This window comes from Dermochelys coriacea, chromosome 12, assembly GCF_009764565.3.
Source record: "Dermochelys coriacea isolate rDerCor1 chromosome 12, rDerCor1.pri.v4, whole genome shotgun sequence".
In the NCBI taxonomy this organism is placed as follows: domain Eukaryota; kingdom Metazoa; phylum Chordata; order Testudines; family Dermochelyidae; genus Dermochelys; species Dermochelys coriacea.
Genome location: NC_050079.1, coordinates 11363694 through 11504244, shown reverse-complemented (window position 1 = coordinate 11504244; position 140551 = coordinate 11363694). Strand labels below are relative to the sequence as shown.

Below are 140551 nucleotides of genomic sequence, written 5' to 3'. Positions count from 1 at the left end.
TATATATAATAAAACAGATTGAAAATCCTAATGTGATTACTTAAACAGAATAGGAGAGTTGGGAATGAGATAATTCCAGAATATCATCTGATACACCCTCTGTTTGGGGACTGCAACCTGCTTTGTCAGCGGAAAAAACTCAGTGATCTAATATGGGCTTTTTTTTCCAGCTCTATCTTGTATACACAGAACAAGTTCAAAATCATTTTGTTTCTTTCTTTCATGAGTCGTGTTGTGGTTACAACCAAACCTGAGTTAACACATGAAAGTCTGAGTTTTGTTGAACAAAAGATACAGGGGGAAAAAACCCCCACCTCTCAGCTCCCCCCAAATCAACAAAGTGAGCTCCTTGTCTTATTTCACTGCCCCCTAACCCTATATCCCTATTTTAGTATTATTTAGGAAACTTTGATTCCAGAATTGAGAATGCCAAGGTGGATTTGGGAGTGAGCAGGACAGAATACTCACCTTCATTGCAGAAATAATATGTTCTAAAAAGAGTTAGGCATCAGCTCAGAGAAGTTTATATCCTGCTCACCTTATACAAGTAGTAATATATCTGACTAATAGAGCTGGTCAAAACATTTTTGATTAAACATGAAAAAAAATTTTCCATGAAAAAAATCAGTTTTTATCAAAATTTAAACATTTCACAGGAACATGTCAATTTCAATAACATTTTCAATTCAGATTGACTCACTCATTTTGTTGAAGTTAAAACATTTCGATACAGCCACATTTCATTTCCGCTTTATCACTTCAATTCATTGTCTTTAGACTTTAAGATTATATTAAAATAAAGTTGAAATGACATGTTTTTATCCTGCCAAAATGAAAAATATTTAATCGTTATCTGAACAAAACTATTTGGTGACCCTGAACTGAATTTTTTTGGAATTTGTGGTTCTTAGTAAATTTCAAAATGTCAGCTTTTTGTTATGATTTGGAAGATTTTTTTTCAAAATGTCAGAATTTCCTGCAGAATGGAATTCTGGTTTCCAAACTGCTCTCTCAGCTCAGTTAGGCTAGGAGGATTTGGCTCCTAGGGAGTTAATCATTACATATTATGCTGTCTCACTCCGAATAATTTAATTTTTTATTGATTTTTTTAATTAAGTGACTAAGTTAAGATGAATTTCACTTTCATTGCAGCAGTTAAATTAACATCTTCGATCACTACAGTCTTCTCATTTTAGTGCACAGAGCAGGTACAGCGCAAGCAGAGGTAGTGAAAGCTGCTACCCTACCAATGATCCTGAAGTGGGAGATAACTACCTCTAAGTGGAATCATAGATTCATAGATTTTAAGGTCAGAAGGGATCATTATGATCATCTTGTCTGACCTCTTACACAATGAAGGCACAGAATCTCACCCACCAACTCCTGTAACAAACCCCTAACTTTATGTCTGAGCTATTGAAGTCCTCAAATCATGGTTTAAAGACTTCAAGGTGCAGAGAATCCTCCAGCAAGTGACCCATGCCCCACGCTGCAGAGCAAAGCGAAAACCCCCCGTGGCCTCTGCTAATCTGCCCTGGATGAAAATTCCTTCCCAACCCCAAATATGGTGATCAGCTAAACCCTGAGCATGTGGGCAAGACTCACCAGCCAGACACCCGGGAAAGAATTCTTTGTAGTAACTCAGATTCCACCTCATCTAACATCCCCTCACAGGCCATTGGGCATATCAACCGCTAATAGTTGAAGATCAATTAATTGCCAAAATTAGGCAATCCCACCATATCATCTCCTCCATAAACTTATCAAGCTTAGTCTTGAAGCCAGATATGTCTTTAGCCCCCACTGCTTCCCTTGGAAGGCTGTTCCAGAACTTCACTCCTCTGATCGTTAGAAACCTTTGCCTAATTTCAAGTCTAAGCTTCTTGATGGAAGAGGGTATTTCAATCTTTATGCCTATTGAAATCCTTGGCTTCTCTTTGGAGATCTGCCATCTAACCTAGAGAGAGGCTGCTATGGTAGGTTTTACACACTATTTTCAAGATTTAGTTAAAGAAATCTTGTTTAGATTTGTTTTCTCTACATATTTGCTGATAATATGATAGTCCAATGCACTTTCAATAAATGACATTTTCTCAGCTAGATTGTTTCAAGTTCTCAATCAGTGTTGCAAAATGTTTGCATCCCCTTAAGATCTGAATATGCATGCCACTCTCATATCAAAATCTGACTCACATTCAGGGAAAACCTTGTCCCCTCACTCTTTAAAACACTTCCAGTTTTGAAACTGCCCATTTTTACAGCATGGACCAGGACCATTCTACATGGTCACAATAGGTTGCAAAAACACAGGTCCAACTTGTTTCCAAGTCAACTGGGTCTGGTCAGAATCTAGTTTCTAGCTCTTGGACTCTAGGGCACAATTCCAGAACCAGACGCTTTCTCTAAAACCATTCTTTGGGATGCGGGACTCCATAGTCCAGCTGTCCAAGGCTTATGAGTTGCTTAATCATACTCCCCCAGAGCTCCACCTAGGCTTTCTAGGCTTTAGTTTAACTCTTTCGGGGACAGTAGCAGGACAGCAAGGAAAACAGGCTTAGCAAAGGAATTCCTTCGCTGATGTGCCTTTAGCTTAAAGCACTCCAGAGTTACAGATCTCTGCAAATAACAAAAGTCTTGAGATGCATCCTCCCCTAGTCTGATCTCAACCCTTCTGTGAGTCCATAGGTCATCAGTGTTACAAGCTAGGCAGAGTCCCACTACCCTCTCTGTCCTGCTATCTTTACATACGGTAATAGTTGTCACCTCCCCCGACTCACACACATGCATAGCATCACCCTACTCTTAACTGGTGTCTCTGTAATGTGTTCCACTGGGACATTCCCAACTCTTCCCAGCCTCATGCCTGTGGGACCTTGTGTAGAAAAATCATTGTTCCATGGGAGTGGATCAGTACCTGAGAGATGCAGCATCCCTACCCAGGAAAGGTGCTTGACCCCTCATTGATAGCCATCTGGAGTGCAATAGCCATCTGTAGTATGTCTTGGACAAGCTCAAGCATGTCTACAGCAAACAGAAAATGAAGTTCACAATGTGATACTGACATATCCCACTCTGTCACACCCATTTCCAACACTTAGAAAACTTTCCCACCCAGTACTGAAGTCGAGGGGACTACTCCTGTGTCTAAGAGATCGTCAAGTGTTTAAGTGCCTTGCTGAATCAGGTCCCCACAGCACAAGGTTTAAATTCCATTTTTATATCCCTCTCATGCTAGAAAATAAAATTATTTTAAGCACTGACCATGCCTTTGGTAACACAGATGTATAAACATCTTCTAACAATGTAATGACTTAAAAAATGTACTTAATTTTTTTTCTTACTTTTTCTCCCTGAGGATATTGTGGGAAATTGCTTTTATTCCCTAATGAGAATTTTAAGCCTATTTCTTCAATTCCAGAAGTAAATATCTAAGCAGTAAAGCGAAATCCACTGGTCCTTTGCTTCCTGGACTGGCACAAAGAGTAGGCTAAGTAATTATTTATTATAGAGCCACCATGAGGACTGTCAACAAAAACTTGTAATGACTGCCATCAAGGGTTAAAAGCAGGGACTGAACCTAAACCTTCACCACCAAAAGCAGAGATTTCTACTACTTCGCAAATAGAGTGACTCTGTTAGCTGCTAACTTTAGTAGACTCTTATCCTGTATATGGATTAGCCAGTAGAAGGGAGAGAACACATCCAGCCAGTACGCTACACATACCACCTGCCAGCGGGTCCTACCTCTGAGTATCTGAAGTCCACTAGAGTCAAGCATGAAATCCTTGAAATGAAGTCAATGGGAGTTTTGCCATTGATGTAAATGGAGCAAGGCTTTTACCCCAAACCCTTGTACAAGTCACCACTTGAAAATTATCATGCAGATATGAACCAAGGAACTTCCATATTGAAAGCACATGGATAAATCACTTGCCAAGCTCACACAACAAATATCAGAGCATTCATGTCTTGAAGCTTAATCCTATTCTTCAACCACTGTACTTGATGCTCCTTGCATTAAGACCATTTCTGTTTCCAGAGAGAAATCTTCCAGTTGGACTTCTTGTCTGTATAGGTTTTGTTACAGTTGCTCATCACCATGATATCGGAGAGCCTGCTCCACAGCTTGTGTGTGTAGAAATTAAATTGGTGTGGCATGGTTTTGTGAGCAGCTGGTGCCACTGAATACTGCTACTGCCCTACTGATGAAAATTCCTTCATTAGTTATCTTTACTGCTGTGTTAGTTAAACTGGCACTTTGATGTGATGTCCCAAAGCAGGTGGCCAGCTGCAGTCTGCTATAGAGGAGTCACACATTGCAGAACTAAATTTTTCCTTTGATTTTATTGGACTTTGGGTCAGGCCACAGTGCTTTATAGTGCTGTCCAGTGTCATTTTGGGCTCCTGAATCAAACTGCAGTCCAAAAAAGTGACTGTAAAGGGTGGACACACAGAACAAATATATGAAATAAAACAAAAAGTAAAAGGTGTTCAAGCAAACATGAAAAACAGAATTCTAGCTATGATCATCATGTGGAAGAGAATTCAACCAACTCAACTTGTTAGGGGTACCAGTATCTAGATTTTGACTATAACCCAGAGAGCGTATTTAAAACGAATTTACCATTTATTTCATACTATTAAGGGTAAAGTACATCATTGTGCAGAGGATCAACAGAAAAGGCCCATCTTGACAAAGCCCTGGCTGGGATGATTTAGTTGGGGTTGGTCCTGCTTTGAGCAGGGGGATGGACTAGATGACCACCTGAGGTCTCTTCCAACTCTACTCTTTTATGATTCTATGGAAAGGCCAATGTACTATGTAAGTCCTATTGTTGAGGGCTTAAACAATAGTTAAGTGATGCATATGTCTTATGCTATACCTTTGCCCAGATGAAATCTGACATAAATCGGATATATATTGCACAGTTGGTGGGACATAGAACTCGTATGTAAAGCAATTGATCTGGTCCTGTATCATTGTCATTCTAAACAAAATCCTAGTTTCTAGTAATTAATTTTAATATAGGCAGCTATTTCGTTAGAAAAACATAACCCTGAAGTGAAACAAACATCCACAATGAACCATAATAAGAAGTGAATGCCCAAAAGCTATGCTGTACAGCTTTGCTGTAAGAGATAAGGAAAGAATATATGTAATAATACCAATATTATTTTTTGTCCATGAAAAAAAGCAAGCACCATGGGGAAACAGTATTAGCTACAATTACTTTCCCTATTTAAAAACAACATAACCAATATTTAGGTTAAAAATATTTATTGCTTCCAAAAGACACACTATCACAGACTTTCCTGGACTATGTAAGAGGTTAATTTCTATTTGTGATTTTAAAAACGAGGCACAACATAATTAATAATAAAACAATAATACCTTTCTATAGTATCTGCTATCAAAGTATCTGAATGTGCTTTATAAATATTTATCCTCCAAACCTTCATGGCTGGTTACCCTGTATTACAAATACAAAACAGACCCCCCTGAGTTTAAGTAACTTGTCCAAAATCACAAATAAAATTAGTGGCAGTATGTGGAATCAGAACCCTGATTGTTTGCCTTCCTGTCCTGTGTTTTAGCCACTAGAATCCAAAATCAGTTATGTAGATTGGATAGTGCAGTATACTTTACTCCAGCTCCTAGCCTACCTATATTATTTTGAATAAATAGACTGAGGAAAGATAGTTTGGAAAAATTTAAGAGAGGAACTGCAAAAGAAAGGAAAACATGTCCTACACCACAGGAATACATCCTGCCTCTTTGGTCTATTGGGAGCAAGATTCTGCCACACTTACTCCCATGGAATAGTACTTTACTCTGCAAAAATTCACACCAATTTCAGTGGAGTTGCACATGGACTCAAAGCGCTGCTTCTCATCATGAAGGTGGCTGAATTTGGATCTTAGATTTTAAACTTTCACTATTCACAAATTAGACCCATAGGCTAAATCCATTGTACAGTAGGTGCTGGGATTGTGCTGAAGGGCAAACAGCTGATAATATAGGTTCTGTAAACACAAACTATTCCATGTATTCCATTATAAGAGTCTGAATCCCCCTCTGCTCTGACAGGCTGCCAGCTGGAACTATGCCCTTTAATTTGATTGTTGTGTCTAATTCTAGAAATGAATATGAAAAAGGAGCTGTATACAAATCACATTCTATTAAGTGGTTTATTATTGCTGAAAAGCCATGATTGGAAATTGAAATGAACATAAACACTTCACACTGAAAACCCGTCTAGAAGTGTTTCTGGAGACATTAAGTTTAGACTCAGGAATGGCAGTAACAGCCCTGTGGACTATACGTGCCGATATGCACCAGATTTGGGATTCAATTAGCTCTGATTTTTATCTCCAAGCCAAGCGTCCCCAAAGTAATAAACTCAAAATAATAGTTTACAGCTTCATCAGTACAAAGGCAATTTTAAAACTGCCTGGATTAATTATGCTCCAAAACTTGGTTAACTCAAGGTAAAGCTGTTCAAGCCTATTCTCTTGTAACACAATCATTAAAAATTAAGGAAAGCACTAGTTAATGCAACATAAGCATTAAGACCAACTGGAATGCTGCACAAACTGAGGATTCATAAACATAAGTCTGGGGAACACAGGGGAGCATTATCTTACCACCAACACCAAGAATATGATGCACATGGCTTCCCAGTTTTCAAAAGCAATCCAAACAAGAACACAATAGATAATATGCTTTTAAAAACACATTAACTTCATGATCCCCATACAACAAAGGCACAGGGCATTTTCTGGGGAATAATGACTGGTTGCCTCTCAAGTCACTACTTCTTCCTAGCACAAAGTGCAGGAAATGCCTTGTACCATGGTCATTATGCTGTAAATGACAAGTAGAACTGGCCAAAAAAGAATTTAGCAAATAATAAATTTTGAAAATTTGTTTTGAATTTGTAGAATGTTTTGTTTGATCCAAATTAAGTGTTTATGTGTTTTGTTGGTGGTGGTTTGGTGAGGGGAAAAAAAATCAGTTTCAGTTCAACCACATTTTTCCCCCTGGATTTTTCAGTTCAGCAACTGAACTGAAAAATCAATTGTTCACCCTATTCTAATGATGAGTCCTTGTCTCTCCAGCTTAGATGGCCCATAAATAAAAGATTGTTGCAAACTGGACCAGTACCCCACTGTATAGCCATAAGTCTGTTGCCAGTGGACCCAATTGCTGGGTCCCATGTGCTTCTAAATGAACTGGGTCTTGGTAGAGCATAATCATTGCTTCTAGCTCTGAGACTCAAGGGCATACTTTCAGGCTGAGATCTTTTGTCTGATGTCCTTCCTTGAGACATAGGGCACTGCCATGCATCCACCCACCCACCCTAGACCCTGAACCAGTGTCTGAGATCTTTGAGTCCCCAGTCACTTACTTCACCTCAACTGTGGGCACCCTGGACTTCTAGTTCAATCCCTCTGGGGACAATGAGGCAGGAAAGCAAGGGATACAGGTTTAGCAAAGAAATATCTTAACCCCAGCAGCTTGACTCTTAAAGCACTTGAGAACCACCAGTCTTTGAAATAATAAAAGACCTGACATGTGCCTTCCCCTAGTTTGACCTAAGCACTTCTTTTGAGTCTGTGGTTTGGCCATATTTCAGGCTAAGCAGGGTCCCTCCTGCATGTCCTTACATAAGAAAGTAAGAACATAAGAATGGCCATACACAGGCACAGACCAAAGGTCCATCTAGCCCAGTACCCTGTCTTTGACAGTGGCCAATGCCAGGTGCCCCAGGGGAAATGAACAGAACAGGTAATCATCAAGTGATCCATCCCCTGTCACCCATTCCCAACTTCTGGCAAACAGAGACTAGGGACACCCTCCCTGCCCATCTTGGCTAATAGCCATTGATGGACTTATCCTTCATGACTATATCTAGTTCTTTTTTGAATCCTTGTATAGTCTTGGCCTTCACAACATCCTCTGGCAAAGAGTTCCACAGGTTGACTGTGCATTGCGTGAAGAAATACTTCCTTTTGTTTAAAACTTGCTGCTATTAATTTCATTTGGCAACCCCTAGTTTTTGTGTTATGAGAAGGAGTAAACAACACTTCCTTATTGACTTTCTCCACACCAGTCATAATTTTATAGACCTCTATTGTATCCCCCTTAATCATCTCTTTTCCAAGCTGAAAAGTCCCCATGTTATTAATCTCTCCTCATGCAGAAGCTATTCCATTCCCCTAATCATTTTTATTGCCCTTTTCTCAACCTTTTCCAATTCCAATACATCTTTTTTGAGATGGGGGGATCACATACGCAGTATTCAAGATGTGGATGTACCATAGATTTATATAGAGGCTATATTTATATAGAGACTATAAATATATATATTTATATAGAGGCTTATTCTCTAGCCCTTTCTTAATGATTCCCAACATTCTGTTTGCTTTTTTGACTGCTGCTGCACATTGAGTGGATGTTTTCAGAGAACTATCCACAATGACTCCAAGATCTCTTTCTTGAGTGGTAACAGCTAATTTAGACCCCATCATTTTATATGTATAGTTGGGAATATGTTTTCCAATGTGCATTACTTTGCATTTCTCAGCATTGAATTTCATCTGCCATTTTGTTGCCCCATCACGCAGTTTTGAGACATCCTTTTGTAGCTCTTTGCAGTCTGCCTGGGACTTAACTATCTTGAGTAGTTTTGTATCATCTGCAAATTTTGCCACCTCACCATTACTCCTTTTTCCAGATCATTTATGAGTATGTTGAATAGGACTGGGCGCAGTACAGACCCCTGGGGGACACCACCACTTACTGCTCTCCACTCTGAAAACTGACCATTTTTTCCTACCCTTTGTTTCCTATCTTTTAACCAGTTACCAATCCATAAGAGGATCTTCCCCCTTATCCCATGACAGCTTACTTGGCTGAAGAGCCTTTGGTGAGAGACCTTGTCAAAGGTTTTCTGAAAATCTAAGTACACTATATTCACTGGATCTCCCTTGTGCACATGCTTGTTGACCCTCTCAAAGAATTCTATGCGGCAGTGGCTGGCTTCCTAAACAGAATACAACTTTGATCTTAATTAGGGCTTCCATTTTCTATGACACATGATCAAACTGAGACGTTCCGGATCCACAAGTCATGATTGCACCCCCACCACCCATTGCAGGCCCCTCTGTAGAAAAACAATTGGTCCATAGGCCAGTAGCTAAGAGTCAATGACAATATCCACAAACTGCAATCTTGAAGGCTCTCGTGGTAGTCCTTAAATCAGGTGTCAGATACTTCTCATCCAGGGTAGCTGTCCGGAATGCAGTACAATAGGCTTCCCTGGGGCAAGGCCAGACATATCACAGCAGTACAGTGCTTATATTTCCCCACATAGTACAACTGGGAGCTGGTCTACACCAGGAACTTACATCAGCATAGCTATCTCTCTTTGGGTGGGGGAAAAGCCACGCCCCTGAGAGACGTAGCTATGCCAACTTAACTGCTGGTGTAGACAGCACTAGGGCCATGTCTACACTACCTGCCAGATCGGCGGGTAGTGATTGTTCTATCAGGGATCGATTTATTGTGTCTAGAGTAGACGCGATAAATCGATCCCTGATCACTCTGCCATCGACTCCGGAACTCCACCATGGCCAGAAGTGGAAGCAGAGTCAACGGGGGAGCAGCAGCCGTCGATCCCGCACCACGAGGATGCAAAGTAAGTGATTCTAAGTCGATCTAAGATACGTTGACTTCAGCTATGCTATTCTCATAGTTGAATTTGCGTATCTTTGATCGATCCCACCCCCCACAGTGTAGATCAGGCCTAGGTCAACTGAAGAATTCCTCCATCGACCTAGCTAGCACCTCTCAGGGATGTGGATTACCTACACTAACAGGTGAACCTCTCCCATTAGCATAGAAAGAGTGCACTGAAGCACTACATTGTCAGAGCTGCAGCACTGCGTCTGTGCCACTGTAGCGGTTTAAGTGTTGACATACCCATAGAGTTCATAGTTTGATGCAGACATACCCCACTCTGTCACAAAGATGTCTTAATGAAACATCTGGATAAGCCAGGTGACATAGCATGAAAACAAAGAGGCACTCTTCAAAGAGACTTTTTTTAAAAGCTTTTTTGGTGTACAGTGCAAGCCCGTACATCAAACCAAGCTCTCAACAGTGGCAGAATTTCAGTCCCTTTCCTCAGAGTTTTCTTTATTTAAACAGACTAGTTCAATGTCAATCCAACTCAAAAATCTTTCATAGACTCTATAGTTACCTTCCTGAAACCAGGACCTGGTGCCTGGTCTTTCCTAAAGCCTCTCGCCATTAAAGCTTCTATCACTTCAGGTATTCCCACTAGACCTTCTACATGGCTTGTGCAAAAAGCCCCTCCTGGAGCCTTCCTAGGTGCTGCATCTCCCTCTCTGACAGAGCAGGTTGCCTCTTGTCATCTGATTCCCTATGCAGAATAGAACTTCTTTCCTCGTCATGCTATGTTATCTGGTTTACCCAGATGTTTTATTAAGACACCTTTGTGACAGTGTGGGGAATGTCTGTATCAAATGATGTCTACACTTAAACCACTACAGTGGCGCAGATGCAGTGCCGTACGCCAATGGGAAGCCATAGCCTTAAATTGCAACAGGTCACGTGCACACAGGACTGGCAAGTTACAAACTGCACAGTTTTCAAAAGGTAAAATTTTGGAGTCGCTACACACAGCGCATTCCCTCATGGCACAGGATCGATCACCTCTCTGTTGCCAGGAGTTTTAAACTTCTCCTTTAGGATTCGAAAAATGAAGCAGAGATCTCTGCTATTTCAGTGGTTTCTTTCGGTGTATTGACAGCACTGATGCAGTGAAATGGGAATGTTATGCTTGCAATGGTGCAGTAATGATTCTGTCACACATCTTTTTTTCAGGTTTCTGGTCCAATATATATTGTAGGCACAAACAAACCTCATGGAGGGTGCACTTTTGTAAGCTCCTTTAGCTGACTGAGCTGGAGGTGGCTCAGACTGGTTTTTTATGAACAGAGCTGCCCTTAAAGCCACCTGCAGGATAATTACAACTTTTATTTTATAGGAGTTTCTAGCCCTTCTTCTTGAGAAGATTGAAAAACAATGAGAACCAATACCAACTGATCACTTGGCTGGAGGAACACGCAGTTCCTTTACTTCCGGGGGTAGCTAAAGATCCCCATCACACAGAGTTTTCATGTGAAAATGTCAGTTCAGCTTGTGGTGTGATGAAGGGAAAGACTCCCACTGGCTTCAACGGGCTCTAAATCAAATGCCAGATTCAAACAGAACAGATAACATCTGTTTGTGCCATGTCAAAATTGATACACGTAAGAAACAAAAGAAGGAGATGGTAATGAATAAAGAATGTCGGGAAATGGGTCAAACTAAAGATTTAGAGTTAGAACATTCCACAGGAAAACAATATTGTTGCATACTTAAAGAACTTTCAAGTGACATTGTGTTAGCTTTACTTTAGTAGTTAGCTGCCACGCTAATTTTTTGGATTAAAAGATCAACAGGCGGTCTGTTTTTACTCAAGTGACATGATGGTGCTGACCCACAACAAATGATTACAAATAGTTATTGTAGTTAAAATGTTTCATTTATGGTGAAAGCCAAGAAGAAAGACAACCAAAATCCAAAAAGCTGAATGTTCATTAAAGCTCCTAAGTACATCATTCTAAAGATAGAGATGCAACCCCAATTTTGAGATATTTCTTGTAGCATATTTGTATTTCAGGAAGCTACTGTACATATCAGTAACAGAGGTGAATATTTTTCCATTCCATCTTTATTGGGTCAGAGGGCAAGTCACCTAATCTTTGCTTCAGTTCCCTATCTGTAAAATGGGGTTGATACTTCCTTTCTCCTCACCCTGCAACTAGCCAGATGTGAATTCTTTGGGCAGGGACTCCTATTTATTTATATAGTGCCTGGCTAAAATAGGGACTACCCTTATAGACATATATAGCAATAACTAGATTAGAAGTAAATGTGAAACACTAGCAGAGCTAATAGAGTGAGCCAGAGTGCACTCAATTTGTTTGGTCATGTTGTTTCTGCCAATACTTTCCTGACAGAAGTACTAATTTAGGACTGATGTCATTTCTGCACGTTTTTTCATTTGTTTTAAGTCACTCAGTTTTGTTCCAAAAATTGTACTGAGCCCCAGAGCCTGCAATGAGCTCTGTGTAGGGAAACCCGTGCACCAGGATTGGAATCTCAGTTAAGATAATTTCAGATAAACTCTGTACAGGTCTCATAACAAATAATCATACATACCTCTTAAATTGCACTTTTCTTCAGCAGCTTTCAAAGCACTTTAACAAAAGTTCTGTATCACTATCCCCCCATCTTACAGATGTGGAAACGGACACAGAAAGGATGTCTACACTGCAAAAAAAAAATAAAAATCCAAAAAGTGGCAGCAAGTCTCAGAGCCTGGGTCAACTGACTTGGGTTCACAGGGCTCATGCTATGGGCCTAAAAATAGAAGTGTAGATATTCTCACTCAGGCTGGAGCCCAAGCTCTGAGACCCTCTCCTCACGCTGGGTTTCAGAGCTCAGGCTCCAGCCCAAGCCCACACATCTACACTGCTATTTTTAGCCCCATAGCATGAACCCTACAAGCCTGAGTCAGTTGGCTGAGCTCTGAGACTCAGTGACATGATTTTTTTTTCCACTATAGGCATACCCAGAGAGGGGAAGAGACTTGCCCAAAGTCCATCCAGCAGGCTAATGGCAGAGCAAGGAATAGAAACCAGGTCTTTCAAGTTACATTCCACTAGGCCACACTGCCTCCCAAAGAAAGGGTTTTCTGAAACAGCACATTTCCAGAAAGCAAATGTTTGTTTGTCTTCTCCTTGCGGTGCTTTTCCTCCTGCCATGAGCTAAATCAAATGCCACTAGTAGGAAATAAGTGCCCAACTTTATGTGACTGACCTTATTTCAGTGACTGTAATCATCAAATTAAGAGCTCTCTCTAACTCTCTAAGACTGAAGTCCCAGAGGAGGCCACCACTTTAAAAGAAGAAAAAACTGACAATAATTTGCTAGAAGAATTTGTAAGTTGATCACTTAAAGCAAATGAAATGTCAAAACTCTGTGGTAAATGCTGACAATTATTGACTTTTTAAATGTCGACCATTGTATGTCTTATATCGGAACATTATAGCAGAAAGTTCTTTGTAATTTAAAAGACATTGGCCATTACTTTAAAATCTTCTTATGGTGTGGGGTGGGGTGAGAGGAGAGGAGAGCATTCATGAGCTAGCACAAGCAGGTAGCCCATGCAACTCTCATCCCCCAACACATTCCACATGAAGGTTATTTCTCCTGCCTTTCTGTGGCAGCCATATGGAAGCAACATAAAGCCCATTTGGGGACTCCGGTGTCATTACCTACACTTCTCTAAATAAAAGCATTTACCATGCACAAGATAATTGTGTGTGTCATTGTTGAGAGCATAATGGTTTCTGCCTTAAGTCACTGCACTCTTGAGCTTTTCACAGGCACTCTTTCTAAACGACACTCCCATTCTCGTCCCGTTGATGTAAGTGGGAGCACAGGTAAATCATTATTGCTCACTTTTGAAAATCCCACCCTGAGCCTTTAATGCATTGCTTTGTAACACAGAGATTTACAGCTGGGAAGATGCTACAAGCAAACCAACCTCTAACTTCATTTGAGATCCATTCCTGAAAGCTGCTCTCTTGGAGCGGACTGCTGGTCTTGCATGTATCCCACCAAAGACCATGGGTCTCCATGCCAGGAGAAAAGTCCACCCACCTGGAACAATTTGCAGAATTGGAGGCTTTTATATCTCCAAAAAAGAAAAAAAAAGTTAACATCTGAAAATAAAACTTACTGGGAATAAGAATTGGAATATGCAGTGAGATAAAGAGGGGAGATTTGCCTCTAGAGTAAGTAGCCCTGAAGAGAAATATTTGAGAATTTTCCTATCTTACATTAACCTTCTGGATCAGAGAATGTCTTTTCTTAGTTCTCCCCATTTCTACATTGTAATTAACCTCTTGGGATATGGTTCTTCCAGGAATGACTGGTGCTGTTAGACTATGCTGAGCAATTAATGGTTTATGATCACTCTCAGAAGTAATATTCTGGTTTTGAGGTGTCAAGACAAGGAAAAGTGGTAAGTAAGCATTATAGACTGTATTTCCCTCCTATCCACTAAAGCTTAACAGATCTTTCCCCCTGCAAACAGAAACCTAGTGTTCTTATAAGCTTTTCCCAGTAATTAATATATTAAAAATTATCTGAACTTCTGTATGGCTTTTATCCAAGGATCTCAAAGCAGTACTTAAGCATGACAACACGACAATGAAGTACACAGGTAGCTACAAAAATTATGTACAACAATAGCTTCCAAATTTTTTTGCTTTTTCTGGTTCTGTCTCAGACCATTCATCATATCTCCACCGTTATGCCTTTCACTTCCAAGTACCTCACTATTCTACATCATTCATTTGGATCCAAGTATCCCTCATCATCTCCATGTTAACTCACTGCTTATTACAATACAACCCAACCATCAGAAAACCTCATTTTTAAAACGGAGTTCAAAAGAAGCAGTACACATGATAATGAACAGAGTCCACATTCTTCATTTCTGTCCTCCAATTCCTCTGCTATTTTTAGCCCATTTCCTCTTTCAATGTTTTTCTCAAGTGTGCACACAGCTGGACTACAGGACTCTGCACTCATATCACCATGTACCTTGTCCTCCCTTCCCCCCACCACCCCACCCCCTAGCCACGAATTTGTTTCATCCCCCTGCTGTGTATTATCAATGACACAGATTGAGGACAGGGATTGACTCTTACCACATTTTTGTACAACACCTACCACAAGGAATCTTAGGTGTTACTGTAATATAAATAGTTAAGAATGTAAATGCAGCCACTGCCCTGAGCTTACCTCTACAAGCAGTACAGAATTTTCACATCCGACACATCTAATGACAAGGGGTCCCCCAAATAGGACAACACATGAACTCTAGCAGTTACAAAAGAAAACCAGCAATCTTTTTAACCTCTTAGACTAAACAACAGTGGCCAGCCTAGCCTCTCCCACCTCCTTGATAAAATCATTTGGCACTTTGTGTCTGGTCCTAGCTGGAAGCTAGAAATGAATAAACTTTCACCTGAACATTTCAGAACCCCAGAAAATGCTGGAATCCAGGTTCTAGAGCGGAAAGGGTCTGTAGGGCAGCATCTTCCCTCTGAATCAGTTTGTCCAGCTTTTTGTCGGAACAAAAGTTTTGTTCTAACAAAATGTCCAGTTCAAAAGACTGTACAGTGTCTATCCAAGGGACCAATCCCCTCCACTAAGAGGAGGAGTCTGAACTTTGAGGAAAGTTCGGATCCAAACTTTGTAGCTCAAGCCTATTCCTAGTTTTCTTCACCCCTCCCGCATTTTAAGCGGGGTAATGGTCTTCTTTGCTTTCACTCATGAATCATGTGGCATAGCTTAAGAAGTAACAATACGACATGGCACTAATTACACTCATCCGGGCCCTCAGAAAAGGAGCTACATAGTAATTCCTGTCAACCAGCCTTCCTCCATCCTAAGTTGTGCCTGCTGCACTGAGTAATCCTCAAAGTGTGCATTCCATGGTTCTTTCAGCCGCTTAAAGATTGGTATTTTCTAAGAATTCTGTTATTGTGAGAGCAAAGCAGTTCGGACTGGCTTAGTTACTGTTGGGCCAATATTTCCATCATCAGTCCTGTTTTCCAGGGATTTTATCACATGATTATAAAAATGGTCCCATGGCTAAACATGGGCATTTAGGATGAAATCTTGACTGCACTGATATTAATGGCAAAACTCCCATTAGACTTCAATGGGGCCCAGTTTCATCCCTAGTACTGGATGTTTTATCATTAATATTTTGCCTGTTTAAGTTTTTGTGGCACACTCAGCTGCTAGAGTCTGCTGGTTTTGCAGGTTTGAAAAACTCCTAGATTACTTGCTCTTCAGGGTCTTCCCAAAAATAGAAATGCAAACCACGCCCTGATTTGTAAAAGATATAGTGCACAAATCCATGTACATTCACATGTATGATTACGTGACCACATGTAGAAATCATGGATTTGCATCGACCAGTGGCCACATATAAGCAGCTAGCCAATTATACAGTCCCGCATATGCTGTGTACATGCTTTCAAGGTAATCACACAGAGACTTGGACTGTTAATGCAGAATCTTTTATTTAATTTATGTATTTATTTTGGTGCACATGGCACATGGCCTGGTCTTTTGAAAATCAGGCCCATGCTTTTCAAATCACTCTGGAAAGCGCAGATGTGGTATCAGGGCTTGGCTACCATATGTCTCCCTTTGTGTTGCGCAACAGCAAAGGACAGCTAATTTTACCAGCCTCATGTGGATTTCTCTGGCCCTATGACATCCTCCCTTCATAGAGCCAAAACACAGGGATGTATCAGGGTCATGACTACTGCAATGCTGTATTCTGGTGAAATCTGGCTCCTTGAAATCCTTTCAAGGCTGTTATAGCTGAACTCATTAACTGAAACCCTGAGGTAGCTCTAAGCCCTGGTCTACACTAGGAGTAGAGGTCAAATTTAGCAGCATTAAATCAATTTAACCCTGCACCCATCCACACGATGAAGCCCTTTTTTTTCCAACTTAAAGGGCTCTTAAAATCAATTTCCTTATTCCACCCCCGACAAGGAGATTAGCGCTGAAATAGGCCTTGCTGGGTCGAATTTGGGGTACTGTGGACACAATTAGATGGTATTGGCCTCCGTGAGCTATCCCAGAGTGCTTCATTGTGACTGCTCTGGACAGCACTCTCAACTCAGATGCACTGGCTAGGTAGACAGGAAAAGACCTGCCAACTTTTGAATTTCAATTTCCTGTTTGGCCAGCATGGCAAGCTGCAGGTGACCATGCAGAGCTGATCAGCAGAGGTGACCATGACGGAGTTCCAGAATCGCAAAAGAGCTCCGGCATGGACCGAATGGGCGGTACGGGATCTGATCGCTGTATGGGGAAAGGAATCCGTGCCATCAGAACTACATTCCAGTTTTCGAAATGCCAAAACATTTGTCAAAATCTCCCAGGGCATGAAGGAGAGAGGCCATAACAGGGACACGAAGCAGTGCCACATGAAACTTAAGGAGCTGAGGCAAGCCTACCAGAAAACCAGAGAGGCGAATGGCCGCTCCAGGTCAGAGCCCAAAACATGCCGCTTCTATGATGAGCTGCATGCCATTTTAGGGGGTTCAGCCACCACTACCCCAGCCGTGTTGTTTGACTCCTTCAATGGAGGTGGAGGCAATGCGGAAGCAGGTTTTGGGGAGGAGGAAGAGGATGATGATGAGGTTGTAGATAGCTCACAGCAAGCAAGCGGAGAAACCAGTTTTCCTGACAGCCAGGAACAGTTTCTCACTTTGGACCTGGAGCCAGTAACCCCGAACCCACCCAAGGCTGCCTCCCGGACCCGCCAGGCAGAGAAGGGACCTCTGGTGAGTGTACCTTTTAAAATACTATACATGGTTTAAAAGCAAGCATGTTTAATGATTAATTTGCCCTGGCATTCGCGGCTCTCCTGGATGTACTCCCAAAGCCTTTACAAAAGGTTTCTGGGGAGAGCAGCCTTATTCCATCCACCATGGTAGGACACTTTACCACTCCAGCCAGTAGCACGTACTCAGGAATCACTGTAGAACAAAGCATTGCAATGTATGTTTGCTGGCGTTCAAACGACATCCGTTCTTTATCTCTGTGTTATCCTCAAGAGAGTGATATCATTCATGGTCACGTGGTTGAAATAGGGTGCTTTTCTTAAGGGGACATTCATTGGTGCCCGTTCCTGCTGGGCTGTTTGCCTGTGGCTGAACAGAAATGTTCCCTGCTGTTAGCCATGAGGAGAGGGTGGAGAGGTGTTAGCCACGCGTTGGGGGGAGGCAAAATGTGACCTTGGAATGAAAGCACATATGCTATGTATGTAATGTTAACAGCAAGGTTTACCATGAAAGAGTGTACCCATTGTTCTATAAAATGTATCTTTTTAAATGCCACTGTCCCTTTTTTTTTTCTCCACCAGCTGCATGTGTTTCAAGGATCACAGGATCTTCTCCTTCTCAGAGGCTAGCGAAGATTAGAAGGTGAAAAAAACGCACTTGCGATGAAATGTTCTCTGAGCTCATGCTGTCCTCCCTCACTGACAGAGCACAGACGAATGCATGGAGGCAGACAATGTCAGAGTGCAGGAAAGCACAAAATGACCGGGAGGAGAGGTGGCGGGCTGAAGAGATGGCTGAAGCTGAAAGGTGGCGGCAGCATGATGAGAGGAGGCAGGATTCAATGCTGAGGCTGTTAGAGGATCAAACTAATATGCTCCAGCATACGGTTGAGCTGCAGGAAAGGCAGCAGGAGCACAGACTGCCGCTACAGCCTCTGTGTAACCAACCGCCCTCCTCCCCAAGTTCCATAGCCTCCTCACTCAGGCGCCCAAGAACCCACTCCGCTCCAGAGGATTGCCCAAGAAACAGAAGGCTGGCATTCAATATGTTTTAAAGTTTTAAACTTTTAAAGTGCTGTGTGGCCTTGTTCTTCCCTCCTCCACCACCCCTCCTGGTGCTTCTCTCCTCCACCACCCCTCCTGGGCTCTCTTGGTAGTTATCCCCCTATTTGTGTGATGAATTAATAAAGAATGCATGAATGTGAAGCAACAATGACTTTATTGCCTCTGCAAGCAGTGATCGAAGGAAGGAGGGGAGGGTGGTTAGCTTACAGGGAAGTAGAGTGAACCAAGGGGGGGGTGGTTCATCAAGGAGAAACAAACAGAACTTTCACAAGTAGCCAGTCATGAAACTGGTTTTTAAAGCTTCTCTGATGCGCACCGAGCCCTCCTGTGCTCTTCTAACTGCCCTGGCATCTGGCTGTGCATAACCAGCAGCCAGACGATTTGCCTCCACTTCCCACCCCACCATAAACGTCTCCCCCTTACTATCACAGATATTGTGGAGCGCACAGCAAGCAGTAATAACAGTGGGAATATTGGTTTTGCTGAGGTCTAACCGAGTCAGTAAACTGCGCTCTCGCACTTTTAAACGTCCAAATGCACATTCTACCACCATTCTACACTTGCTCAGCCTGTAGTTGAACAGTTCCTGACTACTGTCCAGGCTGCCTGTGTATGGCTTCATGAGCCATGGCATTAAGGGGTAGGCTGGGTCACCAAGGATAACTATAGGCATTTCAACATCCCCAATGGTTATTTTCTGGTCTGGGAATAAAGTCCCTTCCTGCAGCTTTTGAAACAGACCAGAGTTCCTGAAGATGCGAGCGTCATGTACCTTTCCCGGCTATCCCACGTTGATGTTGGTGAAATGTCCCTTGTGATCCACCAGTGCTTGCAGTACTATTGAAAAGTACCCCTTGCGGTTTATGTACTCACCGGCTTCGTGCTCCGGTGCCAAGATAGGGATATGGGTTCCGTCTATGGCCCCACCACAGTTAGGGAATCACATTGCAGCAAGCCATCCACTATGACCTGCACATTTCCCAGGGTCACTACCCTTGATAGCAGCAGATCTTTGATTGCATTGGCTACTTGCATCACAGCAGCCCCCACAGTAGATTTGCCCACTCCAAATTGATTCCCGACTGACCAGTAGCTGTCTGGCGTTGCAAGCTTCCACAGGGCTATTGCCACTCGCTTCTCATCTTGATATTATTGCGCTTCAGGACAGGGGAAAGCAAGTCACAAAGTTCCATGAAAGTGCCCTTACGCATACGAAAGTTTCGCAGCCACTGGGAATCGTCCCAGACCTGCAATACTATGTGGTCCCACCAGTCTGTGCTTGTTTCCTGAGCCCAGAATCGGCGTTCCACCGCATGAACCTGCCCAATTAGCACGATGATGCCCGCATTGCCAGGGCCCATACTTTGAGAGAAGTCTGTGTCCATGTCCTCATCACTCTTGTCACCGCGCTGACGTCGCCTACTCGCCCGGTTTCACTTTGCCAGGTTCCGGTGCTGCATATACTTCTGGATAATGTGTGTGGTGTTTAATGTGCTCCTAATTGCCAAAGTGATCTGAGCGGGCTCCATGCTTGCCATGGTATGGCATCTGCACAGAAAAAAGGCGCAGAACAATTGTCTGCCGTTGCCCTGACGGAGGGAGGGGCGACTGATGACATGGTTTACAGGGTTGGCTTACAGGGAATTAAAATCAACAAAGGGGGTGGGCTTTGCGAGAAACTAAATGGCCCCCTCAACGATAGAACTCAAAACTTTAAGGATAGAACTCAAAACTGGGTTTAGCAGGCTGTTGATTTCACAGAGGGAAGAGAAAATAAATACAATACAAATCTGGTCTATTTCTTGTTTTGAGCCACTTCATCTATCTTTATACATTTTGCTAGCAGCAGACTGTGCAGTACAACCACTAGCCATCGTCATCTACTGGGTGCTTGGCAGAAGACAGTGCAGTATGACTGCTGGCCATCATCTTCTGCTGGCTGCTGATTAAAAGACAATGCACTGCCGGTAGGACTCAATCGCCATGAGATGAAACTTAAAAGGTAAATGACCTGGCTGAGTCACTCCCATGTTTTCCCAGGCGCCCCTGACCTCATCGAGATCGGTTAAAAGAGCACTCAGGACTATGTCGACAACAGCTACCAGTCATACTGCACTGTCTGCTGCCAAAAGGCAATAAACTGCTGCTGTGTAGTAATGCAGTACCCTGTCTGCCAGCACCCAGGAGACATACGGTGATGGTTAGCTGAGTGGGCTCCATGTTTGCCGTGGTATGGCATCTGCACAGGTAACTCAAGAAAAAAGGCGCAAAACGATTGTCTGCCCTTGCTTTCATGGAAGGAGGAAGGGAAGGGGGGCCTCACGATATGTACCCAGAACCACCTGCGACAATGTTTTAGCCCCATCAGGCACTGGGATTTCTACCCAGAATTCAAATGGGTGGTGGAGACTGCGGGAACTGTGGGATAGCTACCCACAGTGCAAATCTTCGGAAGTCGACGGTTGCCTCGGCATTGTGGACACACTCCTCCGACTACATGCACTTAGAGCATTTGTGTGGGGACACACACAATCGACTGTATAAAAACGCTTTCTACAAAACCGACTTCTATAAATTCAATCTAATTTGATAGTGTAGACATACCTTAAGTTGCACTGCTGACCAGACTGGTCCCTAGCAAGCCCAGAACGTAGCATAAAGCCACCTTTGTTGCACAGAGCAGAGCTCAGCCACAGCTGAGCATTAAAACTCAATGTTTCCATCAAAACAAAGGCCTCTCCCAAAAAAGGAGGCAGGTGGTCAAAACAACTTGTCTATTTGCCTTCATTCCAGAAAGCTAAATGAGTTTGAGCAGTCACCTATCCCCTGCTTCAGGGCTGAGGGGGACCTGCAGCTAGAGCAGAGTTAAAAAAAACAAACAAACAAACAAACAATAATTTTGGCTCCCATGTTTTCAGCAAATTCAAACTATCAGGCCTGGTTACACAGCTCCGCATGCTGAGGGTCACATGGAACTTAACAATTCCCACCTGTTGGCAATCAGGAACTCATATAAGGCATTGCCTAAGTAGTAATGGCAGTAGAATTTAGTCATCATCATTTGATGATTAATTGCTAGGAAAGGCCCTAGGACTCAATTGTTCCTGATTAATTAAAAAACAAAAACAAAAATACTACATGTTCCAGCTGGCATCAGATCAGAGCCAACGTTTAAGTTTATGTATAAGATCATACAGCATGTAACTGCAATTCCAGCCTTTTGGCTTAAATCAAGGGTGGAAAAACTTAAATCTCCTATATATCTTCAGATGGGAGGCTGTATCATACATTTGCAGGAGGATTAACTCTGTGATCTAATATGTCTTTGTCATCTCTATCGTCTATGACTGGGCTCTAAGGCTTCAGCTTAGTTAAATCAGCAAAAAGCCTCAAACAGACACTAGATGTGTTTATTATGATCTCCTCTTGAACGAAACAGTAATGTCTTCATGTAAGGGACTGCGGAAGACTTTGTTATGGCCTAGCTAGGGAACTTCCGCTTTCTTGAGCTGAGAGGTTACTGTGGGACGTAGATAACTGCTTCGTTATTGTGAAATAAAGATAGTTTTTGAAGGACACAGCTACTTTGCATGGCTCTTCGCCAGGTAATAAAAAGCCCCCCTTTAAAAAGCATCTAACTTTATATTCATAAGCTGTTTCTATGTAATGCTTATTAATGCTGACTGTCGGCCCCTCCGTCGGACTCCATCCCAGGCAAAGCTCCGGTGTGCTGGGTTCCCCGCCACCGTAACTGCAACGCTTGAGGTCCCCGTTGTGGGTGGGTCACTAACCTTCAATAAAGCCAATAACTCATAGCTGTGTGTAAGCCTCGTTTTTCTCAAAATACTTCTGCTAGGACTGTGGTGCTTCGAGCACCTTGGCCCAGAACACTTCAGCTGTGTTCCCTCTAAGCTGCAGGGTTGGTCGGCCACCCAGGAGAGATTCAAGTGCCGCCCAGTTGATTAGCAGCCATGTTGCTCCATCCTGCAGCTGTTCCTGGGACCCTTCTGCTGACTGTGCAGAGCGGAAGTGGAGGCGGGTGCTGATGTCAGGGTGTCCTCCTCCCTCTGTACCCCATCTCCACAGAGCAAGGAAGAGAGGACAGCCTGGCTCAGGACCCAGAGCACTTAAAGAGACAGGCTTTAAGACTTCCCCAGTAGCCAGCTCACAAAGTCTCTGTCGGTGTCTCTTTCTCTCACCCACACACACTCTCTTTCTCCCTCCCCCCTGCCCAGGAGACAGACTTCGGACAAAGTAGGAGAGCTTTCAGTGAGTGTCTTAAAGAGACAGCACATGGCAGTGCTCAGAAACTTCCCCAAGTGTGTGTCTCTCTCTCACACACACACCCCTCCCAACACATTATTGTTGTTGTTGTTATTTCTTGGTACTTCCTGCAATGCACATATATTCACTGTAATTTTATTCTTTCAAAGTGTGTTATTTTAGTGTTTGGACTGCTCTATGCATTTCATAATTTTTATTTCTCTTACTCTTACATTTAATTCTTTGAGTAGTGAGTTCTAAAATGCCAAACCCTATGTAATTAGCCCTATGGTAACTTTTTAAAAATATACACTATATCTAGGTTTTTTTCTTTCTACTGGTGGCGCACATCCGCACATACCTCGGTGCACATCAAATGTATTCCACACATGAATGGAAAAAATTAGGGAACATTGGTCCTCTGTGATGGAACTGTGCAGGTAAGAAAGGATAATTCTGTAGGGATAGCACTGAACTGGGGACTGGATTCATTTCCAAGCTCTACCACACATTCCCTCTGAGATCTTATTCAGATTATAAAAAGCCAGATTTTCAGAGAAGCCCAGCTCCCATTAAAACACCAAAACTCATGGCCAGAACTTCAAAAGAGCTTAACCCTTTGGGTGCTGAATGTCTTTGAAAACCTGGCCCTACATCTGTGTTTCAGTTCTGCCTCTGTAAAATGGGAATACTACTTCATCTCTCCCATGCCTTCTCTATCTCATCTATTTCTGTTGTAAGCTCTTTGGTACAGCGACTGTCCCTTAGTATGCATTTATAGCTTTGCCTATTGGCTGGAAGAGCTGTGAAAAACTGCAGATCCCTCCCATACTGACCCTTGCCAAAGGAAGAAGACTTGCAAGGGACCATTCAAAATGGAAGCCCACCGTACACACACTCACAGCTACCTCGTAGCTACATAGTGTCTCTTTTTACTTTCAAATGGCTCCTTGACTTCTCTGACTGACAACATGATCCCAAGAGTCTCCAGGAAAAAGCAGACATGCCAGCTCTCTCAAACTGATCGTGAGAGTCGCCATTTCTAAGTAAAATTAAGCCTTACTCCTGATCTCACAAGAGAACTCTCAAATGTCCGGATTTCCCCCCCATCCGTGGCACAAATGCACTTACAGTCAAACAGAGTTAACCTCACCCTAAACAATGGAATATGGTTTCTCCACTGGATAGTTATTTCCAAAGTACTGTGAAAGACAATGAGAATTCATTTGCTATCAGAGAAGCAAAGCTATGAAGCTAACAAGAGAAAGCATGGGTACACCCCAGCAGGGAAGAGAAACTTCATCTGAGAGAGAAAGGGGTGCGGGCCAACCCTCAAATAAGCAATTGAATCAACTGGGGGGGGGAATCACCAGTCAGACTCCCTGAGCAGTAGAAGAGGGGATACCACTGCAGTCCCCTCAGACCTGGGGATGGTGAAGAAACCTAAGGAGCAGAGGTGAGGCTGGGGGCTGCAGAATGGCTGAAGTGAGAAGGGTGCGGCTGATTTGGGTTGCAGGGCTGTAGTGATGGTGGGTTCAGAGCAGATGGAGTGAGTGCGGGGAGGGTAAACTGAGGGTGAGGGCAATGGGGAAGGGGGGCTGAACTGATGGGGTGGTGATAATAAGGGCTGGGAGACCAAACTGAGGGAGGGCAGAGTTGGGGTGGTGGGGGGTTAGGTGGAGAGAGAACTGATGGGAGACTGAGGAACAGGCTGTGCAGGATGTGGGCAAATGTGGGGGTAAGAGCTCCTGTAGCAGGGGCCAAAAATCACCATATCCAGTACACATAGAAGAGTGGGCAACGTTAATTGTCACATGCACACACCCTGGGGATGGTCGGGGAGGTGGGGTGTTTCAAAAAAATCAAGAGATTGACTTAAAATCACAATATAATCTTTTTTAAAATGTCATGATTTTGGGGTCAAGCTCATGACTTTTGGGAGTCCAATTCCTGATTTCTTCTCTCTCGAAGTTGGCAGTACTGAAAAAGTTAACAGAGAAAAGAGTATAAATGCGGGGGGGGAGGGGGGAATATTTGCCAAACTCTTTCAAGTCAGTAACAAGTGTCCCTCTGCTTTCAAAATCCTTGCTGTGTCAAAGGCCATTCATGTTTAATTAATTAAAAGTTAAGCCAAGAAAGAACAAAACAGCGCAGAAAAAGAGGAAGGCTAAGGGGGTAGAAGGAAGGAGAGAAGGAACGAAATGAAGAGGTGAGAGGTATAAGCAAAATGGAGTAAATGAGAAAAAAAATAAAAGACAAACATGACTCAGTGGCACAGCTCCCAGATGGACTGAAGACCCATTTCTGCAGGGAGGAAAGAAATATGAATGAAATCACATTAAACAAATGTTCCCCGTGACATTTTTCACTTGTCCTTTCACACCTTTCCTTGAAATTTTCCATATCAGCTGTAGTTCATTCTGAAGCCAAAATCCACCAGCAACTTGAAAGATGTAAATGTTTGGACCTCTTCTGTTTTTCTAAATAGATAAAATATAGCCCTGCTGGGAGGAAGTAACTGCCTCATTTGTTAGGGAATGTTCTTCATTTGAAGTGAGTAGCAGGTCCAAATGCTGTATTTGAAATCATACAATAAGAAAACGAGCCTATAAAAAAAAGGCTTCTGTTTCATAAAGCTGCATTTTTCAATAAGAGGTTTTAGAAGGAATTTGAATTACTTCTTCAACTGAAGCATCATCGAGATTAGATAATCCATTAAGTTGCCAATAGACCACATTGATATCACCCAAAGAGACAGAGCAGGGAAAGGAGAATGCTAACGCTGGAACACTGATGGACTCCTACAGAAAGGAATAGCACCTCCAAGTGAAATGCGGAAAGAATGGCCAGGACAGTTTATAGCAAAGTAGGAGAATACAGAGTCACTCAAAAGCCTGAGAAGTTTCTAATAGAGAGGTGTTCTTATAACAAAGACATTTCCATCGCAGATCAGGTGAGCATTCCATCTAGTTTAATATACTCCAACAGTCTGACCATGAGAGGAATCAAAGAAAAGCCCATAATGGGTAATTATGGATCATCATCTTTCTCACTAACCATCACAATTTAGCAGCTGGCTTGTGCCTGGAAATAAAAGGCTTCATGTCATGTTTTTTCCCTGTCTAATCTGATTGAGACCTTCTCATTATCCAGATAGATATCCAGCCTTTATTTAAACCTACTAAGCTTTTGGCCTGTAAGATATCTTCTGATAGTGAGTTCCATAGGATGATTATATTCTAAATAAAAGTGTTTTCTTTTGTGTGGAATACGTTAAGCAGAATTCAAGTCATTTCTGGGGTATAAATGTTACTTTCTTTACTGTAATTGAAGTCAGAGTGAGAACAACTTTGCATACTCCCCTAACTGTAATGTAAAAAAATAATCCATCTTTAGGGCAAGCACCTCTTTTTCAATATGTTATGGCGAATTCAGGCCATAGTCACATTCACAAAATGCTTTGCTTCTATAGCGAGCAGGAGCGGGCGTGGTAGCTCAAAACAGTGCCCAGCACTGATCAATGTTACCATGGCAATGGAATGCAATTGTAAACAGCCTCCACTTATGGTCCCTATCACTGAGTCCTAGTGGACATGTGCCACCAATTTACATGTAGCTTATTGCTTTTCTTACAGTACTGTGTAGAGGGCCCACTGACATCAGGACCCCCCCCCATGCTAGGCACTTTGGGGCACATAGAGAAAATGCCTGCCCCGAGGAGCTTACAATTGAAGTAAGCAAGACAAATAAGAGGCCAGGGAAAGGATACACAGAGAGCGGAAGTGATTTGCTCATGATCACAGCTGTTCAGCGGCAAAGCCAGGAATAAAAACCTGTAAGGACTGTGTTATGGCAAGTTATATTTTGCCCAGACTATGGCCACAAAGCTTTTAAATGTTGCATTAATGCTTTCCCATTAATAAAATGTAATTGCATTCCGCTAGTATAAGCTACCGCTTTGCAGTTTCTCTCTCTCCAGTTGTCTGTCATTTTGAGCAGCATGGCTAGAGAGCGAGAGGAGGAGGAGGGGCGTGGGGGTAAAAGTGTAATGGTGCTGCAGCCCCCTACAATTGAAGCAGAAGCTGGGATTATAGGCTAAAACTCACCAAAATATTTCATAATATCCTTCATAATAACAACAAAGATGGCTGAGCACATCTTACCCAGCTAAGAGACTCCATCCTCCCCTCATTCTTCTGTGTGAGCCCTGGTCAACCCGCCTGCACTTCCTAACCTAGCTCGAGGAGAAGATCTTGAGATTCAGGGCCAAGGTCCTCTCCCTCACTGGAGGTGGGGGGACACTGTCTGTCCAGGGGGCTAGGAGGTTGTTTCCTGTTCAAGTTCCAAAACTATAGCCACTTCAGCTCCCCCAGATAAATCCATGCCAAAATGGGATTCCATGCTTGGGGACACAGCTCAGAACATGGTCTGGCTCATTGAAAAATGGGAACTTGTCAAAGCAGCATTAGACCTGGACTTGTTATCCTTGGCTTTCCAGTAGCTCACCTTGAGCATCTTTACCTCCTCCATGCACTGCTGTCCAGTCTCCTGGATCCCACGATCAGCCAGTGGCTGCCAAGGTATGTCATTGTACAGAGAAGGTTCTTTTTAGAGGAGCCAAAGTTGTGGTTTTGGTTTACTTCAGCCCAAGATGCACCAAGATTCTGGTGTCAGTCTCTGACCAGATGGCTACATGCTTATTCTTACCAGGCATTCTGCTGTATCAAACACTGGAAATGACCAAATCTGGAGAAACTGCAAGCATGTGGCACCAAGGACACTGAGCAAAAGCATATGAAGGTAGGTCACTTCTGGTCCGGGCTCAGACCACAGGTAGATGGCAAGACAGTACATAGGACTGGGTGTCCCAGGGGGCTCGTGGAAATGTTACTATTGTCATTTCCTTAGGTTAGCAATAAGCTAACTTGTTGTCTGCCCAATAGCTCAGGGCATGGTGTCTGATTTGCATGAGGTATGACTAGAGGCACGTTGACATGTGAAGGTAGAACATGTTCAGGGGAAAGCTCACAGCTGAACCCGAGTTAAATCTGCAATGAAGACAAAGCTTTGGTCTCATGACTCTGCTTCCAGTGCCAGGTGCACTGCACCACGCTACCTTTTAAGCTTATGTAACAACAACGACAGTATATTTCATGGCATAGACAGGTGCTATGCCCGGGGGAACCATTGTGGCCTGCTGGCACCCTGCCTCGCTTCCTTCTGAATTCCCAAAATAATCCATTTACACTCAGAGTCTTTAAAACAACATTTCCCCCCTCTTGGGGATCAGATTAATCAGCTCCCAAAAAGAGCTTCCCTTTTTAGATCCAGGGTTTCACCAGTCCTCCCTCTTGTGCTTCTAGCTCTGCCCGCCTGTAGACTCTCCCCTTGGGTTCAAGGGTTGCATAGTCCTCCTTTCTGGGGCTGTGAGCTTTCTGAATTCTTCCCCTTAGCAGCCCTCCTGGACTGGGCTTGATGACTCCTTTTGAGTCACCTGCCCCATCAACTAATCAGTCCCTTGATCCTCCCCAGATGGATCTAGTAACCCGTCTGTGCAGGCTGGGTGAGAGAAGATCCTTGTCTCACATGCTCTACAGGGTCTTAAAGGAATAGTGATGTAGGATGGCCCTGTACCTTCTCTCTCCCAGATGCTAATTGTTCCCCAGGACCATCTTCCCCTTTCCCAAGACTGCTTCAATTATTTTTCCAAACTTCATCTTCTTGCCCTGGATCCCCTAAATGTGGTAATTGGCCTCCCACTTATCTCTCCTGGTCCTAAAGCACCCCCTTGCAGATGGCATAAAAACATGACATGATATATTCAAATGAAATGCAAATCATTGCAAAAGGCTTCTGTGAAATTCAAGATGCATTTGGCCACTTTGTCAATAACTGCAGAGTATCAGAGGCTGCCACACAACCCCCAGAACTTGCTGCTTATTGTAGAGAATTGTGATAATTATGCCCTGTATATTTCCTGCAATCTCTAGTTCTTTGGTTTGCACTTTTTAAAGACACACCTTGAAAACTTTTTCACTGCCTTGCTTTTACAGAGCTGGGGAACTACGCACTGGATACTTCTGGAGAGATTGCACAGCTCTAGGGTGCCACCAACAGACAAGAAAGAGATAGGATTTGATTATTACAGGCACAGGGCCTTGTATGCCTCCACATGCTACAGAGTGGGTGTGTATGAGATGCACATTTTTTGTTTTAATAGTGGCAGTGATCTGTTTATCATTGTCCTCACAACAATATCTCCTCGCAGCAGAGCCTGGGACTGCACGTGCTATTGAGATGCCTTGTACTGAGTTCAAAAGGAAACAAGTTCTCTTATTCTTCCTTCGGGATGTAGGGTTGGACTAAGAGACCTTATGCGATACCACATTCAATATGCACCTTTGGGAGGGAAGGATGACTCCCCCATTCCTCACCCAGTTTTCCTGCCTATCTGTGTATATCCCTTGACACCCTAAAAATGACATGTAATCTGGTACTAAATATAAGTGTGTTTGTGTTGGGCAGAACTTCTTTACATTGTGGACAGCAATCTCCAAATGATTTCATTAAAACAGAAATTATTTATTTTAAGGCAACGGCAAGAGTATTTCATTGTCTTATTTTGATATTTACTGATTATTTTTAACCAGTAACACTTACAGTAGAACCTCAGAGCTACAAACACCAGAGTTACAAACTGACCAGTAAGGCACACGTCTCATTTGGAGCCGGACAATCAGGCAGCAGCAAAGCCAAAAAGAAAAAAAGGCAAATACGGTACAGGGCGGTGTTAAATGTGAACTACTAAAAAATAAAGGGAAAGTTAAAAAAAAAAAAGATTTGACAAGGTAAGGAAACTGTTTCTATGCTTGTTTCATTTAAATTAAGATGGTTAAAAGCAGCATTTTTCTTATGCATCGTGGAATTTCAAAGCTATATCAAGTCAATGTTCAGCTGTAAACTTTTGAAAGAACGATCATAAGGTTTTGTTCAGAGTTACAAACAACCTCCATTCCCAAGGCGTTCGAAATTCTGTGGTTCTACTGTAAATGGCAAAGGATTAGGGCTAACAATGAGCAAATACATCCATAGAATGGCAGCTAGCTCTTTTACTTTTCAGGGTTGTGCTATTGAAGGTGAGGCATGAATCAGATCACTGGGCAGAATGTTCTCCTTGCTCCTATTTCCCACACTGCTCGGGATCCATTATGTCTCTCTTTCCTGCAGCACTAGAAGTTTGACCCTCATTCCTCATCTTGCTTGCAGGCCTAATTCAGTGCAGCACCTTACCTGCGCCCAGAAAGACAAGAGAGTTCTTTCTCCAAACTATCAAATCTTTCTGACATTGTGTATCAGTCATCTCCTAGAGCAGTGTTTCTCAAACTGGGGACTGGGGGTCTGTGAGGGTACTCCTGGTGGTCTGCAAGTCAAGTCCAGGGCCACTGGCCCCGCTGATCAAATCCTCCCCCTCCCTCCCAGTGCCTCCTGCACACCGTGGAACAGCTGTTCAGTGGCATATAGGAGGCACTGGGAGGGAGGGGAGGAGCAAAGATGGGACGCGCTCAGGGGAGGGAGCAGGAAGAGGAGGGGCAGGGGTGGAATTTTTTTCTTCAAATGTAAACATACATCAGTAGGCTTGGGGGTCCGTGAAAAATTTTAAATCAAAACGGGGGTCCTCAGGTTGCTAAAGTTTGAGAACTGCTGTACCTACAGCAAAGCAGCTGTCACCCTCTCTTGCTTGAAAAGTCCACATGTATCAGAGAGAGATAGGTGATGAGTTTCATAGTAAATCTTGATGTTTCACTGCTTGGAATCAGAAAGCTAACTCTTCATGGGGCTAAAACACTGCTGTGGGTCCCCTGCTCCAACCTGATGTTCTGATATAAATCAGAGTTTTATTTCACTTAGAAAAACAGCTTGTTTCAAACTGTCTCAAATCCATGTATTTTTACTTTAAAAAATTAACAGAAATAGACAGCAACTAATAGCCTTAAACAGTAACATGCCTCCAAGGAAGTCTCAAATTTTACAGGATTTTCTCTCTCTGAGACACCTCCATCAGTACCATTCAGAGTTCAGGAACATTTCCAAAGACTATCAATCTATTGTTACCTTAGCAAATCAGGTTGTTACTGTGAATTGGAAGAAGAGAATAGGAAAGACTCAAGATATTCAGCCACATTATTATATATATTTTCCTCTAATAGAAACAGATTTAAACGATACATTGGGAGCATAGTAAATAGTGTGTAATGCAGCATAGAATAGGATTTGGCAACTTCAAACATCCACTACTACTGTAAAAAAGCAGAATTTTTGATGGTAAAGTCAGCGACCGCTTTCAATTTGCAATAGGTGAACTTCAAAAGGCCTGGAGGAGCAGTTAGTGTAAGCGTTTAAACTTTGATTGCTTATCTGAGCTGGGACTTCAAATCTCAGGAGAGCAGATGTTTTCATGAGATTTCTAATACTTCCAGGTAACTGGAAACTCTCTTACAGTGTGTTAGTCCTTTGGGCTTCCAGGCAAAAGCAGAACCCAGAAAAGGAGATGAACATTGACATGAAAAATAATGGAAAAGGAAAAGTTGTAAGAAGTGTTTCAAACTTCATTAAAGTTTGGGGGGAATGTGGAGATCAATTATACCAAAGCCAATTGCATCAATGAGGCCTGCCAAATCATTATAAAGTTTCTCATTAAAACACTTTTACTTTTCACCCTCTACACACTACAGGATGGGACCTGTTTTTTCATGTCTGTAACACACTTGGTCCATTATATAAGAAAGAAAGAAAGAAAGAAAGAAAGAAAGAAAGAAAGAAAGAAAGAAAGAATGTGTGTTCGTCTGGGAACTTAACAGCGCCTACGATTTCAGCCACCAACTTTTTGTTCATGACTCTGTACTTTAAAGCTCCCCCTTCATCCAGGTTGGCATCACTGCCTGCCCTCCCAGTATCTCCTCCTAGATGTCCTGCCACTTCCTCACACTACATGTGGCAAAGGCTAAACTTCTCATTTGTCCTCCCAACCTGTCTTACCTCCTCTTTCTCTCTCTTCCATTGACAAGTCTGCTATCCTCACAAGCTCACCACCTAGGAGTCATCTTTGTCTCCATATCAACATACTCCACACGGAGATAATCTTAGTTGAATACTATTATCATTCAAATCTACTTAAAAAAAATTAAAGGCAACTATGTCTCTTTTAGGGCTGTTCAAAAACTTGGTCAAAACTTTGATGGAAAATGGGGCTTTCAATTAAACGAATATTATGGATAATGCAGAGCATCTGGTTAACTCAAAATTTTTAGTTTATAAAAAAAATCATGTTTTAATTAAAGGTCAATTTTTTCCTACTGTTGTAGTTTCCTTGTTAAACATCAATTTGCTTTCCAACATTCTGCCTAATTACAATTCTACTTAGAGTTACAATTGGATGTGGTATTCTTCCCTCTCCCCCATCACCATGTCCAGTTGTAGTGCAGCCTAGGTGTTCCCTGTTCAACTTTTGCCACATTTCACCCCAAAGGCAGTTGCCCTTTGGTGTTGGGCAAAATGATTGTATAGCTGTAGTGGAAGCTGGGACAGAAAATAAAAGTTAGGCATTTATATGGATAAGGAAAATGTCTAATTACATTGGAGGAACGAAAAAATAGAAGGGACAGAAATCCTCATGCTTCACAACTGAAGCCAACTTCCAACAGAGAGGGGTTAAGGTAGAACTCTTCCGATGGTCTAGCTATTCCAAAAATGTCCAAAATGGGGTTCTCTCACTGGACTGGATGACTCACACACCTGATTCATGTAGCAATTCCTGTGCTCTATATTTTCCAAGGAAGTTCTAACAAAACAGAGCAGATTTCAAACCACAACATCTGTTATGTCTTTCTCTTTTAATCACTTACATCTGTTCCTTTTCACAGATTGCATTCTGATGCAGTTTAACTACTGTGGTTGGAAACAATTTGCTTTCAAATTTCCTTGCTAAAGAAAAAAATACTGTTGGCCAATTGACACATATTCCCCGCGTATCCATCAGAATACACCCCTAAATATCTTTAGATAGAGACTATAGAGGATTTGGTTGCTTAGGGGATAGATAATGGAACAGAGCGACAAATCCCAGTCCAGGTCAACAGTAATCAATAGTTGTTACCTTCTGATGGCCTACCTGAAGAGAGTCAGAGGTGTTAATACAGTCCACGGTAGAAGAGTGTCTGTATCATAATGAGTGTCACAATTGGCAATCTTGTTGCCAATCTCAAAAGAAATGCCCTGAACGGTGTAGACACAGATTGAACTATCTTCTCCCTGACTGACGTAGCTGTATCAGTCAGGTGTGAGCCACACTGCCAGCACCACATCGGGGAACTTGCAATCCAACTGCACATGCAATACCAAACAAAAGACCAGTTCACAGGACAGTGAACCAAGCACCTTCTTGCAAAACTACATTAAAAAATTGTAAAAACTATAATGTTGCAAAGCCAAAAATGTATCTAACAAACAACAGGAAGCCAAGTGCTGCTTGTATTCATATCCACAATACTTGGTGGGAGTAGCTATTCCTTAGCAGGCAGGTAGTATGTCAGCTACTCCTATTCAGAGACAGAGGCTGCATTTGAACAGAAAACAATTTTCTGTTGTGTTTGGCACAGCTCTATGGTTCTCTTTTCTTCATTTCAATAAATATTTACATTTTCTGGAAGAAAGAAAAATGTACACTGCTTTGTTCCATCTTGTAATTTCTCCCTCTGAGAAGTTTGTGTAGTTAAGCAACTTCATTGCACCTGGTTTTTTAATAAACCACAAAGCTGGCATGGTCTCAATGTCACAACTGGCTTTTTAAGCATGGATCTCAAAGACCATTCAAACAATCAAGAAAGTGACAGTGTTAAAATTGTCATCACGGACTGGAGTCAGAATCTATATTACAGCTAGTTCTTAGGTCAGGACCTTAAATAGCCATTTGTTTAAATTTATCTTCTTTTATTTAGTGACAGAGAAAAAATGTATATGAACAAATCTAGATATAGAAAAAATAGTTAAATAATCTGAACTGGTCAATGGCCTCTGTTCAGTGGTCAGCGTGAGAAGACCTCTAACTATATCCATCCACTAACAAAAGTCAACATACTATCTTCTTTATAGTAAACATCCCAAAGGAAATATATTCGCATTTGATTTTTCTGCCCCTTTCTAACCATTTCTATTGTTGTTTACCACAGCTTCTATTCCATGTTCTATTCTATTCTAAAATGATTTTGTACATTAGGCCTGGTACAAGTAACCCAAAGACTATGTAGTTTTATTTTTAAATTATAGGGAATGGCCATGCAGGAATGGCCATGCAGAAACAAACAGAAAAGGGCTAAAATCAGGCCTACAATCTGAACTATTGGATCTGTTTCTCCTCCTGCCCCCTACCCTACCTCAGAACCACAATCAAGAACAGCTATTTTCATGAGACTTTAGCAAGATGATGAAAGTCTTACTAGAAGAGTGGAGATACCAATATCTCTGCCTTTCAAGAGAGTGAAAATCTCAGAGATAATAGATTTAGAAAGAGCCACCCTTTTGGGTAGAACTGTTATGAGAACAGTTATTGCCAAATTAATAAAAGGAACCAAAAAAGTTATTCATATGCTAGCAAGACTCTCTGATAAAATCACCACCCCATATACTCCAGCATTGGGAAAGCAAAACCCATTGCCTTAAGTCTTTGCTCCAGCAGCCTCAGCCATTTGATTAGATTTATTGCTCACCGTGATGTCTTACAGAACAATGCACCTTCCTCCTCCTTTGTTCTGGTACCTCAGGAATATCTCTGCATGCTCCATCTCCTCACACAGCTGCTCCTTCAGGAGCTTGGCCATATGCCTCAGGCCACATCACCACAGTCAAAGTAGCAGAACTAGAAAAAAAGTACAGGAAACTAATGAAGAAGTCTTACTTTTAGAAGATTATATCCCATATAGAAGATAAGGATCTAGGTAGCAGATATACCAGGGGTTCTCAAACTGGGGGTCAGGACCCCACAGGGGGGTTGCAAGGTTATTACATGGGGGGGTCATGAGCTATCAGCCTCCACCCCAAACCCCGCTTTGCCTCCAGCATTCATAGTGGTGTTAAATATATTTTTAAAAAGTGTTTTTAATATATTGGGGGGGTGTCACACTCAGAGGCTTGCTGTGTGTAAGGGGTCACCAGTACAAAAGTCTGAGAACCCCTGAGCTATACCTATAACAGAGGAACAAAAACACTTAAGCATATTCATTTATACCATAAATAATACAAGTCTCCAGCCTTCCTAACCAATTTCCTGTCATTGATATACTCCATCAAGATTTGTTCCATAACTCCAGGATTGTTGGCATTCAAGCCTGCAGGAACGGTTCTTCCTAAGAGCCCAAGAGTAGCTGCCCACAAGTTTAACGTTCACAATATGCCATCAAGTTTTACACAAGTGACATTTTGTTATGGTTGATTAAAGGTTTGTAATTCTGACCCCCGCAGATATAAGCAGGGGTGGAGAAGAGAACTGTTAGGGGGCTTTCATTGCAAAGCCTAAAGAGTAGGAAAAAGAACCACCCACTATGGAACAGACAAAATCCCATCTGCCATTGTCAGTAGCTTCATAGTCAGAGAAAACTCTGGAAGCTGGGTTCTGTAGGGGCAGCTATGGCCTAACGAGCTATTACTGTCCAGCCTATGGAAATCCCTTTGTTTGGATTAGTTAGTGCTGCCTGTTTGGGTAGTGGATAGGACTGGATTGTGCATAGAGAAAAGGGCCAACAAGATAAAAGCAAGACAGCCAGAACAAGTCTTTACTCTCACTGCAAGTTAATAAACTCCATTTGCTAGCTACTTACACAGTGCATAGTTTCCACCACCTATGAAAGTGCCCACACTATGCTGCTTAACAACCTTTCCCCACCAGCAGCTGGAACAGTTATACTATTTCACCAGGAAGCATTTGGGTTTTGTAGGAAGGCACCTGAATGGGAAGCATCGCTATGGCAAACGCTAATCAGCCTATACAAACATGGTCATAAGACCAGCATGGACTAAAGCAAGAGATGGGGGCTGGAGAAGTGAGGATTAAGTGGCCCACACTTAGGACATTGAGCTGAGAGATTATAGTTATTAGGCATCTCAGTTTCTCCACAGCCTGGATCAGGACACCATTTGTGTGTTTCCGCTCTGGCTGTGCATGCAGCTATATCGGAGAGATGGAAGGCCTGTTGCCATAGTGACACTCCACAGAGAGCAGGGTTCAGGCCAAGGCTACTATGGAGATATGCTCCTGCAGTCAGAGTAGAGCTGGTCAAGAATGTTATTTTGGCAAGAGTGTCCAATCTCTGTCCACTATGTGGACAGGACAAGTTTGACGTACCCAGTGTTTTCTGATCAGTATAGTCAGGTCACCAGGAGACAGAATGAGGAAGAGTTCCCTTGTCAACTTCAGAACTGAGAGCAAGAAAGCCAGGGGAATGCTGCTCTTTGGCCAGAGTTAGAGGGATTAGCACTCAAACTACCATGAAGTTTTAGACAGTACCGCATTATGCGGTCATGACATGCACTGTATCAGATGTCAATCTTTTTGGACTTCTTAGAGCTTATAAGTAACTCCTAGGAAACTTGATTCCCCATCACCCTTCTAAAAAGGGGGACCATTTTACAGCTTATTGTGCAAGTGCATTTGTTTAATTTCAAGGTGGGTTTTTTTGTTTGGGGAAGAGAAAGCCTGGGGAAGAAAGCCCCAGGAATGAAAGTGGCTCTAAAGTAAACTGGTTCTCCCCCTCCAACCCACCCCCATCACAGTTTCAAGTAGTCAGAAAATGAAACCTGGATTAAATGTGAAAAGGTAAGTTTCCATCTAAAAAACCATCCTGGAAGACTGACCGGCACATCCAGTTAATCTAGTTAAACATTGCACTTTGATTCCCCTTTCCCCATAAAAGAATCCCATTATTCATTAAAACTTCCCTCCTTCCACTCAAAATAGGGCCTAAATTTGGGAAAGTTGATCAAGCCTTATATTTTACTTCAAGCTTCGTTGCCCACCATGAATCAATATGCAGAAGAGTCCTGCTGTTCACGTACACCCACAGAAGCTTTTCATTCTATTAGTGTCAAACCTTTTTTGGAGTATCCCTTGCTACCTAGATGGCCATGCTGAATGGCTTAGTTTAGTCAGTCTTAGCAGCACTACCAGCTGAGAGAAGAGACTTATGCTGGAGGCCCAGCCAATCTAACTGGGCATTCCCTAAAGCACCCCCCCATGCCTCCTACTATTTGAGGAGCATAGCGCATTCTACTCATTTTCCCTACTGCCTAGCAGACACCACACCAAGCCTCTTTGCTTTTGTACTAGGCAACTCCTGCTATGGTGAACAGGACCGGAAATGGTGTCGTAGCAGAGCAGACCCAAAATGTCTTTGCTCATTATGACAGGCTTCAGAGTAGCAGCCGTGTTAGTCTGTATTCGCAAAAAGAAAAGGAGTACTTGTGGCACCTTAGAGACTAACACATTTATTTGAGCATTTCCACCAAATGCAGCCGATGAAGTGAGCTGTAGCTCACGAAAGCTTATGCTCAAATAAATGTGTTAGTCTCTAAGGTGCCACAAGTACTAATTTTCTTTTTGCTCATTATGTTGCCTCTTACAATGGCCATGGCCATATGCTTTAGAGCGTATTTGTCACAACTGGACTTTCGCATGTGGGAAGTGCAGGAGGAAGAGTCAATGACACTGTTTTAGGTCCTGTAACAGCGCATTAGACTTTTCATTGTATATTAAATTTAACAATGAGGAAACCAAGTAATAGCTTGAAGCCAAATTTTATTCACCATACTGAGGTGTTAGGCAGTGGATCTTTTTCTGTCTTCTAGAGGAGAGGTCCAGGGTTCTTACTGAAGGATAAAAGATTTCAGCTGCTCTCCCCCAGTGTGTGCTTGTCAAACAGGTACTTTCCCATGCTGTTCTGGGGTACTCCCAGGTGCTTCAGGTTGGTGAGGTGGTCTTCCCCCAGTTCCTTGATGCCTTTCACCTGCTTCTCCAGGTACACAGAGTCCAGGAAGTCACAGAGCTGCAGGAAAGAAGAGATAGACTCACTTCTGCTTCACATTACCATAGCAGGCAGTTAAATGTGCTAAACCAACAGAAAAGCATGACACCATTCCTCCCCCCCCACCACCACCACCACACATGCTGGTGTCCCTAGACCTCCAGCTACCATAAGCTGGGACTGGACAACAAGGGACAGACAACACAAAGTTGCCCTGTTTTGTTCATTCCTTCTCAATCATCTGGCACTCTCTGCTGTCAGAGACAGAATACTGGTGTAGATGGACCATTGGCCTAATCCACTTAGGGCATTCTTATGGTCAAATCTGATAATAGCGATGTCTTCCAAGTGTTCACAGCACAAAGTTTCGAGCCTTCCTTATTTGCCACACAGACAGTGCAAGCAAGGGGACATATTACTAGGGCCCTACCAAATTCATAGCCATGAAAAAAAAAAAAACCCCACATCCTGGGCCGTGAAATCTAGTCTTGTGTGCTTTAACCAATACTATCCAGATTTCATGGGGGAGACCAGCATTTCTCAGATTGGGGTTCCTGAACCAGAGAGCGAGTTGGGTGAGGGGACACAAAAGGTTATTTTAAGGGGAAAAAAATCACAGTATTGCCACCCTTGCTTCTATGCTGCCTTCAAAACTGGGCGGCTGGAGACCCGCAGCTGTTGGTCAGGTGCCCAGCTCTGAAGACAGTGCTCCACCAGCAGTGGCAGCGAAGTAAGGAGGAGAATACCATGCCACTCTTACTTCGGCGCTGCTGCTGGCAGCAGCTCTGCCTTCAGAGCTGGGCTCCCGACTAGCAGCCACCGCTCTCCAACTGCCCAGCTCTGAAGGCAGAAGTAAGGGTAGCAGTACTGCAACCCCCCCCCCCCCCCCCCCCACACACACACACACACACACACCTACCTTTTTTGTGTTAGGACCCCTACAATTACAACACCATGAAATTTCAGCTTTAAAAATAGCTGAAATCATGAAATTTATGATTTTTAAAATCCTATGACCATGAAATTGACCAAAATGGACTGCAAATTTGGTAGGGCCCTAATCATTTTGTAAGAGTTAGGGTAGTTTTTGTATGGATTTAGGGGAAGTTTGTAGAGGACTAGTATTTTCTCTTTGTTATTGGCAATTAACTAGATGCCAACTGTTTTGTTTTTCAGAAAGCAGCGTTTTCCATTGCTGTGTAAACATAGCCAACATTTTAGGTGAGGTAATGTTGGTTCCCAGGTTTATATAGTGGTCCCAAATGGCCCCTGGTTAGCTTTTTAAGTGGAGTTATACCAGGGATAAAGTTCAGTTCAACTACACCTCTCCAGAAGCTTGTTTATTAGCTTCAGTGATTGGCTTATACACAAAGGTCCCTGAATCAAAAAGGAAGTTACTGCCCATTTACCATATCAAACCAGTGAGGTAACTAAACTATCCTCTGCAATCTATTTAAGACTGAGCAATAGCTTATTGTAGGTGCCAATTAATCCATGACAGGTAGCTTGGGAATCTAGCAAAGCTCATGCTGCCAGTTCAGTTGCTAGCAATCATGAGAGCTATTAAGGACTAGATAAGTTAGAGGCACCATATGCCTAGCTTAGAAGACACTAAGCCACTGCTATGGCTCAACATTGACTAATGTTTTTTTCCCTTGGGTCCACTCAGCCAGAGAGTCAGGCCAATATGGAGCATTAAACTTTGAGTTCACAAATGCCATAACATCTCCACAAGCAGGATTTGAGGGCAGCAGCACGATTACTCACACAGGGATCGCTCTTCTCCATGGACCTGCACAAGCTGGCTAACAGGGCCTGGTTCACAATCTTCTCCAGCTGTAGGTCACATTGCAGGGCCTCCAGGCTGTTCCCCCACTCATCCTGCTCTGGCTTCTGCATGAGGAAAAAAAACCAAACAAATAAAAAATATATATGCACTAGTAGACTTCACCTTCATGAGGATCATGGGGACTCTGCAGGGAACTCATATACTTTGCAGGAGAAATAGATAGGCTCCAAGGAAAGTAACAAGGCATGCTTAGATTAGTCCTCTGTTCTCAGGAGGAGGGAACAGCGCTGAGAGCTCCCTTTAAGCATTCCACTCACCCACTCTCCCTTTCCCGCCACACAAGGAGGACTGCAGAAGTAATACAAAGGAGCAGGCTGCCACCTCCCCCAGGAAAGGGGGAGTAGTGGTATGGCATGAACATAAGTGAAAAGACATAGCAGTGAGGAATGATTTAAGATGTATCAGGCAGACTAAATTTTTATTTTGAGGCTCATCTGAACAGCTATGCCGGCCGAGTCTGCCATAAGGTCCCACAGCCCACCAGTATTTGGTGAAGTTGTCCACTTTACTGCTAACAGCCTTTCTTCAGGCAGCCCTGAGTATACAGGACCCTTTAGAACAGAATAAACTCTGTTTATCGATATTATTGTAGAGGAAGCAGCAATATCACTAACTACAGCTAAGGATATTGCAGGAAAAAGATGTACAGGCTTCCCACACAGTTTTTAAATGCAGATCCACAGCACCCCTTAGTGTTCCAGTTCCAAGTTACAGAATATGTATTAACAGATGAGTCATTACATGATCTTCTAGATAGAGGCTTCTCGCCACTGAGAGAAAAAGGAGAACCACTAAAGTTATTGAAACTGCTCATAAATAAATCAGTAATAACCTCACATTATAGATTCAGTGCTTTCAGATAAGCTCTTAAAATGGTTTCAATAATCCCTTTCCTGGATGCATGAATGGATTTGTTTTGTACCTTGATGTCCTTCCTGCAGGACAATGCACCCTCCTCGCTTGTTCTGGGGGACAGAAACCTCTCTGCATGCTCCTTTGCCTTATAGGACTTCTCCTTCAGGAACCGGGTCACAGGCCTCAAAGCCACAACAGCATGATCAAAGTAGCAGGACTGTGGAAATACAAGAAGTGAGTGTAGTGAGATTATACATCACATCTGGGGGTGGTTAAGGAGCCACCAATAGTTGAAAGCCTCTCTCTCTCTCATATATATATATATATATATATATATATATATATATATATATATATATATCCATCCTACAAAGGAACTAGCTCTTAACTCCTACAGGAGCACCTTCCTTCTTAATGCTTCTGCAGCAGTGCTTCAATATCTTCAGGTTTCTGTCCCCCCATACATGGGCCTTTAGCCAAAGCCATTCTGTAGCCACAGCACCCTGAATAACTCCCCATTATTTTCCATAGTAGCATTTGTACCTCTAACTTAATGCATTATTATAATCTCTGGATAAAACATCAGCCAGTAGTTCTTCTCTGCTCCACAACACAAAACCAAAACCACCACCCCCAAAAAATAAAAATCCAGAAGCATTTCTAAATTAAGCTTTAGACCTCTAAGAAACACAAACACTCACCATGGACTGATATACATAGCTGGCATACAGCTCCATGTTTACCATGCAGTTCACAGCAGCCTCACATTCAGTATGGAAGTTCTGGCACACCGGGAGTCTATTTAGGAGACGTAGCACTACAGTATCTTTAATAGTTCAGACCCTAATGAGGTTCTGAGCAAACTCTACTAAAGCACAAACACAACTCAGAACAAATGTGAAAAATCTTGCCTCACACAGTTACTATTAATACTGCTCAGACAAGGGTGTGGCAGCTGCTTCTATCTAATACAATTCTTCTTCCACCCCAATTAGCCTCCTGGACAGTTTCTGACAGACATTCCACAGGTGACAGCATTATTCAGCAACGAGCCAGTCCGGCAGTTTCCATGGATAATGGACACACTTTCTTGGACAGCCCAGGTTGGTGCCTTTTGGCTCCTTCCCTTTGATTGATTGTGAAGAGTATGATACAGTAAGTGTAAAATGAGGAGAAAATTGAGTAAAGATATATAGATTATATCAATCAACTTCTAATGTGCCTCTATATCACCAGTCACTGTAATATTTTGCTCTTGGTACTTCACAGTCATTTCTAGTAGCTCCAGTAGTGGTGTGCCTAGAATGTACACAGTTTATCAGTGCATATTGAATGGCACCAGGACCATCTCTAGAGTCTATTAAAAGTCCACACCTTGCCTGAGGCATACGCCTATTACAACATAAAGCACTCTTTGCTCTATAGTCTAGTACTCTGAGTGTGACATTAAAACCACCATTCCTGTGTTCTAATCCCACGTTATACTGACTCTCTCTGCAGCTATAGGCAATTCATTTCACCTTTCTGCCTTATTTTTCCCATCTGCAAAAGATGAATAATCATGCTATTTGCCTGGTTCAAAAGGGAGCTGACTGATTTAATTAGCTTTGAAGTTGGAAAATGCCAGGTAAATACTCAATATTATTTCAGCACTCTGAGATGACTCATAGCCAAGACATAGTAAGGGGAGACCTTCCCCCTTCACTATGTGGGAAACTGGAAAAAACAAGCTATGCCACACTTATACTCATTGCAATTTAAATATTTAGGAAACTATATCTTCCTTTATTGGCTTTTGCTCTGCATTTACTAAGCTGTGTGTACATTTAGTGCTAATATGTCATAGGGCTAGTGTGGCCTACCAGAATGAACTTTGCAAGGGGAGTCATGAACTGCTGGCTTCCAACACTGACTCATTCTAAAACAGATAATCTCTTAGACCACGAGCGCCTCGGCATAGGGACTGTGCAAATGTCCTAGCACATCGTGGGCACAGATGCAATTAAATAAAATTAATAATAGGGAGTTCATTATAGGATCAGGGTCTGATTCACTACACCCTCTATCTTGCAAACACTCAGGCTCCTGCTTAATTCGTAGCACTTAAATATTTCTATTGACTTCGGTTGGACAGGTCATGTGCATAAGGTCAAACTCAGGAGTGTCTGTAGAAGTGTGGCCTTGTGCAAGGAACTCCACAGCTTGTCATCTATAAAATGGGGATAAAATGGACCGAACTCCACCAGGGGTACGTCAAGGATAGTTAGTTAAAATGCTTTGAACATGCTATGCTTTGAGCATGTGAAGTTATAAGTATTACATCAATTGTGCTACAACTTTGTCATCTGTTATGAAGTAAAAGCAAATCACAGTCCCAGCTCTGGAGCAGTCCCCTTAGTGGGCTGCCCTAGAGCCATAGACCCCAGAAATCCTGAGGTCCCTGACTTTGAGCCAGCCTGGCAGGCCACTGAGCTGCCAAGAAAGTGGCCTGGGTTATGTTGTATCACTGCCTGGGTTACATCAGAGCTTCACTGAAGCTGAACGATCTCCACAAAACATTTCCACTTAGACAAATCAGCAAATTCAGACAAAAATGTTTTGTCTGAATTTTTCTAATGAGAGCTAATATTTATATTTTCCCCCTTTATGCTGTGGGGGGACCAGGGTGGATTTTGGTATCGGACATTCACCATTTGTTACTGTAACTTACACTTGGGCTAATACCAGAAAATTGTAACCTCACACTGGGGCCCAGATAAAATGTGTCCCAATTCCAAACCTGGACTGAGAAGGTTTTGCAAAAGGTAAAACACTACGGCTTTTCCCAGTGTTTGGGAATAGTGAAAGGCCAAAACTGAAAGCAGAAGGATGGGTAAATGTATTATTTTAGTAGACATTACCTTCAGATTATGTCATTGATATCACGGTCAGGAGTGGCTCACAACTGTGAGTGCCTACCTCCAGGCAGATACCCCAAGCTCGTGGCTTGTTCTATAATTAGATTTCACCAAGCCAGCAACAAATGTGAACTAAACAGTCTTTCCATAGAATCCCAGGCAGTCCCCTTAGATTCTCCAGTCTATCTTGCCCCCTAAACAAACTGGACGTTATGATAAAATGATTAATTACACCAAAAATCACATCAGTTAGGTTGCTTCTAGTCCCAAGAGACCAGCCACTTACCCCAGATAAATTGGCACTCTAGATCTTACACCAAAGACAATGCTGGCAGCCAATTCTATAGTAAACTACCTAAATGTTTATTAGTTAAGAAAAGGAAATGAGAGTTATTGAGAGATGAAAACAGGTAACCTCTATGTACGGGTGAATCACAGCCTAAAATTCTAAATGGTGGCGGTGATGTAATAAATCCAGTTTCCCAAAAGTCTTTTCAGGGTACCCAGATTGTTTCAGGGGATCTGTGCTTTGCATCTAATTCACTTCCCTGTAAGAGTCCAAACAATTCAGAGATGCAGGATCCTTCATTGAATCCATACTTATAGCTCACAGAAAACAAGCTGACAGTGTCACTACACTCATGGGCTTTTCCTTTAATGATGAGAGTGAGGAATGCAGTTTGAGTTTTTAACCTTCGCTCCACATACACACCATGACCACTTGCTTTGGAGTTCACATTTTTCTATTAAAGTTCTTCATTTGCATTCCACAAGGCTTCTTTCTCACTGGATGGCTGATTAATTTACAGGGATACACAAAATGTAAACGTTTGCTACTACATTGCAACAGGATATAGATAAATGAAAACAATACAAGTAACATCCCATTAGTTTTCATGATATTAAAACACCAAATACACTTTTGTACATTTAATAATAGTCACTTTGCTCTATACTAATACACAAATGAATTGGCCTGAGGTTTCAACCTGAGTTGTCAGTCTGCCAGTGAGCAAATCATGCAGTTGTCCTTTAATTGCAATGTATTTGCTGGTCTGCTAAAAAATCATCCCTTTATCCATTTCACCACACACACAAATCATACAAAACAAAATCACCACATTGAGATACTCTGCTCTCTTGGTACATGGTATTGGCTCAGATGACATCACAAAATTGATTTTCAGGAAGTTCGGACACAGTCTGCCTTACATTTTGCTCAGCTCCTACTCTGTTTCTTTGGGTTAATCTAAATCTCTTTTTCCAAGATCCCATGATGTCTTCACAGAAACGTCTTAGCCCACCTGCATTAAGAACAAGAACGTCATAGCTCTTGATTCTCTGTCTACCTCTTTCATACAAATGAAGACTAGGGAGACAGAAGAAAAGGTCTTGCTCCAGTAGTAGTTTAAGAGTGGACATGTGTGGGAAAGGGAAATTCATGCAAGCAGCTGGAACAGTTGGGCAACTACTGTGAAATTCATGAGGTCTTATTCTTACCACTTTTTTTTTAATTGACACACACACACACACACTCCTCTGAAGGAAAACCAGGAAGAATCCCTATATTATCCTACCGTACTTCTCAAAGCCCAGGTCACTGTTCACCTATTAGGTCTGTCATGAATATACAAGTGACCCTCATGTTATAGGGCCACCTCAAGCAGGTATTTGGGAAGAGCAATCAAAGTTTTGTTTACAGTGGTTGTCACCATGCAAAGCTGAAATGATTACATTAACAAATTTTCAGACACTAAGCAGTATTTAGTTCCCATTCATCAACACTCTCCCCACTATGATTCCCAAGCTGCACCTGTGTTCAGGAGCAAACAAATCTAGATACTCCATTTGATGTCAGAGGTGGAAGGAAAAGAGATCCACATTCACTGCCATGGGGGGGGGGGGGTGTTGAGAGAGACATGCTAGCCTCTCTGTTGGAAAAAGTCATTTTGTTGGAGCAACAGCCTAGTCACAGGTCATAACTTAGACGTAGAGAGGAGTTTCTACTCCTAAAATATGCTCTTGGAAATTGTGAAAAAGGGACTTGAAATTAACATGATGATTCTTACCCCATCCACATGGATTCCCCCACCCGTGTTATTCAAGTATTTATTATTCCAGAGTAAGTATAGGACTCCAAACCCCAGAGGTTGAAGCAAGGGTTATAAAGGATGTGTAGATTGAGATATTGGTATTGTCTCAAATCTAGAAGCAGGTTAGGCTAGGAGAGGGAGGATATCCAAGGGCATGTGTAGTATTATTGGACCAGCTCTTCTTGTTGCTTAGAGATACTGGAATTGTGTCTAGGGCTCTATAGGAAGTACGTTTAAAGAGTGCCTAACATGTTTTGAATGCTGTTGCAATTTTAACTAAATGCATATGATGGCTTTTTAGAGGACCTGTTTTTGCCAATATCCATGCCAGTGCAAGTCTAGGGAGGATTAGTTTTCTAAGCCACTTCTTACATCAAGACCAAGCCTTTTCTTCTCTATACCTACTTTACCCACTGTAGAGCATAAACTACTCAAGGCACCACCCAAGTTTAGATCTATACTGCATGACTGTTGGCAAGGGGAACACAATTCCTCATCCTTTTTCATCTGACTTCCTGCACCCTCTAAGGGCCAAGCCCCACCCCCACATACAAATGGAGCAGATACCAGATTGCAACTGAAAGTCAAGTTTTATTCAGATTCATAAACAGCCAGCATGACAAGAAGCCCTAGAAGTAGTTCAGCTGCATTTCCCCAGGGTGTGCTTGTCAAACAGATACTCTCCCATGCCATTCTGGGGCACTCCCAAGCGCCTCAGGTTGGTGAGGTGGTCTCCCAGCTGCTTGATGGCCTTCACTTGCTCCTCCAGGTAGTCAGACTCCAGGAAGTCACAAAGCTGCAAGGTAAAAGGACATTAGTTTCAGTCTGAGCAGAAACTGATCTTAGATGCTTTAGGTGAAAGGTTGCTGGGGAGCAACCTTTCACCTAAAGTATATTTTCCACTGAATGCATCTGATGAAGTGATCTGTAGCTCATGCTCAAAGCTTATCCTCAAATAAGTGTTAGTCTCGAAGGTGCCACAAGTACTCCTTTTCTTTGTGAATACAGACTAACAAGGCTGCTACTCTGGAAGAGATCTTTGATGGTCATACATCATGATGTGTACAGATAGAGGACTGAATACAAATATTTGAAATCCACTACCTTTAACTGGAAGAGTCCTGGGACTGGAAAGAATGGATGTTCTTCTTTCAAGTTTTAGCCAGGAGAGAGATTGTGGTGGAGCAGTCATTCAAGTGTAACATTTACCGACAGTCCAAATTCCCACCCACCCCTTAAATCTATAGCTACCCTATGCATTTTGGGCTTTAGCCTAGAGAATGTTAGCTGGGAAAGAGCTTCATACAGGTGATGGTTTTTTACTTCATCCAGCAACATTCTATACTCTATGGCTAGAAATAGCCAATAGCTGATGCCATTCACCACAGGTTAAGTTCTTGTTAGCAGGCACAAGGAATACAGAGACCTCTAGACATCTCAATTCTCTGACAGCATGTGTTTTGCTGACTCATTTCAATTCAATAGTACCCTTTCTGCTGGTTTTATACTGCACTGAAGTTTACATGTTCACACCTTAATCCAAGTTTTCATTTAGTTAGCAGTATCACTCTTCCAGGAAGGCTCTTTCCCCTTCCCCCTCCCAATCATTCCCTTCCTCAGGTCCAAAGATTCCTATGGCCCCAGTTAATCCACTGGGGGAACAAGTATGGCCCTATCAGAACATTTGGCAATAGCGGGACCTTGACCCATGATAGCTTCTGGTCATTAGGATTTCCCTGCCCAGCTCAGAAGTGCCTCCTTTCAAGGCTCATCTTAGGTGAGCCAAGTACAGAGAGCATGTGCTGCTATATAAAGCAGTGGCATGAACTAGGCCAGGGGTGGCCAACCTGAGCCTGAGAAGGAGCCAGAATTTATCAATGTTCATTGCCAAAGAGCCACAGTAATATGTCAGCAGCCCCCCCATCCTGCTCCCAGCACCTCCCACCCACCAGCAGCCCCACACCTCCCCCTCAGCTGTTTTTTCGCATTCAAGAGGCTCTGGGGAGGAGCAAGGGCATGGCAAGCTCAAGGGAAGGGGCAGGAAGGGGTGGAGTAGTGGCAGGACCTGGGGCAGAGCCAGGGGTTGAGTAGTGAGCACCCCCTGGGACACTGGAAAGTTGGTGCCTGTAGCTCCAGCCCTGGAGTCGGTGCCTATATAAGGAGCTGCATATTAACTTCTGAGGAGCCACAGGTTAGCCACCCCTGAACTAGGCCCTCCCTTAGAAGGGGTTGCTTTAGCTGATCAGTTCATACGTCAGTTAATTGCTCCCCAGCAGCCTTTCACCTCAAGCACACCCCCAAATGCTTCTCTTTTGTCACTCCTTTTTCAGGAGTGAAAGAGCTTTGAAGAGTTAGAGTATAAAAGGGGGACGCTGTCTAGGTTTCCATGCTATTGTTTCTCCCCCCACTCCTCCATCCCCCATTGAAAGCAAGTGGGGAAAGCCAAGACAAATACAGTTTTAAGTTTTCACTTCAGTTGCTAATGTCTTTTTGAAGGTTTGACAACTTAAAAAAAGTGTTAAACGAAAAACCTAACCACCCCGTTTCTCCCATCAGGAAGACTTGTTGGTCAGAGTTCCCAGCCGAGAGAAGCAGCTTCCTTAAGACATGAGTTGACATGGCACAAAAGTGGGAAGTAGTATACAGTAGTGGGTTCCAGACTTCAGATTCATGTACAATCTCAAAATATTGAAGTGAAGTGAATGGATGCAACATCAAGCTCATGTGACCCCAGTGGTCTACCTACCACAGTTTGGGAACATTTGCACTACAGCTCAGTTGCCTCAGAACATTTATTCCTTTTTACAAGAAGATTGGCCTACTGGCCAGTCACCCCAAGAAATTCTTTCCATGCAGTTGCCAACTTATCCCCTTTCTTCCTACTACCTTATACTCACATGGGGGTCATTCTTCTCTGTGGCCAGCTTATGCAGGTCAAGCAGGGCCTGGTTCACGGTCTTCTCCAGCTGCAATGCACATTGCAGGGCCTCCAGGCTGTTCCCCCACTCATCCCGCTCTGGGTTCTGTTCATCATTGACCAAGAAACCAAGCAGCATTCAGTCCAAACCAACTTCACCACTCACTGAAGGTACATTGTGACCCACTGCCTACTCACCCCGACACTTCTCCTTCCCCATGCCCTGGTATGCAAGGAAGTAGTAACTATTTCTTTTGCTAAAAATTAGTTATATTTCTGTAAGAAGCATCTTTTTAGTCTACTCAATGGGAACTAGAACGCTAAGTAAGGTATGTTAATATACAAAAAAGGTAAAGGACCAAGCAGGATACCAAGATTGTATAACTAAATGCATCTGTATTAAGTAGATTTATGAGATTCAACTATGTTATACCTTTGGGGAAAGGATTAGCACATAGATAATTAATGTTGTCTAAGAAAGTGACAATCCCAACCTCTGATGCCTCTAGCTGTTTTCTCCCCCCACTCCAAATCCATAGGGCTCATTAGTATTTATGAATTTTTTGGAAGAAAGCTCATATTATATAGTTTCTCACCTTGATGTCCTGTAGGACAATGCGTCCCCCTCGTTTGTTCTGGTAGGTCAGAAATTTCTCTGCATGCTCCCTCTCCTCATGGGACTGCTCCTTCAGGAACTGAGCCATGTGCCTCAGGGCCACATCATCACGGTCAAAGTAGAAAGACTAGGGAGAAAAAGAAACCATTAGTGACAACAGTATTTTTTAAATATGGCTACACCAGACCCAATAGCAGGCAATTTAGGGATCTTGGATAGAGCCCAGACTGACGCACACTCAGAGCCATGGAATTACACCAGTGCAATACACACACATCCCCTGATTTTAGAGCAACTCTGGAGAAGCCCTGTTCTTACTACCGCCAGCCTGTAGGAAGAGCAACTTCCCACTACTATTTGGTTTGTGTGGAGATCCTTGCCACTGAATCAGTTACCATCATATCTGGCCTTCAGTTTGCAGCTCAATACACTGCAAAGGAGAGACTGCCTGGAAGAGATGCTTGTAGAACCTTCATAAATACAAACCTATTTGTGTTTTTTTCTGAATAGGGGAGAATTTCTGTAGCAGCAGCCACCATCATCCAGAGACTCGAAGTCTCTAGAGGAAAAGGAACACAATCCCTTTTGAAATATAGCTGCAGCTTACATCAGCATTTCATTGCTTTGAAAGAATAGGAGTAGGTCATTCAGCAGAAGCACTCAGTGTTTTCCAGACTAGGAAACCAAGTTCTACAGAAGTTACACCTGAGCAAAAAAACTCTCCAGCAATGCCTGTTTGCAACCATAGGCCACATTCACCTTCAAGCAGAGAACAGCAGGAGAAATAGAAGCACTCACCATGGAGAGGTAAACATAGCTGGCATACAACTCCAAGTTCACCATGCGATTAACAGCAGCCTCACAGTCCAGGTGGAAGTTCTGGCACACCTGAGACTCCATTTTTGCTAGTCCAACAAAAGCTTAGATAAGAATGACACACAGTTCTACACAAACTCTGTGAAAACAGAACCTCCACCCACAAGAAAGAGAGAGACTATTCTCCCCCCCAGCACAGCTGCTCTTAATAATGGTCAGAAAGGCTGTAGGCATGATTGGCAGCTTCTGTTGGCCAATGGAAATTCCCTTCTCCAGCAAGGAGCTAGTTAACATTGTGGGCGTGGCTATAGCAGCATTTCCACCAGGGAGAGGTTAATTTAGCAACATTTCTTCTCTTGCTCTGAGCCCAGCTAAAGGAGTTGGGGTTTGTAGATATTCTCCAAGAGCACTGCAGTGAGGTCATTCCCTGGTTCCTTTGTATCGGATAACTAAGGAATTAGCTCTGATGTGGAGAAAACAGCCAATAAGTCAGATTTCCTCACCAAGAACTGCTCTGAAGAGATGAAAGTGGCATCAGGAGTCTGGGGCAATGATGTCTATTGTGCATGAGTCAATGTTTTTTTTGAATTCTGCCCTTGGGTGTCAGAGGCTTGGCATGATACACGTGACTTTTAAGCATCTGGCAGTCCCTTCTCTGTGTAGTCAGACTTCTCTTTTGGATCCCAAGTGTAGCCCAGCACTGTAGTATGGACATGTGGGAGTCACCGGGAGAGTGGGAAACACAGGACATGGAGAGGTTGCTGGGACAGGAACACCAGGTTGATGGCAGGAGATATTTCACACTATTGCCTTTGCAGACACCAGAATTAGGGAAGCGACTGAGGATCGAGGTTCCACCAGGAATTGTCATGGTGTGCACATTTGCAGGGGGGTGAGATGGGCAGCTCATGTGGCTCAATAGAAGCATCAGGTGAGGTCACATCTGTGATCTAGTATCTGAAAGAAAAAGAAATTTTGGCTTCTGTACCTCTGTGACAAACACCCCTGTTGTCACTAAAAGAAGATGTAGGGGTCCAAGAAAAGGCAGCATGGCATTCTTTTTCTGCCTTTTATTGAGGACTTATTTAAATTGATACCTATTGAAAATATTAACCAAAATCTGTCCCGCAGGCACCTCACTTCTGTCTAAAAGAGCTGGGCTCAACTGGAATGTCCTGGCTTTTGGCCTCTGGCTGCTGCAGAATACAAATAATAGTTGATAAAGAAACTCTTTCAAGCAATTGTCTTGAACTGAGAAAAAAAGATGGGCTAGTTTGCCCCTTATTTCTCCTGGGGCAGTTTGCTTCTTCTCCACCCCCACCCTCCCTTTGGTTTAGTCCCTTTTAGTGTCATTGGATTACAAGATGTGCCCCTCCACCTCCCCCGCTACAGCTAGTGAAACCATTGAAGTGTTGTCCATAAGGTACCAGTGAGAATAGACATTAGCCTTGGTACTAAGGGTACTTCTCTGCAGAAGTCATGACAGAGGAAAAAGTCCTTTTTAGAAGAGCAGAGCTGTGTCCAGCTTGGGTCATATTACATTCCATGCCTCTTAAGTTCTCCCTACTTTGTCCGTTGTCACAATTATACAGCCTCCAGTCTGTCTTCAAAACTGACAGCTAGTGCTGCTGATGGGTTCCTGTTGGCTTTCACCTGCTGGAGAGCAGCATTTTAGTAGATTCATAGATATAAAGGTCAGAAGGGACCATCATGATCATCTAGTCAGACCTCCTGCATAACGCAGGCCACAGAATCTCACCCACCCACTCCTGCGATAAACCTCTCACCTATGTCTGAGCTACTGAAGTCCTCAAATCATGGTTTAAAGACTTCAAGGTGCAGAGAATCCTCCAGCAAGTGACCTGTGTCCCATGCTACAGAGGAAGGCGAAAAACCCCCAGGGCCTCTTCCAATCTGCCCTGGAGGAAAATTCCTTACTGCCCCCAAATATGGTGATCAGTTTGGCACTTCTTCATAGCATAGAGAAGACCTTTGGGTTTTTGCTGGCTGAATAGGGCTATCTAACCATTAATGCTCTTGCGCTACTAAATAGGACAAATCAAACAATTGGCAATGACCAAATAGTCTCTCCTCCCAGAATAAAATTAAAAGCACAAATTTAGCTATCTTGGGACAGAACTTCATTGAATTACATTGGCTGAATACCTTCCCCTTTTTTGTTTGTTTACTGTTTAGGGGTAAGACTTTCCCCTTCCTGTGACCTGTAGTACCACAGTCCCCATGGCATCCTGGAGGTGCTTCTTGTTTCTCCCACTCCTCTTGCTACTAGAGCAGGCAAGAGATAACTAGGTACAAAGTTGTGGGACATTGGGCACATCCAAACACAAGCAAATAAGTGAACCCAATTCCCCATGTTTAACAATATGAAAGTAAGTCACTTTAACTTGACTAAGCCCACAGCAGGCTCCCCCTGTCATTTAGTTAATATGCCATAAAATGAGCTATTGGTTACACTAACTCTACATTTGTTTACCCCTACTCCCCCCACAGGGCAGGTTTCCAACATTGTCTAACACTGGGCTGGGATGAACAATAGGAAAGTTTCCTGCTTTCTTGACTCCTGGGGAGAGTGAAGGTTGTCACAGGGTGGATTTTCCCATTCCCCTGAGAAAGAACAGACAGCCACGCAGTGTCCTTCTCCTGGCCTTTCTGAACAGCCTCTTGGTGCAAGAGGCTAGTACTACAGTTGGAAGCTGCTACTTGAGTTGGCACATATCAGTAGGGAAGGAGAGCTCTTTAGCAAAAAGCTCAGGCTGGAAGGGGAGGGGGGGGACTTACTCCCCCCATGAAGGGTCATCTAGATAGGGCAAAGTCATTGACCAGCTCCCTTCATGTAATGAGGTTATTTAAGAGACTTAGTAAAGGAGAGAGGGGAAGTAGTGGGAGAAGAGTCCAGTGGTGCTACACAACCGGCAGGAGGCCCTCTGACCCTCTGTGGTTTTAGACCAAAGTCAATGTTAGTACCAGCTTCAAGAAGAGAAATTTCTCCTATTTGATAGAAGCCAGCAAGGAGACTAAGCCCAGCATAGTCCAACTGTTACTACATTAACCTGGGGTGGGAGAAGTCACAGTTCAAAGTCCAGCTCTGACTCAGACAAAGCTGAGATTTTAACTGGGTTCCTCCTCCCAACATTTCTAGTAGCAGTAGCTATAGGCTAGTGACATCTGTGGTAGGAGGTTGTCAGACACCATTGTAGGGCAACATGGAATATCGAACCTTCGGTAATCTCAAAATTTTGAGGCAGGAGAGCACATCACACCCTGCTCTTGCTATCAAAAGCAGTGGTGAGTAGGATCCTACTGCCATTGCCCCAAATTATCAGTCATTCCTTCTGCACACAGAGTGTGCTGAAGAGGAATTGTCATCTTGACCACAAAAAAAAAAAAAAAAGACAGGATATTGGATGCATAGAATGTTTTATTGTTAGCACTTGACTCTAGGTTGCTACATCTTGTCTATTTGGCTGTGAAGGGTAGAGATCTGCATGGCACTCAGCTGGCAGCGTGCCATTCAGCTGCTCTCCCCCAGGGTGAGCTTGTCAAACAGGTACTCTCCCATGCCATTCTGGGGCACTCCCAGGCGCTTCAGGTTGGTGACATGGTCTCCCAGCTGCTTGATAGCCTTCACCTGCTCCTCTAGGTAGTCAGACTCCAGGAAGTCGCAGAGCTGCAGCCAAGCAAGGGAAGGAAGAGGACTATTCATTCCGCTTCAACTATGTACCATTACATTTCAGTTCAGAGTTTTAGCTGAAAGTAAGAGTCACAGTGAGCTAGAAATCAACCATCTCTCCCTGGCACACATCAGTAGAAACCTTGTCAGATTTATGTGAACAACTCCAAAATTGTTAATATTGCTTCACACCCTTGAGCAAAGAAGCTCTGTAGTCAAAGGATGGGAAGCATCATTAACAGCATTACCAACAATCTAAGGCATAGATGCAGTAAGACAGACTGACAACTGTCACCATAAATCCCTCTCCCTGCCCAGGTCTTCCAACTACTTCCCCCACCCTGCTCCAAGGAGAGGGAGACAGACACAGAAGCCTGGAGGCAAGAGTAGAGGGCTCTCCTGCAAGAGAAGGCCACTTCTTGGCAGATAAGACTGAGCACAGCATCAGCCCATTTACATTTTCATCTCCCCCACATCCCAGAAAAGGGAGAGGAAGCCTAGAGACTCTTCTTCAGGAGCCAAACTTCCTCAGAGGAACAAGTGCTCCCAAACATCTACTCCAACTGTGTTGTATTTGTCTGCCATTATACTCACATGAGGGTCATTCTTCTCAGTAGCCAGTTTGTGCAGGTCCAGCAGGGCCTGGTTCAGAGTCTTCTCCAGCTGCAGGGCACACTGCAGGGCCTCCAGGCTGTTCCCCCACTCATCCCGCTCTGGCCTCTGTACAAACCCAAACAAAGCAATGCTAAGCTCGCTTGTTGACTCCCACTGCGGCTAGGGAATAGTGTCTACTGCATGGAGAGTTGGCTTCCTTCATTTAAGAGGTGAAGTGGGGGCTGGGAAAAAACCTCACCTACCCTTGTCTAATAGACAGTAGTAGTGAGCATTAGAGATGTGATGCCGGTAAGCCAAGTGCCAACTCTAACCAAAGCCTAGTTGTCAGCAGAGGCCTGAAACTCACTGCTGGAAATCAGGCCAGTTCATTTGGGTATTAGAATAGATCAAAGTCATTGTTAAGAATGTAAACTTCATGAAAACTAGCAGTATATTACCTGCCTTGTTCTCACTTATCTGTATCATGTTAGATGAATAGCAAACATTTACATGGTATATGCCCCTGTAACTAAATAAAGAATTTTTGTGGAATGCAAATGGAGTTATCACAGGCAAGTACCAACTCTTGTGCATTTGAAGGCAAGTGATCATTGTGTGGTATGATCAGATATCAAAGACTCTAAATGCATGCCTCTCCTTCTGCCAGCAAGAGCCCATGTAATGGTAATGACGCTATCAGCTTGTTTTCTGCTAGCAGCTTCAGGTATGGACACAAGGGAAACAACCTTCATTCCTGGTTATTTGGAGTCGAAGAGCAGAATAATTGAATGAGAGGACTGAGATCCCCAGAATTATTTCTAAGTAGCCCTGAGAGACTTTTGGAAAGCTGGAGAATGATAACATCTGTTACCGTTAGGAATTTTAGACTAGGACTCACCTGTACATGTTGAAAGGTTAAAGCAGATCAACCAAGAAAAGAAATTTAAAAAAAAAAAGTGTTACTATAGACTTGGCTACTAGTATTGTTTGGTGTGAGATCTAGTGTACAAGTCAACCCAGGTGAGTGATGGGTTTCTTGGGACGGGATGCGGAGATAGTGGGTATAAGTGACCATTCACCAGTCCAGCTTGCCTAGATAGCAAGAGAGGCTGGAGCATCCAAGTGGACTGTCTGTGACTCCATTATAGACTACTGTAATAGTCTGGGAGGTCACATTAAGTACTGGGCTTGTGAAATCTACTTCTAGACCACACCACCAGTTGGGGGGGAGGGGGTGTCTGTCCTGAGGCAGGCACTCAGTTATTTGCCATTCCAGACAGGGGGAAGATGCAGGGACTATAAAGCAAGACAGAACAACAAGTGCCCTTAGTGGTCACCTTGATATCCTGCAGGACAACGCTCCCACCTCGCTTGTTTTGATAGGTCAGGAACTTCTCTGCATGTTCCTTCTGCTCATGAGACTGTACCTTCAAGAACTGGGCCATGTGCCTCAAGGCCACATCATCCCTTTCAAAGTAGTAAGACTAGAGAGACAGAAGAGAACAGCAAAAGCAATGCATCAGATGTTTACTACAGGTAAATATCAAAAAGGTACTTAACAAGTCCCCATATGTGAGTAGAAGCCCGCTTGTCTCCTTCATCCAGGTACAATGCTATTATCTCTGCCTAACTAACTGCAATACAAGGAAGTCTAAGCTTCTAGATTTACTGTTTGTGCAATATGATGTAGTGCTCACAATCAGTCTCCCCCACAGAACCACATTCCAAGACACTCCCCCTCAAGAACTTCCCCTCAGTACAACACCTGCCCATTACAACTACAACTGTGTTTGCCCCAACACACCACCAAAATACTTCAGCCTGCCCATTTCCTCACTAGCACACAGAGGTCACCTCCAAGATCACACGGTATTTGTTCCATATTTTCACTCTCAGTAGCTAGGAGAAAAGAAAAAAAAAAAAAAAAGAAAGGAAGCACCCAGCACACTTACCATAGACAGATAGACATAGCTAGCATAGAGCTCCAGGTTCACCAGGCGGTTCACAGCAGCCTCACCCTCAGCATGGAAGTTCTGACGCACCTGGGACTCCATCTCAAGACCTAGAAAATACAGTTGTAACAGCTAAGGAAAAAATTTGAAAGCACCTAAGCTCTGTCACAAGAGGAATACACACACACCCCTAAGGCAAGCAGAACTTGCACTTGAAGACAGGTGGCATTAATACTGTTCAGAGTAGGGAATGCTTGTGATGGGCAGCTGATACTGACCAATGGAAATTCCCTTCCTCAGCAAGGCACCAGTCAGCATTGTGGGTGGGACTGTCATAATGTTCACAGCTGAGAGGCTGGCTCATCAAGATGACATCCCCTGTTGTAATTACAGCCACAGTAGGACGAGGGTGGGGGTTATGGACTCTCCTTGAACAAGTCACTTCGCTGATTGTTTTATTTGCTCACTTCCTTGGCATTTCCTAGCTGTATATTTAGAACCATGTAGGAAACCAAATAGTTTTACTGTCATGCTGTTTACTTACACACTATGGAATCAGTTTTCAAAAGCACCCAAGTCCCACCTCCATGAGTGACTGAGGCACTCAAAAGTGTGAGTATCACTGAAAAGCACTGGGACATGAGCTCCTAAGTAACTTTCCAAAATAGCACTTAAGTGCTTTTGAATATCTTATTCTGACAAGACATGCATTAGTGACTTAGGCACCGGTGTTTTGGCAACACAAATATCCCCCTCACAGCCATCTTGCCCAGCTCCCCAGACTTTTGCAAAAACACAGCTATTTTTGCCTGGTGCTAAAAAAGGTGCAATTCATCCTCTCTATCGCCCTGGAAAAGGGAACAGTTTCTGACTGAACTATGGAGCCCCTCCAACAGGAAACCTCTTTTTCTGCAAAAAGACAGGCCTGTTGGCCAGTGCAAACTGGGGCCCAAGTTATCACCAACAGGGCTACCAGAGTTGCTTTGCCCCTGCAGTCACGACACAGAGGACTGAAAACTCTATGGGGTCTGCTAGGAAGTGTCCCAAAGCAAATTCAGCAAGGAACCTTAAGAGCAGCGGCAACAAGACTGACAGAAAATGTGGTTAATTTTTCCTCAGGAGCATTCATTTTAGCTGCTGGAAGCATGAGGTGGCAGGGGAGGACTGTTGCCACATCCCTCATGTCAGACATAGGAGGTAGGGATGCAGCAAGAGATGCTTCTCCCTCAGTGGTCAGCTCCCCTCCACTCCTGAATGCTAAGAAACCAAGGACGATATGGTCCTGATGCCTACACACAAGTAGACAGAAGCACTATTAGTCCTTCCCCAGCAATCTAGCTTTAGACCTAGAGAAGGTCCCACCTCTTGTAACTTAATTTTTCAGTTACAAAATCCTGTTTGGACAAAAGCAAGAGGTAGATATTGGGAACATGTCAATTTCCTTCATATTTGAATGGGACATTATTGAAACAATTCATTCTGAAGGTTCAAAACTCATTGTTTCAGCTTTATCCTTTTCACTTTTCTAGGAAGCTTTAGCGTGAATGTAAACAAAAGAAAAGTTGCATAAAACAGTTTGAGTGCTTATTTTTTGACCCTTGTTTCATACAAATTGCAAGCTTTCATTTCCTCCACACACACACACCCCGCTTCAGTGCCTGAGTGTATTGAACATTTGTCCAGAAGCTGTATTTAGTCACTTGTTTTTATTTTCACACAGCATCACAAAAATCAGCAACCTCACTGCTAGTGGCTCTATTGCTAGGGAGGATCATGCTAGTTCCATAAAAAAGACAGAGTGGTGTGGTTGGTTAGCACCATCTGACGTCCTAGAAGGCACTGGTGTTGAGGGTACAGCACTGAGCAGAAAGTGGCTTCACAACAGTTCTGAAATCAGGGCATTAATAGATTTCCCTTCATTGATCTGTGACTCCTTCTAGTTACGTCACCAGATTTTCCCTTCCCAGTGGAAGCTGAGCAATAAGAATTGTAAGCCAAGGTCCACCTGCCGGGGGTTCACTATCTCCAGTCACTTCTCTAAGCCAGCTCTTTGGTTTTCCCCCAACCTCTTCCCTGTGTCAGATAGCGATACTACTCATTAGCGCACTCCTCTTACCCCCAGCTTCTACACAACTGAATGTGGGACTGGATGGAAGTTTTGTCCTTCAACCCACAAAGTGACATGGTAGAGCCTTCAGCCCTAGATCTGGCATAAAGGATATCACACTAGGCGTGAGTTAGTGTAGTTGGTCAATTTCCTACAATACCCACAAAGAAATTACATTGAGGTAATACAACTGCCGAGCCCCCCACAGGAGGGCACACATGGGATGTATATCTAGGCTAAGCCTTTCCAATAGCAGCCCTCCTCAACCTCCACCATGCTCCCTGTGATTCCCATCCTGCACCCCCAGAAAGAAAGACACCTTAGAGATTTCAACAGGTTAATAGATCTTATTCTCAGCACGTGGATGACCATTAACCCAGCTTTACTATGCTGGTAAAGGAGAGCCTCCCATGTCCATTGTTCAGCTGCTCTCCCTCAGGGTGAGTAGGATCCTACTGCCATGGCCCAGAATACCAGTCATCTCATCTGCACAGATTGTGCAGAAGAGGAATTGTCATCTTGACCAAATCAAAGATACAAGATACTGGATGCATAGAATGGTTTCTTGTTAGCACTTGGCCCTAGGTTGCTACACCTTGTCTGTGAAGATCTAGAGGTGTGCTTGTCAAACAGGTACTTTCCCATGCCATTCTGGGGCACTCCCAGGTACTTCAGGTTGGTGAGGTGGTCTCCCAGCTGCTTGATAGCCTTTACCTGCTCCTCCAGGTAGCCACACAGCTGCAGCCAGAAAAGGAAAGAAAGGTTAGAAGATGGATTTGTTCCATCTAGGATAGGCACCATTGCATTTCAGTGCACATAACCTACAGTGGTGAGCTATGATGTCATGCTAAGTTATGGGATCTTTGTCCCTCTGTCCTCCCAGAGGAAAACCCTCAGACTTTTGCATGTTGGCACTTGTGTGTTTGAGCTAACTAGTATTGTTACTTAACATCCCTTCTCACAACCACAGCTGAGAACAAAGTTCTCTAGTTTGAAGGTTGTTCACCAAGGCAAGGAGATAGTAAGCAACTTGTCCACATTCCCAAATAAGTCAGACACAGCTGCAGTAGAAGGGGCTTATTCCTAAGCATGTCACCATCTTAGTTCCTCATCTCCCATTCCATGGCCTTCAGATACCATAGAGAATTCTGCTGCAGCAAAGCAACTGGAGGGAAGATATTTAGCCAAAATAGTATAAAGCAAGACAGAACTGATTCTCAGCTACAGAAGAGGAAGAGGACTGGAAAGCCCCTGGTGGGCTGTAGAAGACAAGAAAACACACCCTAAGTTGGTTTACATTCAGCACAGAAGAACTTTTCAAAGACCCAAAATTCCACACAGGTTGGAAATGCCCTTTCCTGGCCAGCTCCAATTATTGCTTTTACAAGATAAGCCTAACCAATTCTTGGCAAAGATGAAATTTCTATTACCAAGTGTAAAGAAGTTGCAGGAGACCAGAACCTCAGCTGGTGTAAACTAGCATAGCTTCAGAGTTATACCAGTTGCGTGCATATCCCATCGACCGCTCTGCGGTGCCACAACGCCAACGAAGTTCCTCCAGGCATATGTATTTCCCCTCCCCCTCTTTTCTATTGTAGAATCTGCCAAATTGCTGAAGATACATACAACAGCTCAAGAGGAAGAATTAAGATGTTTTCAGGAACAAGTGGGTGAAGTTATATACATGTTAGCCATTGCCATCATCAGGTGATTATTTGCCTGCCGCAGTAGCTTTGCGAGTATTGTAACCCTCCAATGTCAGGCAACCATAATTGGAAGCCCTGCATGATCTCAATTTCACTCCTTCCTGCAAGTCACATGTGGTCCCCACAATTTTCTTCTCTAATTTAATAGGAGACACTGGGTCACCTTTTCCATTATCCCTATGCAGAAAGCCACGCTGCCACTCATTTTCCTCCCTCTGGAAGTGAAAATGCTTCAGTACAAGAAATACATATTGAGGTCACCCACTACTGATTTTGTTCAAATGCCTCCATGTATACTCCAGCCCTAGTTGCTGAACTACTTCAACTCTCCTTCCCGCAACAGGAGAATCTACTGTAGCTAGTTCTGGGTAGAGGCCAAAGGGTTTGTCATCAGTGATAAACCCTCTATTTAGAGGATAACTCATTTGTCAGCCCCTCTCTCAACGTAATTAGAAAGATATTTAGAAGAGAAGTGGTCACAGGAAGTGGGGGGAGGGAGGCAGGAATAGAAGGAAGAAATAAGGATAGAGCCTTAGACACAAGGTGCAGACCACTATTACTTTACCCAGATGTCTAGGTTCGGGCGCTCTGAAGTTGAGTTTCAGGTAGAAGATTTGAAATGTGTTGCTAGCAGAGAAAAGGCTTCCCTCCCTGTTGCCCAGACCATGGTACTGACTGTATGTTGCCTCTACCCCATTCAAATGCCTTTTCTTAGCACCCAAAATAGCCAGTTCAGTCTACTAGATGACTCCTATCATTCTTTCCTGTTTGTTACAGGACAGGTGGTCACCATGTGTCCAAAATCCCATTGCATACACTTAAAAAAAAATCACGCCACACAGATCCTAGATTAAGTTTTATTGTCAGCGCTTAACCAATACATCTTTTGACTGGTTAATGGGAAGGGCAATATATTCAATTGGACATTGCAGCTCTCAGTGCAGCCTTCAGCTGCTGTGCCCCAGGGTGTGCTTGTCAAATAGGTACTCTCCCATGCCATTCTGGGGTACTCCCAGGCGCTTCAGGTTGGTGACATGGTCTCCCAGCTGCTTAATAGCCTTCACCTGCTCCTCCAGGTAGTCAGACTCCAGGAAGTCACAAAGCTGCAGAAAGTGGAAACCAGGAACTCATTCTAGCTCCTATGTGCTTAGTAGAGAGATGGCTGACTACTTGACATTTAGTCTCACAGATCTTAACTTACTAACTGTACATTCTATGTATGAGCTGGCAGAATGAGTGACATGGAGGATCCTGGGACTAGGAAGAAAGGTTGCTCTTTCTTAAAGTTTGAAGCATAAAAGTATAAAACACCTCAATGGCAGTTTACATAGAATCAAACCCCCTACATCCACCCCAAGCCAATACATAAAATGGAGAAGTATTAGAGAGGATTTCATACTGGTGATAGGTTTCAGAGTAGCAGCCGTGTTAGTCTGTATTCGCAAAAAGAAAAGGAGTACTTGTGGCACCTTAGAGACTAACAAATTTATTAGAGCATAAGCTTTCGTGAGCTACAGCTCACTTCATCGGATGCATTTGGTGGAAAAAGCTCTCTGTTTTTTCCACCAAATGCATCCTATGAAGTGAGCTGTAGCTCACGAAAGCTTATGCTCTAATAAATTTGTTAGTCTCTAAGGTGCCACAAGTACTCCTTTTCTTTTTGCGGATACTGGTGATAGTCTTTGAATTCAGCCAGGAACATTCTGTACGATGTAGGCAGGAAATATCCTAGAGTGTGTCACTTTTTTATTGCATGGCAGGAGGTTAAGTTTACTGTAAAGGACATGGGTACAGACATTACACTATTTCTAAATATATGTTTTGCTACCTCCCATTTTAGTTCTCCATGCTCACCTTTCTGCTGGTTTTATACTGCATTGACTTTTACATGTTTGCCCCCTCAGTTTAGGGCTTTCCATTTAGCTAACCATTGCTTTTTTTCAGGAGGGCTCCCCTCCTGTTATTCCTGTCCAGCTAGGTCCAGGAATTCCTGGGGCCACTTTCACTCTAATGAGGAACAACTGTGACCATGAGAGAATGTTTTGCAGTAGCTAGAGCCTATCCATGAGAATTGCTGGCCATTGATATTTTGCTGCTTAATTCAGAAAGGATTTATTTTAGGGCTCAGACTAACTGAGTGAAGTAAAGAAGGAGAAAACACTACTACATATAGTGGCATGAACTAGGCCCTCACTTAGGGGCTAAAGCCACCCTTTCAATCTGCTACAGGTATAACCCCATATTAATTCCCACCCCAATTAGTGCCCCTCTATGGTCTCAAAGGAGGGAGGGAAAATAGCTTCTGTAGAGATGGAAGCCATTTTAGAAGTTGGAGTGGAAGGTGAAGGAAGAAAACTGGGGAACTTAAACACTTCATTCTGTCACACTGTGTGGCCAGAAAGGGAGAGAAAACAAAATTTTTTGAAATAAAGTGGTTCAGAAGCTAAAAATATAAGATTTGACAACTTCAAAATTAACAGTTGTAACTTTCCTGGAAAAAAGTGTCCTTTTACCAAAACCCTGTTTTTCCCCCCCAAACCGGGAAGATATTTTTAATCTGAGTTTCCATTAACTTCCATTCTGAAGTTTGCTGACTGCAACCCCTCCTGCCAACTTGTACTCACATGAGGATCATTCTGCTCTGTAGCCACCTTGTGCAGGTCCAGCAGGGCGTGGTTCAAGGTCTTCTCCAGCTGCAGAGCATGCTGCAGGACCTCCAGGCTGTTCCCCCACTCGTCCTGCTCTGGCTTCTGTTAAATAGCCACCAAGAAGGTCAGTCACAACCCATACCTGCTCTAGCTCTGCTAACATTTAGGCCCTAGTGAGGAAATCTGCCTTGCTGCTCTTCACTTCTTTTCCTCTAGTATTTTATGGCCAGTATGCTAGTAGTCCCTTTGCAATGTAGGTCATTATTCCCTTTTCTACTAGAAGTCAACACCAATAGTGCAATTTTGAAAGAGGCACATTTTATGTGATTTCAAGACATTTGCAGCTAACTGAGCTCACCTAGTAGGACAGGTTGCATACTAAGCAGAAGCTCTCCAAGCTTATTCCCTCACTATGCCTCTCATGCATATGGCTATATAGAAAAGGGATCACAAGCATTCTAGTCCCTAGGTTACACCCTGCACAGTAAGCAGGTAGAGCCCATCACCTACCTGATGTGATGGTGTGTGTCCATCTATGGGAAGTTGTTACACAAAGCAGAAGTATATGATGCCAAGCAGAATTTGAATCTTTTCCCTACAATACAGCAGCTTTGAGTTCAGTAATCTCTCCCCAGAGCATCTTATAGATCAGAGACTACACTGAAGAGACTGTATTCCCCACCCCCTCACCTCTACATCCTGCAGGACAATGCATCCCCCTCGCTTGTTCTGGTATTGCAGGAACTTCTCTGCATGCTCCTTGTGCTCATAGGACTGCTCCATCAGGAACTGAGCAATGTGCCTCAGGGCCACATCATCACGGTCAAAGTAGCAAGACTGGGAAGAAGTATAAGATTGATACACCCAGCCAGACATTGAGATATTAAAGATCTTTGCTAGTGTAGAACTCAGTTCATACAGGCCTTAAATGCCACATACAGGTATAATCCAATAGCAGTAGTATAGGGTTAGAGTTTTAGTCCCATCTCTGTTGTACTCTCAGATTTCCCTAGGGCTCTTGTACAACTCCATCTCTGCCAAAGCAACCAGGTGAGTTACTACAGTCTCTGAGTAAGCATTTATACTTCTATTATTAAGAAGCCTCAGCTACCTCAAAAAAGTTTCACAGGACTTTGTTGTAGTATTTGGAGTAAGAATTGAAGCAGAAATCAGACAAAGAGTTCCTAAGAAAGCCTCTGACTCACCATAGACATGAAGACATAGCTAGCACGCAGCTCCAAATTCACAATACAGTTGATAGCAGCCTCACCCTCCCGGTGGAAGTTCTGGCGTACCTGAGACTCCATTACAGCACTTCACAAAAGAAAGGCTAACAAGAGCTGAACACTCACCAAACCCTACCCATGCCCTCCTGAAATAACCCACCCCAGAGAAGACATAGAAAGTGTTTACCGCACAGCCGGTTTTAATACTGTCTGGAGCATGGTGTGGGTGTGATGGGTAGCTTCTGCCACCCAATGGAAATCCCTTCCCCCTCAAGGAACCAATCAGCACGGCATTGCCACATCATGACTCGGCAGTTGGGCATCTGCTGCTCTGAAACAAAGTAGAGTTGCTGAGCTTTGTGGACATTTTCCTCCACTAGTGTGGTCAGATCCCTCTCTCCCTGGTGTTTTTGTTTCTATTGACCAGGAGATTTGAGCTACTGTGGAGAAAGCAGCAAACAAGTGTGATTCCCCGCAAGCCCCTGCTCTGAAGAGAAGCAGCTGGAATGGGGACTCTGGGGTGATAAAGCCTTCTGTGCACATGGCTTAATGAGTTCTATTAATGAATTCTGCTTTTGATTGTCAGAGCTTCTTGGATGCCAGAAACTTTGCATGACACCTGTGTTTGTTAGGCTGCATTGGAGACCCATCTCTCAGATTCTTCTGTACCCCAAAGCGTATCATCATAGCAGACACTGGAGCATGGACATGTCAATCTACTTGATCACAGTGGCATGGGTAGAGGAGACACAACACAGAGAAAGACAGGAACACCAGGGTAATGGCAGAACATGGCCCACACTGTTTAGCAGAGAGCAGGACAGGGACAGAGTAGAGCAGCCCATCCTGTCCAATGTAAATTTTGACTTGTGGTTTCCCGGGTGGATATGTGGGATGTAGAGCTGACAACTCAGATTATATTCAATCGGCTCTATAGCAGGATTAGAGGTGGAAATGCCTGTGATTGATCTGCAAGAAAGAAAGGTCTCTCTGATTCCTCTGACAAATGAAAAAGTCCTATTTAAAGTGTATTTATTGGTTCAATAAATGGCTGCTTCTCATCCTCCTTGTTCCCTGTCTTAAGCAGCTATTGGTAGTGATACAAATGAAATGAAGTGTACAAATGTAAAAGAAGATCTGAAATCTCTTCCTCAAATATCTCACTCCTGTCTGACGAGCAGAACAGCAGTTAGCTGGACCTTACTGACTTTCCAGAACCACAGTTCAGAGATCTATTTTCTCTTCCAGTTTTCCAGTACTGGATGTGGTCTGTTCCAGCACAGAGACATCCTGTTACTTGTCTGGTCAAAGTCTCGTTTTCAGAAGCAGCCCTGTGACTTCTCATGCCTTACTCATTTCATCTCTAGGAAGCAGGACGAAATATCTCTCAGTGGTTGAATGACTGGGAAGCAGGAAAACTAATTGGAGATGAGGAAATAGATGTGCCTTACCCGCATGCTACTGCTGCATGTAATAAAATGGGGACCGTAGAAACAATGAAATATGGAGTCTACAATCAGGTGTGTGGGTGAGAGAAAAAACATACAGACAGAGGTGGGTCTTTTGGGGCACTGAAATAATCTCTATGTTCCCATTTCAGGACTTGAGTGTTACTGGAACCAGAACACTCCTGGATAGAAGAGAATAGGAAATTAAAACAAGAGCAGACCCTCTGGAGCCTTCTTGCAGAGAACATTGAAAATAAGGGTATTAGCCTCTCTGTTCGGTATTGACAGGTGTAGACAAACTCTGGCTTTAATAAATCCATTGTGATTTCCTAACATCTATCTTTAGGGTCACTTACTTCATTCTTAGAAGAGATAAAACAAGGATTTGGTCATGAACCCAGTGGATACATAATACCATTTAGTTTTTATTAATAAATAATGGCTTATGTCTGTTGCAGAGCCAGTATGGTTCTTACTAGTCCCTGAATTCACTACTAAATACCAGTAATTCCTGCTTATGTGATGCATCTTGCTGCAGATGAAGTCTGTGTCCAGAACAAAGAGAGAATGGATGGTTATGTGCCTGAGTGATGAGGCCAAGCAACAACAGCATTTATTTATCCAGAGCCGTAGGAATGCATGTTGCCTTACAGAAAAATGAAAGACCAGCCCTGTGTCGTCAGAGTTTATGTGCTAGGGCCCTCATTCTGCAGACACAACGATGTCAGTAGAACTTCTTGGGTGCTTAATCTTAAACACCCTCACACATGAAAATCTGTGGCAAATCTGGGAATTAACCCAGAACTTTTGAGTTCTTTTCAAATGCCAGACACACACAAACCATCCTTCCTCTGTTGCCTAAAACATAGGAGAAGCACAGCTTACTCATGTGCCACAATTCCCAGCAGCCAGACAAAATGAAGGGCAGGTGCTGTAGAAGAAAGAGATTCAGGAAAATTTAGAGTGGGCAATAAGATTGACAGGTTTCAGAGTAGCAGCCGTGTTAATCTGTATCCGCAAAAAGAAAAGGAGAACTTGTAGCACCTTAGAGACTAACAAATTTATTTGAGCATAATTTGTTAGTCTGTGGTGGCACAAGTCCTCCTTTTCTTTTTAATAAGATTAATGACATTCTGCGCCACATTTTGTTACTCAGTAGAGAGAGCCTGCCTCTTGGTCTCAATGTAGCTCTCCCACTAGATAGCTGGAAGCCACTTGCCTTGTCTCTTTATCACAAGGAGGAGAGAGAAGGTAGACACTGAAAAATCAAGTAATTCTATGTTCTATAAAGGCAAAGTTACTCCTTTGTCAGACCAAAGAGAATGTCCTTTGTCATGTTTGCAAAGTGTCTTTATGGAACAACTACACTCTTTAGAGCTGTGGCTGAAATCCACTATTATCTCCGAGCACCACAACTTACACAGTAAGTTCCCGTCAGTCAGCAGAAGGCTTGTTCCTAATTCTTGATGTTCAGATGGATACTACTATTTAGATGTGCAGACTGTGACTTGTCTTCATCTTACCCCCAGCAGCACTCACACTAGGGTTTAATGCTGCAAGGCAGACAGTCTGTACACAAGCAAGGAAAGCATGTGCCACTGTCTAAAGTGCACATTAGTGCATATTATGGGGGAGTAAGGTGAATTATAAAGCACACCCACATGCTAACTGCCCCCATGTGGACAGCACTGGAGTGAATAAAAGGTACTTAGTTCACATTAACCATCCTCTTTCAAACAGGACTGTATTCACATCAATTAGGTACCTTTTAGCTCACACTGGCAGCATCCAAACAGGCCAGTTAGCACTCAACACTTTGGGGTGTTCTGAAATTCACACACCCCAGCCTGCACACTGCCATGCACTTTACAGAAATCCTGATGCTCTTTTAAGTAGAGCCAGAACAGCTAGAGATGGGACAGATTTTCCTCACCCCTAATCAGCCAGAACCAGGTAGCCAAATTTGTTCTTCCAGCTTTTTTTAGCCCCCTGCTCTATCACCCTACCCAGAGGATGTTTGGGTAGCAGGCTTACTTCTGAAACTCATTATGCCATGAAACATTTCCAGGGCTAATCGTTATCTCACCTTAATACAAGTAAGTAAACCTTGCTGTCAAGATAGGGACAAGAAAGCATAGATCACGTTGTCTCATCTGTCACTTTGTGCAAATCAAAAGTAAGATATACCTGTGGATGTTTCCTTCAGCGCTAGTCCCTCTGCCACATTGCTGCTACAGTGAGCTTTGAGACACCCAATATAACCGCTTAAAGAACACACATCTTCCCAGTTTTTGATGTGGAACAGGATCAGATTAGTTGAGTCATTCTGGTTTCATTCCTGAAGAACTAAGTAGACTCACTGATTACAATACAGGGAAAAAACACTTATACTGATTATCTGTTAAAGAGTCCAAAGGGCCTAGCCAGAAGAGGTACTGATCATTCAACTTATGAGGTCACACATTCTGTTCAGGCCAATCCTCTCCTGTTACAGAGGGGGTAGTGGGTCATATCCCGCTGTATGAACCTGCGGCACAACCTAATGCTTTGAAAGCTTATTATGAGCCAAGAAGTTGAAGCATCATCAGATAAGCTTCTATTGTTTAACAGTCAGTCTATTGTCTCAGGTGTAGTCATGGCTGCCCCATGCTCTGCTTGGAAACTTCAAGGCCCTTACAACCACTCTGCTTCCCACAACATTTATTTCATCCTTGCCCTATGCCAGGCACTGCTCTTATTATTCTCCATTGCTCAGCATTATGCTGATATATTCCCAACAAGTGCCCCTCTCATCCCTCTCGTGATGAGGCACTAGACTCGTGCATTATTTTAACAATGGAAGCTAGTTTACATTTGAGTAGCAAGATTTATTTTTTGATGATAGAGAGATGACAAGTCTCCCCTACATTTATCTCATTATGAATGCTCTAGCAACAGATAAATACCGTCAAAGATAATAGGCTCCTAACCCAAGTTTGGGCTTCTCTTGTTCTTCTAATGTAATTAACATATAAGAATCAGTCTCTGCATCCCAAGCTAACGAACATTGTTTCCACAGAGCTTCTGTCCTTTCCCCGTGATTTATTACTTTGATTGTGATGACATAGTCCTGAAGCACACGGCCCAGTTTCCCTCATAAGGGCAGGGAGCCAGCCGAGAGGTTCCAGAAATATCAGAACAAACAAGGGAAGCAGACAGATGCATGGTCAAGGTTATGTTGCCTTTAATCCCTAGCTTCCTTTTTTGATTCTGTAAGGACATGCAGGAGCATTCAGAATAAAAGTTAAGGTGGTTAAGTGCACTGTTACAGAGTAAATCAAGCCACTTAGAGAACTAAGACTTCAGGCTGGTTTTTAGTGAAACATACAGAGTAAAGAAAAAAAATGCATAATTAGATAGGTCTATAAGATTCTGGGTTATTGGCACCAACTTGGAGATACTGGCAGCTCAGTTCTCACCCCATGGCTACATTAGTAAGTCTATCACCTCTTTAAAACCACTGTAGTACAGCCAGATTGTGTGCTGGTTTCTCTATTGCAGAGAGTTTCATGATTGCCACTAGGGTGATGTAATCAAGCCCTAATTTCTCCCCTGGCATAATCAGACTTCACAAATCATGAAATATAGCCTCCACCACAGATTGTTTCTTATGGGGAAAAGCTCACTCTAAGTGGCTTATGTTATTCAAAGACAAGTCCAGGCTCAGGGATTAGAGAATTTTATTCTCAGCATTTAAGGATTTGTCAAACTATTCTTTGCCCTAGATACAAGGTTCCAGGAAAGCATAAGGCATTCTGAGCTCTGTTGTGCCATTCAGCTGCTCTCCCCCAGGGTGAGCTTGTCAAACAGGTACTCTCCCATGCCATTCTGGGGCACTTCCAGGCACTTCAGGTTGGTGAGGTGGTCTCCCAGCTGCTTGATGGCCTTCACCTGCTCCTCCAGGTAGTCAGACTCCAGGAAGTCACACAGCTGTAGGAGAAGACAGAGGATGGTTAGGGTACATGGACTCACTCTTGCTCTCTAGTATGCAGTAGGGCATGTAGTGACCCCCATTTTGGGCATTATGCCAAGAAATGGTGTTGAAGCAATGAACTATAGGACAGTTCAGAGACTCTAGTACTGTACATGGTGTAGAAGAAATAGCTAGGGAACAGGGCTGTTGGTAATGAGATTAAGATTTCTCAAATTTCATGTGCAGTAAATGGCCCATGTCACTTGAGAATGGGAGTATTCACTACTGACCAGGGTATGAAAACCCTATAGTTGCAGAAATTCAGAAGCTAGCACAGCTTCTCATCAACCTGGCATTTTCCCCTGGGGTTGGGAAGGGCTAGAGAGGCCCTTTGAGGAGTAGTTTTCAAGGCACACAAAGGGCAGGTAGGCACCTTACCCTCTCCATGTTTAAGTCTCCCCTTTATACACAGGACTAGCAGGAACAAATCTTTTTCTATGCTGCAGTATTCGACATGCCACTCACTGTCTTTTACACAGAGTGGTGAGGGCAGGAGCATATGTTGTATTCCAAGCCAGAGGGTATGTGTGCATGATTCTCCTGACCATACGCGGGTGAATGTCATTTCTCCACTGGGTAGCTTGTACAGGTTTGAAGCCTGGTTACTTTGTGCCCAAGATAGGAAATTAAACATACTGAGAATGTATGATGTTGGATCTATGCATTGTTACCTCCCACAAACATCCCCAGTTTCAGGGCTGCTTCAGATGGAGAATCAAACCCCACCACCACCCCACCCCAATCTCTGTCAAAGCAGCACTGTGTGTAGCTACTGCCTTCACTCTTTCCCCTACCATACTCATGGGGGGGAGAGGCATTTTTTTCAGTAGCCAGCTTGTGCAAGTCCAGCAGGGCCTGGTTCAGAGTCTTCTCCAGCTGCAGGGCCTCCAGGCTGTTCCCCCCACTCATCCCGCTCTAGCTTCTGTTGGAGAATAAAACACCTCAGGGTGCTCACTGTAGAGCTGTAGTTTCACAACCAAGGCAGCTTTCCACCCCACCGCTAACAGCACTAGGCATCCCTGGATTTTCATGTTTTATAAATACAAAGCAAAGCCGTTGCTTGTGAAGTGAGGGAGTAGATGGTCAGGTCACAGGTAAGCAAGCCTGTTCTGTGCTTTTAGCTAATACAGGCTCATGTATATCAGCCCATGTCCATACTCACCCTTTACCATAAGATGGCCAAAGTCTGGTGCTCCTGAACCATGCAACTCTCCCTAATGCTACAGGATTCACTCTTAGAAATGCTATGCCTGAGCAAGGCCTATCACTTACTGCTAGAGAAGAGAATTAGTACTACACCCCAAGCACAGCTACTAACCCCATTCTCTGAAGTCCAGTTTATGGGAGCCCTTCTAGGGACACAATGCTTCTTTATTGCTTACCTTGATGTCCTGCAGGACAATGAGCCCCCCTCGCTTACTCCGATATTTCAGGAGTTTCTCAGCATGCTCCCTCTCCTCATAGGACTGCTCTTTCAAGAACTCAGCCATATGCCTCAGGGCCACATCATCACAGTCAAAGTAGTAGGACTGAAGAATAGCAAATGCAATGTTTACGGACGTGGGCTAGAGAGACAGGAGATTCTGACACTTTATCTGGACTAGAATAGCAACCTAGAGACCCTAACCTAGGTTTTCAGCCCACTGTGTTGGAAGGCACTATACTTGGCAAGAAACACTCTTTGTGCTTCAGGCTATGCAGTCAAGGAGCATTCATCCTCTTTGATGAACAGGGAATGGAAAGAGTGAAATTAAGTGGCAGCCCAGAGATCACAGGAGAGCTTAGGGTAGAGCTAGGAATCAAAGCCAGATTTCCTGAGTCTCACTTAGCTGTATTAAGTTCCCTGCATTCAATCCTGTAAGAATAAACTCTCTAAATGACATCATTCTGCAGACAACACATTAGTCTTTCCATAGTCAACTCTGATTTATACAGATAGGGCTCTGTAGCCTCACAAACTACATACTATCCTCAACTGGAATTCATTACAAATTAGGACTTGGAAAGTAGACTTAGAAAAGAAAAAGGAAAAGACTTTTTAGAAAAAAGAAGCCCATCTCTCTTAGACCATAATGAGACAAGAATGTGTGTTTATTTAAAAAAAAAAAAAAAAAAACACATTTACCATAGACAGATAGACATAGCTAGCGTACAGCTCCATATTCACTACGCGGTTCACAGCAGCCTCACACTCAGCATGGAAGTTCTGATACACTTAGGACTCCATTTCTAAATCTATCAGATCTAGCCCTAAGTAACAATAACAAATATCAATAGATCCCATTCTGTTCAAACACTGTTAGCACAAGCACACAGCCTAGAAACAGAATTTTTTTTCTTAGCACAGCTGATATAAATACTGTTCAGAGGAGGCTTTACTGTGATTTACAGGTACTACTGCCCAATGAAAGTTCTCTTCCTCCCCAAGACCCCAATCAGCATTGTAGGTGGGACCCTCACAGAATTTGCACTGGTGAGTGGCTGACTCACCAACATGAACTCTCCTGTTGCCATTATACCCCCTGGAGGAAAAAGGAGGGAATGTAGAGGCTCCCAGAACAGCACATTCAGCTCATTTGCTGGTTCTTGATCAATCCTCTCCAGTGGAAAGAAGGTGCAGAAAGAGGATGTGACGCAATGATACCTGGTGGGTTCAAGCTCCACTGTTTCCCATGTTGACCTTCTGAGAGATGTCAGAGCTGTTTAATCAATAGAAGCATGGCCTGGCATATCTGTAGCTGGAGTTACTTCTTGTTGCATTCAAGAATCCCAGGGTTTGTTAGGACAGAAAGTGCAGCATGGACATTTCATGATTAATGGGGACTGTAACATAGAAACAATGGGAAGAATTGGCACAGATACGGTTCCACCTCTGTCTGTCTTTCAGGTTCCATAGCCAATCTCACATACCCCAAACCCATGTGATTCATGCCAGTTAGTCAATGACATCTTCTACTTTCCATTCTTCTACCCCTTGAAACAAACATTTGTGTATAAGAAAACAGATTTGATCCAAAATTCATAGCAATCACAGGCAAAAGCACAGAAAGAGAAAACACTGAACCATTCATATACATACACAAGCAGCCCCATTACTGTAAGGTGGTTCATAGTTCCATGGAATTTTCTAATCTTGTATATGTGGCTGCATATTTAATAGCTGATATGAGGGTAATACTTTTATTCAGACTCTCTTCAGTAAAGGACCAATGTTTACTTTTCTTCAGACAAGCTATGCCTATCTAGCCTCAGCCATGAGTGAGTTATTTAAAGATCATTTAGGCAGTGTTGTCCTGTGGCATTCCAGGAAGTGGGTTAGGTAGTGTTGCTTTAAGCTGGCAGGAATCTTCATCTCATCCCAACCTTTTTGACCAGCTTTCCAAACTTCTGTGATTGTGCAACTATCCTGTCTAGCACTGGAGAATACGGAGTTCATATTCTTTATTCCCCTCTGAAAGGGAACAGCTTCTCATTGAACCCAAGGAGCAAGTCCAGCAGGAAGCATCTGCCACGATAGAGGCTGGGTGGGCAGTGGGAGCAAATGTCCAAGCACAGGCTGTTGGGAAACCTCCCTGGAGTTCCCATCCACTTTATTTATACATGATATAAAGCCATCATGGCAGAAACATAGATGTGATATACAAAAGCAAGTTACTCCCAGTAGTGCTTGGAAGAGTTGCTTTGCCCCAGGAGTCAGGACACAGTGGGGGTTAACATCTTTTCTGCAGTGCAGTGCCAGAAAGTACAATCATCTAAGGAGGCTCCATGGCAGATTTTTTTAAAGCTGAGTTTTCTTTGTGTAACTTAATGAACACATTGAAATTGCTGGATGCATTTGGACTGCATGGCCAGAACTATTATGAAGTACCTCGTGTCCACTCTAGCACCTCAGGGATGCTGTGAGCAGTACTTTTCCCACCAGCCCCAGCAAGGTTGGAGAGTTGGACCTTAGCTGGGGAACAGCGGGAGGGCCCACAGAAGAGAGAGAAAGGGCTCCAGCAACAAGTGGTAAAAGAAACTGAGAAGGCAGGATGCCGCAGTTCAGGGCAATGGCACTAGTGTTCCCCCTTTCTGGTCCAGCAAGGGCACCTTCTCTCAGTCTTCCAGCTCCCCAGCCATTGCCTTTCTTGGGTGGAGAGTTGCATCCCTCTCCCTGTTCACTGGGGTATTTCCAGGCTGAACAGTTCCCCATTTTCACTGTGTATTCCCAGCAAGACAAGTCTTCCTCAGCAGACCCATTTGCTTTTTCTTTCAGAAACTAACAAGGTAACTGCCCACAATTAAGCTACCACACAGATCTTTCTATGCAAGCTTATTTATTCTTATAGAAAAAACATTAGAGAAAACAGTAAATTAAAAGAAACTACACTCATGCTACTAACCTTATTTGATTGCCCACACACACAGTGCAGAAGGACCCTGGTCAGTGTCAGCTCTTCCAACCCTTCCCTGAGGATTGCGTCCCTCCATGGACCGGGCCCTGTGTATTTACTGCATTAGAATGAAGCAGTTTAAATGCAGGTTATTTATCTCACTGTCTTTTCTTGGTCTGCTGGGCTCTAGAGAATCTAGCGTGAAGCTTTGCAGAAAGGATGAAGAGATAATCCTCTGGAGAATGGGTCCCTCCCCAGGCCAAAGCTGCAAATGGGTGATAACTGGAGAAATTATATTAGCACTTCCCCCCTCCCTTTTAGAGATGGTACATAAAATCAAACCCTACTATGTGAACATTTGCTTTTTTAATACAATGAACTCCAGTGCTGTCCAGCTGAATTCAATAAGGTTCGTCCAAGATATAGCCATGTGTCATAGGAGTCTCTTCTACTACATAAAATTAGCATCAGTCCACCATTACCCTTATACACTGCTATAGCCGCAAAAAGAAAAGGAGTACCGGTGGCACCTTAGAGACTAACAAATTTATTAGAGCATAAGCTTTCGTGAGCTACAGCTCACTTCATCGGATGCATTTGGTGGAAAAAACAGAGGAGAGATTTATATACACACACACAGAGAACATGAAACAATGGGTTTATCATACACACTGTAAGGAGACTGATCACTTAAGATAAGCCATCATTCCACACAAAGATGGACTACGAGCCGTCAGGAACAGTATCCCCGATACTGTCACGGCTAACCTGGTGGCTGAACTTTGTGACTTTGTCCTGACCCATAACTATTTCACATTTGGTGACAATGTATACCTTCAAATCAGCGGCACTGCGATGGGTACCCGCATGGCCCCACAGTATGCCAACATTTTTATGGCTGACTTAGAACAACGCTTCCTCAGCTCTCGTCCCCTAATGCCCCTACTCTACTTGCGCTACATTGATGACATCTTCATCATCTGGACCCATGGAAAAGAAGCTCTTGAGGAATTCCACCATGATTTCAACAATTTCCATCCCACCATCAACCTCAGCCTGGACCAGTCCACACAAGAGATCCACTTCCTGGACACTACGGTGCTAATTAGCGATGGTCACATAACCACCACCCTATATCGGAAACCTACTGACCGCTATTCCTACCTACATGCCTCTAGCTTTCATCCAGATCATACCACTCGATCCATTGTCTACAGCCAAGCGCTACGATATAACCGCATTTGCTCCAACCCCTCAGACAGAGACAAACACCTACAAGATCTCTATCATGCATTCCTACAACTACAATACCCACCTGTTGAAGTGAAGAAACAGATTGACAGAGCCAGAAGAGTACCCAGAAGTCACCTACTACAGGACAGGCCCAACAAAGAAAACAACAGAACGCCACTAGCCATCACCTTCAGCCCCCAACTAAAACCTCTCCAACGCATCATCAAGGATCTACAACCTATCCTGAAGGACGAGCTATCACTCTCACAGATCTTGGGAGACAGACCCGTCCTTGCTTACAGACAGCCCCCCATCTGAAGCAAATACTCACCAGCAACCACACACCACACAACAGAACCACTAACCCAGGAACCTATCCTTGCAACAAAGCCCGTTGCCAACTCTGTCCACATATCTATTCAGGGGATACCATCATAGGGCCTAATCACATCAGCCACACTATCAGAGGCTCGTTCACCTGCGCATCTACCAATGTGATATATGCCATCATGTGCCAGCAATGCCCCTCTGCCATGTACATTGGCCAAACTGGACAGTCTCTACGTAAAAGAATGAATGGACATAAATCAGACGTCAAGAATTATAACATTCAAAAACCAGTTGGAGAACACTTCAATCTCTCTGGTCACTCGATCACAGATCTTAGAGTGGCTATACTTCAACAAAAAAGCTTCAAAAACAGACTCCAACGAGAGACTGCTGAATTGGAATTAATTTGCAAACTGGATACAATTAACTTAGGCTTGAATAGAGACTGGGAATGGATGAGTCATTACACAAAGTAAAACTATTTCCCCATGGTATTTCTCCCTCCCACCCCACCCCCCACTGTTCCTCTGATATTCTTGTTAACTGCTGGAATTAGCCTACCTTGCTTGTCACCATGAAAGGTTTTCCTCCTTTCCCCCCCTGCTGCTGGTGATGGCTTATCTTAAGTGATCACTCTCCTTACAGGGTGTATGATAAACCCATTGTTTCATGTTCTCTGTGTGTGTGTATATAAATCTCTCCTCTGTTTTTTCCACCAAATGCATCCGATGAAGTGAGCTGTAGCTCACGAAAGCTTATGCTCTAATAAATTTGTTAGTCTCTAAGGTGCCACCGGTACTCCTTTTCTTTTTGCGAATACAGACTAACACGGCTGCTACTCTGAAACCTGCTATAGCCGCAGTTATTCTGGAGAGTATGATAGGCAAGAGAATATGAAGAAGAATCTAGGTATTAGAATAGAATGTCAAAGGGCTATTCATGCCATCTAGCAGAATTAGGTGTTGTTCTTGGTTAGATGTGCCCTGCCCCTTCAAGTTAGTTGTTTGGGATGCTAGAGTAGGGCTAAAGCAGCTTCAGAGCCCTTTTGGAGACAGACAGAAAGATGCTGTAGAATAAAGATCACTTCATTGCTTTTCATGGAGTTACAGTGTGACTGAATTTGAACCACTGGACAGAATTTGAATCACCTGCCACCCCTTTGATATTTTATTTCTTCACTGATTGATACCAGCTAAAATAGAGCTGTGGGAGGTGTTTCATTCATCTCAATATTTGTTTGCCTGCTGTGTATGATAAGTCAGAGATGGGCTAATCTCACTCCTCCAACCCTCCCCACCTCATAATCTGACCAAGCCTCTGCCCCCTTGCACTGAGTAGGACCACCTAGAGCTTCCTTTGTCACACTCCCAAAAAGAAGAGGTAGATCCTTTAGGTACAAGCTTGGGACAGTTTAATACCAAGTGCCAGTTCAAAGGAACAGCTTAACCCAGGAGTATGGAATGTGGGCTGTATGTATCACACCCTTCCAATAATATCCTCTCCCCCATGCTCAGTTTAGTACTTTCCATACAGTAAATCATTTGTCAGAGATTCCATACTAGTAAATCATTTGTCAGAGACTCCATTGAAACAGCAACACAGAGATGATATATTGTAGCTTATTCTCAGCATTAGATAGTCATTCATACAGAGTTTATATTCTGGATAACAATTTCCAATCTGCAGTTCAGCTGCTCTCCCCCAGGGTGCCAAACTGGTACTCTCCCATGTTGTTCTGGGACACTTCCAGGTACTTCAGGTTGGTGACGTGGTCTCTCAGCTGCTTGGTGGCCTTCACCTGCTCCTGCAGGTAGTCAGACTCCAGGAAGTCACAGAGCTGCAGAAGCCAACAGGATGATTAGGGTGCATTGATTCCAACCTGTTCTCACTATGTAGCTCTGTGAAGGTAGTGTTAGACATATGAAGATTGACTTCAATTGCTCTTTTATCACTGCATGGTGTGAAATCTTTACGGGGGGCTCCAAAAACTATAGCACTGGAGTATTTAGATGGAAATAAAACAGGGGAATTGGCTTCATAGATTCCTGGGCAATAAGTGTCCCATTACCTCTATGCACCTTGTTTGAAAGGGAATCAGTCACTCACTGGAGTAGAAGATAAATGACTTCTGCACTGAGCTTCTAAGCCAAGAAGCTGGTAGAGTCCTCACTATCAACGTGACTCTACATCTCAGATCAAGGAGATACTAGTCACTTATTTGTGCACAAGTTAGGAGACAAGCAACATATCACAGAATCTGGCTTGACATTCCATTTATAACATGCATAAATGTAAGGACAGGAAATCATGTCAGAAAACAACATGGCTTTCAACCCAGGAAACAGAATTCTGGAGAAGACAAGGACTCATCTCTCCCATACAGGGCAGGGCATTCAATAAAGGAATTGCTCACATTAGTCCTGGCCATACTCACATGAGGGTCATTCTTCTCAGTAGCCAGCTTGAAGAGGCCCACTAGGGCCTGGTTCACAGCTTTCTCCAGCTGCAGGGCCCATTGAAGAGCCTCTGGGCTGTTCCGCCATTCATCCTGCTCTGGCTTCTGTAATACCAGCCAGGAAAGTGAATAAGGCCCTCAGTCATCTTAGATACTGCATATACTTGCATGGAGTGGAGGAAGGATTAAGACTGAGTAAAATTCAAGGATGGGGGAAATCCCAAGTCAATCTTCATCCACTCATTTCTGCCAGCACTAGCTTCCCAATATTTAGGAGTTTTCTAGGCTTCTGTTATTGCTAGTCAGGACAGACTGATAGCCGTATTACTACTTGACCACTAACCCAAAGCCGACCATTCAGAATCTCTGGACACACTTAAGTGGAGCTATTTATATTTTAAGTTCTCTGCTCCACAAACACTTATTACTCTAAGGAGGTAAGCAAGTTAGGTGCCAAGAAAATTATATATGAGCAATTAGACCAATCATAAGAAAAGGGAAATGCTGAGATAGCTAGCCCACACATTCCCTCTATGCATTGTCTTTTCCTGGTACACAAAGACAAGCCTTCCCTAGACGTTGCAGTTGTTCATTGGCGTTTTGTTTCTCACCCTGATATCCTGCAGGACAATACGTCCAGCTTTCTTGTTCTGGTAGTCAGAAACATCTCTGCATGCTCCTTCTGCTCATGTGACTGCTCCTTAAGGCACTTGGCCATATGCCTCAGGGCCACATTATCACGGTCAAAGTAGTAAGACTGGAGGAAAACAGTGTAAACAATGTTTACTCTCATGGGCTGTAGAGAGAAAGCTTCTGCATGTTAATTACATAGGCCCCTTCCTAAATTAATAGCCCTTTGTATTAGACACTATTTAGTAAGAAACAGTGTCTATGCTAAATGGACAGATATCCATTTTACAAGTGGGGTGAATGTTAACAGAAGCAGAGTGAAATTAAATGAGTTGCCCCAACTCACATATCAGCCTATAGAAATGCTAGGCACTTGTGTTGGAAGAAGCCGGCAGTTTTATTCAGTATCTCTATTTTAAAGATTTCAGAGTAGCAGCCGTGTTAGTCTGTATTCGCAAAAAGAAAAGGAGTACTTGTGGCACCTTAGAGACTAACAAATTTATTAGAGCATAAGCTTTCGGGAGCTACAGCTCACTTCATCAAATTTGCAAATGCAAATGCAACCGATGAAGTGAGCTGTAGCTCACGAAAGCTTATGCTCTAATAAATTTGTTAGTCTCTAAGGTGCCACAAGTACTCCTTTTCTATTTTAAAGGACTATGTTTAGTTTTCTCCAAACAAGCCATGCCCATCGAGGGTCAGGTATGAATGAGTTATTTAAAGATTACATAGACACTGATGCTTTAGGAAGGCAGAAATCTTCATCTCATCCCAGCCTTCTAGCCCAACCATCCTGACTTCTGGAACTGCACAGATATTTTCTTTACTGCTAGAGAGTATGAACTCCATATTGTGTACCTACCTGAGAGGGAACAGCTTCTTATTGAACCATGGAGCAACTCCATCAGGAAGCATTATTAGTTCACAAATATACAGGCTGGGTGGGCAGCACAAAGCAATGGCCAAGCCAGGCAGATGGGAATCCCACTGGGCTTTTCCATTTGTTTTGTTTCTATATAAAGTAGCATCATCGCGGAAGAAACATGGACATGAAATACAACACAACACAGCGTGCTTAGTGGAGTTGCCTTACCCCAAAAGGCTTTAAATCTCTGGGTACGTATACACTTTAAGTAGGGTGACCATGTTTCCCAAAGGGAAAACATGACACCGCATGGGGCTGATCAAGTTGCTGAGACCAAATTGGACAAATGCCCACTTTTGCCAAAAAAAGAGTCAGGACATCCAGGCCAGGGCTTAAAAAAAGGACTGTCCCAGCCAAAGTGGGACATATGGTCACCCCAAGTTGGCAGTGTGATTCCTAGCTCAAGAAGACACCCTCGCACTAGTTCTCATTGCATAAGCACACTAAAAATAGAAAGTAGCCACAGCAGATCAAGCAGCCAGAGTGGCTAGCCACCCCAAGTACATACCTTGCGTCCTGGACATGTACACACTTATAGCAGCTAGTCCTCCCTCTGCACCATTTGTTCTGCTGCAGCTACATTCTATTTTTAACAGGCTACCTCCAAGAGGTATGTCACCTCAAGCTGTAAATCAAACCACCAGGTCCAAGTGATGGCATACTCTTAGAGGGCACTAGCTCTGCAAGGCTAGTGCTACAAAGTTAGTTTCTCTCAGATCCCATTACAAGAGAAGCTATAGAAGGGCAGTTTTTTTAACAAAAGTTCAGTTTCTCTTGTGTAATATAGGGTGTATATTCAAGTTACTAGAAGCATGTAGGGGGCAAGATGAGTTGTGGTATGAAGTACAACATGTCTAATATAGCACCTAGAGGATGCTGTAAGCAGAACTTCACTTTTGTTCTTCTCCCACCTAACCCTAAGTAGGGTGACCAGACAGCAAATGTGAAAAATCAGGTGTGTGGGGGGGGGGGGGGAGAAAGAGAATAGGAGCCTATGTAAGAAAAAGGCCCAAAAATCAGGACTGTCCCTATAAAAGTCAGGGCATCTGGTCGTCCTAACCCTAAGAGATAGGAGATTAAGGCTCAAGAATGTGGTACTCTCAGTTGAGGAGGGAGGGCTGCAAGTCAAAGATTGGTTGACAAGTAGACTAGAACCTTGTCTACTCAGAGACAAAATTAGTGTGAAGGATGCAGATGCGGGAGTTTAAAGTGCACTAGCTGCTCTGCACTGACTGGACTCACGTCACATTAAGTTTATTTAAGTGCTCATGCAGATATACCCCATCTTGCTACAAAACTAGGGGCTTAAGTCTATCCCACACTAGTATGCCCCATCTCAAGTGTTGGTGGTCCTTATGGCTAGAAACTAGACATGCCCTAGTGCATTTTAATCTACACTCACATTACACAGACTTTACCCTAAACTAAGTGTTCATTTAGACAAGCAGGATTTGCTTAATACACTTTGTACTAATATAGTGTCCACATGGAGAGCAAGTGCAAAGTTTCTCATGTATGTTAACTAGTTCAAGCTTCCCTCCACCCCCCTGTAGCACAGTCCTTTGATTTATTGCCCCTTTTTCACTCTAGGTTTAGGTTTTTAAGTTAAGTGTTGCTCTTGGTTAGGCCTCCACTATCCCCCTGGAGTCATTTGTTCCTGTAGGCCCATACATCTCAGCAATAGTCTAGGTTTTCAAAACTGCTAGGTAAATTGCACTTCATTGACTAGTTGAATTACATCATGATGGGATTCAAACTCTGACAGAGACTGAGTCAGCTTCCACCCCACCTCCCCTTAGAGATTTCACTGTTTCTCCAGTTTTAGTCACACCAGCTATGGCACAGCCCTAGTTAGGGTATTACATGAAGCTCAAAACCCATTTCTGTATGATGCAAACTAACAACCAGGATGGTTTTGCACCACTCACTCCCATCTAGCCTCAGCATATGCTGACTTAACATCTGAGCCTTGTCATAGGTGGACAGGGCTTTCTGCTATAAGAGCAAAGGGAAAGTTAGATCCTTCAGGCATAAACTTGGGTTAGAGCATGGCACAGTTTGCCATGAAAGAGGTCAGCATCTTTATGCAATTCCTCAGGGGACACTTCACACATGAGCATAGGATGTCTGAGGAATATCCTTAGACCATGCACTCCTGTACCATCCCCTCCCCACCTAACAGTCTGCTCTCAGTTTACTATGTTCATGCCATACTCGCCAATTTGTCAGCAAGATGCCTGTGGCCTCCTTCCCCACCCCAATTCAAGAGCACAATACAGACTTTAATGGGTTAGTCAATTTTATTCTCAGAATTTAGATGGTCAATGATACAGCTTCTCTCCTCTGGAAAAGAGCCAGAAGTGGGTAATTCAACTGCTCTCCCCCAGGGTGTGCTTGTCAAACAGGTACTCTCCCATGCCATTCTGGGGCACTCCCAGGCGCTTCAGGTTGGTGAGGTGGTCTCCCAGCTGCTTGATAGCCTTCACCTGCTCCTCCAGGTACTCAGACTCCAGGAAGTCACATAACTGCAGAAGCAGATAGGAGGTTTAGGATATTAGATATATGTTTGCTTTCCAATATTCAATACTGTGGATTTAGTGAGCCAGTGGTGCACATACATAGTTACATCAAGAGACGCTTTCACTGCTGGTTAGCATGAAGCCTCCAATGTTATGCAGTTTTGAACAGGCCTCCCTGAAGACCGTTTAGATTCTGCGAGTATGGATTTGCTTCATAGGTTTCAGGGGCCATGAATCTTATTTAATCTACTTCATTTGAGCAGATGTGATCACTCATCAGGCACATGGAAGCTAAACTGATTGAACAGAGCTACTGTTACCAGCATGACAATATCTCTAGTAAAAGAGATTACTCAGTCATTTGTGCACAGATTAGAAGACAGGACATTAGACAGATATTCATAGCACATTCCATTTATAACATCAATAAACCAACAAGAAGAGCAGATATGTATGCAGTTCTCAGACATGCTTCACTAGAGTACTGCTACGTGGATTGAAAGCCAAGGACTCACCCTACCACACTGGGCAGCACATCCAAAGCAGAGGATAGTACTTATGCTAGTCCTGACCATACTCACATGAGGGTCATTCTTCTCCATAGCCAGCTTGTGCAGGTCCAATAGTGCCTGGTTCACAGTCTTCTCCAGCTTCAGGGCACACTGAAGGGCCTCCAGGCTGTTCCCCCACTCATCCTGCTCTGGCTTCTGTAATATCAGACAGGATAGCATAATAGATCAATATTCTCAGAAGAATGACTTACATACAGGCATGGGGGAGGAGAGATTAAGGCGAGAGCTGGGCAGGAAACAGTTTTCCTATCTTCAAACTTTCCAGTTCTGCACTGGGATGAAACTTGGACCATCTGAAACTTCATAAAACCCAAAGAAAGAGAGAGAGAGACCCAACCCAGAATAGCCTGTAGCCTGCTGGTTAGGGCACTTATCTGGAACGGGGAGGACTAAGCTCTGCCCAATTTCTAGGGCCCCAAGACATTAGACAGCAGGATAATAGCTATTCTAAATTAAGCTTGGTCTTTTGCTAGAAAGACCATTCTAACAAGTGTTTTGTCAAAAGCCATACTTTAAGAGTTTCCATTTCAATGAAAGCCCACTTTGAACAACCAACCTAATGTAGCAAAGTATTTAAAAAAAATTTCACGCATTTCCTTTGGTCATGCCTGCCAATACTAATCTCTCAAGGTTTAAGTATTTTCTAGTCAGCATGCATCATCCATTACTACTGATCAATAGCACAGCTATATTACTTCACCGCTAACCCCAAGCCTACCATTCACAACTCAGACATCTAAGTAGAGTGTTTAGGAATTTAAATCCTGTGCTCCGGAAACAGTTTTACTCCTATGGCACTAAATAATAAGGTCAAATTAGGTCCTTAGACTTCAAATTTGACTTGCTTATGTAGCAAAGCTCTATGGGAAATTCCTCTTAAGATTCCCATTGCTACAGCTCCCTCATATTTTCTCTTCACATAGCTGGAGAACTCCATTCCATTAACCTCCCACCATGCATGGTTAGTGACTTAGTTGCTCACCTTGATGTCCTGCAAGACAATGTGCCCCCCTCGCTTGTTCTGGTATTTCAGGAACTTCTCTGCATGCTCCCTTTCCTCATGGGACTGCTCCTTCAGGAACTGGGCCATGTGTTTCAGGGCCACATCATCACGGTCAAAGTAGTAGGACTAGGGAGACAGGGAAAACAGTGGTGATGATTTAGGCTATTTGGATTGTGGTGGCACCAGGAGGCCCCAGCTGAGATCAGGGCTGAGATTATAGGATGTACGGTATATCAAAACACCTTCGTGCCTCAGAGAGTTTGATATGCAGCTGCATAAGACCTTACATGTAAAATGTTATTCCTATGTAGGAAGTAAGGAACTGAGGCACAAGGAGCTTAAGGACAAAGTTTTCTGAAGTTCTTGTGTCTCTGGCACTCGAGTCCCAGAAACGAATATCAGTGGGATTTACATGTTTCAGAAGATTTGCCTTAAAATATCCCTCTTAAGTATCACAAGCTTCCTGTGTTGGAGAAACAGAAACCAAACTCACCTTAACACATTGCATTGGTACTTGAGCTTAGTGATATCTTTAATCTAGGTCAGTCTTCAAATAGTGATAGAGCAATTACCAACTCTGACACCTAAACATCTTTTTCCCCATTTCAGGCCTCACAAGCTTCCTATTAGCTCCACACTAGGAGTTGCATAATCACAAAAATTCATCTTTACAAGCATATGTAACACTGTAGTTTCTAAGGACATTCTACACAACTAGGATTTCTCATGGATGGATTTAGAAACCACAACAGCCTTAGATTTCTGCTAACACCTGAGGGCTAACATACAATGAAATAGCACAGTGTTTTTGTAAGACAGGCACTCACCATGGACAAATAGACATAGCTAGCATACAGCTCCATATTCACCATGCAGTTAATTGCAGCCTCACACTCCGCATAGAAACTCTGACGCACCTGGGACTCCATCACTATACCTGTGGGGTTGAACAGGGAAGACACTATAGCCAAAATCTGTAACAATAGCAAACGCAATCTGAGCAGAAGCACAAGGCAGATGTAGACCTTTCCCAGGTACAGCTGGCATTAATACCGTTCAGAATAGGGTGTGGCTGTGACTGGCAGCTGCTGCCCATTAGAAAGTCCCTTCTTCACCAAGCCATTGCAGATGGGTGTGTTAATGAATTTCACCAGTGAATGGGTGTCAGCCATGATGTCAGTCATCCAGTTAAAACCACACCTCTGACAAGAGTTGGGGAGAGGATTAATGATATAGAATGCTCCAGCAACTGGACATTCAGCCCGGCGGGGGCTTGTTTTGAGTTTGTTTTGTTTCCTGGTACAAGTTATTTTATTTGTGTCCCACTGTGTACAAACAAATCTGGTTTCTCACACTGCCCTGTAGGGATCAGAAGACACAGAAAATGGGGTGGGGGTGATAGATAGATACCAAATGTATCATGTCCAAATGTCACTTACTCTAACCCAGGGATTCTCAGACTGGGGGTTGTGACCCCTCGGGGGTAGTGAGGTTATTACATGGGTGTGGGGGGGGGTTGCCCGAGCTGTCAGCCTCCATCCCAATCCCTACTTCACCTCTAGCATTTATAATAGTGTTAAATATAAAAAAAAGTGTTTTTAATTTATAAAGGGGCATCACACTCAGAGGCTTGCTGTGCAAAAGGGGTCACCAGTACAAAAGTTTGAGAACCATTGCTCTAATCCCTACTGAGGTATTTCAGAGGTCTTTATGTACTAGAAGGTTGACCTACTATAGGAGTTCTCCCCTAGAGCATTCATCTCTCTCTATTGAATCCCACCATCTGCCATAGCAGAGGCTGGAGCATGGATATATCAGATTAACAGTGACAGAGACAAAGACATTAAACCAGACAGCTGCTTCATTGCACTTATAGTCAGTGAAAACAGGGTGTCAATAGGTATATGTCCATTTCTGCTCATGGTTCTCCCCATTGACCTGGGAGATTCCCACACACCCAGCTCTTTTACTTATTCACCAATGGGGCAAAATATACTCCGTTCCAAATAGGAAGAAATGTTAGAGTCTATGCCTCCCTCCAGCTGATCTTGTAATGCACACACATACACAACCCTTATTAAAATGTATTTATTGCTTTGGGGAAAGGACCCAGTTCTGTCAATAATCAGTAATGGATGTACACAGCTCTTTTAAAGCCACACTCTTCATTCAGGTATTTGTCTCTTGTTAGCAGAGCAGGGCTGTCTCATAGGAAACAGCTGAAAATATTGACTGGCCAGACATCCAAAGGGTCCACTTTCCCTCAAACCTTTCTCAGTTTTGCAGAATGTGGCCTGTTCCAGCAACAGAGATATATTATCACTGTAATCCACACAGGCACCTTGTCCAGAGTGCACATGCACATAAACCACAAGTGTAAACCAAGTCATTGTTACACCTTGTCTTCTTATCAAACCTTTTCAATTCTAGGAGACAAGCTCTGGCAGGTAGGAAACTAGCCTTGTGTGCACACTCCACAGAGAAGAAGCTCATTGAAAGAATGTTTAGGTACCAGTACAACCTGAGCCTGTACAAAAAGGAGGAAAGTATATGAAATTGCTCAGGTGGGAATCAGAGTAGCAGCCGTGTTAGTCTGTATTCGCAAAAAGAAAAGGAGTACCCGTGGCACCTTAGAGACTAACAAATTTATTAGAGCATAAGCTTTCGTGAGCTACAGCTCACTTCATCGGATGCATGCATGCATCCGATGAAGTGAGCTGTAGCTCACGAAAGCTTATGCTCTAATAAATTTGTTAGTCTCTAAGGTGCCACGGGTACTCCTTTTCTTTTTTCAGGTGGGAATGTTATGCATTATAGCAAAGACATTAACTGGCTTGTCCCTGCTGCTTGTTCCCAAAGAGTTATCTGTTTATAATTGCACGCAATTTTCAACCTGCATAACTAGCACCATATTTAATACCATACAAAAAGCTAAAAGGAACCCCCTGTGTTGTCATTCATTTATTCAAATTTATTGTCTAAAGTGCATATTAAAACTGAATCTCCGTCACCCTACTACTGTAGCAATATGTCATGCAAAAAGTTGGCTTCCTATGCCATCTTCCCACCTAAAAATATAGCTGCAGATCCAACAAGGTGACAGGGAGAAAAAAAAATAAGATCAATATGATAATTTCCACCACAGAAAACAGATATGCCATACTTCCATTCTTAGAGTCATGCTTAGGTTGAGTCTTAGCCAAGTAACCTTCATCCTCCATGCCCCATTCATTCACACCCTGTCATAGCTTCTCCATTGCTGTTTCAGAGGCAGAAGAGCTCAATGTCACCTAGGTTAATTGACTATTAGCCACTTCTTATATCTCTGTCTAACAGACCCACATGCACACTGAACATGAGCTAGGACAACATATAAGCCTGTTGAACATCTCCTGAGAGAGCCCTTTGAGCAGCTGAAAGGTACCCCTCTAAGCTAGAGAATTACTATACCCATTTCAAAGGGGAGCTAAGGCACGTCGCAGGTTAAGTAACTTGACCAAGATCATAAGGGAATTCTAAAGCTGAACCAAGCCCTGAACAAATCTTTCCCTGAGTCCTAGTTCTGTGTCTTCTCAACTAGATCATCCCTCCTACCCAAAGGTGCTCACTAACACCTGATTTTGAGCTATGTCAATGATAATAGCTCTCTTAGAATGAGCACAGGCTTCTGTCAGAAGCCAAATCATCCTCCTGCTTGATGGCTATTGTCTGTTAAAAATTGCCCACATGCAGACTGCTGGAAGCATTTGAATGGCCTACAGAGAACAGTTTGAGTTTCAGCTGTGTGACATAGCACACAGAGTAGACGAAGAGATGGAGTCAATATGGGGTGAATGGGAGAAGCCCATGACACATACACTAGGCCCAAGGTGTGTGTGTGCGTGCACGCATGCATTACCTGTTCCCCAGTCTCTGGCTAGGTTATGCCATGTTCTAGCAATCTTACTGTAGGATTGCAGTGTTTATTTCCTGCTTCCAGAATGTACACAGTGAGTAATTCAAAGAGAATGGCTTCCATAGAAAGCGTAGGACTACCCACATGTCTGAACCTACAAGCTTCCAGAAGAGTGAGGTTTAACTTGCTCATGTCCACACTAAAGAACAAAGGATTATTCTAATGACACTCCCCCCCCCCCTTGCCCCCATTCTGTTGCTGAATGAGCCAGGCTCAATTCCAGCTCCTTGTTATGTGGCTTTGGTCATCTTCAGTGCTGCAGAAGCTAACTAAATGGGACGTAGGCAAAAACCAAATAGTTAGCAACTCTGTTCTCCAGCTTGGCCTAAGGTGGTACCATTTGTTTGCTTTTCACTCTAGAGCTGCAGTGAAAAGTGAAGCCCCTCCTTGAAGATGCTACCAAAAGTACCCTGGGGCAGGGGTGCAGCAGGGCAAAACGAGACAAATAGAAGGCTATCCCAATATGGTTTAATGATTTAGTTCTGCAATTGATTCAGTGCAGTATGATGCTTATAGACAGGAAAATGTAAGCCTGTTATGGCTATTTCCATAAGAAACTGTACCTGAAGTCTTAGTGATGCATCATCTCAGTTTGTTTTGATGCCTGGCTCGTGTGGCAAGGATGAGACAACGTTTCCTTCTTCTCCAAGCTTTTTAGCAAGTCTACACAGCAACTATGACGACAATATCTTGTAGGGAGTCATATACTCCATGACTCCTAAAATGCTCCCTGTTCATGAGAGCCATCTTACTACAGGAATGAGACTAGAACAAAATAAAAAGTAGAAACCAAGTTACTGGACAAATAGCACATTTTATTTTGAGGACATGCAGTTATTGTAACTTGCAAGCAGCTGTAATAGACAAGAGATCAGGACTGCACTCTAGACAGCTTCAGAGTTTGGAGCTCAGCTGCTCTCCCCCAGGGTGTATGTGTCAAACAGGTACTCTCCCATGCCATTCTGGGGTACTCCCAGGCGCTTCAGGTTGGTGACATGGTCTCCCAGCTGCTTGATAGTCTTCACTTGCTCCTCCAAGTACTCAGACTCCAGGAAGTCACAGAGCTGCAGGAAACAGGGAGGCCTAGAATGAACTTACTCCTGCTCAGATATACAGCACTGCATGGTTTTATGGAGTTGCCAGCTATGTATCAAGCTGCAATGCCAGCCAGGGAGTGACAGCTAGTTGTAGTCAAGCTTTCTCAGTCCCCCAGATGCCCTTCTCATGCCAGTCCCTGGAAGTCTGGGAAGGGAGGATCAAGAGGGCATTCTGCAGACATTTAGCGCCTACTTACTGAGACAAACAAGTAGGCACTCGTGCTACAGTGGCGGCTCACTCAAGTACCTGGATAGATTATAGTAGCTTGATTAGACCATAGAAGAGGGAGAAACTTTGATCTATGGCTTCCCCCACCCCATCCTAGGTCTTTTGGATGGCAAATAGCTATACAAGACAGCTTTGTCACCCCTTCCTTCATTTGTAGCTATAGGAACCAGTCATTTCCTGACTTGATCTGGAAAAGTAAAGGAGTACTTGTGGCACCTTAGAAACTAACAATTTATTTGAGCATAAGCTTTTGTGAGCTACAGCTGACTTCTAGTACTCCTTTTCTTTTTGTGAATAGAGACTAACAGCTGCTACTCTCAAACCTGAATTGATCTTTTGACCCTGCCCTCCCAAAACATTGTCTGTCTTATTCTTTTACAGTAGGTTGGGATAGTTGCTTTTTATTTGCTTATTTGTATCCATAAGAACCAGAGGGTGTAGAGGGAGATCTTCTATCCATGGGTATGCCCTGACCACAGAAGTTAGACACTCCCTAGTTTTAGAGAGGTCTGGGATCTGCAGAGGCCAGCTAATAAGGATTCTAGACCATGTCAATATAGTATCCAAACTACAGCCACTCATGAACAGCTATTCACTTCTCCTCTTTACTCACATGAGGGTCATCCTGCTCTGTAGCCAGCTTGTGCAGGTCCAGCAAGGCCTGGTTCACAGTCTTCTCCAGCTGCAGGGCATACTGCACAGCCTCCAGGCTGTTCTCCCACTCATCCCGCTCTGGCTTCTGTGCAAGAAATTAATATTCTGTCTGGTCCTGCCTCTCCAATTGCATTCTCATTTATCCAAAATGCTATTGTCTGCACCTCTACATTATCCAGATCCCTTCCTTATTCCCCCATCTGTCTTATGCTGGGGGATAGAAAGGAATCTGGATAATGCACAGGTTCAGACAAGAGAGCAGAGACCCTTAACCAGGACTGTGATGACCATGACTAGTCCCCAGCTGCTTGCAAGGCCACCCTGCTGCTGAATGGCTCATGCACCCTTGATTATCTGAACTCCCAATGATCCAAATAGTCCTCAATGCTATTGGATAATCAGCATATACAGTATTTAGTTAAAGTCTTAATTCACTGGCATATGTTGTATTAAAAAAGTTTCCCCTCCCTACCCTTGAGTATAGAGAAAGCAAATTGTATCTAGAACACAGGGGAAGGGGAAGAGATTGAGAGTTTGTGGAAGCAGGAAAGGGAAGAGGATGGACAAAGTTCTGTGAATTATTATAATACCAGCTAGAGTGCTCACAGAAATCACTAGTACAAGGGGTGGGGTAGACCACAGTAGAATGCAATTCTAGTCCTAGCCTTCAAAGAGTTTTACAGATACGTGGACAAAAAAGATCCATAGGCCTCAAAGAGGACACCCTCAATAGATCTATGAATAGATATAGTACCTAACTTATGCAGTACTTAACAGATCTCAAAGCACATTACAAGGAAGTTATCCCCATTTCACAGATGGGGAAATTGAGGCACAAAAAGATGAAGTGACTTGCTCAAGGTCACCCACCCTGGGAATAACAAAACCAGGAATAGAATCCAGGTCGCCCGAGTCCCATTCATTAAGCCCTACTACCCTACATTTTATTCTTGCAGGGCCGTGAGTCAAGTTACTTGGCAGCAGAATTTAGGGCAGCAGGGTGATCCCTCAGAACCTCCCCTTGGATTTGTTTCTCACCTTGATGTCCTGCAGGACAATGCGCCCCCCTCGCTTGTTCTGGTATATCAGGAACTTCTCTGCATGCTCCATCCTCTCCTGGGACTGCTCCTTCAGGAAGTGGGCCATGTACCTCAGGGCCACATCATCACGGTCAAAGTAATAAGACTAAGGAAAGTATAAAATGTTAACAGAGATATCCCTCATGTGATAAGGATCAACACTTGCAGAAAACCAGTTCTTTCTAATGTGCAATAGAAAACCTCACTCTAAGGAGAGAGATCCCATCTCACTCTTCCTCTGAAGAAGGCTAGACACAGAAACTCAAGTGTCTCTCTCCCCTATTGAGAGGGAGTACATACAGATCCTAATGAAGGCCTCCCCACTTACCCTACCAAGAAGCATTACTATCATACTCCTGATAGTGTTGACATAGGGACCTCAGATTGTGAAGAGAAAAAAAGGACTTGTAGCACCTTAGAGACTAACAAATTTGAGCATAAGCTTTCATGAGCTACAGCATCCGATGAAGTGAGCTGTAGCTCACGGAAGCTTATGCTCAAATAAATTTCTTAGTCTCTAAGGTGCCACAAGTACTCCTTTTTCTTTTGCAAATACAGACTAACACAGCTGCTACTCTGAAGCCTCAGATTGTGCATAAGTGTTTGTAGCTCTTTCTTTGTCTGCAATATTTTTGCTGCATGGGCAATGGCCTGTTCTTGTAGCCTTATACCCATGACTGTTAACACCAATGTGTGCCTCACACTTCTCAGGAGTGACCATAGGGAAAAAGTGACTATTTGTTACATATTTTGATGGCTAATTTTTTTTTTAAATTCAGCCTGGTTCATTTACTCAGTTACAATGAATTACCTTAATAGGTCTATAAAGGACATTTCTGTCTGCTTTCTAACAGCCCTAGCCTCTGAAAAAACAGACAAAACACTCACCATGGACAGATAGACATAGCTTGTATACAGCTCCAGGTTCACCAGGAGGTTCACAGCAGCCTCACAGTCAGCATAGAAGTTTTGGCGCACCTGGGACTCCATTCCTCTGTGTGAAAAGTTTTTGCAGTAGTGTGATCAATAAGATAAAGCTTAGGACAACTTCTCTTCAAGCACTGCTACACAAAACCCATAACTCCTCACCCACACAAAACCTCTTCTCCTACAGCTGCTATTAATAGTGTTCAAAGCCAGGTGGCTGTGAATGACAGCTGTGGCTGCCCAATGGAAACACCCTTCCTCACCAAGGAACCAGGTGGGGCTGTGGGGGAGGCTGTTTCTCAGTTTCCACAGGTAACATGACCTGGCTAATTAGCAGAATGATCCTGCAGCCTAGGCCCACCAGATAGGGAAGACAAATGGGGAAAGTTCAACAGACACATCCAGTTTCCCAATAGCTCTGTAAGGGAGGAAAGGATGAGTAGTGGGGGTATTTGGAGGACAGACACTGATGATGATAGTGGCCAGATAAGTACCTAGATACTTAGCTTAGGGATATACCTTAAATTAGACAAAATGCTCTGTGGAGTGCACATCTTTCCTATGACATCTCCAAAGGGGGGCATGAGCCCCTCTGCTATCTGAAATGTTACCTAGCACAACTGGTGTTATATGGAGAACATGGAAAGGACCTAGAGGTTTATCATAAGATAGGGCATGGGAGGAAAAGTCAAGATCAGGAAGGTCATAGTGGCCGGGACTGTGCTTTTCTTTATGTTTGTACAGAACCTAGCACATTGAGGGTATTACCAGAAATGAATAAACAACAAAAAATATAACCTGGACAAAGGGGAAAAAAAGGAGCTCCAGAGACTCCAGGAGAGAGTGAGGCTGCCTGGGGGGAGCCAACACCCATGTGGTGCATAGCAGGAAGGGCATCTGAGAGTTGGCAGCAATGGTCAGAACAGAAACAGAAAGCCAAAGGTAAAGCTGAACACAATTCATAATACAGTATTACACTGGAAGGTGTCAATGACAATAAAGGGTTTGTAGTGGCCAACGGCAGCATGTTGTTTCATGATTACATTTCTGGTGGATGGGGCTAGCGGCATAAATATGCAAGCAAGTGTTTTGAAGAAATAGGCAAACCTGGGCTACAGGACTCCTGTGACCCACCTGCAATGATTTGACAGCCAATATTTTTCTTCAGTAAAAGATTACAGTATTTCCAACCTTCCTTTGCTGCCTTTTATTCCAAATGGTTTCTGGATGCATATTCACTACATAATACAGCCTCCTCCCCCCACAACAAACACCCCTTATGCCAGCATCTGGCTATATAGCAGGTCTGTCCACAAATGACTAACTTTAAATTTAAGTAGCAGGAGCTACTGTCTCTCTAAGTTGCTCCACAGATTTTGATTCTCTGCCTTTCACTTCTAATAAATGGATCTTAGCAAGCAGGGGGAAGAATCTGATCCTGGCTCCGTTTACCACCTCAGAGGATAAAATGAGAGGGGACCCCTTTGCATTCTTATGCACAGTAGAAGTAGGAAAGTCAAATCATGACTTTTCTGATTAGTTTGTATTATCAAATAGTCACCCTGTTGACATTCAGCCAACTTGAAAAGCTGGCTATTATGGACAGTGCCTATTTACAGAGCTAACACAAGCAGGATGGCAGTCACGATGTTGTACAAAGACAGCCTAATACACTGCAGATGCAGAACTCAAGGTGCTGAAACAGATTTCCGGGCACACCAAGTTACCTCAATAGGTCAGCAATAGAAACACAACAAAACTGTCAACAGTTCATCCCTGCCATTTTTTCCTGTGTATTAAACAGGAAAAGCCAACATCTGAATAGAGCCCAACCTTCAGCACTTAAGTATTAGGCCTTCCTAAGTAACCAAGGTGGCACTAAACTCTTGTGAGGTGGCATGAGAGGAGAGAAAGAATGGTTCCCTAGTAGTAAGTGGAGAAAAGTGTTGAACTCTGTTCCTTAATAAGGAGGAGGGGAGCCCATGGCATTTGGTTTACTGCTACAGTGTCTCACCCCCCCCCAAATAGCAATGAAAGCTAAGCAGCTAATGGGCTGTCTCCCCCACCCACCCTTGCCTTTGCCCAGCAATATGGTGCCTGGTTCTAGGTTGCAGGGAAGAGGGGACATCTGAAAATATTAAGCCTTGCTGTGTACTTGAGCTCCTCTGCTAGGAAGCTCGAACACTGCAGTTCTCATAAAGCTAGCACCAGATCCCAGCACATGTGCAGATTACATCTGTGTTTTAGACCAAAGAAGGGGGTTTGTTTTGTTTTTGTTTTTTAACCAAACTGTTGTATATAGCCATGTCAGAAAACCTCTTGTGAGGCAGAACTAGCTAAATGCTTTTTAGGTGCTTGCTGGGGCAGTTTATATTACATGGCATTATTTTGCCCAAGCAGAATCCTGGAATAGAACTTTTCACTCAGTGCCTGCAGCAATGCTTGTGAGTACCTCACTGATGTAGAGATACTAACTGGAGAGTCAACAGTATAACAGCCTTGAGTGATGAGAAGCTGGATCTATGCCTAAGTGACTTTAAGAAGATGCAGAAACTACTGCACCTGAAAGCAAGCTGCATCTGTTTAGCAGACCACTCATGAGTTAAGACAGCAAAGGATGGGAATGAACCTCAGCTAGGATGGAGAGCATTACCTTCCAGATGTATACTATAGTGGGCACAACCAAGAAGCATGTTATTTTATCCACAGTAATTGCTAAGGCACTTACTGGATGTGCAGCTCCTGTTAGTGTGTGTAGTGTAATTAGTGACATACTCACTGAAGCCAATTTAACACACTAAGAAAGGGCAAAGTCAGTTACAACTGACAGCTATGTTTTATTCACAGTAAATAGTTTAATTCTTATTTCCTCTGCATACAGATGAGCCACCAAATAAGCAATATCCCTAGAGTCCAGTTCAAGTGCTCTCCTCCAGGGTGAGCTTGTCAAACAGGTACTCTCCCATGCCATTCTGGGGGACTCCCAGGCGCTTCAGGTTGGTGAGGTGGTCTCCCAGCTGCTTGATGGCCTTCACCTGCTCCTCCAGGTACTCAGACTCCAGGAAGTCACAGAGCTGCAAGAGAAAAGGAGAGGGTTAGGAGGACTATGCTGGGTGACAGATTTTTGTAGCCCAGTAGTCAGTCACACTTCAGACTTTTCATGGCATAATCTCAAGGTGAGAGCTCCATTTTCAGGGATGAGTCTACAAAAAGCAGACTTCGGTGTTTGTCTAGAGCACTAGCACCACTGACCTCAAGCCTGGATGAGGTTCCCAATAAGAAAAAGAGTACTTGTGGCACCTTAGAGGCTAAGATGCAGAAAATGCAGAAAATGCATCCAATGAAGTGAGCTGTAGCTCACGAAAGCTTATGCTCAAATAAATTCGTTAGTCTAAGGTGCCACAAGTTCCCAATAAGGAATCATAGGAGGTGGTAGCAAGGAACATGCAGAGTCATTGTATTAACCTCATGCAGAGCAAAAAAAAAAATCCCAATCCCATCCAAGATTAGAGCTCAAGGAAGAGCAGGCCATAGTCACCTTAACCCAGGGCAAATTACAGCACATTAGAGCCTGAAATGTAGGGAGAGGCAAAACAAGCAGTAGTGAAGGGCAAAGAATTGTGTGAGAGGCGGTCCAGGAAGGGGTCTCTCCAGCTCTTGATTTATGGAATGTTTCCTCTTTCCCCCTCCCTGCCAAAGGCCCTGTAGTTTCTCCTCAAGTGAAACTCAGTGTTCAAATTCTGAACCTCTCCTACTCTTCTCTGTAGGAAAGGAAATAGCAATTGCTATTTCCTTTACTAGCCAGTTACTCACATGGGGGTCATTCTGCTCTGTAGCCAGCTTGTGCAGATCCAGCAGGGCTTGGTTCACAGTCTTCTCCAGCTGCAGGGCACATTGCAAGGCCTCCAGGCTGTTTCCCCACTCATCCCGCTCCGGCCTCTGTAGGAGGCCAGCAATAGAATGGAAACATTTGCACTATTAGAAATGGATCCCTCCTTCCTTCATCTAGGAGTATCCCCCCCATTTGCTTTGCTCCTTGCTATACTCTTCTCATTCAGCAATTTTATTCTCATGCTTTTGCTTAGAATAAAACTTTTTCCTGGCCACACAAACACTTTAGAATTAGAGGGCCACTAGCTGTGCAGTCTTCTGACACACACATAAAGGACACTTCAGTCATTGGAAAACAGTAAGTTAGAACAAAACAAAAATAGTGTCCATTTGAAAACAGAGCCCAATACATGCTAGGTAAGAAGCAGGAAGTAAAAGTTTCTTATTCTTCATAGATACTAAGGTCAGAAGGGACCATTCTGATCATCTAGTCCAACCTCCTACACAGCGCAGACCACAGAATCTCATCCACCCACTCCTACGAAAAACCTCACCTATGTCTGAGCTATTGAAGTCCTCAAATCATGGTTTAAAGACTTCAAGGAGCAGAGAAGCCTCCCCCAAGTCACCCATGCTACAGAGGAAGGTGAAAAGCCTCCAGGGCCTCTCCAATCTGCCCTGGAGGAAAATTCCTTCCCAACCCCAAATATGGCAATCAGCTAAACCCTGAGCATATGGACAAGATTCACCAGCCAGGTACTACAGAAGATTCTTTCCTGGGTAACTCAGATCCCATCCATCTAAAATCCCATCTCAGGAGATTAGTCCTATTTACCCTGAATAGTTAAAGATCAATTACTTACCAAAATCCTATTATACCATCTCCTCCATAAACTTATTGAGTAGAATCTTAAAACCAGCTAGATCTTTTGCCCCCACTGCGTCCCTTGGAAGGCTATTCCAAAACTTCACTCCTCTGATGGTTAGAAACCTTCGTCTAATTTCAAGTCTAAACTTCCTGGTGGCCAGTTTATACCCATTTGTTCTTGTGTCCACATTGGTGCTGAGCTGAAATAATTCCTCTCCCTCTCCTGTATTTATCCCTCTGATATATTTATAGAGAGCAATCGCATCTCCCCTCAACCTTCTTTTAGTTAGGCTAAACAAGCCAAGCTCCTTAGGTCTTTCATAAGAGAAGTTTTCCATTCCTTGGATCATCCTAGTAGCCCTTCTCTGTACCTGCTCCAGTTTGAATTCATCCTTTTTAAACATGGGAGACCAGAATTGCACAAAGTATTCTAGGTGAGGTCTCACCAGTGTCTTGTATAACGGTACTAAAACCTCCTTATCCCTACTGGAAATGCCTCTCCTGATGCATCCCAAAACCGCATTAGCTTTTTTCACAGCCATATCACATAGGATGACTGAGCTGCCAATGATCAACCAATACTCCAAGGTCCTTCTCTTCTGTTACTTCTAATTGACGCATCCCCAACTTATAAAATTCTTGTTATTAATCCCTAAATGCATAACCTTACACTTCTCACTATTAAATTTCATCCTATTACTATTAGTCCAGTTTACAAGGTCATCCAGATCCTCCTGTATAATATCCCAATCCTTTTCTGAATTGGCAATACCTCCCAGCTTTGTATCATCTGCAAACTTTATTAGCACACTCCCACTTTTTGTGCCAAGGTCAGTAATAAAAAGATTAAATAAGATTGGTCCCAAAACCGATCCCTGAGGAACTCCACTGGTAACCTCCCTCCAGCCTGACAGTTCTCCTTTCAGTAGGACCTGTTGCAGTCTCCCCTTTAACCAATTCCTTATCCACCTTTTGATGTTCATATTGATCCCCATCTTCTCCAATTTAACTAATAATTCCCCATGTGGCACAGTATCAAATGCCTTACTGAAATCTAGGCAAATTAGATCCACTGCATTTCCTTTATCTAAAAAGTCTTACTTTTTCAAAAAAGGAGATTAGGTTGGTTTGGCACGATCTACCTTTTGTAAAACCATGTTGTATTTTGTCCCACTTACCATTGACTTCAATGTCCTTAACTAATTTCTCCTTCAAAATTTTTTCCAGGACCTTGCATACTACAGATGTCAAACTAACTGGCCTGTAGTTACCCGGATCACTTTTTTTCCTTTCTTAAAAATAGGAACTATATTAGCAGTTCTCCAATCATTCGGTACTACTCCTGAGTTTACAGGTTTGTTAAAAATTCTTGCTAATGGGCTTGCAATTTCAGGTGCCAATTCCTATAATATTCTTGGATGAAGATTATCTGGGTCTCCCGATTTAGTCCCATTAAGCTGTTTCAGTTTTGCTTCTACCTCAGATATGGTAATATCTACCTCCATATCCTCATTCCCATTTGTCATGCTACCATTATCCCTAAGATCCTCTTTAGCCTTATTAAAGACTGAGGCAAAGTATTTGTTTAGGTATTGGGCCATGCCTAGATTATCTTTAGCCTCCACTCCATCCTCAGTGTTAAGCGGCCCCACCTCTTTCTTAGTTTTCTTCTTATTTATATGGCTATAGAACCTTTTACTATTGGTTTTAATTCACTTTGCAAGGTCCAACTCTACTTGACTTTTAGCCTGTCTCATTTTATCCCTACATATTCTGACCTCAATTAGGTAGCTTTCCTTGCTGATCCCTCCCATCTTCCACTCCCTGTATGCTTTCTGCTTCTTCTTAATCACCTCTCTAAGATGCTTGCTCATCCAGCTTGGTCTACAACTCCTGCCTATGAATTTTTTCCCCTTTTTGGGATACAGGCTTCCGATAGCTTCTGCAGCTTTGATTTAAAGTAATCCCAGGCCTCCTCTACCTTTAGATCCATAAGTTCTTCAGTCCAATCCACTTCCCTAACTAATTTCCTTAATTTTTGAAAGTCTAAGCTTTTGATTTCAAAAGGGCTGTTGCAGATTTATTTTTGTAAATCCTTCCATTTAGTTTGAACTGAATTAGCTCATGATCACTTGAGCCAAGATTGTCCCCTACAACCATTTCTTCTATGAGGTCCTCGCTACTCACCAAAATTAAAATGGCATCCCCTCTAGTCGGTTCAGCAACTACTTGATGAAGGAATCCTTCAGCTATCACATCTAGGATAATCTGAGCCCTATTGTTATCACTAGCACTGGTCTTCCAGTCTATATCTGGGAAGTTAAAGTCTCCCATGATCATGCCATTTCCATTAGTATCTACTCTATTAAAAACATTAAAAAGGGCTCTATCCATATCCAAATTAGATCCCGGCAGTCTATAGCACACCCCAAGTACTATCGTAGGAGAGGCTTTACTAGTTATCTTCCCCAATGTAATTTTTGCCCAGACAGACTCTGTCTTATCCATTGCATCGCTTCTTATTTCTTTACATTCTACCTCATCATTGATATACAATGCTACTCCACCCCCTTTACCTTTGTTTCTGTCTTTCCTAAACAGCACATACCCTTCAATACCTGTAGTCCAGTCATGACTACTATTCCACCACATCCCTATAATATCTGCAAAAAGAAAAGGAGTACTTGTGGCACCTTAGAGACTAACAAATTTATTGGAGCATAAGCTTTCGTGAGCTACAGCTCACTTCATTAAATGCATCCGATGAAGTGAGCTGTAGCTCATGAAAGCTTATGCTCTAATAAATTTGTTAGTCTCTAAGGTGCCACAAGTACTCCTTTTCTTTTTGCGAATACAGACCAACACGGCTGCTACTCTGAAACCTATAGTATCTGGTTTCACTTCCTGCACCAGTAGCTCTAGTTCCTCCATTTTGTTACCTAGGCTCCTCGCATTGGTGTACAAACATCTTAATTTTTGCTGTTTGGCCTCGCTCACATTTTGTACCCTATTAGGCACAGTCATTCTACAGCCAGTATAACCTATTAGACTAGTATCCACACCGCCCTCGCTCCTCATATACATTCTCCTACCCACAGCTGTATCCTTTCTTAGTCTTCTTCCCTTTCAATGCTAAAATCTGGCGTGGAGATTACCTGGACATCTCCCAACCATCTCCCCCAAATTCCTAGTTTAAAGCTCTCTATCAGTTGTGCCAGCCTTGATCCTAGAAGGCCATTTCCTTCCCTACTCAGATGAAGTCCATCCCAAGAGAACTGTCCTCTGTCTGTGAATGCCTCCCAGTGGCCATACATCCCAAAGTCCTCCTTATAGCACCACTGCCTAAACCATCTGTTGACAGTCATAATCTTGTCACACCTTTGTTGCCCTTCTCTAGGAACAGGAAGGATCCCACTAAAGATCACCTGAGCCTCAATTTCCTTAAGCATCTTCCCCAGCCTAGCATAGTCTCCCTTAATACTTTCCAGCGAGAACCTAGCCGTATCATTCGTTCCCATATGAAGGATAATTAGGGGATTTTTTCCTGCTCCCTTTAGGATCCTTTTCAACCTCAGGTCTACATCCCGTATCTTAGCACCTGGAAGACAGCACACCCTTCTATTCTCTGGATCAGCTCTAGTTACAGGCCTGTCTATTCTCCTCAATATAGGGTCCCCAATCACATAGACCTGCCTTTTCCTGGTGATGGTGCTATTCTCCTGTCTCTCCCCTGTTCCCTCTGGCTGCAAGTTCTTTCCATTCCTATTTTCCCTTATAATCCTCTTCAACCCATCCTGTATCCTCCTGGGGCTCATATTTGGTGTAGTCTCCCTTGACTCTTCCGCTTTTCCTATAGGACTAGCCTCTCTTCTCTTCTTCCTTACCCTTCCACCTTCAACAAGTACCTGCTGAGCCCCTTCTTCATTTTCCAACTCTGCAAACCTGTTCCCAAGCTCTATTTCTCCTTCACTAGCCCGTCTTTTCCTCTGCCTGGTCCTTTTAGTCACATGCTTCCACTGACCACTTTCCTCACCCAGTCTCCCCTCAAAATTCCCCAGCCCTGCTTCCATCTGTGAGTCTGAGCTTTTCCCTTCAGATACCTCATATCTTTGCTCCATCATCTGCTCAAACCCCTTCCTAAACTGAAGGAGACTTTCCACCTGCATCTCCAAATCTCAGAGCTGATGGAGGAAAAGATCCATCAGACAGCATTTCATGCAGAAAAAACTCTTATGAGGTCCCCCCTCCAGGATCATGTACATACCACAGCTTCCACATCCAGTCATCCTTAATGTATCTTTCACTACAGGAGTCACTCCCACCAGGACAAGGCACTGATCAGGTAGTAGATTAGGTCTCTTTTACAGAGGAGAAATGCCACTACCAGCCTATGCATCAGGTTCACACAGCAAGAAATGCTGAGTTACTGTCCTAGAATCTTCATTCTACTCTCCTGTTTGGGTGATTACTGACTGTCTCACCTTGATGTCCTGCAGCACAATGCGTCCCCCTCGTTTGTTCTGGTATTTCAGGAACTTCTCTGCATGCTCCCGCTCCTCATGGGACTGCTCCTTCAGGAACTGGGCCATGTGCTTCAGGGCCACATCATCACGGTCAAAGTAGTAGGACTGGGGAGGAAGTCAGGAAATGAATGGCATTTGACAGTAATAAAGCATCATGCCACAGGAAGTTTCTTGCTGCAAAAAGACTATTCATGTGGCTCTCATTATTCTAGGCAGCAGCTCTTCAGCTGTAGTGATAGATCCTTCCCCATACCTTCACTGTGCTTACCTACTACAGGAAGAACCAAGCTATACACCTTCAGATGAAGCCAGACAAAGAATTATGACCATAGTTCTTTGATGCCCACATCAGCCTCACAAAGAGAAGGGCTTCTGAAAGCCCTTCCCATACTCCAGAACACACAGGGAACCTAAATCCTTTCTACTTCATCCACATAGCTCACTGCCTCACATTCCTGCTGGACATTCTTAAGGCAAAAACACAACATATAGTGTTTCAGGGCTATACAGGTACAGTATTGATTACTGGGTTTACAAGTAGGAAAGCTACATAGATAAAGAGGACTAGAAGAGCATGTCTTTCTGCCAGATCCTAGCTGTATAAAGTTTGCCAGCCAGCTAACTCTAGGGTGTAACTCTACTCAGATGTTTTAATTTAGAGCTTTCTGTAGAGTCTGTAAGCAACACCATTAGACAAAAGAATCTAGTTGCTAGGTTTTCCCTCATACACTTAAACAGGTCTGGGAGTTTGTGCTGTTATAGATAGGGATCTCTCCCCACCTCTCACATGGAATCATTTTCCAGCCATTTTTGATAGTTACAAAGAAGAGGCAAACCATTACTTAACTATGGCTCAGGAGCAAGCAGCATGAAGATATTTCACTAGCCACTGAGCTAATAAAGGGACAGGATTAGTGGTTCAAGAATTAAAGATGAACATAAGGAACCTTCTAGATCTTGAAGAAAAAGACTAGGGTTACTAGTTTAATAGCTGTTCTATAGACTCCCAAGGGAAATGTTTTACTTTGACCTAAAATTGCTTCAGGAACAGCTACTTGGAAAAAAGTTACTCAAGTGAGCCAACCCAGATAATAAGAGAAACCTCTAAAACTTATTTTAGCATGAGAATGTGAATCCCCCAATGCAAAAAAAAAAAAAAAATCACATCAAGTCCTGGATTTACAAGGAACACTGGAGAAGAGAAACACTCACCAGGGACAGATAGACATAGCTAGCATACAGCTCCAGGTTCACCATGCTGTTCACAGCAGCCTCACACTCAGCATGGAAGTTCTGGCACACTTGAGACTCCATTACTCTCTTTAGAAGCTTAACTATACACTAACTTTGAGACCAAGCTCTAGACAACCCCCTGCCAAGCCAAGACCACAGCCTAGGCCTTCACAGTTGCTATTAATTCCCTTTGGAGTCACATGTGGGTGTGATTGGCAGCTGTTGCTGGCCCAATGGAAATCTCATTTGCATCAAGGAACCAATGAGCAGCAGGGTGGGGTTATTCCTGACTTCTCACAGATGAAGGGAGGATTCAGTAATGTGACTTGACCTGTTACCATGACCACCCATTTGGTGTATGGCAGCCTGACCCAGAGTGACAAGTTCAGTAAATAAATCCAATAACACCCTTTGAGGAAGGAAAGGACAGAGGTGTTAGGGGGTGTCAGGAGGAATGTTTATATAGGTGCTGGTCATTATGATAATAGAGGCTATATAAATGCCGGCACAGAATAGATACACATGAGATTAGATATATGTTCCTTGAACTGCACATGGCTTCCCATTTCTTGTGACATTTCCCAAGGAACGCCAAAGCCTTTCAGGTGTCTGAAATGCTGCTTAATGCAACTCCCTGTTCTGTTCTATGGAGAACTCTGAAATCCCCTCTCTGTTCAGATCTGTCTCTAGTAGGGTGGGGTTTCTCCCAGGAGAGACTGTGGTAGGAAAGTGCAAAGGCTGGAGCATCACAATGGAGTGTAAACAGGGATTGTGCCTTCCCTCATAATTGCGCAGCACCCAGCTCGTTATGAGCACTACAAAGGAAAAAATAATAACAGCAAAAGTACAACCGGAAGAGGACAGCTCAAGCAGAGCAGTGGAAACCTAAGGGAACTGGAGGGACACAAGAGGAGCCCCTGGACAGGAGCAGCCAGCATATGTGAAAATGGCAATGATTCAACAAGTACAGCCATTTAACTATTCTTGTGGCAATGTAAAAACAGAATATCCTGCATCCCACTTGTTTTACAGAGGTCTGTTCCTCCCAGCTAATGTCAATGCAGCAAGTCTGTCTGACAAAGCATTGCAAGAAGTGACTGAATACTCAAAAACCCAGCTGCAGGCAAAGGTCCTGGAACTAAGGGTGCTGCTTCACCCTCTGGCTTGATGTGGATTCCATTATACACCGGGTTTACAGTTTGGTTCAATGGCTCTCAGCACCCCCACTATGAAAATTGTTCCAGTAACCCTGGTTGCAGGATCCAGTTTTTCCTCAAAGGGTCACACATTCAGGGACACTGGGAAATCCCTCTCTCTGCCATCCATATTTCTTAACCACAAAATTTAAAAACAAAATGAAGCACACACTGATAGGTCTTCTCTTCCATTCATTCCTAGGAAGCAGCTCTTAGCATCTGGAATGGATCCTGCTGCATACCAGAGCCACATCAGAGAAGAAAGCGACAGATGACCCTTTGGATAATGCATGCAGCAGTGGGATGTGGGAGTCAAAGAATGGAGTTCCTGAATAGTCTGTAAGGGCAATACTCCATTTACATAGAATATCTCACATATTAAGCCATCTTGGAAATCTGTTCCTCCCAAATTAAACATAGACTTAAAGCAGGATTCCCTTTGTAAAGCAACTTCAAAGAGACTGGGAGTCACAAAATGTACCTTGACACTGAGCAATGAGTTGTAGAAAATCAGTGACTTTGAACGCGGGTGCTGGTATCAGATCTCATGGGGCGGGGCAGCAGAAAAGGCAAAGAGCAACACTGACAGTCGCTTGGCCCTGCTACTCTTCCAGTTATCACTATGCTAGATTACGAGACTACACAGAGCCCAGCTTTCAGTAACCATGTGTTTATTAACAGCCTCTGCGTAGATGTAGCTCTCCGGTGCTATATTACTCCATGCAGGATATTTGAGGACAAACAGGTTTCAAGCTGTCACTTTCTTTAAATCTTCTATTGCACCTTCTATAAACCAAATGGCATCAGCCCCATCTCTAACTTCTCAACAAAGATAATTTAACGTCGTATTCAAAATTCAGCTCCTTTGAGTAGAAAGAGGCTATTCCAAAGGCACCTATCAGCATAGTATCTATTAAGCCAAGAAAAAACCCTAAAAAATGGAAACTAGGTTTTCTTTTTTTCTCTCTCTCTTGCTCCTCCCCCTATGTTGGAGGACAGATGCCCTGAGTGTTTGTTCCCCCCACCCGTTTTTTTTTCAAAGTACTATTTTATCTCATTTACCCCGGCAAGGAGTTCTGTAGCTGTGATCCTGCCACAGAACAAAGGAGCAAGATTGCACCTCTGCCTCCTGACATGTATATACAATACTAGCCTGAAGCAGGTGAGTAGGTTCCAGCCATAGCCGATATACGTATCTAGTATCCAATGAGAGGATGGTCTATGCAGGAGAGATCTCAGAGACTCACGCACATGCACAGAGATTTCCTGATTCAGGCGGAGTAGCAAGTATATACAACAACAAGTGGGTCTAGCCTCAAGTAAGTGGGGGGAGGGATAGCTCAGTGGTTTGAGCAGTGGCCTGCTAAACCCAGGGTTGTGAGCTCAATCCTTGAGGAGATCATTTAGGGATATAGGGCAAAAATCTGTTGGATGATTTAATTGGGGATTGGTCCTACTTTGAGCAGGAGGTTGGACTAGATGATCTTCTGAGGTCCCTTCCAACCCTGATATTCTATGATTCTATCTTAGTCACGTGTGCACCCACAACCAGGGGATTTCTAAACCCATTCATACTAATGGCACAATTCCTCAGCTATCAGGAAGCTCAGTCCACTACTCACACAATTACAGTGTGACATCAGATGATTGATGGCAGTGTTCTTGTATTATTCACTCTTGCCTTGAACTCTACCCCACTCATTTGCAGTGCAGCTCCTCAGCAGAAGAGGGGGTGTTCTGCTTTTCCTTTATCATACACACACCCAGAGCAGTATCCAGTTATCCCACCCCCCTATCCCAAATAGCTAGTGATGCACTATTAGTAGTCATCCTAACAGAGACCTATCATTCAAATGCATTGACTTTAGAGCACCAGGCTTATAGCTACAAAGGACATGGGTAGAGGAAACACTTGACAGGTGAATATCCTGATTAGGGATATTCCTTATCCCTCTTTGTGGGGCAATAATGGCCTCAAACTACACGTTAAATGGCAGATGTGCCTGGTGTGGCATGCAGCTGCCATTTATGCACATTGGGTCACTTCAGTAGGATTTGATATTATACACTGGCAGCTGCACAAGAAAGTGGATTTTAGAGTTTACGTATAGTTTGGGCTTGCAGTGAACCAGGCATGGCCAACAGCCATCCATACATTATGTAGCATACAGTCATTTCTATGTCAGCCCCTGTTGGCAGGGGTTCACAACACTGACAAATTTAATTAGAGCACCCTGTAAGTAAAGTCAGATGAGCCACAGGTGAGCACCATATTTTATTCTCATACATTGCAAATAAGGCAATACATCTATGCGCTGGTGAGCCAGCATCATGGACTGGTTCTACACCATGAAGTTCAGCTGCTCTTCCCTAGGGTGTGCTTGTCGAACAGGTACTCTCTCATGCCATTCTGGGGCACTCCCCCAGGCGCTTCAGGTTAGTGAGATGGTCTCCCAGCTGCTTGATAGCCTTCACCTGCTCCTCCAGGTAGTCAGACTCCAGGAAGTCACAAAGCTGCAGGAGGATTACAAATAGGAGTTAGAAGCACAGTTTTTTAGCTATTGCAGTTACTCATTAAATGGCATTATCTTGTGAGGGGACCTCAAGTTTCAGAGATGAACAAGTCTGTCAGAGCACTCTCACTGTCTGCAAAGAAACCAGTCTGGATCATGTCCCTAGCAATGGAGGCTGTATGAATTTTGGAAGGTGCCCCATCAGTGCGTGAGAAGCTGTCCAGTTTCCTAAAGGCGCTGCAGGACAGGGCATGACATATGAGGGTGTAGTCATATACCTATTTGAAAGCAGACTTGACTCTTCCTCTCTATCATCTTCATAATAGAAATATTCACCCTTCCACTACTCCTTGAGAAAGGAGGCTTGGAAAATATGTTCTAACACTTGCCTTTTGGAAGGTCTGTCCTACACAGGTCCCTCTGTGGTCTGTGCTGCTTCCCAAATGAACCCCAATTGTCCTTTCTGAACCACCCTCCTTGGTATATGGGTAGTGGAAGAAGGTCCCTGCCCATGGGGACTGAATGCCTTCCAGGGAGAGGAGGGTTAGGGTTAGGCAGCTGTTTTCCCCTTCTTACTCCCAGTTCACTCACATGGGGATCATTCTTCCCAGTAGCCAGCTTGTGCAGGTCCAGCAGGGCCTGGTACAGAGTCTTCTCCAGCTGCAGGGCGCGTTGCAGGGCCTCCAGGCTGTTCCCCCACTCATCCCGCTCTGGCTTCTGTGCCAGAGAACAGATTCACATCCTGCAGTGAGATCCTCTCATCTTGCTTCTCAGCAACAGCATTTTCATAGCATTAATTTTCATTCCCTGGAAGCTGCATGTATTTCAGTTTTCTTTCCTCATCACAGGGGAAGATAATGCAGTTAGGTGCAGGGGAATAGCAAAAAAAAAAGTTTCTCCCAGGCCCCTCAAGTTCTGTCAGTGCTCATGTACACCTGTCAATATTAGTCATTTGAAGTTCTAGTTGCTGAATAATGTCCAGTGCTACACCAACTGTTGCAGTTCCAGCCCTAGCCTTTCAAAAAACAATCTTTTCTGTTGCTGCTAGCTGGGGCCTCTTCCGTCACTGAGAGGCCTATGGCTGATGATGTGAAGATGACTCCAGAGGCCTAAGTGGAGAGGAAAGGACTTGATGGCAACAAACAGCAGCGTGAGATACAGCAGCACAGCCCTGGGAATATTGGCAGTAGTAGTCACAGGAACAGCAAGCAGCATTTGTGGCAAGGGTAAAACCAAACATAACACATCTTATTGCACTTGAAGGAATCTGTAGATAATTACAGAGTTTTCTTCCATTATTAAATGTCACGATGGGGCCAGGAGATGAAATGTGTGTGTTTTAAAAAACAGGCAAAAGTGGCTGTAGGTGTCCCAGGACCCACATGCAATGATTTCCTCAATTTTTTTCCCCCAGTGGAAGGCAATGCCTTGCTACCTTTTTATTATTCAAAACATTTTATGGATGCACCTTCAAAATGTCAAACACTGATGGCAGCTGGCCTCTGTCCGTGCAGGAGGTCTGGATGGGAGTGAATGAATTTTAAGAAACACAGTGACAGGAAGAAAAGGAGGACTTTGTGGCACCTTAGAGACTAACAAATTTATTTGAGCATAAGCTTTCATGAGCTACAGCTCACTTAGCCATTGTCCCTCTGAGATGTCACACCTAGTTTTCTTCTCTGCCTTTCACTCCAAAAAAACCAAAACAAACAAACAAACAAACACAGATTTTAGCACATAGAAAGAAAAGCTTGATCCTGGTTCCTTCCACAATCATACCAGAGGGCAAAAATGAAAGGAGTTCTGCCCCCCCCGCCCCCGCGATCTTATGCACAGTGGAAGTGGGTGAATCAATTAATGAATGTCCTCAATAGCCTATAATACTAACAGCCCATCTCAGCCAGCTTGAAAATCTGCATTACACATTTTTATTATTGGCAAAGCTAATTCAGAGGGATCAGGATCACAATGTTGCAAAACAACATCCAAAAATACTTGAGCCAAAAAATTTCTGCCAAACCATTGTTTATCACATGCAGATCTGCTGCTGGAGTAAAGATTCCTGGACAGCCCAAGATGTCTTAACTAGCCTCTCCTGTGAAGGACAGTAATGGAGAAGTGAAGGGAAGGAACAAAACTGGCAACATCTTGTCCCTGCCAGTCTTCTGATTATCAGCATGGGATCAGGGCCCCCCCCCTTAGATGGCACTAAACCCTTATGAAGCATTACACAATAGAAAATAGAATTTTTTAAAAAGGTTTCTTGTTAGTATCTATATGTGAGTGAGTTTAGCAATCTTCCTTCCAAGGAAATAAGACAAGGAAGCCATGGCATTTACGGCATGTCAACAGTAGGCAAAGGTAACTACTACAAGCCAAGATCACTAGTCTTTCATACTGATGCCTTAAATACAGTTACTCTACCATTTCTCACTCTTCTTTTCACCAGCTCTATGGTGCCTTTTTAGAAAGGAGAGCTCAGTGCTAAGAGAACATTGAGGAGATGGCCTTTGAACACATTCAGCCTTGAGTGGTACCTGGCTTCATTCTCAGGGAGCTCTGTAACCATGGTTCTCAGAAATCCAACATCAGAGCCCTGTAAACAGGAAGGATACCACTGTGCTTAGGAAGGGTTCCTCCCTCCCCTCAACTACAGCTTTCCAGGTAGCTTCTGACAAAATAGGCTCTCTGCCAATTGCAAACTGCTGCCTATAGAAGTCAGGGGGCAGAAGAACAGTCCTCTTGTGAGAGGTTACCTGGAAAGCTCTATTTGAGAGGCACTAGACTGCTTGCAAGGGCAAGCTAGTACATGGCATCATTTTGCTTAATCAGAATCTTAGAGCATAGTGTGCTGACTTCTACTGGTGCCGGAGGGTGCTCCCACCCCCATTCCAACCCCTTCCCCAAATCCCCACCCCACCTCTTCCCCACCTCCTCCCCTGACCATTCCAGGTTCCCGCTCCTCCCCCTGGAGTTTGCTACAGCTGTTTGGCAGCAGCAAGAGCTGGGAGCTAGGCTGAGGAGCAGGGACACGGCCCACTCAGGGAAAGAAGTTGAGGTGGGGTGGGGAGGGGAGCATGGCTACCAGTGGGTGCAGAGCACCCACTAATTTTTCCCCGGTGAGTGCTCCAGCCCCAGAGCATCCACAGAGTCGGCACCTATGTCTTAGGGGTAAGAGATTTTCACCCACTACCTACAGTGATGGGGGAAGACGGAATCTCACTGGTGTGGAAATACTGCCTGGAGAGCCAACAGTATGGCAGACTTGAGTGGAAGATAGAGATAGGTTGGTTATTAAGTGACTATAAGAAAATAAGTTCATTTGTATGAGCAGTAGTTTCTGAATCTGTTTAGGGTAGTGGTTGAGGGATAAGACAAGAAGTGACTGAGCCTTCAGCTATGAAGGAGTGTTACGTTTCAGATTCCTGCTGAAGTAGGCATAGTCAAGAAGCATATGCATGTTATTAAATGTGTAGTAGTTACAGGCAATAGAACTCAAAATACTGTCAGTGCTCTAAGCCAGTTCACTACAGCACAAAATAAAGCCAAAAAAAAAAATATCAAGTTCAACTCAAAGCCATGTTTTATTCACAATGTTTAGCGATCAGTCAATTTATCTTCTCTGTGCACAGAGGCGTCACCAAGCTAGGTAGTATCTTTGAATGAAGTTCAGCTGCTCTCCCCCAGGGTGTGCTTCTCAAACAGGTACTCTCCGGTGCTATTCTGGGGCACTCCCAGGTGCTTCAGGTTGGTGAGGTGGTCTCCCAGCTGCTTGATGGCCTTCACCTGCTCCTCCAGGTAGTCAGACTTCAGAAAGTCACACAGCTAAAGAGAGAGTTTATGAAGAATGGATATCACCTGTTCTGTTGTACTGTCACTTGATGTTTAAGTGATTTGTGTAGAGAAGACTAAGAACTGGAATTTCAGTCCTATAAAGTTTTGCTACATCCACATTTCATCCAACTCAACTGGTAGGCAAGGTCCCAAGGGAATAAAATATATGGGGTGGGGGGGAGAAGGAGGAATTGGAGAGCTGCAAGTTTCTGAAAGAAACAATATTAATGGCATAACAGTAAACTATCCCAATGTGGAGAAAAGATAGGAAGAAGCCAGTATGGCTCCATCAGCAGCTCTTTAATGACCTTTAAAAAAAATGGAACCATGGACAAATTACTAAGGAGGAGTCTATAAAAGAATATCATACATGGATGAAAAAAATCAAAAAAGCTAAGGCAGAAAATGAATTACACCTAACAAGGGATTTAGGAGACAATAAGAAGAGGTTTTAAAATGCATGGGCAGCAAGAGAAAGAAAGGAAGGAAGGTATAGGTCCTCTACTTAGCAGGGAAGGAGAGATAACTATGACGACCTTGAGAAAGTTGAGGTTGTTAATGCCTATTTTGCTTCAGTCTTCATTGAACAGGTTAATTGTTTTAAGCATCTGGTCACAATAGGAAAAGAACATTTTAAAGAATATTTAGATAGGCCCTGCTGACTTGAATACATCCAACTTAATGAAATTCATCTAGGGTACTTAAGAAACTAGCTGAATCAATCCAAACAGGTAAAGGACTTGGGGAATTATAGATCAGTCAGTCTAACTTAGATACCTGGAAAGATACTGGAACAAGTTATTAATCAGTTTGTAAACACAGAAGATAATAGGGTAATAAGTAACAGCCAACATGGATTTGTCAAGAACAAGCCATGCCAAACCAATTTAAATTTCCCCTCTGACAGGGTTACTGGACATATTATTCCTTGACTTTAGCAAAGTTTTTGATACGGTCTCTCACAGTATTCTTGCCAGCAAGTTAAAGAAGTATGGGCTGGATGAATGGACTATAAGGTGGATAGAAAGCTGGCTAGATCATCGGGCTCAACAGATAGCGATCAATGGCTCCATGTCTTGTTGGCAGCTGGTATCAAGCGGAGTGCCCCAAGGGTCAGTCTTAGGGCCAATTTTGTTCAATACCTTCATTAATGATCTGGAGGATGACATGGATTGCATCGTCATCTGCAAACTTGCTGAGACTAAACTGGGAGGAGTGGTAGATATGGGGGAGGGGAGGGATAGGATACAGAGGGACCTAGACAAACTGGAGGACTGGGATAAAAGAAATCTGATGAGGTGCAACAAGGACAAAAGCAGAGTCCTGCACTTAGGATGGAAGAATCCCATGCACTGCTACAGACGAGGGACCAAGTGGCTAGGCAGCAGTTGTGCAGAAGAGGACCTAGGGGTTACAGTGGACGAGAAACTGATACGAGTCAACAGTATGCCCTTGTTGCCAAGAAGGCTAATGGCATTTTGGGCTGTATAAGTAGGAGCATTGCCAGCAGATCGAGGGATGTGATCATTCCCCACTATTTGGCATTGGTGAGGCCTCATCTGGAGTAGTGTGTCCAGTTTTGGGCCCCACACTACAAGAAGGATGTGGAAAAAATTGGGAAGGGTCCAGTGGAGGGCAACAAAAATGATTAGGGGGCTGAAGCATATGATTTATGAGGAGGGACTGAGGGAACTGGGATTATTTAGTCTGCAAAAAAGAAGAATGGTGGGGGGGGATTTGATAGCAGCCTTCAACTACCTGAAATGAGGGTTCCAAAGAGGATGGATCTAGACTGTTCAGTGGTAGCAGATGACAGGAAGAGGAGCAATGGTCTCAAGTTGCAGTGGGGGAGGTTTAGGTTGAATGTTAGGAAAAAAAATTTTTACTAGGAGGTTGGTGAAGCACTGAAATGAGTTACCTAGGGAGGTGGTGGAATCTCCTTGAGGTTTTCAAGGTCAGGCTTGACAAAGCCCTGGCTGGGATGATTTAGTTGGGGATTGGTCCTGCTTTGAGCAGGGGGTTGGACTAGATGACCTCCTGAGGTCCCTTCAAACCCTGATATTCTATGATTCTACTGACCTAGAGGATGGGGGAAGCAGTGTAAGATTTTAGTAAGGCTTTTGACAGTCGCACATGACATTCTCAGAAGCAAGGAAAATGTGGTCTATATTAAAATTACTATATTATGGGTACAAAATTAGTTTAGAGAACATATTCAAGGGGTACATTTCAAAGGTTAGCCCTCAAACTGGAAAAGTTTATCTAGTAGGATACCACAGGGGTCTGTCCTGATCAGGTACTAGTCAGGACTTTCATCAATGGCTTGGATCATGGAGTAGAGACCATCCATTTAAAAATCTGTAGATGACACCAAGCTGGAAGAGGTTTCCAACTCCTTGAAGGACAATTTTAGAATGTAAAATAACCTTGCCAAATTGGAGAATTGGTCTGAAATCAAAAAGATGAAATTCAATAGAAACCAGTGAAGTACTTTGGACTTAGGAAGGGGGGAAAAATATGGCTATACTGGAGAGAGTCCAGGGGAGAGCAACAAATATGATAAGAGGTTTAGAATACCTGACCTATGAAGCAAGGTTAAAAACTGAGCATGAGTAATCTTTAGGAAAAAAAAAAAAAAAAAAAAAAAAAGAGAGTGAGCAAGGATCCATAACAGTCTTCAAATAGGTTAAGGGCAGTTATAAAGAGGATGGTGATCAATTGTTGTCCGTGTCTACTGAAGGTAGGACAAGTAGAAACAGGCTTAATCTGCAGCAAGGGAGATTTAGGTTAGGTATTTGGAAGAGCTTTCCAACTGTAAAGATAGATAAGCCTCGGAAAAGGTTTCCAACGAGGCTGAGGAATCCCCACCATTAGAGGTTTAAGAACAAGTTGTACAAACATTTGTCAGGGATGGTCTAGGTTTACTTGGTCCTGCCTCTGCAGAGAGAGCTGAACTAAATGACCTCTTGAGGTCCCTTCCAGCCCTACATTTCTATGATTCTTGCTCTGGATGGAAACCTCAAAAAATTGAAGTTTCCTAATCAGGACAAGATATCACACCCACACCCCCAATTCAGAAACATTTAACATCACATTTTGGCTAAGTTTGATATGGAACCTGTGAGCTGCTGTGGTGTCTCCCAGGAGTTGGAATTTGGGTGCCACATGCCCCCATTCTCCTCCATAAGCCTGAGAATCCAATCAGACAATATTCCATGAATGATCCACCACTGTGATTCAGCCCAGAGAGGAAATTGGTGTACCATGCGAGTTGTAGCATGGACAGTGCACTCAGCCAAAAGAAAAGGGGGACATAAGTCACCTGAAACCCCATGAAGCACCATGGCATCTCAGGAAGATGAGAGATTGTGTTAAAATGACCCAAAAGTTAAATGGTTCAGATTTTCTCCAACAGAAATCTGAAAGATATTGGCAGAAAGAGGTTTCTCTAATGAAACCTTTTCAGTTTTGTAGAAAACTGATTTTCCATCAAAAATCATTGACAGAAGATTCCCATCTTGCTCTAATTGTGGACCAGATCCTCATTTAGTAGAGGTCACTTTTGACATCATTTGTGAAACCAGCATAGCTCCATTGAGGACTCAGGCCTGCTTCTCAGTGCAGGGTTGAATGCCAAGCAGCCTGTTCATGGCCAACTACATAGGGAGAGATATTGTGTCAATAGTATGTCATTGAGCGCTTGCGGTTGAAACACCCTCCATTTTGTGAGATTACCATTACATGGTGAAACTGGTAAGTTAGGGAATCTCAAAGAGATAAAGGTCTTCTAGTCTGAAAGATTCTAAACAGGCCAACAGCTACTGTGGTCATATTACAGGTTTCAGAGTAGCAGCCGTGTTAGTCTGTATTCGCAAAAAGAAAAGGAGTACTTGTGGCACCTTAGAGACTAACAAATTTATGCTTATGCTCTAATAAATTTGTTAGTCTCTAAGGTGCCACAAGTACTCCTTTTCTTTTTGTGGTCATATTAGAAGTCTCCTACTCCCCACCCAGAAAAGGTATATGGGAACATACATCTTCGCTTCAGTCTCAACTCGCATACATACTCACATGAGGGTCATTTTGCTCTGTAGCCAGCTTGTGCAGGTCCAGCAGGGCCTGGTTCAGAGTCTTCTCCAGCTGCAGAGCACATTGCAGAGCCTCCAAGCTGTTCCCCCACTCATCCCGCTCTGGCTTCTGCACAAGCCCAAACAGAAAGTTATGTGCCCTTTCACAAATGGCCTTCTAGCTTCACTTACTGATGTCTGTGCCTTCTGTAGTATGCAATACCGCTGTTTGGCCAAGCCCCACTGCTTCACTTTCTATCACTCATGTGCTTCACTGGCACAGAGAGTTTACTCCCCTCACTGGGCTTTTGTTTAACTTGTTTTCTTAAGTATTCCTATTTAAAGAAAAAAGAAAAGGAGTACTGGTGGCACCTTAGAGACTAACAAATTTATTAGAGCATGCTCTAATAAATTTGTTAGTCTCTAAGGTGCCACCGGTACTCCTTTTCTTTTTGCGAATACAGACTAACACGGCTGCTACTCTGAAACCTATTTAAAGAAATATCCTCAATGCTGTATCAGACTGTGGTAACGCCAGCTAGAGTTAACATTTACTCAGGCTGGTGTGCTGCAAGCGTCTTGCACTGGTAGACCTGTATGACTATCAACTTGGCAGGACATTTACCTTGGTTTTCTCATCCAAACACTTTCCTCAAACCACCACCTCTTTACCACAAAGATTAGCAGATGCCAGCCACCTCTCTCCTCCAAGAGAGGACATGAATACATCTATTTCTGAAGACCATACCTCATCAGAGAGCTAGGCAAATGAGTCAGATAGCTCTCTAAATATTTGGCTGTTACTTTAACTCATCGGTCATATTCCTGTAGGAGTCCATCAATTACAGGCAAAAATTATACCTAAAACAAATATATAGACTCCTTAGTTCCAGAGATCCTTCTCTTACATCCTGATTTGTTTCTCACCTTTATGTCCTGCAGGATAACACGTCCTCCTTGTCTATTCTGGTATTTCATGAACTTCTTGGCATGTTCCCTTTCCTTGTGGGACTGCTTCCTCTGGAACTGGGCCATGTGCATCAGGGCCACGTCATCACGGTCAAAGTAATAGGACTGGGGAAGAGGGACAGGAGATCAGTGGAGGCAATTAGACCTAAAGAGAGAGACTATATAAACAGATCGGTCATTAGACATGGATCCAGGTGAGGCACGAGTTGTCAGTCAAGTGTTCAGCTACCTATTGAACGCCATGTGTAATAAGGTGTGTACGCAATGGACATTGTCTGAACACTCATGTAGGAACTGCCTGACTCTATAGCCCATCTAATCCAGTATCTCATCTCTGGCAGTAGCTAGCATCAGTTACTACAAAGGAAGGTCTAGGGACCCCTCATTAGGCACAGGTGATGCAATCTGCCTCCCCATGAATACCTCATCCTAAAACTAACAAGAAGAGATTCATTTAAATGCTGAAATATGAGGTTATTTTCCAAAACTTCTGTATTAACTGTTTTAACTCTAGGTATTCTTGTTATCCATATAACCATCCAATCTCTCTATGAATATTAATAAATTCTTGGCCTTGACAACATCCGTGGTAATGCATCCCACATTAAGTGAACAAATACAGCCTTTTTAATCAGTTCTGAATGCTACCATTTGCTTTTGTTGAATTATGTCCCCCATCTCCATACAACAACACACTGAGCTGCTCATTGAGCAGATAGCTTCATTGAGTTATCCATAATGAACACAGCCACACCCTTTTAAAAGCAATTGAAACATTAAAGTGCAATAGGCACATATATTCTTAGGTGATTATACAATGGGAATTACAGTTCCAGCCCCTTCCTTGCTATTGACTCAGCCACCTCAGATTTAGAGCTCTCTTTTCCCTACTTCCTCCTCCACACTCGTCCAACCACTTGGTTGGAAGCTCTGAATGGCCACAGTATAACATGGGAGATGTAGTTCTCTATTTCAGACTCCCAGGGTGGACTACAACTACCATGAGGCAGCTCAAGCAGATGCAGGTCATTGTCAAACCAACCTGAAACAAAACATTTTGAGTGTCCATGAAAAATGTTACAGTATTTCCTAATTGAGGCTTTTTGTTCTACAAAAGTTTCACAATTTCATCCTAATTCGAGACAAAAAAACAAATGTTGAAATATCAGTTTCTCCTCAGAAGAATAAAATTCTCATTTTCAAAAAGATGTGCTACCTGGTAACTGCATACTGCTACATAGTAACAATATACAGTTCAAATCTAAACTACACTTGTAACTGGATAGTATTTCCCCTCTATATATCTATGAGCACCCCATGCCAGAAAGGGGTGCTCTATTTTGAGCTACATATTTTTCAGAAGTGGTAGGAAAACTAGCCTGAGTGGAGTATAAAGCAATAAGTATATTGGGGGACTAGATTAATTAAATTAGAAATATTAGAAGGGCTGAATATTTACAGTTTGCTTTAGAGAGGACCACGCTAGGGCAGACAGACATAGCAAGTATATAGATATTTGACAAGTATAGACATCAAGTATGACAAGACATTTAGGCTGATGCCTTGAAGGATAGCTAGGAATTATGCACAGAAATAGACTGAATATCACAAAAGACTTTTGATAAGATTTATTAGCCTGTAGAAACTATGATTTAGGGTTTTGAAAGCTGTACAAACTAACCACCAAATTTAAAGAGATAGAAGTATGATGAGAAACCATCCTGATTTAGCAGAGACATCTAACAGGTCTTCCCCCCCCCCCCCCCCCCGTACTTTTAAAAAATTAAAAAAAATAAAATAAAACAAAAAAAGCCCAGCTTCTAAATTTTGCCCCAAACAGCTGCAGTTCAGAGCATTGCTCAGGAAAAGAACTTTTAGAAAGGTTTCTGTTTTAAACCATTAAACATACAGCCAGCACTCACCATTGAGAGATATACATAGCTAGCATACAGTTCCAAGTTCACCATCCGATTGATGGCAGCCATGCATTCACGATGAAAGTTTTGACACAACTGGGATTCCATTACACTACTACTCATAGCTGGATATAAATTTCAGTATAAACCAACAATTTAAACACCACTGAACCCAGAGTTTGGGTTATGTTCCACATCTCGCATTAATACTTTTCAGAGTAGGATGGATGTACTTGTCATGGACACTCCAACCAATTGAACTTTCTCCCCTCATCCAAAAACCAGTCAGCATTTCTGGGGATGGTTTGTAACAGAATTGCCCCACCTGATTCAGTAATACAGAGCACCTGTTGTCCTGTAACTTTAGGGGTTTACTGACACTTTCTTAGAACAGCATAGTCACTAAAGGAAAATCTCTGGTTTTCTTGCACTGAGTCCAAAGAAAGGGAGTTAGTAATTACACCCAATTTCCCAAGGAAAAAGTGTTAGAATGGGAGGTTTGAAGGAATTATGCCTGTAATGGCATGTCTTATTGTTTCCAATGCTATCTTTTGAATGGTGTCAAGGTTACTTACCTACCAGAAAAGCTGTTTGATAATCTGCCTATTATATAGAAAGCTCTGAAGTCCTGCTTCCCCTGAACTACTCAGTTCATGGGTCTAGATCTGGAATTTTGGATTGATCCATTCTAGAGTGGAGCCAGCTGCAACGTCCAGACCCAGATCTGAACATCCTCAGAGTTCAGGTATTTTTGGATGTGGGGTTTTGGTTCGGACCCACCTCTAGTTTCTGTAGGTTCAGGTCAGCTGGTGTGTGTCACAGAACACAGAGCAGTGATAGCGGAAATATCAGAGAGTAGTGAGGTGAAATCTGTGGCAGGGACAAAGGAAATCAGCAAAAACAATCAGGAGCTGATGAAACACTAGTAAGAATCTGATGTACCTGACAGGAGCATCTTCAGAACGTAGAGGAGTAAGAACAGTCAAGACACAGAAGGATAGGGAAAAAAATCAAACTGAAGTGGGAATAAGAAGAATGTGCCATGACATGTGCTAATGCATTTGTAAATATGAGGAGCTTAAGTAGAAGTGTAATAACCGCTGTGGCCGTGATGGTTCACACACTGGGGATTGAATTGGAGAACCTCCAGAATTTAAAAATTGAGCGACTACAGCTTGAGTTTAAAAGCTAAAGCTTTCTCAGTGAGGCCGTAACAGACTCGTATCCTCTATGAAAGGGACACTGTGTCAGACCTATAACACACACCCGGGGGTTACATGGCTGAGTTTGTAGTTCTTGACATTACAGATGAGTTCTTCAGAGGATACACTCTCTTTTTGGATTTTCTGATGGTCGCTGCAGAAACAGAAACATTCATATCCAATTTTCTAAGAACACCAGAAAATGGAGCTAATGGATCTATTGAAGAAAACGCACTCCAATATATTTTTGCAAAAAAGGCACCAACTCAAGGAACACACATTTCATTTATAAAAACATTTTTATTTATGTGTATTATGCATATGCTGGAGAAATTGTTCACCAAGGCACATGGTGCCATTGGATTCATTCTGCACTGTAACTTCCTCAGCTCCCCACTATTTGATTTCCTTTCTCAGGAAACATCCCTTCACCCAATAAGTCCAGGCCTAGTTTTCAGGAACAAACTCTACAGAACTCAGTTAAACAATACAATTCAGACTTCTATTTAAATAGGTTATAGACCGTGTAAAGTAAACAGGTGGATGGAAAAATTCAGCTGCCTATGCAACCCTCATTTTTCCCCCCAACTCTTACATATGCTTTGGAGTTATATGATTACATAAACCTTGTGTTTATGCCATCAGAGCCTCAGAATTTCCACATCCCTGGAGTTAATCATGGATTTCCCAGAATTCCATCATGTAAGGAATTCTCCCATATGGAGTTAATAGTACTGGTCTTTCTATTAAGAAACCTGGATGTACAAGTTACTGTAATACTATGTTTGTTAATGTATGGCTTTGATACAAGCTGTTAGCAGAGGAGTTTTTTAGTCAGTGTAGTTCTCTTCAACAGCCTAAAAATGTCCTTACAATAGTATTGTACAATACTTACAATAGCTATTGAAGATGAGCTGAGTTTGTTTTGTATCCTGAAAGATCTAACCCAACAACCTCAATGTCCTTACTAAAGAGAGCAAACCTGTATTCACTTACATGCTTACACCATTAAGAGCTACTAATCAGAGAGTACTAGCCCTAGCAAAACTTGTTATCTTCAACCAAACATCTTTACAAGAATTTTCTTTTTGTCACGTCTACAATGCATTGTACTCTCTATTTTAGAATACTAGAACAAATAAGGCCTTACCACTGACACGTAGATATAGCTCTAGGTTCACTATGTGATTAACAGCAGCCTCACACTCAGAGTGAAAGTTCTGCCCCCTCTTGGGATTCCATATCTCTGTCTAAAAAAATATAGGTATAAAATACTAACTTAGAACCTGTTCTAACACTACTGAATGAAGAACACATCCCCAGAATAAATGTAGATGCCTCTATTTAGCACAGCTGGTACTAATACCATCCCCAACAAGGTGGGAGTGTGACTGGGAGCTACTGCCACCCAATGGAAATATCCTTCTTCATCAATGCCACTCAGCATTGTGGGTGGAGCTATGACAGGATTTCCATTTTGGAAAAAAGGACTCTATTGTATAGTTAGCTTGTTACAATGACACAGCAGAGGAGAGAAGGACCTTATCAAACAGAATGCTCTCTGGTTTCTTGTGTTTTTTTAATGCATTATGCAGGTAATGATTACAAGTCACCTAATAAATGTGTCTGCCCACAGCGGTCTGCAATGAGATAACTAAAATGTAGCGCGTGGATACATGCATGGTGTTTTTTGTGATATTTCCTAGGCATCCATACAGTTCCTCTATATGGTTGTTAGTTCTCTGAAACTTTGCTTCCCTGTTGCAGTGAAAGCTCTGGAGGGTCTTCACTGTTAATTTAGCTCTCCCTACAGTAATGACCCTTACACACTCATGCCCTGGGGTCATGGATGGTCCACAACCTGATGACAAAAGGGACAGTCGGCTGCTAGCATGCCAGAAAACTATAGCAAAGATAAGTACTGGCAAGACTTCTTAAATTCTCTAGTAACTAGGATGATGGTGGAGGAGACAGTTAGCAAGTGGCTTTAATCTTACCCTACTACTTGCAGAAGAGGGACATCTGATATGGCTGTGATGTTAGATGTGACATTGGGGATGGACCATATGAGTATTTAAGGTAAGTAGGAGATAGGGGGGAAAGGTGTCATATTAATAGCCATGACAGAAACATTTATATATAGTTTTAATAGATACCACCCACCTGGGATAGCAGGATTTTACTGGCACTAGCACACAAAGACAGTGTGGGAGGAAGGGGCCTGGTATTTCCAAATCTGAAAGTTCAGATCCCCATAACTGAGCACAAGCAACAACATGCATTTAGTCCAGTCTGTGTCAATCGCTCGAGCAAAAACCTTTCGAGAATGTTTTCCTGGTTCCATCCATTTTTAATGTGTCTTGGTTTCTGTTGGTTTACTGATTCTGTACAGTATGAGGTTAGGCAGGCAAAGGATAGTAGACTAGCCAGGAGCTAGTGGGAATTATTTACATATATTGGCTGTATTTTTTTAAGCATTTCTGAAATAAGTATCTGCTTTCATGAAGAGAGTAACCTGAAGAATTAAAAATACAGAAAACTACAATATAATCGACAATAATTTAGCATAGCAGAGAACAATACAGTTTGATATTAGCATATACACTAGGCAAGGTTTGGCACTCTAGCACCTTGTTCTCTGTAAGGTACAAGAGCAGCAAACACATTGAACTTTACTAACCTAAGCAGTGCCAGGGAAAGCAATAGAAGTACTCCTGGTAGTAAAATTAAGCACATACATATGTGTTTGCAGATTGGGGCCTTCATCATAATTCACTGGGGGGGGGGGGGGGAATCTGTGCTTTGGACCTGAAAGTCTCCATCTTTAGTCTTAGCCCAAAAAGTGAGTTTCAATTTTCATGGAGGGAGAAGAGTGGGGAGTTCAAGGAAAATGTCCATTTTCTTTGTATTATGGGACATGGAATAAAAATTTAAAATTATACACAAAATGTTAAAAGAGACCCAACTTTCAGACTTGGGTGCCTAAATCTGTACTTTGGCCTCAATCTCGCAACAAGCTCTCCTGTCTCCACACACAACCTCACAGACTTCCATGGGTAAAAGGATTCACCAATGCAGGAGTGGGAACTTTAATACATAAGTCTCCTGATATTCCAGGGGGCTGGCCATCTACAACTCTCTTTGGCATCAAGTCAACATGAGCCATGTACAATTGAAAATTACACCCCCACGTTTAATAGATACTCATGGACCCAAGAAGAATTTTTCATTGTGCGCACACATCCTGTTGAAACAGTTTTAACAACCTTCTGTCACCATAGCCAGCACTGTGCTTGCTGTGGGTATACATTTAACCCACGAAGACAACACACACAACTGGGATTTGATTGAAGTTCTACTTTGAAGATTTCTTTTGAAGAGACAGAATATTAACTGAACAAAGTAAATGAAACCAGAACAGCCACAAAGTGTGATCTAAAGGTTAATAGCAATAAATCATATTATCAAGAGATCAAACACTTTAAGAAATGGAAGACAGCATTCTATAAAAGTCCGTAAGGGATGGGATAGAAATTCTATATATAAGCAAAGGGAGTATGAAAAGCTAGTATAGTTTTACAGCCCAGTGAAGTTTATTCCTTAAATTAACCCAATAGTGATTTTAAACGGAATGGGGATTTATGGATTATCTTCAGCTTCTTCAATCCATGTCCCTTCTTCACTCCACCCTATTCCCCTAGTACATGGGAACTACAAAAAATGGATTCACTTCTACCACTAAGAACTCTATTTCTACTTATTGCAATAATTGCACTACAGCACAGAGTGGGGAAACAAGGAAGTAGCAACAATGAACCAGGTTTGAGAGAATGAAACTACAGTAGGGATACTACATGCTCACCAAAAGCATGGTCCCAAGGACAATCCATGCAGCTATTGACTTCCCCAGTGTTATACTGAGCAAGAAGGCACTTCTTGCAACTATACCCTGTAGAACATTCTCACTGAAGAAAAAAAAAAACCACAACACTTGCTTTATTTCATGAAAGCAAATGACCCCACTCCCTAACCTACAGAAACCAGAGGGAATTGTTCTTTCAAAAAGGCTCCTGATCTCATCCTCTGTGCACAGCAGAAGATAGGCCTCGTGTGTTACTGTTAATTAACAAGCTTTTACTGTAAAAAAAAAAGTATGGTTCATTTAGATGAGTGGAAATATGTCTCATCCTACCCAGGAGTGCATTTAAGGATGATGGCCTAGTGTGGAAGGAAAGTGAGGGGATAGAGCCCAGGAGCAGGAGAGAGACAGACTGCCCCAGGGCAAGAATTGTAGTTCCTACTACCACAAACCTATGCTGCAGTTAGATGAGTCTCTCTCAGTGAAGATGAGCCCCAGCCAGTGCTGGACTTCAACAAGATAAGGCCCCATCCCGCTGTGGGTTCCAGAACAATTATCTGATGAGGCTCAGGACCTCCCTTTGCTGCTATGCCTGTCAGGTTTCCTTCTAGGGGTGTTAAAACTCCTTTGAAGGCAATGAGTCTCAGCCCACCCCTCCACTGGGACAGATTCTAAGACTACAAGGAACCATTGTGATCTACTGTGGTCTTCTGCAGAAAACAAGCCTAAGAACTTCCCCAAATTCCTGGTGCATCCTCTTTTCAAATCAAGACCCACTATCTTCTAGAAGTGGTCAGTGATGGAGAACCTACCACACCCCTTGTTAAGTTGTTCAAGGATTAGTTACAGTCACCATTAAAAGTATACACCTTGTTTACTGTTTGAATTTGTCTAGCTTCAACTTTCAGCCATTGCTGTGCCTTCTAGAGGTATTGTGCCAGCACCTACCCCTTCCTGCATTTGTCTTTTAGGGTAGGAGTGGACCTGAGTAACAGTCACAGCTAGAAGTGGCTTCACTTTGCAGCAGTTGACCCGTAGGTGAGATGGTCCTGCACCAGAACACACCCTTTTAATGCATAGTTAGGGCAGGGAACATAGGTTTCCACCGGCCTACCCTGGTCAGATAACTGGAGGCTGTTGGATTGTTCTGTCCAAAATCAGAAGGGGCAGGTGTCCCTTCTTGGTGTATATAGCCAGCTGTGCTATTCCAATGCAGCCCTGATACAGGGCCTCTAAAACACTGAGTGACCTGCCAAATTCTGGTTTTATATGGAGGGCACTAGCTAAAGTGTTACAAGACTCTGCAAGGAATGTGGTGTCTTCCCTCCATCATCCCCATTTGGGTTGGGTTTTTTCCCCGATTCAGGGTTTGTCCCTTAAAGAGTGTATGTTAAGTCATTTCCTGGAAGTAGTTTGCTTTGTACTAGTTCTCCTAGGGAAACTCTTCCTCTTCAACACCGCTCTCCCAAATGAGTGTTGCCATTTGTAATCTGAGCTCCATCATTCAAACCCACTTAGGAGCATTAAGTCTCCACCCCATTTTCTGCTGCCACTACCCATAGCCAGTCCCACTCTTGGGATTTACATTTCTATTGCTGGTTGATCCAATACATACTACATTCACAAGGATTCCTGCTGAGCTTCTGAAAGTTAGATTTTAGCCAGAATATATATTGTGTGTGTGTGTGTGTGTGTGTGTGTGTGTGTGTGTGTGTGTGTGTGTAGGAAGACTGCATGAATAAATGCCTCGTAAGGTCACATCTGTTGCTGTATAGAACATTGAATTTCTGTCCCTCATTGTTTTCACCTTATGCCCTTGCTTTGTTCCAATTCGGTTTAGAGCATCCTATATATGCCTAAACTGTGAATGCCACATTACAGCCAAAACAGCTTGTATTCCTCTTTATTTTGAGCTCAGGTAATACATATTCCTTCTAAACACAAGAACCTGTACTGCATTCAACTGCTCTCCCCCAGGGTGAGCTTGTCAAACAGGTACTCTCCCATGCCGTTCTGGGGCACTCCCAGGCGCTTCAGGTTAGTGAGATGGTCTCCCAGCTGCTTGATGGCCTTCACCTGCTCCTCCAGGTAGTCAGACTCCAGGAAGTCACAGAGCTAGGGGGGGAAAAAAAAAAATAGAAGTAAAGTGGAGGTGGATTGTTCCAACCCTATAAAAATGGAAATAGCACATTTGTCTCAAGTCAATATTGAGAGACTTCATAGTCCACTGGGGGCCTGGAAAGGAAGACAGCATGGAACCCCCATTGCCAACTTCAGCTTTGAGCAAGGTCACTAAAGTATGGGCAAAAGCAATCAGTTCCCACCATATTGGAGGGGGGAGAAGAATGTGAAATTAGCTTACTCAACAGCATCTGGCCTGCAATAGTCAAGCACCAAAAATGAGGGACCCACACCAGAGTTTTAACAAGCTTTATCTTACTATCAGTTAGCATGGAGGAATATTGTAAGCAAGACAAGAAATAGTTCTTCTGCTCTACTCCATGCTAATTAGGCCTCAACTGGTGTATTGTGTCCAATTCTGGCGTCCACATTTCCTGAAATGTGGCGAAGTTGGAGAAAGTCCAGAGAAGAGCAACATGCATCCGATGAAGTGAGCTGTAGCTCACGAAAGCTTATGCTCTAATAAATTTGTTAGACTAAGGTGCCACAAGTACTCCTTTTCTTTTTATAAATGATTAAGGTCTAGAAAAGTGTGGCCTCTGAGGGAAAATTAAACCCAGTTTTTTCAGTATGGAGAAGAGACCACCAAGAGGGAACGTAGCAGTTTTATGTACTTGAAAACAGCTGTTACAAAGAGGAGGGAGAAGAATTGTTCTTAGCCTCTGAGGCTAGGACAAGAAGCAATGGGCTTAAATTGCAGCAAGGGAGGTTTAGGTTGAACATTAGGAAAAACTTCCTAAGGGTCAGGGTGGTTAAGCACTAGAATAAATGGCCCTAGGGAGGTTGTGGAATTGCCATCATTGGAGATTTTTAAGACAGGTTTGTCCAACCTGATCAAGGATAGTCTAGATACTTAGGGACTGGATGAGATGACCTCTCAAGCTACCTTCCAGCTCTATGATTAGGAAAGACATTCCCATCAGTACTGCAAGGCAGGAAGGATACTGTAAAGTCACCTCATGCACATGGCATGAGGCTGCACAAGCCTTTCCCACCCAAACATCCAGGTAAGGTAAGAGGGAGAGAGAAGAGCTGGTAGTTCAAATCTGTCCGAGCCACACCTGGATTTCCTTGTGCTTTGAATGACACCAACCAGGGAGCAGATGCCCACTGTACAGAGAGTCTGCTCCGATGGTCTCTTAATTTACAATTAACCTAGTACTCACATGGGGGTCACTCTTCTCAGTAGCCAGCTTGTGCAGGTCCAGTAGTGCCTGGTTCACAGTCTTCTCCAGCTGCAGGGCACACTGAAGGGCCTCCAGGCTGTTTCCCCACTCATCCTGCTCTGGTTTCTGTCAAGGCAACCAGCCATAGAAGACAAAATATCCCACTGGTCTCATTTCTGACACACAGATAGCAGGCTCCTTTTACAATACACTGCACCATTTCTGAAGAAGAAACTCAAGCTATGTTGTCCTTTTTAATTTTATGAGCTACTCCATTACTTAGCAGGTCATGTAGGGGGAAGGTAAGCCAAACTCAGGGCCAATTAAGTACACTGTAGAATGTTCTACCAGAGCTGCTTACTCTTGATCCACCACCTCCCCAACTATACTGCTTAGTACAGTGACATTCCCTACCTCTGTCTTCATCAGAGTGTGCACTGCAAGATGTTTTACTGCAGGAGATTGGGAGCCTCAAGAGGCCTTAGAATGCTGCTCCACTCAGATGTTTTTGAAGAAACAATTGCACAAATAAAGGTTAGTAGCCTTGTAAAGGAGCAAATTGACGACAAATCCATTTGCCATTAGTAGCATGTAGAATAGCCCCTGCCTCTAGAGTTTATATCAGCTACTTTCTGGGTAGTCACTGAAATATTTATTCACCTTGATATCCTGCAAGGTAACTCGTCCCCCTCGCTTGTTCTGGTAGGTCAGGAACTTCTCTGCATGCTCCCTCTCCTCATAGGACTGCTCCTTCAGGAACTTTGCTATGTGCCTGAGGGCTACATCATCACGGTCAAAGTAGTAGGACTAGGGAGAAAGTCATGTAGAGGATATTTTCCATGCAGTATCTCAACTCCTTGTGAGTAGTTATAAAGGGGAGGAATCTTGTCTGCATCCCTATATCACCGCCCTGTACCCCAGAAACAGTTACAGGATTCCAAATCAGTCTGTAATAGCAATTAATCTCCCCCACAATCTATAGGAAGATATTAGGCCTTTGAATTTTAACACTTACTCTACATGAAAGATGGGTGTAACACTTGCATGATACACTTGTCATACAGCACTTCACTCTGAGTGAAGAATTCTGCAACATGCTCAAGTGACAACAAAAGTGTCTATTTGTTATTGAGATGGTTTATAGCATCAATGGAGTTGTCCCATTCCCACCTCCTCTTTCATTTTGCCACTACTTCCACCAAGGTGTCTTTACCATTGATTTCAATATTCTGGAGTTATCCAAAAATTGATGGAGAAAAAGGAAGTAGCTGCCCAGAATTCTAGAACAGGGACAATTAGAGTCCTCACCACTCATGAAACATGAAGGCAGCTTGCAGTAAGATAAATACCTTGCTATGTTTTGCTCCCTTGGCAGTCAGAAGTTAGTAACATTGACATTTCAATTGCCATTAAGTCTGAAGGAATCACATTGAGAAATATACCCTCTTTTCAAACCACCAGCTCATTAGGAAATACACTCCTCCAATAAATTATGACTACAAAATTAGAGCCCTATTTAAGACAATTTTATATGATTTTAAGACAAAGCTACTCACCATAGATAGGTAGACATAGCTGGCATACAGCTCCATATTCACCATGTGATTCACAGCAGCCTCACAGTCAGCATGGAAGTTCTGACACACCTGGGACTCCATTTTCCTACCTCTAAGGTGTAGGATACTAACTGACAACTGAAAGATACTCTACACAACCCTCTATTGAAGCAAGAGCTCAACCACACAAGGGTATAAAAGCCTGTCTCAGAGCACCTGGTATTAATACTGTTCTGAGAAAGACAAAAGTATGACTGACAAGCTGCTGCCATCCAATGGGAATTTCCTTTCTCACCAAGGAACCAATCAGCATTGTGGGTGGGACTATTACTGAATTTCTACAGGTGAAAGAGGTTATTAGCCATAAGACACACCTCAACAGTTGTTATGAAACCCTTGAAAAGCAGGGAGCAATAGATACACTCCAAGAACAGCCCAATTGACCCGTTTATTTATTGAGGAAAAATGTGGCTCACTAAGCATCACTTTTATAGGACTCAACAATGCCCATTTTGCCCTAAATGGGAAGATGGTACAGAATGGAGAATTTGAGAGACTATTACCTGAGATCCACCTAGCTTAACGTTGTATGCAATATTTTCTTAAGTATATCAGGGCCTATATAGAAGCTCCTTGAGCTCAGGAAATACAGGTTGCTATTGCTTGTTATATCAAGAGCTCTGGAATTCCCGCCATGGCATCATGATCTGTCCACATATCCCAAGGTCATGGCATAGTGGCATAAATACTGCTGCAAGGACAGAAAAGGAGCATCTGAGCAAAAGGAAAAAAAGATTTGCAGAGACCAGGGGAATACAAGAGGGAATCACAAGATACAGACACAAGAAGCATGTCCTGGAAAATGATAACATCATGAAGGCAGGATGAGACCAATATGTAGAGAGGGATGTGGTTTCGGGCATTTGGCTCATGACAGCACAGCCTGTAGGGTTCCTTACAGGTCCATGTTGGCACTAACAGTCCAATAGCAGGACCCACTGCCCAGATGTACATCTTGAGGTAGGACTGACCTAGCTTCAAGCAATCTCATCTCCTTTTGAGTGATATATGCATGAACATTTTGGAAATACTCAAATGGCACAACAGAACTGGCCGTCTATTTGCTTTACTATACAGAGTTTCAAATTTCTTTACCATAACTAAAGTAAAGCAACATTATAGTTAACATCCTGCAGTCCACATTCAGCATAATCATGTGTTTTTCTGCATAGCAACAAGTCAACTTTTTGTCCATTTATCACAAAGGCAGCATTAGGATGGCTTTACATCCTACTGCATTTGGCCTTTAGGTGAAAGGCGGCACACACACACACCAACTGCTTGGAGAAAATAAGTTTATATTGTGACAAGCAGATTTAAATCTTTACCATTGTTTGGTTTGGGTTTTTTTTATATCTATACACACACACACACCCCAATTAAGAGAAGAGAGAACAAACACTTTGCATTAACCACCTGGGTTGAGTTTTTCAGTGCAGTACTGCTTACAGGGCAGCAGGCTGTATACATATCACTATATCCTATTTCACCATGAGGTGTTTTTGAGTCTCAGCGTGGTGGAAACTCTGCTTGGCTGGAAGCAGTTCTACAGTTTGCCCAAGCTGTACAGTATTGTTAGCATCTTTGAATGGGTTGGTAATAAGGAAGTCCCCTTTCCCTGAGGGTGGATTAAACTCTTTCAGAAGTGGATAGAAATGAAAAGCTAGAAGATGTGTCTTGTCTTTAATTTGGCTTGAGAAGATGTCTCGAACACAAGGATGGATCCCTTGTCAGATATGGGCAAGTGGAACCTAGCATGGGTGCTAAGCAGAGTGCTGTTGTCTAGCAAGCCAAGGAACAATGGGAGAAGCCTGTGTACTGCAGAGCCTGCTCACATGATATTTACACTAAAACTTCTAATTCATGTTTTGGCCATCACCTAGAGCGAGTGCCACAAAAATGAGACAGTTTCGTGAAGCAGGGACAGCGAGATGTTGTATGTTTTAAAAAGCAAGTGTTGTGTTGCAAGAGGTAAGGAAAGATAGCTCAAAAATAGGTTTCACTCACCAATTCTAAAGGTGGGCTTTTGTCATTCCCACAGCAGATGCAATTATTGTTACAGGTGAGTTGGGAGTTCCTCTAACAGCCCATGAAGGGATCTTTTTTAACAGTAATGGTAAGCAGCTCAGTGTTTTGGTTATCCAGCACACTTTGATCACTGCAAAGAGGTCTGATTTTGAGAAAGCGTGAGCACCTACCTTTTGAAAGTCAGGCCTTTTTAAGGTCTCAAACTTAGCAGAAAACAGACACATTACTTGCCAATGTTTAGCCCTATAATCTGAGGAAATGGACATCAGTAATGTAAAATGCTTTAGTCAGCTCAATTTCACATTCATTGTCTGATTAAGCAGTTATTAGACTACTGAGAGGACCAAGTGATGAGTAAGGTTAACTGATTAAGGGCAGAGTAGAGCCTTATTATTATGTAGTCCAATATCCTGTCTGCTACTGACAGGCCATTTCTCAAATGCAGCCACCAGGGAATTTTTCTGCAGCCACAACAGCCCCCCAGATGGAGATGGGGGTGGGCAAAGAAGCAGCCCCTCCCTGCAGCACCTAGCTGTTGCTCCTGGCTGCCTTGGTGTTTGTTGGACCTGCCTGCAGGGGGTCAGCTGCCTGCATCACACAGCCTTGGGGGAGGCTCTGGGCAGCACCTCTGCAGATACACAGGGCCAGGGTGTGTGTTTAGTGGTTTTGGGCCATGACAGCCGGAGTCAGGTTTAGAAAAATATTCAGAGCAGCCACTAGTGAGGGTTAGTGGCCATACTCTGAGGCCACCAAAAAAATTGTTCTGAGAACCCCTGCACTAGAAAACCTCACTTCATAAGGTTAACCAGAGACTGATACATTTGCTACCCACTGGTTAGTGAGAGTTTTGCATTAAGTTTGACAGATATTTCTGTGCTGTAGGAACTATTGCAGCATATTACCTGCTAGTTTAAAGCAGCTTTGTGGTCCTTACCCAGGGGTCTGGTTTTAGAGATTATCTGTATGTCCTAAAGATAGCAGGGGCCTCATAGCTTCCCTCTCAGTCTAGTACAAGGTCACACACAGAGAGAAGATTTTGCAGACAAATTGCAGCAGTTGTGCCAGTGAAACTATTTCCCTCATCTACCAGTCTTCCCCCAGCTGATTTTTTTGAACCTATTTATCTCCTACTGAGGACCTTTCTTCCCTTCAGCTACTGAGCTTGATCCCCCAGAGCACCAAAATAGAAGACAGCATAGCTACAGTAGAGCAAGAAAAAAATTTTAAAAAAACCCCATGTTTTATTCTCAGACAATAAAAGTCAAGCAACAGATTTCAGCTCTGCTATGGGTGCTAGTCTTCAGGAACAGCATGCAGCTGCTCCCATCCAGGCTGGGCTTGTCGAACAGGGACTCTGCTGTACCATTCTGGAGCACTCCCAGGTTGGTGAGATGGGCTCCCAGCTGCTTGGTAGTCTTCACTTGCTCCTCCATTAGTGGGACTCCAGGAGTCACAGCTGCAGTAAGAGGAGAAACCCCATCCAGCCCTTTTGCACTTCACAGTCATGATTAGACAAGGTCAATATTTTGTCACCTTGTTACGACAGAAGATAAAATGCAGAGGTTGGTCCTGCCTCAGAGTCTGGCTGCAGTAGCTAGTTTGAGGATTAATAAAAAACCCCACTGGAAGCGATGAACAGCTGATATCCTACTGCTCAGGCACCCTTGACCCAAGTCCATGCAAAAATGGAGACAACTGGTACAGCAGTTGCTTTGTAAGTAGGTTGCCACATCTTGTAGGGATCTGGGCTCCTAGATGGAGAATAGAACCTGGGCCACTGTGGTGGGGGTCGGGGGAGAGAAAGGAGAACCATGTAATGGGTGAAAACTGCAGCCCATGTATAACTGGGGCCAGAAAAAACACTAGAACCTCAGCTCTAGAAATAGGACAGCAGGGGGTGGGAAGGAAGCTCAGATCCTCCACACTGCAAACCTCTACGTTAGTAGCAGATTCAGAATGGACCAAGTTGCCCCAGAAAGCAGCTTGTCTTCCTTTTGTTTCCTCCTCCCTTCCCCCAATATCAGTCACACACACACACCCACCCACCCACCCTGCTGGGAAGTCAGAGGTTTCATCACACAAAGCTAGAGGCTCACAAGACTCCTCCCCATTGGGATGGATTAAAGAGAACTAGGAGTTCCCTTACACAGCACAGACAGCAGTAGGGAACTTTAACTGCATAACCTTGCTTCTAGCTGCAAACACATCCAAGGCAGTGGTTCTCAAACTTACATCTCCCCCCCCCCCCCGCAAGCCATACCTTATGGCCACCCAGCTCTGAAGGTGGTGCTGAACCAGCACGGAGTAAGGGAGGCAATCTCTCTTTTCACAGCAGGCTTAACACCCCATTGCCAGCCTTACTTCTGCACTAGTTCTGCCACCCTGAGCCTTGCCACCTCCTGGTGAGGGATTGGGGTGGAAGAGCCCTAGTCCAGGTGGCAAGGCTCTGGCTGTCCCCTTTATCCCAACTTCCCAGGTGTGTGCAGCCCTTCTGCATGAGCCCCAGCCATCCAGAGCTCTTAGAATCATTGAGCTAAGGGGAACTTGTGCTGTGATTTCACACCACCACCACTCCACCTCCACCCCCAACCCAGGCTAAAGTCACTTCATGGCAGACAGTTCCCTGCACCATTGAGATCCTGCCCCATCATAGCCCTTCTACCACCAGTTCTTTAGTCTCAAAACTGACCACACACCACTGTTGAGGAACATGCTTCAGTCATTTCCCCCCCGTCTCACCTCATAAGAGGCCTGCTCTTCTTAGTGAGTCACCACACATTAGCATTCATCCACTACAGCATGTGTGGAGAAACCAGCCTGCATCCTCAGTTTGCGCAATATCACGAGCCAGGTTACACCAGAAAGCAGAGATTTTATTTTTGGTATTTAGGTAAGACAAAGCATCTATTTTCTGATCTATATCAAGAGTAATGCAGCTATGACATCATGATCTACACTATAGGTCAGGTCCCTAGTAGGAGTTCAGCTGCTCTCCCCCAGGGTGTGCTTGTCAAACAGGTACTCTCCCATGCCATTCTGAGGTGCTCCCAGGCGCTTCAGGTTGGTGAGGTGGTCTCCCAGCTGCTTGATGGCCTTCACCTGCTCCTCCAGGTAGTCAGACTCCAAGAAGTCACATAACTGCAAAAGGAAAGAGGGACTCATTCCTGCTCCTATAGGCACAGCTGCCAAACTTAGTAGCTACAATCAGTCTTCTAGCGACCAAAATAGGCAGGCCTGAGAACCATGTGTTTAACTCAAGACTTCACCCACTGGTTAACTGGCCCTCATTTCATGAGTTTCTATTTCACCAATTTGACTTGAGGACACTCAGTGGCTCAGTCACTGAGCAAGCAGACTTCTACATCAGAAGAAAACATTAGGGCCAGCTTTTGCAGCAGCTCCAACTCTACAAGACTCAAAAGGTGCACACCAAGTCCAGCATAAGGGTAAAAATATTCCATGGGTCAGGGATGTATACCTGACGGGTCAGGATGAGCATTTGTGCAAGTGCAAGTTCCTTCTTGCCCACCCCTGCACACTTATCCATGGCCAGGTCTGAAACCCCCTTCCCCGACAGCAATCCAACTAAAAGCAAAGCTTTTACAGGGGCAGCTTTGTCCACTGATACACCCTGGTCAGTGGCCACACACCACATAGCAGCCTGTTCTGGTGCTAACAGCAAGTAACACAGGGACTGCTCCCAGGGAAGAGGAGGCCAACCAGACAGCAGCAGAAAGTTAGCAGCAAAATAATCTCTTGCATTTCCTTTCTCATCCTTACCCACTCCTGACCTCCCACCCAGTTCTCTGCATTAGGTTTTTTCAGTCTGCAATGGGGGGGGAAGAAGGGATAGCTCAGTGGTTTGATCCGTGGCCTGCTAAATCTAGGGTTGCAAGTTCAATCCTTGAGGGGGCCATTTAGGGGCAAAAATTAGGGACTGATCCTGCTTTGAGCAGGGGGTGACTACATGGCCTCCTGAGGCCCCTTCCAACCCCGATATTCTATGATCCATCTTCTAAAATGCTGGTCCAGACAAACCTTCTCTTCTGACACTATCAATCCACATAAAACAATTAACGCACATGGGGGTCATTCTTCTCCATAGCCAGTTTGTGCAGGTCTAGTAACGCCTGGTTCAGAGTCTTCTCCAGCTGCAGGGCACACTGCAGGGCCTCCAGGCTATTCCCCCACTCATCCCGCTCTGGCTTCTGTAAAGGAGGTGGTCACCAAAGAGAACCAGACACATCACTCCTCTGTTACCAAAAATTGTAATTTTGCATCCAAAATAGCTTTACACCCCCACCAAAAACCAGCACTATTCATTCTTATATTTAGGGTTCTATAATCATCAACTAAAGTCATTGCTTGTGAGAGCAATGGAGGGAGAACAGATGGCCTGGTCACAACTAAGCAAATCTAGTCTGTGCTTTTAGCACAAATCAGAGACTCACCTATGCTTTCAGATACCCTTTACTAGAGGGCCAAAGGCTGATGCTTTTGAGACATGCAGGTCTATTTTACCACAGGAATAACTCCATTTGGGATAATCAGAGATCTCCCAAGGAAGGCCCATCACTTTCCCCTTAGAAAAAGAAAGTTTAGCTCTACCCCCACATATGGCAATTAACCTCAGTCTAGAGCCCACCCTCCCAAGGACACGTTTATTTGTTACTTACCTTGATGTCCCACAGCACAATGCGGCCCCCTCGCTTGTTCTGGTATTTCAGGAACTTCTCTGCATGCTCCCGCTCCTCATGGGACTGCTCCTTCAGGAACTGGGCCATGTGCCTCAGGGCCACATCATCACGATCAAAGTAGTACGACTGGGGAAGAGTCCAGGAGATCAGTAACGGTACTACAGCCTCAAGCTGACAACAGTATATAAACATGTCTGCTCATATTAACAAGTTTTCCCACCCTCCCACAAAGAAGCCTCAGAAATGGCTTGTAAGAGTCAGACTTGGAGGCTTCTCCACTAACCAGTCATAAAACCACAAATATCAGAAAGTCTTATCCCCTCACTACTCTCCTGTATTGTCCACTGGTACAGGATAAAAGGTACAGCATACAGCTAGTGTGCTTTTTTTTAAAAAAAAAAAAAAAGCAAAAAAAAACCATACAGTAGCAGACAAGCTAGCTCTCATATGAACTAAAACAAATTGATTTGAAAAAGCCTAACAGCACAGCTCTTGTACTACACTCACCATAGACAAGTAAACATAGCCAGCATACAGCTCCAGGTTTACCAAGCTGTTGATAGCAGCTTCACATTCAGCATGGAAGTTCTGGCGCACCTGGGACTCCATTCTCCTATCTGGAATATTTAGCTGGAAAGGATCTCAAGAAATTTCTAGGGATACTAAACACTACTAACTAAGAACAGAGCCCAGTAAAATACCAGAAATGTTCTTCTTCACAGATGGTATTAATGCTGTCCAGAGCAGGGAGTGGGTGTGATTAACAGCTGCTGCTGTCCAATAGAAATGTCCTTCTTCCCTACAGCACCAGTCATCTTTGAGGGCTGGATCCTAACACAGTATCCACAGGTGAGGGTATGACTCACCCTTGTTGCCACATTACCCCGGAGCAATGGGGGAGATTGACAGTTTGTTATTAGATGAAAATTAGGAGTATTCACCAAATTAATCCAGTTTCCTACAAAGCCTTTGGATACAGAGAAGGTGGCAAATGGAAGGCTTTATCGCTTACTGCTTCCCAAGGTGTCCCTAGGTCAGTGTTTCTCTAACATATTACACCCAGGGAACCCTGGTCATTTTCTTCCAGTATTCAGAAGGCTCTCAGACAACTGATGAAAATGTTATTAAAGACACGGAGGCCCTGTCATCTGAAGACATATTGAAACTATTTAGTCTGGAGAAGAGATGAATAAAAGAGGGGACCTCAGTGAGACATTAAATAAAGAAGGTATGGAGACTTTAAATTGGGTGCTCTTTCATCATTAGAAGAGAACAGTGGGATATCCAATAAAATGAAAGAGATTTAGAATGGATAAAAGGAAATGCTTCTAGGCACAGTACATATATATCCTGTGGATCTCACTGCCGGAAGATACAGGATTGAAGGCAAAAGCTTAAAAGGATTTTTATAAGATATTAAACATGTATATGACTGAGAACATGCAGTTTCTTTAGATCAAATAAAACATGGTTAAACAGGGGAGATGGCTCCTCAAGCTTTAGGGCATGTACCAGCTGCCAGGGTCAAAAGTTATGGAGTTGATTGGCTCATGCCTTTTTCTTTAAAGAAACAGAAAACTGCAGAGTTAACTCCCTTGTTCCACCCAGAACTCTGAGTAGAACATATTTTTGGTCCAATAAAAGGCAGCATCTTATTTCCCCCTGTTAAGTGTAATCTAAGCATTTTGTATTGCTGCACACTTCTCTCATGCTGGAAGAGAGATTGTTGGGGGTCAAATTTTACAGGCACCCATGCAACCTAATGCAGAACAGGTTTTAATTCCTGTTAGTTTTGCAATAGACCTTTGCCTTTGCAGAAGCTGTTTAGCAAATAAGGAAGAATCACTTCCTGGGTAGGGTATTAATTTGGGACCTCAAAGACCTGGGTTCAATTCCCTGCTCTACTACAGGCATCCATAGGTAAGTCATTTAGTCTTCATGTGCCTTCTGTAAAATGGGGATAATGTACTTTCTTGACAGGGTAGGTGGGGGGGTGTTCTGAGGATTAAAACATTGTGAAGTGCTCAGATACTACAGTAATAGGAGCCAGATAAGTGCCTTACATAGGGAGGTTGGATTATACGACTTTGGTTATTTCAACAGTGTTCTATGACTTCCTTTCTGTTTTCCTCACCTTGCTAACCTTGAAATATTGCAAGAGTTAGGGCAGAATGTATCGTCCATGGGAGAAGTTGAAGGCAAAGTTGAAGCTCACTTTATTTGAGTGACTGGTTACAAATATATAATCTCAACTATATGGTGTCTATCATTGCATGGTTTCATTGCAGTTTCAGTGCTCGTTGAACACATCACTTCATCTCTTTCTGCCTCATCTAACACTCAGTACAATTTCTATATTATCTCCCGGAGAGTGGAGGTTAGAGAAATAATTATTGTTTGTAAAGCACTTTGGGAGCTATAGCTAATATATGCTAGAGAAGAGCAAAGCGCTAACTATTAATCTGTGATCATGTTTACACAGCAGCACTCAGCTTTTCTATATTCTGCTTGTGACTGAGATGTCTCGGCCATTTTGTTTCTGGATTTTTTTATCTCCGCTCCATTGTCTAGAATATAAGCAATGAACACAAAGATTAGTCAATTATTAGCTGCTGCATCACCTAAAATATGGGCTGCAAGATCCTTTGGTCTTTTTATTGCCGAAGCAGTTTTTTCCAGGGAGAAGGATTAAGGGACAGCACCTCAGATAGTGCTCAACTGAATATCACTGGCTCCTGTCTTAGATCTCTTACAGGGGCACTCCATTCCTTTATCCAGCACTGCTCCTTGTGCGACAATTTAAAGACCCATTTTTCAGAACCCTTTACTATGCTGCTTTCAAATGTAGTCTTTTCGGGACCCATTCAGCGCTCCTTACTCACGTAACACTCCCATTAAAGGCTACAGGGGCAAAATGCAGCACTGGCCTACAAGCAGGCACAATTCCCAGTGCCGTTAATGGACGTTGTGCCCATTCATACCCATGCTGAATTTGGTCCTGCAAAGTTTATCTTTATAGTGTGCTGGATAAGGCTTTTGTCTGGTTCTTCTCATTGCTGAACTCTGCCATAGAAAAGGGTTTTCTCCTTTTATCACTATGTGGTTGTGCTTTTCCCCCCACCATTTTATTCATGCACTGGGGGTGACGATTGCATCATTTGTGCTGGATTGTAAGGGAGTTGCCTTTTTTTAAGTGCCACTGATAGGAATACCAGCTTTTTATTATGGGTAGACCATGTCTATGGGGCAGAACTGGAGATGTTTTCTATCCTGTGTCTCTGCTAAAGCAGCAATAACTCAATTAAACCTGGCAGAGTCCCTCTGTCCTTTGGAACATAATGACTATTGGAACATTAGCACAACCATGTCTGACACATTGCTACTAAATGAAACAGGAGCTGGACTTTTCTATTGTCATCATTTGTTTGCTTCTCCACAGTAAACCAAGAAACATGAAGAACCAGGAATTTGTACCACTGCACTGAGGTTTCAAATATCCATGTGTAATTCTGGGAGCAGGGTGGCTGGACACAGCAGCTTCTTTAATAGTAATGATGCAGGAAAGCTGCTCAAATGGATTTGTACTCCCTTTTTTTCTGGTTTCATGTCATCTCTATTTGTACTCCCTGAGTTACCTGTAGAGCTGGTCTTACACACTACAACGTGCATCCAGGTCCACATTTCAGCTGTTAGCCCCCCCATTTGCTTGACACACAGCTCAGGTTTGCTGAAAGCACCACCAGTCTGCAGGGTCCTCGCTAAATCTCAGGGCTGTAAAGAAACTTGAAGCCAAATGCACTGCTTTAGCGGGTTTGGAATCTTATTAAAACTATTTTATTCAGGTCTCTTTGGTGGTGCCAATAAATCAGTCAACTGAATAGGCTTGTACCAGGGACTAAAGAAAGCCCAAAGGATCAGTTACAAAGTTCAAAAAACACATTTCCTTTGCCAGTTTCATCACCCTGATACTGCGACAATCTCTTTATCTTAACACATAAGGGGATTTCAAACTTATTAAAGAATATTTTAGAGGCTTCAATCTGTCAAGTGTGCAATTTTCTTGTTTTTCCTTTCCCCTCCATCTATCCATTATGTTGGCAGGACTGTCATCGTCACATGTTTTGTTTTGTTTTTTTGTTTTAGAAAACTTTTACAGGTCCTCCAGTTTGGAGACACTATTGAATTTCCCTCAAATACGAGGTCAAGCAAGATGTATTAGGCAGGATTCCATTGTGGAAACACGGTTAGTAATGAGACTAATTAGATTTTGATACTTCAGGCTGGTATGGGCAGGGTCAGTCCTCTGATCTTGTTAGGTTTTAAAGGGATTATGGGAATGACACTTCGCCACCACCCCTGCAGTATTTCTGCACTAGAAGCTACCTCAAACTCCTCTTTAAATACAGTGTAACTACAAACAGATGTAGCTAAAGTTTGGGTACATTATGCTGTTTTCTAAAGTACAGAATCACCAATCATTTTTAATTTTAGGGAAGTAACTGTACTGACTTGCAATATCAAAAGAGCAGCTGAGGTTGCAGGATTGTGTCTCCTCCTCCCAATACAATTAGAATACTCATAATTGCCCAATTCTTGGTGCAGAATTGTCCAATTAAACAAGCACTCTCAAGTCTAACTGGGTTGTGTTCTCTGGCTTTAGACCTCCGCTGTAGCGGTGAGTGGGTAAAGAAATAATGAGTATTTTCAACATAAGCTTATTTCTGAGATTTCTATGTCTTTCTGCTCTTGTTTAGCCCAGAAGTAACAGGTAAAGAGCCTCTCTCTCACTATGGCAGCACTTTTGCTTCCAGCCCCATGCAAAAGCAGAGTGGTAGGAAAACAAACAAGAACGGTGCTCTGAACATGTCATGGCCATGGCTCTGAGGACATGTCGTCTTTTCTGACCACATGGCACTGCCCCTTGGCCCCTTCCCAGAGCAGAGGCACTAACTCTGACTGTCCTGGCCAGATTTTGGTAGTAACATTATCTGTCCTCTGCAGTTTGAGCAGCATAAATTGTTATGACAGCTCCTAGCCCTTAAACAATTGTCCTGTGTCACCCAAGCAGACGCAGATGGATGAAGTATTCTGTGTCTATAGCTGAATCTCTGTAGTGTTACTGTTAGGGACCCTTGCAGATGAAAGATACTATGTAGAACTAAGATATTAGAAAGACGATAAACCCACTGCCCCACAATTAACTCCCTGCAAGGCCTTCATTCCATACACAATGCCTTACATTCTTTCTGTGATGACGCAATGACTAATGTGTATTACATAGCAGAAGATACAGACTCTGTAAATGGAGTTTACACATTTCTATTTCTATTATGCCTCCTAAAGATCTATGGTCTGAGTTTCAGAGATGCTGAGCACATGTAGCTCCTAATGCCGGCAAAGGCAGCTGGAGTTTCTCAGCACGGTCTGAAAGTCAGACTTGTGGTTTTACCCAGTTATGGCTGTTTTAGACCTACTTCCTTCCATGCAAATACTGATTATAGGCCTGCAGGAAGAAAACCTGAGTAAAAGGAATATTAGGCACAAGGAGAAACACACAACCTTTAAAATCTAATATTGCATTTTAGATGGACAAAACTAGAATGGTTAAGTGGCCATAAGCAACTGAGAACTCTTGAGCTGTAGCCTCAGCAGTGTCCTTACAGATTGAAAGACTCGGGCCCAGGGGGAATTTAGGTTCCTAACTTCAATTAAAATCCTGTATTAATGGAAGTTAGAAGCCTGAATACCTTTGAGAATCTGGCCCTCAGCATAGAGAAGAACAAAGGCATGGAGTTACACAGCTAAATCTGCCTATTGTATTAATTTAGGTGGAATATATGGGCTCAGAAAGTCAAAGGTGTTAACATAAGCCAGTCACTGTCCAACATTAAATAGTTTTCAACCAGGTTCGGGTTTGGTATACAGAGACTTCAGCCTGCTTAGTACCATGGCAAATTACTAAAGATGCAGAAAAGAAGGAAAAATGGTCAAGCATTTGAAATGTAAAGTATTAAATAAGTCTTTTATTTTATCAACACCGTTCATTCCCTTTCTCTCCAGCTAGAGAGTGAGAGAGTTTATAAGACAAAATCCCTTGTTTGACAGTCTTTTAGAAGGTATTTTACAACAGTCTTACAGCAATGTTGTAAAAATATACAGTTTTGGTCAGCTAAGCCAGACACAGAAGGAAAAAAGGAGAGAGATGGGGGAAAAGGAGAAATAAGGGGGAAGTAGGTCTCATGTCCCAGGTGGTCCCACAAGTCAGCCGGAGCCAGTGGAGGTGGCAATATCATTTGGGTCCCTCTTTCTGGACTAGCCAGAACAGCTCTCAGGATCCGATGACAAAGATCCAGCAGTGTTACAGTGGATCCCAGCTTCTTTCACTCAGTAATTGTTGCATTCATGCTTCTCCCCCTGATTTTCAAGTATTTTGAGGACCCCCAAAGGAAGAGATGGGCAGAACAGTCCATCCTCTCATTATTTTATACACCAAATAAGCCTAATTTCTGATACATCAATTTTTGATGCATTGATTTCCAGTCCCACACTCCCTCTTGTTTACCAGGCATGACACATTCCATGAATTACATCAGTAGGCTTTTCTATTTAGACTAATTCAGTCTGTCTCTCCTTTGCACATTTTCCCATCAACATTTACTGTTATAGGTTATTGTGACACTTTCATAAACTTTCTCAAAGTTGAGATAACAATTAAGGTGAATATGAAGATCGAATTGCAGCAACATACCATAGGGACAGAGGAAGGGTAGAAGAAAGTGCTAATTTGATTTGTATTTTAAATATTCATTTTGGTTTGGTAGCTCAGCTGTCCACTCCTTTACGTTGGGAAATGACCTTCACTAATGCAGACAAGTTGTTAAGAATGGTAATGAATGGAACAGCACCTAACACACCTTTTATGAAAGGTAGAGGTTAAACCATTGTGGCAAGACAAGAATTGTCCTGGTTTAAAGTCTCCAAACAGTAAACAGGGTCATGCTTTACCCTTGGTACAGCTGGCCACTGAGGAAGTGCATTGTGCTTGTCCTTGAAAGAGAAAAGCAGACGGGCCCACAAAGCATTTTATTGTGGGAAATGCTTATGTGGATTCTCAGGTGAAAGCAGATGAAAGGGACCCATGGAAGAATACATTCAGCCTTGAATATTACCAGCTTATTATGAGGCAGTGTCGTTACATATTTTATTTAGCTCTTTAATGTTTCTCTGCTCTTCCCCTCCCCCCCTTTCTTTTTGAGCTCTGGTGACTGCTGTTTTCTATCTGAGAACCAAATTGATGGTTTAACTAGTAAAATATGAAACTGAAAGCAGAGCATGCGTTTGTTATAAATTCAGAAAATTTTTCAAATAAGGAGACATTTGGCAGATACCCTGCATATTCAGTTACATAAAGAGGGCTGTGTCATTTTTGCAAAGTGCTACATTTAAGTCCTTATTATTCTCATTAAGTCTTTAATTTAAAGTTTGTATAACTGTTTCCAGGCCCAATAGTTCTTGCGACCTAGCTG

General features: G+C 43.2%; 10 protein-coding genes and 2 pseudogenes across 16 annotated transcripts; all 12 read right to left on the bottom strand.

The window, feature by feature from the left end:
• Positions 1–37675: 37675 nt before the first annotated feature.
• On the bottom strand, positions 37676–41458 carry LOC119841322 (ferritin heavy chain B-like; the record flags this gene model as incomplete). Its single annotated transcript, XM_038368660.1, has 4 exons — positions 37676–37939; positions 39686–39811; positions 40690–40839; positions 41324–41458. Coding segments are annotated over 4 exons (570 nt in total), but the record flags the coding sequence as incomplete, so codon positions are not given.
• On the bottom strand, positions 37676–56414 carry LOC119841161 (ferritin heavy chain A-like). 2 transcript variants are annotated; one of them, XM_038368343.2, is made up of 6 exons: positions 56199–56414; positions 55584–55730; positions 54247–54372; positions 53494–53649; positions 41759–41769; positions 37676–37777 (listed from the first exon to the last, which is right to left on the bottom strand). In XM_038368343.2, the coding sequence occupies exons 1-4, from the start codon at positions 56298–56300 to the stop codon at positions 53494–53496; spliced, it is 531 nt and encodes a 176-aa protein (XP_038224271.1). In that variant the 5' UTR covers positions 56301–56414; the 3' UTR covers positions 37676–37777; positions 41759–41769. The 2 variants fall into 2 exon arrangements, with proteins under 2 accessions (XP_038224271.1, XP_038224273.1); XM_038368345.2 differs by lacking the exons at positions 37676–37777; positions 41759–41769 and having other exon boundaries at positions 53383–53729.
• LOC119841170 (ferritin heavy chain A-like) lies at positions 46184–50221 on the bottom strand. Its single transcript, XM_038368363.2, has 4 exons — positions 49944–50221; positions 49126–49272; positions 48510–48635; positions 46184–46408 (listed from the first exon to the last, which is right to left on the bottom strand). The coding sequence occupies exons 1-4, from the start codon at positions 50043–50045 to the stop codon at positions 46253–46255; spliced, it is 531 nt and encodes a 176-aa protein (XP_038224291.1). The 5' UTR covers positions 50046–50221; the 3' UTR covers positions 46184–46252.
• A 2404-nt stretch (positions 56415–58818) lies between the features above and the next one.
• On the bottom strand, positions 58819–64080 carry LOC119841428 (ferritin heavy chain A-like). 4 transcript variants are annotated; one of them, XR_006275035.1, is made up of 6 exons: positions 63865–64064; positions 63350–63496; positions 63170–63254; positions 62636–62761; positions 61070–61114; positions 58946–59013 (listed from the first exon to the last, which is right to left on the bottom strand). XR_006275035.1 is itself a non-coding variant. In XM_043494831.1 (5 exons), exons 1-5 carry the CDS (start codon positions 63964–63966, stop codon positions 58834–58836), a joined length of 600 nt encoding a protein of 199 aa, XP_043350766.1. In that variant the 5' UTR covers positions 63967–64064; the 3' UTR covers positions 58819–58833. The 4 variants fall into 4 exon arrangements, 3 of the variants coding, with proteins under 3 accessions (XP_043350766.1, XP_043350767.1, XP_038224791.1); XM_043494831.1 differs by lacking the exon at positions 63170–63254 and having other exon boundaries at positions 58819–59013; XM_043494832.1 differs by lacking the exons at positions 63170–63254; positions 63350–63496 and having other exon boundaries at positions 58819–59013.
• A 4955-nt stretch (positions 64081–69035) lies between these two features.
• On the bottom strand, positions 69036–71572 carry LOC119841429 (annotated as a pseudogene).
• Positions 71573–76733: 5161 nt separating this feature from the next.
• LOC119841321 lies at positions 76734–78529 on the bottom strand (annotated as a pseudogene).
• Positions 78530–81572: 3043 nt separating this feature from the next.
• On the bottom strand, positions 81573–84402 carry LOC119841074 (ferritin heavy chain A). The gene is made up of 4 exons (XM_038368072.2): positions 84213–84402; positions 83365–83511; positions 82392–82517; positions 81573–81816 (listed from the first exon to the last, which is right to left on the bottom strand). The coding sequence occupies exons 1-4, from the start codon at positions 84312–84314 to the stop codon at positions 81661–81663; spliced, it is 531 nt and encodes a 176-aa protein (XP_038224000.1). The 5' UTR covers positions 84315–84402; the 3' UTR covers positions 81573–81660.
• A 3735-nt stretch (positions 84403–88137) lies between these two features.
• Positions 88138–102644, bottom strand: LOC119841073 (ferritin heavy chain A-like). The gene is made up of 6 exons (XM_038368071.2): positions 102633–102644; positions 102457–102461; positions 91288–91477; positions 90359–90505; positions 89280–89405; positions 88138–88404 (listed from the first exon to the last, which is right to left on the bottom strand). Exons 3-6 carry the CDS (start codon positions 91387–91389, stop codon positions 88249–88251), a joined length of 531 nt encoding a protein of 176 aa, XP_038223999.1. The 5' UTR covers positions 91390–91477; positions 102457–102461; positions 102633–102644; the 3' UTR covers positions 88138–88248.
• LOC119841071 (ferritin heavy chain A-like) lies at positions 94144–101949 on the bottom strand. Its single transcript, XM_038368069.2, has 4 exons — positions 101761–101949; positions 100507–100653; positions 95140–95265; positions 94144–94400 (listed from the first exon to the last, which is right to left on the bottom strand). Exons 1-4 carry the CDS (start codon positions 101860–101862, stop codon positions 94245–94247), a joined length of 531 nt encoding a protein of 176 aa, XP_038223997.1. The 5' UTR covers positions 101863–101949; the 3' UTR covers positions 94144–94244.
• A 2575-nt stretch (positions 102645–105219) lies between the features above and the next one.
• On the bottom strand, positions 105220–116537 carry LOC119841070 (ferritin heavy chain A-like). Of its 2 annotated transcripts, none has more exons than XM_043494835.1 (4): positions 116283–116537; positions 114319–114465; positions 113396–113521; positions 105220–105491 (listed from the first exon to the last, which is right to left on the bottom strand). In XM_043494835.1, the coding sequence occupies exons 1-4, from the start codon at positions 116397–116399 to the stop codon at positions 105378–105380; spliced, it is 504 nt and encodes a 167-aa protein (XP_043350770.1). In that variant the 5' UTR covers positions 116400–116537; the 3' UTR covers positions 105220–105377. The 2 variants fall into 2 exon arrangements, with proteins under 2 accessions (XP_043350770.1, XP_038223995.1); XM_038368067.2 differs by lacking the exon at positions 105220–105491 and adding an exon at positions 109045–109315.
• Positions 116538–123224: 6687 nt separating this feature from the next.
• Positions 123225–126455, bottom strand: LOC119841072 (ferritin heavy chain A-like). Its single transcript, XM_038368070.2, has 4 exons — positions 126241–126455; positions 125345–125491; positions 124685–124810; positions 123225–123452 (listed from the first exon to the last, which is right to left on the bottom strand). The coding sequence occupies exons 1-4, from the start codon at positions 126340–126342 to the stop codon at positions 123297–123299; spliced, it is 531 nt and encodes a 176-aa protein (XP_038223998.1). The 5' UTR covers positions 126343–126455; the 3' UTR covers positions 123225–123296.
• Positions 126456–131180: 4725 nt separating this feature from the next.
• LOC119841154 (ferritin heavy chain A-like) lies at positions 131181–133906 on the bottom strand. Of its 2 annotated transcripts, none has more exons than XM_038368327.2 (4): positions 133533–133906; positions 133005–133151; positions 132411–132536; positions 131181–131466 (listed from the first exon to the last, which is right to left on the bottom strand). In XM_038368327.2, the coding sequence occupies exons 1-4, from the start codon at positions 133632–133634 to the stop codon at positions 131311–131313; spliced, it is 531 nt and encodes a 176-aa protein (XP_038224255.1). In that variant the 5' UTR covers positions 133635–133906; the 3' UTR covers positions 131181–131310. The 2 variants fall into 2 exon arrangements, with proteins under 2 accessions (XP_038224255.1, XP_043350768.1); XM_043494833.1 differs by having other exon boundaries at positions 133005–133196; positions 133533–133737.
• Between the last annotated feature and the right edge of the window lie 6645 nt (positions 133907–140551).

Bases quoted from the DNA above. Each gene is read 5' to 3' on its own strand.
- LOC119841170 (XM_038368363.2), bottom strand. From the start codon at position 50,045: ATGGAGTCTCAGGTGTGCCAGAACTTCCACCTGGACTGTGAGGCTGCT. The intron at 49,273-49,943 runs GTGAGTGCTTCT...TTTTCTCCCTAG, and splicing joins GCTATGTTTACCTCTCCATG to TCTTTCTACTTTGACCGTGA. The intron at 46,409-48,509 runs GTGAGTATAAGG...TTTACCTTGCAG, and splicing joins CAGAGAAGAATGACCCCCAT to CTTTGTGACTTCCTGGAGTC.
- LOC119841161 (XM_038368343.2), bottom strand. From the start codon at position 56,300: ATGGAGTCCCAGGTGCGTCAGAACTTCCATGCTGAGGGTGAGGCTGCT. The intron at 55,731-56,198 runs GTAAGTGTGCTG...CTGTCTCTCTAG, and splicing joins GCTATGTCTATCTGTCTATG to TCTTACTACTTTGAAAGGGA. The intron at 54,373-55,583 runs GTGACCACTAAG...GGGTTTGTACAG, and splicing joins TTGTCCTGCAGGATATCAAG to AGGCCAGAGCGGGATGAGTG.
- LOC119841428 (XM_043494831.1), bottom strand. From the start codon at position 63,966: ATGGAGTCTCAGGTACGCCAGAACTTCCACCGGGAGGGTGAGGCTGCT. The intron at 63,497-63,864 runs GTGAGTCAGAGG...ACTTCTTCCCAG, and splicing joins GCTATGTCTTCATGTCTATG to TCTTGCTACTTTGACCGTGA. The intron at 59,014-61,069 runs GCTATTAAGCAG...GAGCAGGTAAAG, and splicing joins ACCTGGAGGAGCAGGTGAAG to GCTATCAAGCAGCTGGGAGA.
- LOC119841074 (XM_038368072.2), bottom strand. From the start codon at position 84,314: ATGGAGTCCCAGGTGCGTCAGAGTTTCTATGCGGAGTGTGAGGCTGCA. The intron at 83,512-84,212 runs GTGAGTGCCTGT...CTGTCTCCCTAG, and splicing joins GCTATGTCTATTTGTCCATG to TCCTACTACTTTGACCGTGA. The intron at 82,518-83,364 runs GTGAGCAACTAA...CTGATATTACAG, and splicing joins TTGTCTTGCAGGACATCAAG to AAGCCAGAGCAGGATGAGTG.
- LOC119841073 (XM_038368071.2), bottom strand. From the start codon at position 91,389: ATGGAGTCCCAGGTGCGCCAAAACTTCTATGCTGACTGTGAGGCTGCT. The intron at 89,406-90,358 runs GTGAGAAACAAA...TTTCTTGCACAG, and splicing joins TTGTCCTGCAGGACATCAAG to AAGCCAGAGCGGGATGAGTG. The intron at 88,405-89,279 runs GTGAGTAAAGAG...TGTTTCCTGCAG, and splicing joins CAGAGCAGGATGACCCTCAT to CTCTGTGACTTCCTGGAGTC.
- LOC119841071 (XM_038368069.2), bottom strand. From the start codon at position 101,862: ATGGAGTCTCAAGTGTGCCAGAACTTCCATGCTGAGTGTGAGGCTGCT. The intron at 95,266-100,506 runs GTGAGACAGTCA...GGCCTCCTACAG, and splicing joins TTGTGCTGCAGGACATCAAG to AGGCCGGAGCGGGATGAGTG. The intron at 94,401-95,139 runs GTGAGTAACTGG...TTTCTCTTGCAG, and splicing joins CAGAGCAGAATGACCCCCAT to CTCTGTGACTTCCTGGAGTC.
- LOC119841070 (XM_038368067.2), bottom strand. From the start codon at position 116,399: ATGAGTAGTAGTGTAATGGAATCCCAGTTGTGTCAAAACTTTCATCGT. The intron at 113,522-114,318 runs GTGAGAAACAAA...GGGCTTGTGCAG, and splicing joins TTATCCTGCAGGACATAAAG to AAGCCAGAGCGGGATGAGTG. The intron at 109,316-113,395 runs GTGAGTATGTAT...CTCTCTCTTTAG, and splicing joins CAGAGCAAAATGACCCTCAT to CTGTGTGACTTTCTGAAGTC.
- LOC119841072 (XM_038368070.2), bottom strand. From the start codon at position 126,342: ATGGAGTCCCAGGTGTGTCAGAACTTCCATGCTGACTGTGAGGCTGCT. The intron at 124,811-125,344 runs GTGAATAAATAT...TTGCCTTGACAG, and splicing joins TTACCTTGCAGGATATCAAG to AAACCAGAGCAGGATGAGTG. The intron at 123,453-124,684 runs GTGAGTACTAGG...TTCCCCCCCTAG, and splicing joins CTGAGAAGAGTGACCCCCAT to CTCTGTGACTTCCTGGAGTC.
- LOC119841154 (XM_043494833.1), bottom strand. From the start codon at position 133,634: ATGGAGTCCCAGGTGCGCCAGAACTTCCATGCTGAATGTGAAGCTGCT. The intron at 132,537-133,004 runs GTAAGTAACAAA...CCTCCTTTACAG, and splicing joins TTGTGCTGTGGGACATCAAG to AAGCCAGAGCGGGATGAGTG. The intron at 131,467-132,410 runs GTGCGTTAATTG...TTCCTTTTGCAG, and splicing joins TGGAGAAGAATGACCCCCAT to TTATGTGACTTCTTGGAGTC.